The sequence below is a fragment of the Odocoileus virginianus genome, unplaced genomic scaffold (assembly GCF_023699985.2).
Source record: "Odocoileus virginianus isolate 20LAN1187 ecotype Illinois unplaced genomic scaffold, Ovbor_1.2 Unplaced_Scaffold_3, whole genome shotgun sequence".
Classification (NCBI taxonomy): Eukaryota; Metazoa; Chordata; class Mammalia; order Artiodactyla; family Cervidae; genus Odocoileus; species Odocoileus virginianus.
This window is the reverse complement of record NW_027224265.1, coordinates 4,309,801-4,453,979: the sequence shown is the minus strand read 5'-3', so window position 1 is coordinate 4,453,979 and position 144,179 is coordinate 4,309,801. Positions and strand designations below refer to the sequence as shown.

At 42.1% G+C, this 144,179-nt stretch overlaps 2 protein-coding genes, 1 long non-coding RNA gene and 1 pseudogene across 10 annotated transcripts; 2 read left to right on the top strand and 2 right to left on the bottom strand.

Annotated features, from left to right (window-relative positions):
• Positions 1–24,787: 24,787 nt before the first annotated feature.
• On the bottom strand, positions 24,788–26,571 carry LOC110147100 (protein FAM151A pseudogene; annotated as a pseudogene).
• A 23,254-nt stretch (positions 26,572–49,825) lies between these two features.
• SIMC1 (SUMO interacting motifs containing 1) lies at positions 49,826–119,707 on the top strand. 2 transcript variants are annotated; one of them, XM_070462318.1, is made up of 10 exons: positions 49,826–50,058; positions 81,631–83,133; positions 86,104–86,336; positions 87,692–87,761; positions 92,014–92,168; positions 98,624–98,776; positions 100,822–100,950; positions 110,305–110,461; positions 110,601–110,685; positions 118,878–119,707. In XM_070462318.1, the coding sequence occupies exons 1-10, from the start codon at positions 49,930–49,932 to the stop codon at positions 119,120–119,122; spliced, it is 2,859 nt and encodes a 952-aa protein (XP_070318419.1). In that variant the 5' UTR covers positions 49,826–49,929; the 3' UTR covers positions 119,123–119,707. The 2 variants fall into 2 exon arrangements, with proteins under 2 accessions (XP_070318419.1, XP_020764019.2); XM_020908360.2 differs by lacking the exons at positions 49,826–50,058; positions 81,631–83,133; positions 86,104–86,336; positions 87,692–87,761 and adding an exon at positions 91,221–91,496.
• Positions 50,516–54,640, top strand: LOC110147099 (uncharacterized). Its single transcript, XR_011485937.1, has 3 exons — positions 50,516–52,533; positions 53,059–53,097; positions 54,511–54,640. It is a non-coding gene; the product is annotated as an uncharacterized lncRNA (long non-coding RNA).
• An 83-nt stretch (positions 119,708–119,790) lies between the features above and the next one.
• On the bottom strand, positions 119,791–133,125 carry KIAA1191 (KIAA1191 ortholog). Of its 7 annotated transcripts, none has more exons than XM_020908363.2 (9): positions 133,037–133,125; positions 131,904–132,099; positions 131,593–131,676; positions 128,482–128,660; positions 125,775–125,901; positions 123,672–123,796; positions 121,618–121,724; positions 121,290–121,432; positions 119,791–121,180 (listed from the first exon to the last, which is right to left on the bottom strand). In XM_020908363.2, exons 3-9 carry the CDS (start codon positions 131,618–131,620, stop codon positions 120,972–120,974), a joined length of 918 nt encoding a protein of 305 aa, XP_020764022.2. In that variant the 5' UTR covers positions 131,621–131,676; positions 131,904–132,099; positions 133,037–133,125; the 3' UTR covers positions 119,791–120,971. The 7 variants fall into 7 exon arrangements, with proteins under 7 accessions (XP_020764022.2, XP_020764024.2, XP_020764020.2 ...); XM_020908365.2 differs by having other exon boundaries at positions 125,775–125,898; XM_020908361.2 differs by having other exon boundaries at positions 131,904–132,014; positions 133,037–133,123.
• Between the last annotated feature and the right edge of the window lie 11,054 nt (positions 133,126–144,179).

Here is a 144,179-nt window from a genome sequence, read left to right as displayed (position 1 = left end):
AAGTTTGAATGCATGAAACAGGGCACTCAAAGCTGGTGCACTGGGACAACCCAGAGGGATGGGATGGGGAGGGAGGTGGGAGGGGGTTTGGGATGGGGGACACATGTACACCCGTGGCTGATTCATGTCAGTGTATGACAAAAACCACCACAATATTATAAAGTAATTAGCCTCCAATTAAAATAAATTGATTAAAAGAAAGAGAGGAAAAGTCTGAATGAGAGTCTTGCTGGGTAGAGTATTCTTGGTGGTGGGTTCTTTCCTTTCATCACTTAAATATATCATGTCATATCCTTCTGGCTTGTAGAGTTTCTGTTGAGAAATTAGCTGATAGCCTGATGGGAGTTCCCTTGTATGTTATCATTTTTCCCTTGTTGCTTTTAATATTTTATCTCTGTCTTTAATTTTTGTCAGTTTGATTACTATGTGTCTTGGTGTGTTCCTCCTTGGGTTTATCCTGCCTGGGACTCTCTGTGCTTCCTGGACTTGGTTGACTATTTCCTTTCCCATGTTAGGGAAGTTTTCAGCTATTATCTCTTCAAATATTTTCTCAGGTCCTTTCTCTCTCTCCTTCTCCTTCTGGGACCCTTAATAATGCAAATATTGGTGTGTTTAATGTTGTCCCAGAGGTCTCCTAGGCTGTCTTCACTTTTTTCATTTTTTAAAAAATATATATTCTGTTCTGCAGCAGTGATTTCCACTATTCTGTCCTCCAGGTCACTTATCTGTCTTCTGCCTCAGTTATTCTGCTACTGATTCCTTCTAGTGTATTGTTCATCTCTGTTTGTTCTTTAGTTCTTCTAGGTCTTTGGTAAACATTTCTTGCATCTTCTCCATTCTGTTTCTGAGATCCTGGATCATCTTCACTATCATTATTCTGAATTCTTTTTCTGAAAGGTTGCCTATCTCCACTTCATTTAGTTGTTTTTCTGGGGTTTTATATTGTCCCTTCATCTGGGATGTAACTTTCTTTTTTTTCATCCTGATTAACTTTCTGTAATGTGGTTTTTGTTTTAGCTGCTATGGGACTGTGATTCCTCTTGCTTCTTCTGTCTGCCCTCTGGTGGATGAGGCTAAGAGGCTTGTGTGAGCTTCCTGATGGGAGAGACTGGCAGTGGGAAAAACTGGGTCTTGCTCTGGTGGGCAGGGCCTTGTTCAGTAAAGCTTTAATCCAATTATCTGCTGATGTGTGGGGTTGCCCTCCCTCCCTGTTAGTTGTTCAGCCTGAGATTAAACAGTCCTGGGGTCTGTGGACTCTACAGGAGGATTAATGATCCCCTCCAAGAGGACTTACACCAAGGGGGACCTTCCAGGACTGCTGCTGCCAGTGTGCCCATCCCTGTGGTGAGCCGCTGCCAACCCACACCTCCACAGGGCACCCTCTAAAGCTAGTACGTCAGTCAGTCAGTCAGTTCAGTCGCTCAGTCGTGTCCAACTCTTTGCGACCCCATGAACCACAGCACACCAGGCCTCCCTGTCCATCACCAACTCCTGGAGTCCACCCAAACCCATGTCCATTGAGTCGGTGATGCCATCCAGCCATCTCATCCTCTGTCATCCCCTTCTCCTCCTGCCTTCAATCCATCCCAGCATCAGGGTCTTTTCAAATGAGCCAGCTCTTCGTATCAGGTGGTCAAAGTATTGGAGTTTCAGCTTCAACATCGTCCTTCCAGTGAACACCCGGACTGATCTCTTTTAGGATGGACTCGTTGGATCTCCTCGAAGTCCAAGGGACTCTCAAGAGTCTTCTCCAACACCACAGTTCAAAAGCATCGATTCTTCTGCGTTCAGCTTTCTTTATAGCATGTAGGTCTCGTTTAGTCTCCTGTGAGGTCACTGCTCCTTTCCCCTAGGTCTTGGCATGCACAAGATTTTGTTTGTGCCCTCTAAGAGTGGAGTCTCTTTCCCCCAGTCCCATGGAAGTCCTATAATCAAATCTTGCTAGCCTTCAAGATCAGATTCCCAGTTTGAAATCCAGGTTGGAGAGCCTCACATAGGGTTCAGAACCTTCACAACAGTGGGAGAACTTCTTTGGTATTATTGTTCTCTAGTTTGTGGTTGCCCACTCCTCAGCTATGGGATTTGATTTTATCATGATTGTGAACCTCCTACCATCTCATTGAGGCTGCTTTTTTGTCTTGGATGTGGGGTATCCTTTTGTGGTAAGTTTCAGCATTCTCCTGTTGATAGTTGTTCAACAGTTATTTGTGATTTTGATGCTTTCACAGGAGATGACTGAATGTCCTCCTGCTCTGCCATCTTGAACCAGAAGCCCAATGGATAAAATTTAAAAGTACGACCATGCAAAAAGTTGGAAAGTTGTGTAGGAACAGGTAGAAATGTAAAAGAGTAAAAATTAATTGAAACTTTTTTTAGCAATTTCTTATAAATTAATATCTATTGTATGATCTAGCCATTCTACTCCTAGGTATTTAACCAAGAAACAAGAAAGTGTATGTTCACACAAAGATTGAAATACAAATGCTTCTCACTTATCTAAGTCTTGAGCTCAAGCCAAAACCTAGAGCCACGTAACACAAGAAATTGTGAATGATGACAAGACCAATGTGTGTACCGAAAGAGAAATAGACTGATAGAAGCAGGGACAGATGATAGATGGGTAGGAGGATAAAGGAACAGATGAACAGATGTGCCAACGAATTGATGGTAAGATAAGTGGTAAAATGAATGGACAGAACAAATGTACAAAAGGATGAAGATGAAGGGATGAATGAAAGATGGGTAGGGAAAAAAAGGAGATGGATGGATAAATGAATAAATAGATGCATTGATGGATGGAGGACCAAAAGACAAATAGATAAACAGTTCATAAGCACTTCGAGAGCAGATTGTTTATTTATCTTTCTTTCTCCAGTGTCCACAAAAGGACTAGGCATAAGGTGTTAGTTGCTCAATTCATATTTTTGAAGGAATAAGTGAAAGATTGAAGTACTGAATTGTTGTAGAGTTTTGAACTAAGATTCTGATGACCTACTTTCCATCTCCATTTGTATCTTCAAGTTATCTATGTGAACATGGCAACTTAACATCTTCCATTTGCCCTGCTGTAAAATGGGTAGAGTGGATTAAATGCTTTCTAAGGTCTTTCGAATTGTGGTATTGGAGAAGACTCTTGAGAGTCCCTTGGACAGCAAGGAGATCAAACAGTCAATCCTAAAGGAAATCAACCCTGAATATTCATTGGAAGGACTGTTGCTGAAGCTGAAGGTTCAATAATTTGGTCACCTGATGGAAAGAGTCAACTCACTAAGACCCTGATGCTAGGAGAGATTGAAAGCAAAAGGAGAAGGATAAGACAGTTAGATAACATCACCGACTCAATGGACGTGAATTTGAGCAAACTCCAGGAGACAGCAGAGGACAGGGGAGCCTGGCATGGTGCAGTCCATGGAGTCACAATGAGTCAGACTTGACTTAGCACTTAGCAACTGAACAACTACAAAGGTCTTTTCCAAAAACTCTTGTGCTCCCTGATTTGGAGCCATGCAAATCTAAGATAAGCTATGGAATGGGAGGAGGGGCCACATTAGATCAAATGTGTGTTTACTTTCAACTTGTCCTAATGCAGAGCTGATCCCAGACCTCTGCCAGCAATAGTGGGAGAAGAGCTAACACACTCCAGATGAGATTCTGTTCAGATTGTCTGGCTGAAAGCCTGTGGTGGAAATGAAAGACAGGCTGAGAGGAGAGCCTGAGGGGTAATTAAGAGAGAAATGTGAACCTCTGTGAGGCTGTACCCAGCCCTGGTTGAAAGAACTGCAGGAAGGGCCAGGCTACACAAAGCCTCCAAGGACTCTTGGCTGCTGGCCAAAGGCACCCTTTAACCAGAAGGATGGTTGTTTGTTCTCAGAGCATGTGGTCTGTCCTCCGAGGGTTGCACCTGGACTCCTAGGGTGCTCTGGAGTAATAATTGTACTGAGAAGGCATCTATCATTAGTTACAGAACAATATGTGCCAGGCACTGTCTACACATCACCTTATCACTTCTCCCGCTAATGCTGGCAGGCAGGAATGATGACCTTCACTTTATGGAGGAGAAAAATGTAGCTAGTAAGGAGCTGACTGAGGACTTGAACCCAGGGGGCTTTGGCTGCCTGTGGACAGGTGCCTGGAACTGGTCAGGTAAAAAATCAGAGACTTCGGATTTCATTTATTTAGGTATAATTGTCATATAACATTATATTGATTTAAGGTGCACAACATAATGATTCAATATTTGCATACATTGCAAAAAAATCTCTACAATAAGTCTTATTAACATCTGCCACCATACATAGTTACAATTTTTTCTTGTGATGGGTATTCAAATATGCCATACACTCTTATTAACTATAGTCACCATTCTGCGGGCTTCCCTGGTAGTTCAGTTGGTAAAGAATTCACCTGCAATGCAGGAGACCCCGGTTCAATTCCTGGGTTGGAAGATCCACTGGAGAAGGGATAGGCTGCCCACTCCAGTATTCTTGGGCTTCCCTGGTGGCTCAGCTGGTAAAGAAATCCGCCTGCAATGCAGGAGACCTGGGTTTGATCCCTGGGTTGGGAAGATCCCCTGGAGAAGGGAACGGCTTACCCACTCCAGTATTCTGGCCTGGAGAATTCCATGGACTGTATAGTCCATGGGGTCACAAAGAGTCAGACACAACTGAGCAACTTTCACTTTCACTTCACTTTTTTTCACCTTCACTTCACTTTCTTTCACCATTCTGTACATTACATCCCAGGACTTATTTCATAACTGAAAGTTTATACATTTGACCACCTTCAACCATCTTACCCATTCCCCCACCCTCTACCTCTGGAAACCACCAATCTGTTCCCTGTATCTATGAGCTTGGTTTGGGGTTTACTTTTTAGATTCCAAATATAAGTGAGATCATATGGTCTGTCTGAAGACAGAGATCATTTCTCTGTCTGACTTATTTCATTTAGCATAATGCTCTCAAGTGGTAAAGGACCCACCTGTAAATGCAGAAGATGTAAGAGATGTAGGTTCGATCCCTGTGTCGGGAAGATCCCCTGGAGAAGGAGCTGGCCGCTCCAGTATTCTGGCCTGGCAAATCCCATGGACAGAGAAACCTGGCGGGCTGCAGTACATGGGGTTGAAAAAGAGTCATACACAACTAAGCATGCGCATGTGCATGCACACAACCCCACCCCCCACACACACACACACAACACAGTGCTGTCAAGGTCCATCCATGCTGTGGCAAATGGCAAGATTTCATTATTTTCTATGGCTAAATTATATTATATACATAGTGTATATATACACCGTATTTCTTTATCCATTCATCCATCAGTGAACACTTAGGTGTTTTCCATATCCTCTTTAGTGTAAATAATGCTGCGATGCACAAGGGGCTACAGGTACTTTTTTGAGTTAACTTTTCATTTCCTTTAATTAAATATATAGAAATTGATTTGCTGGATCAGAGACTTCAGATTTCAAGCCATACCAAGTTGCAGTGACACATGCTCGTGCCTCCTGGTGCTTTCGCAGCGTGCTCTCACACTGGTTCAAGCCCACCAGGCTGGGCCATTACTCCCACCTAGTAAACGGAAACTCTGAGACTCGGACTGACAGGTGAAGTGACCCAGCCATGGTCACACAACTTGTAAATGCTGGAACTGGGATTTCGTCCATGGGAACTGGAGCGCCAAGTCAGGACTCTTAACTGGTGGATTATTCTTTTCCCATGTGATAGTCATAGTGGACATCTGTGCCTTTTGCATAAATGTCCATTCTTCCTCTCTCTAGGGACCTCATCTGAATCTTTCGGGGGGTCACACCCACCACAGCCCACCATCACCATCTCAGTCCAAGTGATTTGGGTGAAATTGATATTCCCTGAGGGGTGGAGGATGAATGCAAGATGAAAGAGACCCCAAGTTCTGAACTGGCAGAAGAGCAACTGTGGTTCATCCTAGGCTCTGCTGAGCTGTGGGGTGCAGGCCCCCGTGCTCGGCAGCCACCTGTACCCTTGAGAAATAAATACAGCTGTCAGAAAGTAAGAGGCTTTAGCTGTGACTAATCCCAGGGCACAGATGGAATAGGAACTCAGAGGTGCCCTGAGACGTGAAGTGTTTGGGAACAAAAATGTCACCACATACGCAGAGCAGGGAGGGAGGGAGGGAGGAGGAGACAGTTCAATGCATATACAATATAATTAGGCTTCAGAACAGGAATAAAAGCTGAATGCGCAGATCGGGGCCAATGCTACCTTCTATATGTGGCCTTTGTTCTATTGCCCTCTAGTGATCACACAGGGACCAGCTGGTCGGTTTTAATGGAATTAAAATGCTAGCAGAAAGGTAAAGCTGTTCTCCAAGGAAGGGAGAACACAGAGCTTGGAGCATCTGCGAGAAACCAGATCCCGTACCCTCCACTCTTCAGTCACTGGCCTCATTAAGGCCCTCCTTCATCTCTCCCTTGCACTTCTGCCACAGCGTCCTCCTGGGTACTTATAAAACAGTAAAATAACCTACCGAAGGCTGACTTTGCAGCCACTGTGCCAAATCCTTATACACCATGTCTCACTGAACTCTTACAACCACCTTTGGAATTATGAAGTATCCCATTTACAGATGAGTCAACTGAGGTTTGTGAAGTAAGGAAACTTACCCCTAAGTCACATGACTAACTGTAAGTAGTAAAAAGGAGTGACCACTGATGGGGATAAGCTTTTTAAGAGAGAGAGTGATAAAATGTCCTAAAATTGATTGTGGTAATGGTTGTACAAGTCTGTGAATATGTGAACATCCAATGAATTGTGTAGTACATACGTTAATTTCCTATCACCATTGTGACAAGCCACCACAATCAGGTGGCTTTAAACGACACCAGTGTATTATTAGATAGTCTGGAGGTCAAAAGCTAAGATCAAGGTGTTAGCAGGACTGTGTTCCTTTGAAGCCCAGGGAGGACTCTGTTTCCTTGCTCTTTCTAGCTTCTGGAGTCCAACAGTATTCCCTGGCTCTTGACCCCTTACTGCATCTTCCAAATCACTTAAACTCCTAGTTCCACATCACATTTCCTTTTTCTCTCTCTCACCTTTTTGCTTTCCCCTTATGAGGACCCTACTGGACCCACCTGAATAATATAGGATAATCTCTCTATCACCAAATCATTAGTTTAATCATGTATTCAAAGTCAATTTACCAGGCAGGGTAACGTATTCACAAGTTCCAGGGATTTGAATGCAGACATCTTTGGGGGTCGTTGTTTCGCCTCACATGGTATATGCTTAATACAGCTGCTATATTTACAAGAAGGCATATAAGTGCTGAGAAGGACATGGTCTAGGAAGATCAGGTCTGGGGAAAGTTCTTCTGTGAAACCACTCACACTGCACTGTCACCAATCTCTACACCAGGCTGTGGGTGCCTGGGGGCAGAGACTGGCTGGTCTTCACATCTGTACCCTCAGCAGCACGCAGCCCAGGCCTGGCACAGGGTTGGGTACGCAGTGAATGGATCTTTTTGCCCTTCATGTGTCATTTCAGTTCGCTAAGCCACACCTTCTCTTCTCTGGTCTCAGCATCATGACAACTTTGCACAAAGCTCCAGACGGACCCCAATGTGAATGGATGAGTCTTCAAAGGCTCCCAAGCCTTCACAGTGTGGCTGTGAAGGTACACCTAGCCTGCACTGACCCTCAACCGCTGGGACTGTGGGCCACCACGCAGGGCATAGCTCAGTGGAAAACAGAAACTTCAAACCAGCGTGCCAACCCGGAGACGCTGGGCGAGTTCCCTCACCTCCCTGCACCTCGGTTTTCACCTGAAAAATGGGCCCAAAGTACAGCTGTCTGACAGTCCCTTCTCTCTTGTACCAGGCTCAGCCCTCAGAGGAAGCTCCAACGTTTGGTCAACCCGACAAAGATTCCTTTCTACCCAGAGAACAAGGGGGCCTCCCTCTGCTCCGTGTTGATCACAGCACCTCAGCCGCCACTGCGGAGATGCAATGCATCAGAAATGCCCAATAAATCTTCACAGGCCTGGTCATCATCCACCGGAACTCCATGGTGAGATCTCATTTCATAGAGAAACTTTCCTCCAAGTTGACTTCAATCCCCACTCTGGGTACAGTGATGACCAGGGACAAATCGGCCTGTGCCCCGCCCAGATCTCCTTTGGTCCTCCAGGAGATGTTCTGACAGATTCTGTGCTGTACCCACACCACTGCCTGTCCTGTACCCCAGTAACTCTCTCAAGAAGGGAACGGGAAACAAGCGAGTTTAGCAACTTGCTCCTGGCAAACCCAAGGTGGCTCCAGAGGCAACACCTCCCAAGGATAGCTGAAGGCCGGAAGAGGGACTTGGTGACATTTCAGCCAGGTAGATTCTACCTGGTGACTTTGTTGCTATGACACTGCCAGTCAGGTGGGCATTTTTCACACTCTGCCTGCTTTTCCCACAGGGTGAAAGACTGAAGTGATGGATGCTGTAAAGCTCAATAGCTTACAGCTCCATATGAGCAAAAATTTAAACATATGAACTTACTAAATTTGTAATCATTGAATATATTTCAAGTTAGTGTCCTTAAATGCTAACAATGGGTCTTACACCCATAAATATTACTAAAAAATAAACTTTAAATATTCTTTTGTCCAATTCACATATATTTTTGTAGGCTACTCTATCATATTAACAACTCTTTAACCCTCCCTTTTCTTTACAATGTGATTAGCCCAGGGGACAATGAAAACCTCAAAGTAAGAGGTTTCAGTGAAGTGATAGTCACTCAGTCATGTCTGACTCTTTGCAACCTGATGGACTGTAGCCCACCAGGCTCCTCTGTCCATGGAATTCTCCAGTCAAGAATACTGGAGTGGGTTGCCATTCCATTCTCCAAGGGATCTTCCTGATCCAGGAGACTGAACCTAGGTCTCCTGCATTGCAGGTGGATTCTTTCCTGTCTGAGCCACCGGGGGTTGCCCCAAGAGGTTTATATAGCAGCTACACAGAAATAATAGTTGCTATTTATTGAATATCCACAACATGCCAGGTCCTTTACATGTTTGCCAACTCAGCCATCACAAGTTACACTATTAATTACGTACTTTTCACAGATAAGAAAAATAGTGATGGTGAAGCAATTTGGCCAAATTCTTCCAGAACCAGGATTTCAACCCAGGGCTATAAGACTGCCCTATTCACCAGGCCACTCTGCCAACCAGTCCAAACCGATGTTATCCACCCTCCCTCCCTTTTCTCCCCAAGCCCATCTCACATTCCACCAACCCACCCTACATCCCAGGACCCTCCACCACCTCCAACCCACAGCACCCCATCTCCCATATCCTCTGCCCAATATTCACACCCTCCATAGTGAAGACTTGCACAGTGTCCACCCCCTCCCCACCCAATCCCTTCCAGAAACCTCAGCTAACAGCTTTACCCTGCCCTGCTCTTCCTTCACTGTCACATGCAGTCCTCACTTCTGCTCCACTTGTTCACAGGCACACACATCCATCATGAGCCCCAAGAGATGCCGCAGGAAAGCAGATCTAACATTTCTCCTCTGGACCTCCCGCCAGGCCCAGGCTGTGATGGATAAGCCTCCTCCCTGCCCAGCACCTACTCCTGGAATGATGAGCTGGCTTGTGCAGCGCCGGCATTTAGAGCTGAGAAAGCTGACAGACTGATGGCCTCTCTGCCGGCCAGGTGGCCCGTGTTCTCGTTAGAAGCTGCTCCACCTCACAGGGCAGGGCTGTGTGAAGCATCTCCATGGGCCAGGTGCTGTGCTAGGCGCTTCACAAACCCTTTACCTCCTCTCATTCTCCTAGCAACCCCAGGAGAAGAGGACTGATGGTCCCCGCTTCATGGATGAGGGGCGTGGTTCAGATCAATCCCTGCTGGAGCCAGGATTCAAACCTCCTTCTGCTCAGGTGTGAAGTCATCTGGTTTGCAGAGCAGCAGTCGGGGGAGGAAAGGAGGTGCTGTGTTACCTACACGCGGGACTTCTGAGGGTGCGCTACAGGTCCACAGGTACACCCTCCACGCCTTCAAAGACAGGCTTACCTCTTAATTCCATCCGCGTGCTTGTCTCCTTCCAATGAAGGCAGACATCTCATGGCCCCTTTTGAGACTAGAACTCTTCGAGAGTAGAAAACAAATATTTTTGAACAGAAAAGACCTGATGGGCTACCCCATTTAGTCACTGTAAACTGAGCCCTCTCATGCACCACACTCCAAACAGCTCAGCTTATTGCTTGCACACATACGCGCATGCACATACACATACACACACGTGCGCGTGCACACACACACACTCCTATGGAGACTCCGGAATGGCCAGTTCCTGATTCCTCTTCTCTACTCCTTACTCCAGTCCTCTAATGCAGAGAATCCAACCTGCTTTTGGCCAGTCCTGCTCCTCGGAACTAACTGCTTCCGGCTTGTTGGATGTTCACTGCCTCGGGCCAGGATGCTCCCCTGCAGCCTCCTGTTCACCCGCTCGAGGCTCCCTGCCAGGACCTCGGCTGCACACCCTTAATGCCACACAGGTTAGGGTGAGGGCCACAACCCACAAGGCACACACATGCATCTCACAGTTTAATATTCGGTGTGATAAGCAAGTTCATCCTTCCATAATGCAAAGCCACAAAGATGCTTTGGGAATCGGCAAAAGATTAGGAACAGAAACAACAGAAAAAGATCAGGCCGCATGAGACCACTCTGTTCTTTGGATGACACTCTAATCGTAGCTACTTCTCACCCCCGTCTGCAATGCCAGTCCACACAGCTGCACGGCATCAGCAGAGCCAGCCTCGGGTTTTCGAAGCCAACTCCAGTCTGGCCCCTTGCTAATGTCATCATCCTCCCAACTCACTGGTATTTAAAGGAGAAACTAACTGAAGGCTATGCCTGGATTGATCAATGAATAAATGGCCAGACATGACTGGAAAAACTAGAGAACTAGCCAAACCATAGAATTCTGTGTCTGAGTCACTGGCAGAGCCCCAAGTTCGAAACCCTCTTTCTTAGCTGGTCTCTAGGGCTGGACAGCAAGCCCGGGAGTAGCCAAGGAAAGAAGGTGATGGAGCTTGACCCTGATAGTCAGATGAGGAGGCCACAGGCTGGGCCTTCTTCTTGGATGTGTGTTTCAATTTTCCCATTGCTACAGTTGCTCTTTTGGTTAAAAGTAATGAATCTCTTGTTTAAGTAGTAAGTGTGAAGTTTGCTACATTTGCTTTTCACACATCTAGAGGAGAAAATAAAAGAATCCAAACTGATAGGAAAGGCATGTTAATAGGACAAATAATACCTGGAACAAACCCTTTGCATTTGGTCACAATTCCAAGGGGATAGACCCAGAAATGGAGCCACAGGCAGCCATTCGCAAGATGGATACTTGCAAATACTTCCAAGTCTATTCTCACTGGCATTTCACAGAAACCTTGAAAGCAAAGGCTCTCCAGGCATCTGAGAGCAGTATCCTGTCAACACAAAGTGGTAGCAAGCTGGTTTGCAACGTTCTTCAGGGAAGGTGGGAGGAGGCCCTTCCCTGAAAGGTGCAAGTCAGTACTCTGAGACTGAACACCTGATTCCATCTCTTGCTAAACTCTGCCAACACTCAACTTCTCAGAGGCATCTAATGTGTAAGTCTGTAAAATGAGATGGCAAGACTTGTGGAGACAGAGTAGCCTGTTGCCACAGAAGGCATATAGACCTTTAGAAAAATCTGGATCTGAACACTGTCATCGAGTAACCTTGAGTTACTCACTCTCCCGGAAGCCATAAAATGATGGTAATAATCCAGTTTGAGAGAAATCTGTTGTGAAAACTGGGTAGCAGCTTGTATAAAGTACTTACTACAGTATCAGGCACAGAAGGCAAGCCTAATAAATGAAAATGATCTATTAACAACCAGTAAGCATTACATTTTGCTTACAATATTGCTAACAACTGCATTGAGTACTTTGTTTATAACATGTCATACTTGCTTTGTCTATCCTTCAAAAGATTTTTATGAAGATTAACTGATATATATTTTATATGTCAATGTGAACACAGAAAAAGTCCTGATATACACCAAAATGTGTCACATGTTTTGGTTTTGTCTTCTTTTTTTATGCCAAAGCACTTTTAAAAATTATATTCATATGTAATAGCCTCCTACATGAGCCATTTCTTTTGGAGGTAAGAGGAAACAAAAGTTTTGCTTTCTCTAAGGAATTGGTATGTGTGTTTTTCTTTTTAGCAATAAAATTGCTTACCCCCCTCCTCACTTTGCTGAGGAAGTTCAGAACCAAATGTTTAGTTCAATCATTCAATTAAGCAAACTTGCTAAGTCTCTTCCGTTGTGTCCAACACTTTGCAACTATAGCCCACAGGCTCCTCTGTCCATGGAATTTTCCCGGCAAGAATACTGGAGTATTAGAAAAGACCCTGATGCTGGGAAAGACTGAAGGCAGGAGGAGAAGGGGACAACAGAGGATGAGATGGTTGGATGGTATCATCAACTCAGTACACATGAGTTTGAGCAGGCTCCAGGAGATGGGACAGGGAAGCCTAGCATGCTGCAGTTCATGAGGTTACAGTAAAGAGTGGGACAGGACTAAGCTAATGAGCAACAATACTGGAGTGGGTTGTCATGCCCTCCTCCAGGGGGTCTTCCCAACTCAGGGATCAAGCCCGTGTCTCCTACATTGCAGGTAGATTCTTTACCACCATGCCATCTGGGAAGCACTTACTCTTTGCATATTTCTCTTTAATTTCTCTGCTTGCCCCAATTTTTACTTTCTATTCTAATTCATGTTTGTCTTTTCCTAATAGTGTATTTCTTATTTATATTTTACTACTTTTCTCAATGTTTGTCATAAGCCACCACAAATCCTTTATAGAGTGAGGCCAGGTATATATACAAATACTAATAACTGTACAATAACATACGAACACTAATACTACATATACAAATACTAATAACATACATACAAATAACACACATACATACACATGCTAATAACATACAGATAACTAATGATTTTTCAGGCTTGCTGTAGCCCATGCACTGTGTTGTTGTTGTGCGGTTGCTAAGCCACATCTGACTCTTTGTGACCCCATGGACTGCAGCACATCAGGCTTCCCTGTCCTTCACCATCTCCCAGAGTTTGCTCAAACTCATGTCCATTGAGTCAGTGATGCCTTCCAGCTGTCTGTCATCCCCTCCTCCTCCTGCCCTCAACTTTTCTCAGCATCAGGGTCTTTTCCAATGAGTTGGCTCTTCACATCAGGTGGCCAAAGTATTGGAGCTTCAGCTTCAGCATCAGTCCTTCCAGTGAATATTCAGGGTTGATTTCCTTTAGGATTAACTGGTTTGATCTCCTTGCTGTCCAAGGGACTCTCAAGTCTTCTCCAGCACCACAATTTGAAAGCATCAGTTCTTCAGCACTCAGCCTTCTTTATGGTCCAACTCTCACATTCGTACATGACTAATAGACAAACCATAGATTTGACCAAACGTACCTTTGTTGTGACAGTGACATCTCTGCTTTTTAAAATGCTGTCTAGGTTTATCATAGTTTTCCTCTCATGAAGTAAGCATCTTTTAATATTGAGGCTGCAGTGATTTTGGAGCCCAAGAAAATAAAAGCTGTCACTCTTTTCACTTTTTTCCCATCTGTTTGCCTTGAAGTGATGGGGCCGGATGCCATAATCTTCTTTTTTTGAATGTTGAGCTTTAAGCCAGCTTTTTCACTCTCCTCTTTCACCCTCACATTTCTTATATCTCACAGAGATCTTGGTTACAACATGAAAGACAAAATTATATCCTCTTTAAACTTTATTTCTGAGATTTTTTTTTTTTAATGCAAAACCACAAAACCTCTCTGAGAAACATAATTTTCAAACTCCTAGAATTTAGTCACTTTTATTAAATGCTTTATTCACAAAATGTATATAACATATAAATTTAGACTTTTATGTGCAAATCTTTGTTAATTTTAAAGTTAAAAATCAATTTTAAAAACTCCACTTTCGTCCCTACCGTTCCCTACCCACGCCACTTAATTCTGATATATTCAAGCAGTAGCAAACCAAAGTTGCTCCTAAGGAAAGACCAGAGGCACTAATTGAACCGTTCTGTCAAAGACCTAGGACAGAATTTCAAAGAGATCCTCAATGGGCTAATGTTGCAGCCAGCCAATCAGCCCACAGTAACTCTACACCACCATTCTCCAAAGAGAGGCCTCCTTCAGGCTGGGGAAACAGGAAGTCCTTAATTTTCTGCTGCTGAAAAAGATGCTCAGTAAGTTCAAACACTTAAGATGCCTATGAGATTCAAGAGAACAAAACGAGCTAAGTATACAAAGTGTTAGGTAGGTGGAATAGGAAGAAGGAGTCCAGAATGGCCGTGGCTAAAAGACAAGGAAAGGAAAAGCTTGGGAAAATAGAACAAAGGAAGATCTGAGAACCGGAGTAAGGACTTCAGGTAGAACAAACAGAATTCCTGGCTAGTCCGATTTACATATGGCAGGCCCAGCGGGAGGAAAAAAGCATATAAAAAAAGGAGCCAAAGGGCCTGGGTGTCTCTCTCCCCCCGCACTTTCTCTCTCTCTCTTCTCTTTGCATCTTTTGGGTCAGCATGCCCTCATGCCTCGAGGATGTATTTTCCTTTATTTTCTAAATAAAACTGAGCTGTAACACTGACCTAGAGCTGTGACCCGCGGAAGGATTTAACATCCGTCGCTTCAAATTTTTGTTGTGAGGAGCCAGGACACTCCCCTGATAAAAGGAAGGTGTCTCTCTGCCAGGGCCTTTTCCCTACGCCAGGTCCTCCCACCAGGAATCATCAGGATACCCAAACGGCTTCACAGTTCCTGCTGTCTGATTGCTGTCATATTTGCTATCTTTACCAGCAAAGAGCAATGACATCAGAAGACTGTGGAGTGCCAACCCACAAGAAGTTCAGGGGGTCCCACTATGCTTCCCCAGCTTATCTCCTTTAGAAACCAGTGAAGAGAAACCAACAATTCATTAAGTATTTGTCTATATTAACTTATTTTCTGCTTACCAGCCCTTTAGGATAGGTATTAATACAATCACAACCGCATTTTACGGAGGACACTGAGATGCAGAGAGGTCACAGGCCAGTAGGTGGAAGAGCAGGATCTCAACACAGGCCAGGTAGTTTACGAGCCTGTGCTGACTCTCTGGGCAAAACAGTAATAGCTGCTACTGCTCGATGAGAATCCCTTATGAATCAGATGGATTATACTTCATTGAATGCCAGTGACAACCCAGCAAGGCACGGGTTTGTTTGGTTTTTTAATCACAAAAAAGTAAAATTTGTTTTTTTCCATGTCCTGTCCTATAAGGTTTTAGACATGCGTGCAGTATTGTAAGCACCACCAGATGGGAAAATAATTCCAACTTGAGAAAGAATTCCCTTTACCCTGTGTGTTCGAATTCCCAACCTGACTCCTGGCAGTCACTGCTCTGGTCTCTGTCTCTACGTTTTTTTTCCCAGACTGTCATATAAATGGAATATTCTATAACCTTTTGAGACAGGGCTGTTTCAGTTACAATAACACTCTGAACTGCATTCCTGTTGTTGTGTGCATTAATAGTTCGTTCCTCAGTTGCTCATTAGCACTCCGCAATTTGTGTATCTATTCACCTACAGACAGACATTTGAGTGGTTTCCATTCTTTTATGAGTTATACTGCTATAAGCACATATGCATGTGTATACAAATCTTTGTATAAACATAAATTTTTACTTCTCTGGGATAAAGCCTTAGAAATGGAATTGTTAAGTCATATGGTCAATATGTTTACTTTCTTTAAGAAACTGCCAATCTGTTTACCAAAGTGGCAAACCATTTTGCAGGCCTACCAGGATTCTGGTTACTCTGCATGCTCATCAGCACTTGGTATTGTGTTTTGTTAATTTAGCCATTCTAATGGGTATGCAATAATATTTCATTATGGTTTTAATTATTACTAATGATGTTTTCAGTTGCTTCTTTGCCATCCTTAGATCCAACCATATTCCTTATGGTGAAGTCTGTTCAAATCTTTTGCCCATTTTTTAAATGTTTGGGTAAATGTTGTTAAATTTTGAGAGTTTCTCATATTTCTTAAATACAAGTGCTTTTTTCTTGTAATGTGCTCCAATATGGAACTGGCTTTCTACTCTCTTACAGAGTCCTTCGTAGAGCAAAAGTTTTTACTTTTGACTAGATTCAACAAATCAACTTTTTCTTTATGCATCATGCTTGTGGTGTCAGATCTAAGAAGTACTTGCCTAAGCCAATAGGAAAATTTTTTCTCTTTTGTTTTATTCTAAAAGCTTTATAATTTTATGTTTTATACTTAGGTCTACCAACCAATTGGAGTTTTGGCTGGGGCTGGGGGGGGTGCGGAGGTGGTGGTTATGCAACATGAAGTATAGATAAACATTTACTTTTTTGCATTTGGGTGTTCCAGCACTATTTGTTAAAAATTGCCATCTCACTTTTGCCAAAAATCAGTTGACAGTCTTTATGAGGGTATATTTTCTATATTTTCTATTGTGTATATATTTCATTTGTCTATATGTATATCCTTTCACCGATCTTATGCTGTCTTACTCACTATAGCTTTACAGTGCGTCTTAAAATCAAGTAGTCCTTCAACTCTGTTCTTTCTCAAAATTGTTTTGGCTTACAAGTTCCTTTCCATACAGCATCAGAATACACTATATACAAAGACTCTGTATTAGTCTGTTCAGGCTGCTGTAACAGAGTACCACAGACGGGATGGTTTATCAATAAGAGAAATTTATTTCTTACAGTGGTGGAGGAAGGAAGTTCAAAATCAAGGTACCAGCAGATTTGGTGTCTGATGAGAGTCTGCTTCCTAGTTGATAGACAAACTGTCTTCTTGCTGTGCCTTCATACAGTAAATGGGGCAAGGTTTCTCTCCAGAGTCTCTTTTGTAAAAACGGTAATCCCATTCATGACAGCCCTGCCTCTTGACCCATTCACCTTCCAAAGCCTCCACCTCCAAATGCCATCATTTTAGGGATCAGGTTTCAGCTTAGGAATTTCGGGGCGGGGCGGGGAGGAGAACAAAAACATTGAGTCTATCACAGAAGCCTTCTGGGATTTGGATGGGAATTGCATTAAATCTCTAATCTTTAATTGCATTAAATCTCTCTAATTTAGGGAGAATTAACAATATTGAGTCTTCCAATCCATGAATACAATATGTCTCTACATTTATTTAGGTCTTCTTTGAGCTCTTCAATTTGTGCCTTGGTAAGGCATAAATATTAATGTCACTACATAAATAGGTTGGTTACTTAACTAAGGTCACACCTTGTAGTAGAGTTAGCATTCTGAAAGAAGTTCTATCTGCCTCCAGAGCCATGATTCTTTCCACTGAACCATACAATCTCACAAATAGACATTTTTTAAACCAAAATTGTACTTCTTTGGCTCATTTTAAAAATATACAATTTTCCCCCGAGATACTATTTCTTTAGCTTTTGATTTTCAATATTTTGATCATGGTTAAGATTAAAGTAGGAAAATACTAATAGTATGCTGTTAAGTAAAAAAAAAAAATTCAAAATTGTATCTACTATATGATAAAATACATATATAGAAAGACTATATTAAAATATATTAGAATGTTTAATGCTTCTGACTTATGGACCTATAGTTTATTATTAATCTTCTCTTTATATCTATCAGGCTTCCCTCACAGCTCAGTTGGTAAAGAATCTGCCAGCAATGCAGGACACCCTGGGTCAGAAAGATCTGCTGGAGAAGGGACAGGCTACCCACTCCAGTATTCTTGGGCTTCCCTTGTGACTCGGCTGGTAAAGAATCCTCCTGCAATGTGGGAGACCCTGGGTTGGGAAGATGCCCTGGAGAAGGGAAGGGCTACCCACTCCAGTATTCTGGCCTGGAGAATTCTATGGACTGTATAGTCCATGGGGTCACAAAGAGTCGAACATGACTGAGCGACTTTCACTTCACTTTTATATCTATCAGCATATCAAAATATTCTACAAAGAGCAAATATTACTTATGTTACCTAAAGTAACACATGAAGACACGCTTATTGCATAAAATTCACACAAGAGTAAGATATTATACTTACCTTTCATCCTCCATTCTACTTCATTCTCCTAATGTATTGTTTGATATATATTCTTCAAAAACTTTTCCTATATACTTAGTTTAAGTATTATTTGGTCTATATTAGAACACATCATATACAGTGATTTGCTATTTGCTCTTCTCATTTAGCTCTATGTCTTGCAGACCTTACACTTCAATACATATAACTCTTCCTCATTCTTTTGGTGTCCTCACAGGATGTACTATAACTTATTTACCTATTACTATTCTAATGAGACTTAGACTATCTCCTATTTATGGTATTCATCAAATTGATATTCATTTATTCTACTTCTCTGAGAATCTTATTTTTGTGTCTTCACCTAGGGAAAAAATCATATACAAAATGGTATCATGCTGAACTATTTAGAAAAAGTAATGCATCCATATTTGACATATTCCTGAAGGGTTGTATGTAAATTAAATTATATTTTACATGTAGTAGGTGAAGTAGATAACTAAAAGAAAGTTGCACAAACATGGTATGACCTGGTGCTAAAAACATACACTGAAATAGACTTTCCACAAGGTGGTTTCTGTAAAGTGAAAGTGCCAGATGCTCAGTCACGTTTGCTCTTTGTTTGCACCTATACAAAATGTGACTACCTCTCAGTCTAGGAGTTCAGTGATTTATCCAAAGGATGATAGCATAATGAAAAAAACTTCATAAAGGATAATCATCACTGTATTCTTGAGTGTATGCAAAGATGAACAGGTCAGAGAGCAGCAGGAATGCATCCTTGTGTCACATGAACACAGGGTTATATAATGAATCTAGATGGCTGGACAGTGCTCACCACAATGGTACTCTTAACAATAGCTAACATTTACCTTTGTATTTCTTTTTATTGAGATAAAATTCATGTTTCATAAATTTCAAATATTTTTTCTGTGTTCTTTCTTTTTCAATATTGTTTTGGCTATAATGGGCTCCTTGTATTTCCATATGAATTTTAAAATCCACTTGTTGATTTTTGCAAAAAAAAAAAAAGAGAGAGACAGGTAGTTAGGATTTTGATAAGGATTGCATTGAATCTATATAGATCAACTTGAAGAGCACTGCCATCTTAAAAATATGAAGTCTTACAAATCTATGGATACAAGATGTCTTTCCTTTTATTTGGTTCTTTAATTTCTTTTAAAAATGTTTTTTAGTTTTCCGTGTACAAGTCTTACACTTCTTTTATTTTTTATTTTATTTATTCCCAAGTATTTTATTATTTTTGATGCTACTGGTAAATAGAATTGTTTTTATTTTTGGATTGTTCATTGCTTGCATATAGAAATAGAACTGATTTTGGTATCTTAGTATCCTGCAACCTTTGCTGAATTACTTGATGCCTTAGGATTTCCTATATAAAATATTGTATCATCTGCAGGCGGCGCTACTGGTAAAGACCTCTTTTGCCAGTGTAGCAGTGTTAAATGCGGGTTTGATCTCTGGGTCAAGAAGATCCCCTGGAGGAGAGCATGGCAACCCACTCCAGTATTCTTGCCTGGAGAAACCCATGGACAGAGAAGCCTGGTGGACTTCATCCATAGGGTCACAAAGAGTTGGAAGCAACTTAGCACGCATGCACACAAATAATTTTATTTTTTCCTTTCCAATCTGGATGTTTTTTTATTACATTCTTGCCTTATTGCTCTGGCTAAAATTTCCAGTGCAATGTTGAATAGAGCAAACATCCTTATCCTGTTCCTGATCTTAGAGGAAAAGCTCTCCATCTTTCACCATACAGTATGATATCATTTATGGGCTAGGAAAATTACCTTCTATTCCTAGTTTATTGTCTTTATCTTAAAAGGGTATTGAATTTTATCAAAAGCTTTAACTGAAGTTATTGATATAATCATTTGGATTTTCTCCCTTATTCTATTACTATGTATTAATACACATTGATTTTCATATGTGGAACAAACCTTGCATTCCTCAGGTAAATCCTATTTAGTCATGGTATACAACCTTTCTACATGCTACTGTATTTAGTTTGCTAGTATTTTGCTAAGGATTCTTGTATCTAGAGTCATAATAGATATTTGTCTATAGTTTTCTTGTGGTGTTTGTCTCTGACCTTGGCAACAGGATAATACTAGCCTCTTGGAAAGAGCTAGGCTGTATCCCTCTGATTCCATTTTTCTGGAGTAGTTTATGAAAACTGATTTTAACTCTTCTTCAAATGTTCGGTAGAAATCACTAGTGAAGCTGTATGGTCCTAAGCATCTCTTTGTGAAAAGGTTTTGATCACTAATTCAATATCTTTTGTTGTCACAGATCTACTCAGGTTTGTTATTTCTTCAAGTCAATTTTGGTAATTTGTGTGTTTCTAGGAATTTGTCCATTTTATCTACATAATCTAACTTTTTGGCATATAGTTGTTCATAGCATTCCCTTATAATTCTCTTCATTTATTATGTTGGTGGTAATGTCCCTACTTTTATTCCTGATTTTAATAACTTGAATCTCCCCTGTTTTACATTTGGTCAGTCTAGCTAATAGTTAGCCAATTTTGTTGAAAATTTTTGGTGTTTCTTGATTTACTCTACTGTTTTTCTACTATTTCATTTACTCATACTCTGCTCATTAATATTTCCTTCCTTCTGTTTGCTCTGAGTTTAGTTTGCTCTTATTCCAGTTATTTAAAATAGAAGATTAAGTTATTAATTTCAGTTCCTTCTTTTTTTCAACACAAAAACCCACAGCCATGAGTTCATCTCTAAATAATAGGTTGTATGTATGTGTGTGCTCAGTCATGTCTGACTCTTTGCAACCCTATGGGAATTTTTCAGGCAAGAGTATTGGAGTGGGTTGTCATTTCATACTCTAGGGTATCTTCCTGACTCAGGGATCAAACTCATTTCTTGCATCTCCTGCACTGCAGAAAGATTCTTAACCACTGTGCCACCTGGGAAGTGGAAAACAATGTGTCCCAACAGTAGTTCATTCTAAATAAGGGAATGTCAACTTTTTTACCTGCTGTTATTCTTTTGTATAATTGGAAATTGTTTAAGGGTATGATATTTCCAAAAACAATAGAGTCACATTTAAAAATAAGTCTGAGGGAATTTCTTTTGTAATATGAATACTCTTCTCCATTTTTCCATTTTCAAGTTCTGCTTTTTTTGGGGGGGGTGGTTATTAAAAGCAAAGCATAATTATTTTGGTAATTCATGACAAATATATTTAAGTCCCTTGGTGGCTCAGATGGTAAAAATCTGCCTGCAACACAGAAGACCTGGGTTTGATCCCTGGGTTGGGAAGATCCCCTGGAGAAGGGAGTGGCTACCCACTCCAGTATTCTTGCCTGGAGAATTCCATGGACAGAGAAGCCATGGGGTTGCAAAGAGTTGGACATGACTAAGTGACTAACACATTTTATATATTAAAAAAAAAAAGAACAAGAAATGCACATTACTACAGCTAGTCCCTAGGTGATGACACCACAGATTACTCTTCTTTCTTTCACCTACTTTCTATATTTAAACTTTTTGTTTATAATGAAAAAATTGGGGAACTTCCCTGGCAGTCCAGTGGCTAAGACTCCACATCTGCAATGCAGGGGCCCCAGGTTTGGCTCCTGGTTAGGGAACTATATTCCACACTCCACAACTAAGAGTTTGCATGCCACAACTAAAGATCCCACATGGATTGTACATTAATACAGCCACTATGGAAGACAGTATGGAGAGCCCTTAAAAACTAGGAATAAAACCACCATATGACCCAGTAATCCCACTCCTAGGCATACACCCTGAATAAACCAAAACTGAAAAATACACATGTATCCCCTTGTTGACTGCAGCACTATTTGCAATAGCCAAGACATGGAAGCAACCTAGATGTCCATCAACAGATGAATGGATGAAGAAGTTGTGGTAGATATACAATGGAATACTACTCAGCCATAAAAAGGAACACATCTGAGTCAGTTCTAATGAGGTGGATGAATCTAAGAGCCTATTATACAGAGTGAAGTAAGTCAGAAAGAGAAAAACAAATATTGTGTGTTAACACATACATATGGAATCTGCAAGGATGGCGCTGACGAATCTGTTTGCGGAGCAGCAGTGGAGGCACAGACATAGAGAGCAGACTTACAGATAAGGGGAGGGGAGGGGAGGGAGAGGGGGAGATAAATGGAGAGAGCAGCGTGGATGTATATACACTAGCACATGTGAATACATAGCCAGTAGGAATCCGCTGTAAGACTCAGGAGACCCAAACTGGGCCCCCTAATGACTTAGAGGGGTGGGGATGGGCAGGAGGGAGGAGGGAGACTCAAGAGGGAGGGGACATGTGGATGTCTACGCTTAATTCATGTCAGTGTATGACAGAAATCAAGCCAATATTGTAAAGCAATCATCAATCAACTAAAAACAGGTAAATATTAAAAAAAAAAAATAAAGATCCCACATGCCACAATCAAGCAAAAAAATCCCGCATGTCACAAAAAGATTAAAGATCCTGTGTGCTGCTACTAAGACCCAGTGCAAAAAATAAATATTTTTTATGGAAAAAATTTACTAAAATGTAAACTATTTTTACAAAGAATTTTCCTTGACACTTGCCACTTTCTTTTCAAACCTTTTGCTCCCTTGTTACCTGGCAGTGATTGTCATGACATAAACAAACTTGTCTTAAGGAGATAAATTCATTTACGCTAATAGTGGTGAAGTAGCAATGTGCAGAGGTTAAAAACATGATATTCAAGAATTCCTGATGGCTGAAGATGAAAGATATGATTCTCACTATGGAAGTGTGGGTTTTAGTTATCTGTCTCTACTTATGCAGTGTCAATAAAATGATCTTCTAATATTGAAGCTAGCATCTGCCCATGATTGCTAAAACTAAGGGTCCTTACAGACCAGTGAGGGTAGACAGACAATTTCCCATGTATCAGGAATAAGGGGAGGGCCCAGTTTCACCCAGGATGAAATAAAACTATCCAAAAAAGGAAGTACTGGCAGAGTAGCTTACCTGGAAAAAGCAATTGCACCAAACTAACTCATCCATACCCCCAATGCTGACCAAAGCACCCGCACTTCAGGAAACAAAGTACTTCTCCATGGGTCAAACCTGATATGGACACAGTTAGGAGGATGAGCACATAGGCTTGAGCTCTGGGTGGCTGAGACAAGATAGACAGTGATAAGTGGACTGGAATACTAAGAAGATAATAAGAGAAACTGAAGAAAACCAAAGTAAAGCAATACAACAAATACCCAAAACTAACTCAAGAAAGCTTTCCTGAAATAAAAAACCATTTCAAGCTACATACTGAAAGAATACATCATATACCTGAAAATCTGAACCCAGAACAATCAATATTAAGGCATATACTATAGAATACTGGAAAAAGTCTCTGGGCATATAGGCAAAAAAGCTGATGTTTCTTGAAGGAAAATAAGTTAAAAATCAGTCTTTTTGAAAGCTACACTTTATGCTACATATCTGTAACATAATAAGTAAAACAGATAAAAAAGGGGGAAAACATTTAAGATAAACAAAATAGAAAATTCAAGTGAAGGATTTTTATATCCAGCAAAACTAAATTTCAAGTGTAAAGCACACAAATAAACTTTATTAGTAATAAGAAAGAAGTCAGGGAATATTATTTGCATGAGCACTTCCTAAGGAATATTATCTGGAGTTTAATTTGTGCTTCAATAAGAACAGTAATTAGAATACAGTGAACCATATCAAATATGTTTAAGGATGTAAAATCACAATAATATTTTTTTAAAAACTAACCACATTTTGAGATAAAGGATAGAAAATTTCTTATTTTGAGAACTGGTAAACAAAGGAAAAAAAATCAAATATTTATCCAACCTTTTGAAAAGAAATGAATCACTAAGTAACCATATAAAGGTAAATATTTCTTTACAAAAACATTTCAACAAATAAATTAATAAGAAATAATAGAATTACAATAGCACTATTTTGCAACCACAAATTAATATCCTAGGCAATGAGCACCAACAGCTGCAAGCAACACACACAAAGAAAAAAAGGGACAGTCAGACATTACAAGCCTCTGACGAAAGCATACAACATCTACAGTTTGCCAAGGGCATAAAACTAAATCTGATCAAGCCTCTAGATACAACAGCCAACATGCAGGAAGTATATAAGAGAGAGGAGCATGCCCAGTTGTATCAAAAGTATGGAATCAGCAAATTTCAGACATGGAAAATCTCTATGAGTCATGGGAATATCATTTTCCATGGGTCATGGGTTTTCAAAGGATAACTTGTAAGGGAAATGAAGTGATAGAGAACCTGTTAATTAAAAGAAGCCTACTTTAAAGACTTCCCTGGCAGTTGAGTGGTTAAGACTCCACACTTACACTGCATGAAATGTGAGTTCGATCCCAGGTCAGGGAACTCAGATTCCACATGCCACACTGCACAACCAAAAATTAAAAAAAAAAAATTAAAAGAAGTTGATTTTACTATCCTGGGGAAGAGTGCTCTCCTTCAAAGGTTCATTCTAGAGGATCCTGTTCAGTGAAGGGGAACTATCAGTTACGGATCACAATTTTGAGTCCTTCTACCTACAAATTCCCCTTTAGTCCTTACAACAAAAGGACTAAAAAACTTTTTTTTTTGAGGAAGCAGGGGCATTTATTCCTTCCTGCCGCCCCTGTGGGAAGCCGGGGTCCACCAGGCCAGCACCCCTGGGTGCTCAATGTCTGCCAATATCTGCCTGCAGGTCTTGGCAGTAGCCCTGGGGTAGCCTGTAGTAGACTCGGGTCTTCTCCATGGCGCTGCTGCCAGCAGCACTGCCCACATAGACGCATAGTGGCCCTGGCCAGGGCTGTGTTCCGCTGTGACCGTGGCCCAGCGGGAGGCTGCCAGCAGCTGGGCCACGATTCCAGCAGGATTCTGACCAGAGGCCCAACCTGCAGCTGGAAGGACACGGGTTGCCAGAGGCCCCGGCACAGCTCCAGCATATCTGTGAGCAGCTGTTCCCTGTAGCCACTGCCCAGCACTTCCTCGGGCCAGCCTGGGGCCACTGTCACGTGGGGGAACAGCTCGGCCACAGCTGTAAGCAACTCCCTGCCAGTCACATAGCCAGGGACCATGAAACTCCCGTGGGAGACTGTGGCCCCAAGCCCCACAGGCCTAGACAGGCGGCCAAGGGCGCATAGGGTGGCCAGCGTGGCCAGGGATGGCTGCAGGGTGGGGGGCTCTGCTGTGTGCACATGGAGGCCCCAGTGTCCAGGGCGCATGGCCAGCTGCTGCAGGCAGGACTCAAGCATCAGGGCATGGCCATCTGGGGCATAGACGATGGGCACAGGGTCCCCAGCTGCAGGCTCCTGAAGGCCCACATCCAGCAGGATCACACCTTCACAGTCTGGGAGCCGCACTGTTGCTGTGCTGGATGTCAGGAACCAGCCACTGCACGCTCAGACCCTCATCTCCAGGGTTTTGGAGAGCAGGGATCAGGCTGCCCCTGGTCTAGTATCTTTGCTTCTGTGAAGTATTCACGGTGAGCTGCTTGAATTGAGACAGGAGAGGCTCAAAGAAGTCATAGCAGACTTGGTGGGTGGCGGTGTTGTCCCGGATGTAGAGGAGGTCGTCCACTGTCACAGGGTCTGAGGCGGACTGCCGCATTGTCAGGCTGTACCTGTCAGATTGGCCCAGCAGCCAGCTGAGGTGGGGCCAGACGTCCCTGGCCATGACAAGCTACACAGAGAAGGTGACCTTCTGTGGCACTGCTCCCATCAGCTCCTGCATCTTCTCCACCGTGGTCTGGGTGTATATCCCATTTGGGAACAAGGGCAGGGAGATGGTAGTCCAGCCTGGAGATAGGGTTGTCTCAAGATACTTCTCCTGGACTAAGGCCAGGAACTGTGGGGCATTGACCTCTGTTGATCTGACCATGTTGGGACCCCTCAGGATGTCGGCATTGATCCACACAGGCCTTCGAACTTTCCCCTCCTCTGTCAGCCGCTGCAGGAGGTCCAGGGAGGGGTCCACAGCCTTGATGCTCTTGAAATCTAGTTTGTTGCCCTTCTCGGAAGAGGCCAGCACAGCCTCCAGCCACTGCTCTCGGGTGTTGTCACTGTAGACGGCTGGGGGGTGCGCCGTGACGGGGACCCCTGTCTTGCTGACTATGCTGAGTCCTTCTATTGTGACGTCTGATTCCAAGACCATGACACTGCTGCTGAGGGCAGCCTGCATTTGCTCTTTGCTATTGGCAGCGTGGTTGGTACGAGGTGACCAGCAGGCCGTCCCTTTGGGTGATCTGACCCAAACTTAGCAGGTAGCCTAGCATGTCTGCATCAGAGCGGCAGGTCCCATCCTGTTCATAGCCTGGCAGGGCGTTGCACTTCTGCAGTGAGAAGCCCACGATTATTGCAATGGCAAACACTAGAACCGTACTGACACCGCCAACAATGGCCCACTTCCAGCACCCCTTCTTGTTGGCCATGGCAACCCTCTGAGGGAGAAGACCCCTCATAGGGCAGAGTCTCCTGAGGCTCTGAGAGCTGGGATCCAGAGCAACTAAGATACATTTTAACCCCATTTCACAGATAAAGTTATGGAAGATAAGAGAGACTAACCAAAGTGTAAAATCTCTTAAGTAGAAGAGCAAACATGTATAACAAGGTTTGACCTGAAAACCATTTATCTTATCTTTTGCATCAACATAGTCTTCCCAGGTGGTTCAAGTGGTAAAGAATCTGCCTGCCAATGCAGGAGACGCAGGTTCCATCCCTGGGTCAGGAAGATCCCCTGGAGTAGGAAATGGCAACCCGCTCCAGTATTCTTGCCTGGGAAATTCTGTGAACAGAGGAGACTGGTGGGCTACAGGTTTGCCATGGGGTGGCAAACAAGTCAGACATGACTTAGCAACCAAACAGCAACAACAGTGCTAATAAAAAAGAAAAGAAAACAATCACATTCGCAGTAATGTCAAGATTAAATGCTTAGGACTAAATTTAACAAAAAAAGGCATAAGACCCATATACTGTATTTAAGTCAAATCATTATGTTGAACACCTTAAACTTATACAATGCTGTGTATCACTTATATCTCAATGAAGCTGGAAGAAAAAAACTATAAAATATTGCTAAGAGAAATTAAAGAAGATTAAAAGGAGAGACATTTCATACTCGTGGATTAGAAGACTTACTCTTCTTAAATGGCAATTTTTCCCCAAATTGATCAACAGATTCAGTGCAAGCAAACCAAAATCCCAGCTGCCTTTTTTTGTAGAAATTGACAATCTGATCCTAAAACTCATATAAAAATTCAAAAGACCCAGAACAGAACTGCTTCAAACAATTTTGAAAAAAAAAAACAAAGTTGGACTTACAGTTATCAATTTCAAAATAAATTCTAAACCTACAGAAATCAAGACAGTGTACTGGCATGAATATAGATATATTGGACTTCCCTGGTGGTTCAGTGGCTAGCAATCTGCCTGTCAATGCAGGGGACATGACTTTAATACCTGGTCCAGGAAGATTCCACATATTAAGCCCTCGAGCCACAACTTCTAAAGTCCTCACCCTAGAGCCCCGTGTTCCACAACAAGAAAAGCCACTGCAATGAGATGCCCACACCCCACAACTAGAGAGTAGCCCTGGTCGCCACAGCTATAGAAAACTGGTGTGTAGCAAGAAAGACCTGGAACAGCCAAATAAAATTTTTTTACTGGATATATAAATCAATGGAACAGGATTGAGAGTCCAAAACTCTTAACATTTATAGTCAGTTGATTTTCAAAAAAGGTGCCAGAATAATTAATAATAACTAATAATTAATTAATAATAATTCTAATAAGAATATTAGTTTCAACAAATGCTGCTGGAACAATTGAATATTAACAAGCAAAAAAGATGAATTTAGATCCTCACTTCACACCATTTATTAAAAAATAGCTCAAAATGAATTAAAGATCTAAATGTAAGAGCTAAAACTTCTAAAATTTTTAGAAGAAACCAGGAGAAAACCCTCATGATCTTGGGTTAGTCAAAAAGTTCTTAGATATCACACAAAAGCAACAATCCATAAAAGAAAAATTTGATAAACTGCTTAAACTGGAATCCTTGTTCACTGTTGGTGGGGATGTAAAATGATATAGCCATTATGGAAAACACTGTAACAGTTCCTCAAAAAATAAAAAATAGTGTACTGCATGACACAGCAATTCCACTTCTGGGAATACATCCAGAAGAACTGAAAGTAGGGTCCCCAAAAGATATTTGTACACCATGTTCATAACAGCACAAACTCAGGTGTCCATCAGTGAGTGAACGGATAAGGAAATGTAGTATATACATGCAATGAAATATTATTTCTGAAAGGAAGGACCCCAGGAGCTGCTGAACTATGGTTCTGGCTCAATCTCCCACGAGACTACAGTAAAGATGCCAGGCAGGCTATGGTCCTCTGAAGAGTTTACAGGACAGGAGGATCCCCTTCCAACAGGGCCCCTTCACAGCTGGATTCCACAGAGCAAACAACCCAAGACAGAGCGGTTGAAGCTATACTGTGACCCAGTCTTGGAAGTCATATACCATCACTTCTGGCATAGTCTATTCATCAGCAGCAAGTCAGGTAATACAACCTACACTTAAGGGTAGGGGAATAAAACTCTACATTTTGAAGGAGGAAGATTTGTACCCAGATTTTAAAACCACCACAGAAGTCAGATTTACTGAGTGAGCACCATTTCTGTAGAGTATGGAGGGGTAATGTAGTAAATGGCGAGGCCTTCTGACCTAGAACAGTCAAAAGTTTAAGCAGTATAGAATAAATATACTGATTTTAAAAATCCAACTGATTTTAAAAGTGGAGAATTATCCAGAAGTGCTGAGGGCTGATATGATGTTGATAATGACATTAATCTACTGGAATGATAAGTAAATCTTTGGAAAATGGAAAGCAAATGGTATCAGACTGAAAGAGAACATTCAGTTCAATTCAGTCACTCAGTCAATGTCTGACTCTTGTGACCCCATGGACTACACGCCAGGCTTCTCTGTCCATCACCAATTCCTGGAGTTTGCTCAAACTCATGTCCATCGAGTCATTGATGCCACTCAACCATCTCATCCTCTGTCATCCCCTACTCCTTTTGCCTCCAATCTCTCCCAGCAACAGGTCTTTTCTACGAGTTGACTCTGCATCAGGTGGCCGAAGTATTGGAGTTTCAGCTTCAGCATCAGTCCTTCCAATGAATATGCAGGACTGATTTCCTTTAGGATGGACTGGTTGGACCTCCTTGCAGTCCAAAGGACACTCAAGAGTCTTCTCCAACACCACAGATCAAAAGCAACAATTCTTTGGTGCTCAGCTTCCTTTATAGACCAACTCTCACATCCATACATGACTATTGGGAAGAGAACATTATAACCTGAAATATTCAGAGGAAAAAACTGAAGCAAATGTGGACAGCAACTTGAAGGTTCTCCCAACTCAGAGATGGAGAATACAGGGCAATAGGAATGAGACTTGGCTAAGGCAACTACTAGAATAATTTTCCCCAGATTTTGCAAAGCAACGAGCAGTAGAGACCTCTGCTTCCTGGTAAGGGCAGTGAGTGCAAGTAACTGGGCCACGAGGCAGGGCACTGCAGTGCCTATGGTGGCAATGTGGTTGTCCCTGGTCCCAGAAGACTGGACGCTAGTATAGACCTTCCAGGCCGGCTTCCATAGTGTAGAAGTGATCATATTTGCCTCACTAATACATCCAGCAGCAAATTCAAACTCTCCTGAAATTCCTAGCAACAAGATGGATACACAGATCTAGCGCTCACCTGTGGACTAACAGGGAACTTCAAAGATCAAGATGAACACCCAGCCCAAGAATTAGAAAATATTTGAGAAAAATTCTATCATCAAAACTGATAAACACTACATCTCACAAAAGACAGACATTAACACTTAAGGAAACAGGACTAATAGAGCAAACAGAACAGGCCATGTCTCTTCTCTCCCCTAAGTGAAGGTGAAGAGACTGGATCTGAACGTCCTACAGCTATACCTGAGCCTTGGCCAGGAATTTCATGAGCCAAGAATTTGCCTCTTTTTCACTCTGATTCTATTGTGACAATCTCCCTCATGGCAAAGGATGACTCAGGGTTTAGTCATCTAAATGGAAAAACAGTTACATACTGGATAAAAACACATGGCTTTAAATACCAAAATATTTTCCCAGCATACCAAACAAAGACTGTGTTATGTATGTTACAATGTTAATGTAACAAATGGTAGAAGTCAAGATGAAAAGCACTAAAAGGGACAAACAGTACTATTTCATATCAATACAAGAACAATTAACAAAGTACAAAGTAGCATTGAATTTTTATTTATCTCACATTAGACCTTGTACAAATATAAAACAAAATTCAATAGAAACATTAGACTTCTCAGTTATGATGATAAATTTTCTCTTTCAATACCTAATGAAACAAGCAATAAATGGTATATACACACGCGCGCGTATGCGCACCCTTACACACACAGTCCATCAACATTGGCCAAATAAGATTGGTGGCCAAGAAAATAACCAGAATTGTCTGTAGCAAATAGAGAAGTCCAACTTAGCTGAGCTCCTACTTTCAACCTCATCTCTCAGCAGCCTTCCTGATGAATTAATAAGATCCTGAAAATTCTTTCCATCAAACCTGGAATGATCCAACCTGAGTAAGAATCCTTATCTTTTGCCCCTTCTGACTAAGAAGTCATACATACAGGTCCTAGGGTTGTCAATGTGACTGACTCTAAAACAAAAGGGAAAATTTCAGAACTACCCACTAAACTGGGAAAATGTCCCAGAGAAGAGGAAATTCAAATGGATGATACACTTTGCAAAGATTGTTTTAAAGACCACTGACCAAAGACCTTCAGGAACATGTGCTGCACTGTGGTTAGTTGCTCAGTCATGTCCGACTCTTTGAGATCTCATGGACTGTAGCCTGCCAGGCTCCTCTGTCCACTGGGGATTCTCCAGGCAAGAAAACTGGAGTGGGTTGCCATGCCCTCCTCCAGGGAATCTTCCCAACCCAGGGATCGAACCCAGGTCTCCCACATTGCAGGTGGATTCTTTACCGTCATATCCATAGTTAAAAAAAGAAAGAAAGAAAGAAAATGTTTCTTTACCTTTCTGCCACAAGGGAGAAAATTCTCCAGAGGAATTATAGGGCTCAACAAGAGGATTGGAAGGGGCTTCTCACAGAACTTGCACTGGTGCTGGGTTATTCCAGAAAAGTTAAAAAAGTGGAGACCAGTTATGGATTGAAGGTTGTCAAGAAACTGGGGCAATTTAGTAGCTGGATAGGTTCATAATTTTTATCTAATAAGTAGCATTAAAGCAAGGCCAAAGTTGTCCTTGGTAAAAGAGCAGCTGTCACTCAGGCTAGGCAGAGTGGGGGATGTTTTATTGTTTCTATGGTTGCAAAGTGGTCTTGTCTTTCTCATTCCAGATATGTCAGAGTGGCTTTGTGTACAGCTTATCTAGATTCTAGAAAGTATTATGTAAGTTCCTTTGGGAACACTACGGCCTAGATGCTAGCTGCCAGTGAGGAAGCTTTACACTCTCTCGAGATGATAAACCTCACTAACAATAAAGTAAATGCAAATGACAGCAACTAACACCTTTTTTTCACACATCAGATTTTCAAAAATAGAAAAAGTAATGCTCAGTTTTAAGGGAAATATATGGAAATAAGTTTCCTCACTAGATATAGTATGACTTGTTAATTTTTGAAAATTATTATTGTGGAGAATTTCAAACATATAAAAAAGATGATCATGATATAATGAACTCCCATTATACCAGCTTCAACAACTATCAAGTCATGACCACTCTTATTTCATTCATCCTTTCATTCACTTCTCTCCCTCGAGCAATTTTCTTAAGTATTTCATCCATAAATATTTCATTTTGTAGCTATACCACTATCACATCTTAAAAATAACAAAAATTCCTCAATTTAATGAAATATCTAGTCAGTGTTTGAATTTCCAATTATCTTACAAATGTCATACTTACTTTCATAGTTTGCATGAATTGAGATCTAAGTAAGGTCCACACACAGCTTGTTAAAGTAATATGGCCTTATATATTAAAAACAAAAAATATACATATCCTTTGATCTAATAGTTTCAATTCTAACCATCTAAGGATGAACTTAAGAGAATATCTATTGTGGCATTATTTATAATGACAAAAAACTTGAAAACAACTTTAATTTCCACCAATGGAAGAAGAGTAAATGAATGTATCCATGTGGAGTATAGAAAACTATGTTGCTATTTTAAAAAATCAAGTTGAATCTACAGCTCCTACTCTGGCAGACTACCCTGATAAATTAGGTAAGAAAGGATATAACTAAGAAATGCATATGGTTTATGATTTTATGATCTCAATTTGTAAAACCAAATGATAAACTCACAATCTTCCATATTTTGTGTATTTATTTGTACATATCTATATCTATATAGATATAGATATATATTAGATGTTTAGATGGTTATGGAGAAAACTGTGTGGGCTCATATACCTGGGCAAATGACATAGCTTACATGATGATTGTCAAGAGTGCATAGGCAAAAGAAAATAAGAATAAAATCAGATTAAAATATGGAAAACTATTTATGGTACATGTTAAATAAAATGTATGAATCAAAATTCTAGTAATAATAATATTACAAATAAGTATGTAAAACTGAATGTAGTGGTAACGAGGACAAAGGAAAACAACTGAAGTCATAGATTTTCATCTTGGAGTTTTTGTCAAGTAACTGGAAAAAAGAAAATCAGATTAATGTTTTATACATATGTATGTGTATATAGCCTCATAATAATCAAATAAATCCATATTTGATCAATAATGAGAACAAACCAATTTTTGTCCACTTGATTTTGTCTGTCAATAATACAAATGCAGAAACCATCTGTTCAGATATTTATGTTGTATGAAATGGAGTTAATAACTTCATTCTTTACTAACTCAAGGCAGCCCACCCAAGCAATCTCAGAACACTAGTTTAATGCAGTTAAAATTAAAAATCCCCATAACTCCTATAAAACTGAGGCTGGCACTGTGGTCATTAATACAATTGGCCTAAATTGGTATTCTAATCCAGTTATTACTCAAATCAGAAATGTAAAGTTTCTTCACTCTATATTTTCTACCACACTTATCATTAATTAACATGTTAGATACAAAGACAGGATTTAAGTAATTCATCCTCCACCAAATAGTCTCCTGCATTCTTCTAATCTAATGGGTTGCTTTGTGCAGAGTTTCTTTTGAACTCCGCTTCCCCAGGAGTCCACCAGTGCCATAGGTAACTGACTTAATTCTCCCACTACTTCTCTCTATTCAGTTTAAATTCATGAACTACCACAATGCTAAATGTGCCTTCAAACAGTATGTACCAACTCAGACAATTGTAAACAGAAATGTAAAGCCAACATAAAAACTGCATGGCCATAAAATGATTCAGAATGTACGTACAATTTTTAAACATTATTATTCAATTTAAAATTACAAAGCTATTATAATAGCTATAAAAGCTATAGCTTTTTTCTTTTTTTCTCCATAGAGTTTGTAGACTCCTGGGAGGTCTGTAATAGAGAACACAAATAGAGAAGGAGATTTGGGATTCTTCAGAAGCTCACTAATGAAAGCAATGCAGATGATAACATCATCAATTATACTAATAGTTCAGCTCTGATTTAGAGCTGATGAACCTCACACTTAGGAAAGACTATTTCATTCCTCTTCTTTTCTCCATGTGTACCTTTTCCCCATCAAACAATGGTGTTTTGAAAATTTTGACAAATACTTTGGCTGTAAATAAGGAATTCCATTTCTAAAAATCTAACTTAAAGAGATATTTGGTACAGATAAGTATGTCAGTATAAGAATGCTCAAAACTGCAGCATGATGTTGTAAATGCCCTAAGTGTTCATTATTAGGTAGTTGAATAAATTATAAAATAATGTAATGCTTTGCTTAATAAGCCTTAGGTATTCATACAAATTCTACTGGTAACTTTTTTTTTAATTTTTTATATTAGCAGCATTTCTTTTTTTTTAATTTATTTATTTTAATTGGAGGCTAATTACTTTACAATATTGTAGTGGTTTTTTGCCATACATTGACATGAATCAGCCATGGGTGTACATGTGTTCCCCATCCTGAACCCCCCTCCCACCTCCCTCCCCATCCCATCCCTCAGGGTCATCCCAGTGCACCAGCCCTGAGCACCCTGTCTCATGCATTGAACCTGGACTGGCGATCTGTTTCACATATGATAATATACATGTTTCAATGCTATTCTCTCAAATCATCCCACCCTTGCCTTCTCCCACAGAGTCCAAAAGACTGTTCTATACATCTGTGTCTCTTTTGCTGTCTCGCATATAGGGTTATCATTACCATCTTTCTAAATTCCAAATGTATGCATTAGTATACTGTATTCATGTTTTTCTTTCTGACTTATTTCACTCTGTATAATAGGCTCCAGTTTCATCCACCTCATTAGAACTGATTCAAATGCATTCTTTTTAATGACTGAGTAATATTCCATTGTGTATATGTACCACAGCTTCCTTATCCATTCGTCTGCTGATGGACATCTAGGTTGCTTTCATGTCCTGGCTATTATAAACAGTGCCATGATGAACATTGGGGTGCACGTGTCTCTTTCAGATCTGGTTTCCTCGGTGTGTATGCCCAGCAGTGGGATTGCTGGGTCATATGGCACTTCTATTTCCAGTTTTTTAAGAGATCTCCACACTGTTCTCCATAGTGGCTGTACTAGTTTGCATTCCCAACAGTGTAAGAGGGTTCCCTTTTCTCCACACCCTCTCCAGCATTTATTGTTTGTAGACTTTTGGATAGCAGCCATTCTGACTGGCATGAGATGGTACCTCATTGTGGCTTTGATTTGCATTTCTCTGATAATGAGTGATGTTGATCATCTTTTCGTGTGTTTGTTAGCCATCTCTATGTCTTCTTTGGAGAAATGTCTGTTTAGTTCTTTGGCCTCTTTTTTGATTGGGTTGTTTATTTTTAGGGAGCCGAGCTACAGGAGTTGCTTGTATATTTCTGAGATTAATTCTTTGTCAGTTGTTTCGTTTGCTATTATTTTCTCCCATTCTGAAGGCTGTCTTTTCACCTTGCTTATAGTTTCTTTTCGTTGTGCAAAAGCTTTTAATTAGATTCCATTTGTTTATTTTTGCTTTTATTTCCATTACTCTGGGAGGTGGGTCATAGAGGATCCTGCTGTGATTTATGTTGGAGAGTGTTTTGCCTATGTTTTCCTCTAGGAGTTTTATAGTTTCTGGTCTTACATTTAGATCTTTAATCCATTTTGAGTTTATTTTTGTGTATGGTGTTAGAAAGTGTTCTGTTCATTCTTTCACAGGTGGTTGACCAGTTTTCCCAGCACCACTTGTTAAAGTGATTGTCTTTTCTTCATTGTATATTCTTGCATCCTTTGTCAAAGATAAGATGTCCGTGGGTGCACGGATTTATCTCTGGGCTTTCTATTTTGTTCCATTGATCTCTATTTCTGTCTTTGTGCCAGTACCATACTGTCTTGATGACTGTGGCTTTGTAGTATAGTCTGAAGTCAGGCAGGTTGATTCCTCCAGTTCCATTCTTCTTTCTCAAGATTACTTTGGCTATTCAAAGTTTTTTGTATTTCCATACAAATTGTGAAATTATTTGTTCTAGTTCTGTGAAAAATACCATTGGTAGCTTGATAGGGATTGCATTGAATCTATAGATTGCTTTGGGTAGTATACTCATTTTCACTATATTGATTCTTCCAATCCAAGAACATGGTATATTTCTCCATCTATTTGTGTCATCTTTGATTTCTTTCATCAGCATTTTATAGTTTTCTATATATAGGTCTTTTGTTTCTTTAGGTAGATATATTCCTAAGTATTTTATTCTTTTCATTGCAATGGTGAATGGAATTGTTTCCTTAATTTCTCTTTCTGTTTTCTCATTGTTAGTGTATAGGAATGTAAGGGATTTCTGTGTGTTAATTTTATATCCTGCAACTTTACTATATTCATTGATTAGCTCTAGTAATTTTCTGGTGGAGTCTTTAGGGTTTTCTATGTAGAGGATCATGTCATCTGCAAACAGTGAGAGTTTTACTTCTTCTTTTCCAATATGGATTCCTTTTATTTCTTTTTCTTCTCTGATTGCTGTGGCTAAAACTTCCAAAACTATGTTGAATAGTAGTGGTGAGAGTGGGCACCCTTGTTTGTTCCTGACTTTAGGGGAAATGCTTTCAATTTTTTACCACTGAGGATGTTTGTTGTGGGTTTGTCATATATAGCTTTTATTATGTTGAGGTATGCTCCTTCTATTCCTGCTTTCTGGAGGGTTTTTATCATAAGTGGATGTTGAATTTTGTCAAAGGCTTTCTCTGCATCTATTGAGATAATCATATGGTTTTTATCTTTCAATTTGTTAATGTGGTGTATTACATTGATTGATTTGTGGATATTAAAGAATCCTTGCATCCCTGGGATAAAGCCCACTTGGTCATGATGTATGATTTTTTTTAATATGTTGTTGGATTCTGTTTGCTAGAATTTTGTTAAGGATTTTTGCATCTATGTTCATCAGTGATATTGGCCTGTAGTTTTCTTTTTTTCTGTGGCATCACTGTCTGGTTTTGGTATTAGGGTGATGGTGGCCTCATAGAATGAGTTTGAAGTTTACCTTCCTCTGCAATTTTCTGGAAGAGTTGGAGTAGGATAGATGTTAGATCTTCTCTAAATTTTTGGTATTCAGCTGTGAAGCCATCTGGTCCTGGGCTTTTGTTTGCTGGAAGATTTCAGATTACAGCTTTGATTTCCAGGCTTGTGATGGGTCTGTTGAAATTTTCTATTTCTTCTTGGTTCAGTTTTGAAAGTTATACTTTTCTAAGAACTTGTCCATTTCTTCCAAGTTGTCCATTTTGTTGGCATACAGCTGCTGATAGTAGTCTCTTATGATCCTTTGTATTTCTCTGTTGTCTGTTGTGATTTCTCCATTTTCATTTCTAATTTTGTTGATTTGATTCTTCTCCCTTTGTTTCTTGATGAGTCTGGCTAATGGTTTGTCAATTTTATTTATCTTCTCAAAGAACCAGCTTTTAGCTTTGCTGATTTTTGCTATGGTCTCTTTTGTTTCTTTTGCATTTATTTCTGCCCTGATTTTTAAGATTCCTTTCCTCTACTAACCCTGGGGTTCTTCATTTCTTCCTTTTCTAGTTGCTTTAGGTGTAGAGTTAGGTTATTTATTTGACTTTTCTTGTTTCTTGAGGTAAGCCTGTAATGCTATGAACCTTTCCCTTAGCACTGCTTTTACAATGTCCCATAGGTTTTGGGTTATTGTGTTTTCATTTTCATTCATTTCTATGCATATTTTGATTTCTTTTTTTATTTCTTCTGTGATTTGTTGGTTATTCAGAAGCATGTTGTTTAGCCTCCATATGTTGGAATTTTTAATAATTTTCTCCTGTAATTGACATCTAATCTTACTGCATTGTGGTCAGAAAAGATGCTTGGAATGATTTCAATTTTTTTTTAACTTACCAAGGCTAGATTTATGGGCCAGGATGTGATCTGTCTTGGAGAAGGTTCTGTGTGCACTTGAGAAAAAGGTGAAATTCATTGTTTCGGGGTGAAATGTCCTATATACATCAATTAGGTCTAGCTGGTCCATTGTATCATTTAAAGTTTGTGTTTCCTTGTTAATTTTCTGTTTGGTTGATCTATCCATAGGTGTGAGTGGGATATTAAAGTCTCCCACTATTATTGTTTACTGATAATTTCCCCTTTCATACTTGTTAGCATTTGCCTTACATATTGCAGTGCTCCTATGTTGGGTGCATATATATTTATAATTTTATATCTTCTTCTTGGATTGATCCTTTGAGCATTATGTAGTGTCCATCTTTGTCTCTTTTCACAGCCTTTATTTCAAAGTCTATTTTATCTGATATGAGTATTGTGACTCCTGCTTTCTTTTGGTCTCCATTTGGATGAAATATCTTTTTCCAACCCTTCACTTTCAGTCTGTATGTGTCCCTTGTTTTGAGGTGGGTCTCTTGTAGACAGCATATATAGGGGTCTTGTTTTTGCATCCATTCAACCAGTCTTTGTCTTTTGGTTTGGGCATTCAACCCATTTACATTTAAGGTAATTATTGATAGGTATGGTCCCGTTGCCATTTTCTTTGTTGTTGGGTTCGTGTTTATACAACCTTTCTGTGTTTTCTGTCTATAGAAGATCCTTTAGCATTTTTTGAAGAGTTGGTTTGGTGGTGCTGAATTCTCTCAGCTTGTGCTTGTCTGTAAATCTTTTGATTTCTCCTTCATATTTGAATGAGATCCTTGCTGGATACAGTAATCTGGGTTTTAGGTTTTTCTCTTTCATCACTTTAAGTAAGTCCTGCCATTCCCTTCTGGTCTGAAGAGTTTCTATTGATAGATCAGTTGTTATCCTTATGGGAATCCCCTTGTGTGTCATTTGTTGTTTCTCCCTTGCTGCTTTTAATATTTGTTCTTTGTGTTTGATCTTTGTTAATTTGATTAATATGTATCTTGGGGTATTTTGCCTTGGGTTTATCCTTTTTGGGACGCTCTGGGTTTCTTGGCCTTGGGTGATTATTTCCTTCCCCATTTTAGGGAAGTTTTCAACTATTATCTCAAGTATTTTCTCATGCCCTTTCTTTTTGTCTTCTTCTTCTGGGACTTCTATGATTCAAATGTTGGGGCATTTAACATTGTCCCAGAGGTCTCTGAGGTTGCCCTCATTTCTTTTAATTCTTTTTTCTTTTTTCCTCTCTGCTTCATTTATTTTTACCATTCTATCCCTACCTCACTTATCCTATCTTCTGCCTCTGTTATTCTACTGTTGGTTCCCTCCAGAATGTTTTTGATCTCAGTTATTGCATTATTCATTATTGATTGATGATTCTCTTTTTTTTATTTCTTCTAGGTCCTTGTTAAACATTTCTTGCATCTTCTCAATCCTTGTCTCCAGACTATTTATCTGTAACTCCATTTTGTTTTCAAGATTTTGGATCATTTTTACTATCATTATTCTGAATTCTTTTTCAGGTAGACTCCCTATCTCCTCCTCTTTTGTTTGGTTTGGTGGGCATTTATCATGTTCCTTTACCTGCTGAATATTTCTCTGCCTTTTCATCTTGTTTAGATTGCTGTGTTTGGGGTGGCCTTTCTGTATTCTGGCAGTTTGTGGTTCCTCTTTATTGTGGAGGTTCCTCCCTGTGGGTGGGGTTGGATGAGTGGCTTGTCAAGGTTTCCTGGTTAGGGAAGCTTGCATCAGTGTTCTGGTGGGTGGAGCTGGATTTCTTCTCTCTGGAGTGCAATGAAGTGTCCAGTAGTGAGTTTTGAGATGTCTATGGGTTTGGTGTGACTTTGGGCAGCCTGTATATTGAAGCTCAGGGCTATGTTCCTGCGTTGCTGGAGAATTTGTGTGGCATGTTTTGCTCTGGAACTTGTCGGCTCTTGGGTGGAGCTTGGTTTCAGTGCAGGTATGAAGGCTTTTGGATGAGCTCTTATCAATTAATGTTCCCTGGAGTCAGGAGTTCTCTGGTGTTCTCAGGTTTTGGACTTAAGCCTCCTGCCTCTGGTTTTCAGTCTTATTCTTACAGTAGCCTCAAGACTTCTCCATCCATACAGCACTGATGATAAAACATCTAGGTTAATGGTGAAAAGATTCTCCACAGTGAGGGACACCCAGAGAGGTTCACAGAGTTACATGGAGAAGAGAAGAGGGAGGAGGGAGATAGAGGTGACCAGGAGGAGAAGAGGGGGAATCAAAAGGGGAGAGAGCAATCTAGCCAGTAATCAATTCCCTATGTGCTCTTCGCAGCCCAGAATACACAAAGAGATTCACAGAGTTGGGAGAAGAGAAGGGAGAGGGAGGAGATAGAGGTGACCTGGGGGAGAAAAAGGAGAGTCAAAAGGGGGAGAGAGTAATCAAGCCAGTAATCACACTCCTAAGTAAAAATGGGTACTGAAGATTGGATTCTTAAAGGTACAAAATTGATAACAAATACCAAAAAGCAAAGATTAAAAATCTAGAGTAGAGGTTAGACTCTCAAAAATACAATATTAAAAAAACAAAACAAAATCACAAAAATTATAAAAAATATATATGAAGTTTGCTTTAAAAATAGGGTCCTTTTTTTGGCAAGGTAATAGTAGGTTGTAAAAATGAAAATCAAAGGAGTAATAGAGGACTTAAAATTAAAAATTTTCTTTTTAATTAAAAAAAATGATAATAGTAAAAATCTTCTAGGAATTTCTCTGGAGCTGTTGCGGGCAGTGTGGGGTCAGTTCAGTTTCAGATAGTTCCTTGTTCCAGCTTATACTTCTCAAGATCTATAGGCCCCTTCCAATGTAGTTGGTGCTAACTACAGGGTTTTAATCTGTTGCACCTGTCACTTCCAAAGCAGTTCCCTCTGTTTATTTTGGCTTCTTCTGTTTGCAGGTCTCTTCAGTGTCTAATTTCCACCCTGACACAAGGGGGCAAAGGTGGTCACTTATTTAGGCTCACTTGTTCAGTTGTGCTGTGGGGAGGGAGGAACACTGCAAACAAATATCACTGGCGTGTGTGGGGAGTGCTCGCAGTGTCTCAGCCACACTGGGTTTGCCCCTGCTCACAGCGTGTGTGCTTTCCCGGTCTACACTGCTCAGGCTCCAGGTTGCTCTGCCAGGAACTGTCTGAGGCGGGCCCTGGGTTGCATGCACTTCCCAGGTCTAAGCCACTCAGGTTCAGGTTCTCGGGTACTCCACAAAGGCACAGACTCAGTTGGGCCTGCATTTTGTGCCCTTCCCAGGTCTGAGCAGCTCAGGCAACCAGGTGAGCGCACTCTCCCCAGGTGGGCGGTGCGTCTTATCACCTCCCCGGTCCCAGCCGCTCAGTTTCCTGGGTGCACAGCGGGAGCGCTGTCTCAGGTGTGCTGTGTGTCTCCTCTGGGGAGCTGATCTCTGGCTGCGACCCTCCCGGTGGATGTCAACCGTCCAGGATCCCAGGAAGACTTGGTTAGCAACTGGGAGCCTGCTCGCAGTTTGGTAGAGGATGCCTCTCTGGGGCTGAGATTGCCCCTTTCCAGCTCTGGCTGCCGCCCGCCTGCCTCCCTGCCTCTGGCGATGGATGGGCGGGTCTGCAGCCAGCTAGCTCTCCTCTGGTATTCGCTCAGTCCTTTGTTCTGTGAGCGGGCCGGCAGTGCCTTAGGTTAGAGCTTTTTGCTGGAAAGTTCTCTCTCTCTCTCTTTCCTCTTTTTTTTTTTCCTCTCTCTCTCTGGCTATCCCACAGTTTGGGTTGCTATCTCACATTAGCTCCCTCAGATTGCCCTCAGGGCATTCAGGCCCAGTCCTTACCCTAAGCAATGCAGCCCACGCCTCCCTGTTCAGCCCCCGCTTGCTGGTGGTGGACGCAAGCGTCTAGGCTACTTCTCTGCTGGGAGTTGCCATTAGGCACATAATCTGTGGGTTGTATTTATTTATTTATTTTTCCTCCCAGTTATGTCACCCTCTGAGATTCCAAAACTCCCCACAGACCGCCGGTGAGAGGGTTTCCTGGTATTTGGAAACTTCTCCTCTTTTAAGACTCCCTCCCCAGGACAGGTCTCTGTCCCTAACTCTTTTGTCTCTCTTTTTATCTTTTATATTTTGTCCTACCTCCTTTTGAAGACAATGGGCTGACTTTCTGAGTGCCTGATGTCATCTGCCAGCATTCAGAAGTTGTTTTGTGGAATCTGCTCAACATTCAAATGTTCTTTCGATGAATTTGTGGGGCAGAAAGTGGTCTCCCTGTCCTACTCCTCTGCCATCTTCTACTGGTAACTATTGGAAAAGATGAACAGCCCAGGAGAAAAACACAGTGAATAAACATTTCAAGGAAAAAACTACAAATGGCCATGAACATTCTTAAAGTATCTCAACTTCATTCATAATATAGTAAATGCAAATCAGAACAAGATACTAATTTTAATGTATTTGATTGGCAATAACTAAAACTTTTGATAACCAATGCTTGTGGAATTTTAGAAAACAAGCCCTTAGGCACTTTTGTTGGCTTTCTGGAAAATAATGTACAAGCTTTCTGGAAAATAATTTGGTAATTTCATTCAAAACCTAAGACACATATATCCTTTAACCCAGCCCTCAATGCTTAGGATTCTCTCTGTGGATATACTGGCAAGACTTCTAAAGATAAATGTTGAAGAGAAGCAACTCTGACTCCATGTTGTAATCGTTTCTTTGACTTGCTTTTCATTGCAAATGCAAAAAAGTCACATTCTTTGCCACAACACCTCATCTCCAGTTCATCGGCCTGTTGTGTGGCCAGCAAAACAAGCTTGGACTCGGTGACATAAGTACATAGGTATTCTTGTAATGTTAGTTGTAACAGTAAAATAAAAACCCACAATAAACAAACAAGGAAAACTCTAGCAACAATCAAAATTACCATGATAGGAAACTGATTAAATAAATTGTGGCACATTACAACAAATTACCTTTTTAGCAGCCCAGAGATATATTTATTATATATTATATTGTATTATGGGCTTCCCAGGTGGCACCAGTGCAAATATATACCCACCTGCAAATATAGCAGATGTAAGAGATGCAGGTTTGACCCCTGGGTCAGGAAGATCTGGAGGAAGGCATGGCAACCCACTCCAGTATTCTTGCCTGGAGAATTCCATGGACAGAGGAGCCTGGCAGGCTACAGTTCATAGGGTTGCAAAGAGTTGGATACAACTGAAGTGATGTAGCATGCATGCACACCCTATTACACTATATTGTATTTTATACCTTCCTGATAGGGAACTAACCCCATAATATATTAAATGATAAAAGTAAAGTAAGCAACTGTATACTATTATCTTTTGTGTTAAAAACAGAAAAAAAAGTGACAGAAATAAGAATATGTAAGCAATTCTGTATGTTTTGAAGGATTCACAAGAAACTAAGGAAGGCATTTTAGCCTTGGGTAAATGAACTTAGAAAGGGAGGGTGGCTTTCAACATTCACTTTTTATTGTATAACTTTTTGAAAGTGAAAGTGAAAGTCGCTCAGTAGTGTCCAACTCTTTGCGACCCCATGGACTATATGGTCCATGGAATTCTCCAGGCCAGAATACTAGAGTGGGTAGCCTTTCCCTTCTCCAGGAGATCTTCCCAACCCAGGGATCAAACCAGGTCTCCTGCATGTTGCAGGCAGACTCTTTACCAGCTGAACCACAAGGGAAGTCACCCCTCAAAAGGGGGAACTTTTTGTAGCATGAATTTTCTAATCTCATAGATGTGTTTCTTTTAACTTAACAAACTATTCCCTGTAGGCATTCAAGGTTGGGAGAATGTTTGCTTCTTTGTGCTTTTCTATAGAATAAGAGCAAATCCCATTCTATTTTTAAAAGTATTGTTGTAAGTAAAAAATGGGTTTGTATATATATATTCACTGACACATAAGACTATACAGATTTCTTTTTATAATTTAAAAAAGCAAATTGCAATATAATGTGCATAGTATGATCCTACTTATGTAAAATTATGTGTTGGCACCTGTGGGTAATTACATTAAGAAATGTCTGGAAAGATTATCAAAGTGCATATACATTCTGTTTTGCAACCATTCTGAATTGTCTTAATTTTCTCAGAATGAGGATACATGATCTTTGAACACAGAAGAAAACAATTTTTTAATATAAATTCTGACATATACTTGATATTTCTGCAAACTAGAAGCTGTAATAGAAACGGGAAAAGGAAAAGAAAATGATTTAAATAAAGTTATGCACACTGAGAGACTGCCTACTAAAGCAGCCCTGTGCAAAAGAGAGCAGTGACCCGAAACTGGGAGTCTATACCTGGAATCCAGCAAGGAGAACAGAGTGTTCCCTGAGGCAGGAGTGAAACCTGAGCTGGCCAGCTTTAGCATAAACAAAAGTGGGTCTGCAGGCACTAACCCTGCCACAACAAAAAAAAGAAAACTGAAAAAAAAAACCCAAAACTTGTAAAGATATATATCCATCTTTAAAGTCTCCATTAATAAGCCAGGTAGCCTTGCTGCTTAGAACATTCTCACTGCAAACCATGGATTCACATCTCCATACTAAAGCAGATATGTTTTTTGGATAAAGCTGAAAATACATTTTGATAAGTACATATGAATACAGATAAATATTTTTTAAAAAAACAAACTCTAGAGAAGTAAGCACAGAAGCACTGAACAGGGGTGACTAGAATCAGGATGAAGGAAGTGGTCAAGGAGGGCTCCAACTGTGTCTATAATGTTTCGATTTTCTAGTAAAATGGAAGTATTCATATGTTGTGGTTAAAATACACATAAAATTCATATTATAGCCATTTTTAAATGCACACTTCAGTAGTAAGTAAAGTCACAGTATAACACAACCTTCACCACTCTCCATTTCTAGAACTTTTTCATCATCCCAAGTAAAAACTCTGCACCCACTAAATAACTCCCCATTTCCCTTCCCCCTACCTCTGATAACCAATATTTTTCTGTCTCTATGAATTTACCTATTATAGGTAACTCGTATTAGTAGAATCATTAAATATTTGTCCCTTTTGACAGGCTTATTATATTTAGCATAGGTTTCTCAACTTTCATCCATGGTATAGCATGTGTCATATTTTCCACCCTTTTTAAGGCTGAGTAAAATTCCATTATGTGGATATACCACATTTCGTTTATCCATTTATCTGTTGATGAACACTTGATTTTTACCTTTGGCTACTACGAATAATACTGTGAAGATTGGTGGATAAGTATCTGTTTGGGTCGCTGCTTTCAATGCTTTGGGGAAAATATCTAGGAGTAGAATTGCTGGTTCATGTGGTAATTCTAACTTTTTGACGAACTACCAAACTGTTCTCCACAGCAGCTGCACCATTTTACATTCCCAGGACTGAGAGTTCCAATTTCTCCACATCCTCACCAAAACTTGTTTCCCACCCCCCACTTCTTTTTTAAAATAATAAGCTGTAATGGGTGTGAAATGGTATCTCACTGTGGTTTTGATTTGCATTTTGAGATATTATTTTTTCATGTACTATAAATTTTTAATTAAAAATCATTTCAGAAAAAGAAAGTAAGGGATCAGTATTTCTTTTCTTCATCATAGACAAGAGATACTTTCTTCATTGCTAAACTCTGTGGCAATGCTTGCTCCTTGGAATAAAAGCTATGACAAACCTAGACAACGTATAAAAAGCAGAGACATTACTTTTCCAACAGAGAATTGTTTGGTCAAAGCTATAGTTTTTCCAGTAGTCATGTATGGGTGTGAGAGTTGGACCATAAAGAAGGCTGAAGCACCAAAGAACTGATGCTTTTGAACTGTGGTGTTGGAGAAGACTCTTAAGAGTCCTTTGGACTGCAAGGAGATCAAACCAGTCAATCCTAAAGGAAACTCAGTCCTGAATATTCATTGGAAGGACTGATGCTGAAGCTGAAGCTCCAATACTTTGGCTACCTGATATGAAGAGCTGACTCATTAGAAAAGACCTTGATGCTGGGAAAGATTGAAGGCAGGAGGAGAAGGGGGACGACAGAGGATGAGATAGTTGGATGGTATCACCAGTGCAATGGACATGAGTTTGAGCAAGCTCTGAGAGATGGTGAAGGACAGGGAAGCCTGGTGTGCTGCTGTCCATGGGGTTCAAAGATCTGGACTCAATTGAGTGACTGAACAACAACAAAACACTGTGGAGATTGAGGCCAGGGCTCTCTTGCTCACTGTTGCATTCCCAACCCCTAACAAGGTGCCTGGCATCTACTGGGAACTCATTCATGAGGGTGTACACTTGAGGAATAAATGGCTGCATTATTCTCCCAATTTATGTATGATTGAGGGGAATAAGTCATGAAGAAGTGTCATCTTGAAAAACAGACACACACATATTATTCAACCATAAAAAAGAAGAAAATCCTACCATTTGGCACCATATGGATAGACCTTGAGGGCACTATGCTAAGTGAAATAAAGCAGAGAAAGATAAATACTCTATGATCTCACTTACATGTGGAATCTAAAAACACAAAACTTGAAAATGAGAGTAGAATGGGGGCTGTTGGTGTCTGGGGGCTGGGGAAGATGTTGGTTAAAATTACAACCTTTCAATTATAAGATGAATAATTTCCAGGGATCTAATGCATAGCATGATGACTACAGATAACAATACTGTATCATATACTCAAAAGTTTCTTTACTGTTTTCACCATAACACAAAAACAAAATGGTTATTATGTGATGTAAAAGATGTGCTGTGCTGTGTGTTTAAAAAAAAAAAAGTCACTTGTCTCTGACTCTCTGTGACTCAATGGACCATAGACTGCCAGCCTCCTCTCTCCATGGGTTTCTTCAGGCAAGAATACATGGAATGGGGCATGGAGTGGATTTGCCATGCCCTCCTCCAGGGAATCTTCCTGACCCAGAGGTTGAACCCAAATATCTTACGTCTCCTGCACTGGCAAGTGGGTTCATCACTAGTGCTACCTGGGAAAAGACGCGTTAACTAACCTTATTGTGGCAAACACTTCTCAACATATACATACACAAAAACATCACACATTTAAAACTTACACAATGCTATATGTCAATTATATCTCATTAAATCTGGAAAAAAAATCCACCCAGAAGAAAAAGAAAAATACAGATACATAGTAATTTCTGAAAAAGACGTCATCATAAATTTGGAAGTCTTGAGTAAACAGCATACTTCTAGAACGATCCAGGATGGCCAAGAAAACATAAGTGATGCTACTTACGGTTTTAAGAAAGGCAACTTCGGGGCCAGTATTCATCCATCTAGGTTGCCAGCTAAGGACAAGGAACTTTGCAAGTGTACTCACATTATATAACCAGGGATTCTGTATTTCTTGAGTTTCAGGTAGGATGGATGATGAGAAAGATACATACAATCAGAACACTATTGTACCCCTAAAGTCTTATCACTATTTATATGCTTAAGAGTCAGCTACTAATATTAATCACTTTATCATATTTTCTACAACAGAGGTAAATATTTGAATTTTTTCCAATTAGTTCTTATATCCATGAATGAAAATCACTTATTATAGATAGCAATCATCCATTTGATTTTCCCTAGCTAAAGAAGATGCAAGCCATTCATCTTGTTCTCCAATCCCTTCCCACAAGTTTAAAGTGCAATAAACTACTCTCTCTACTCCCCAAGATGAGACCTTGTCTCAAAGTCACTGAACTATTGCCTCGACAAGCCCCTGATAATCTTTGTGGTGGAGGAAGGGGGGAGAGAGCTAGTTGATGCTAACAGAAGGGCACCAAGATGGGAGTTTCCTGCATTCCTTTCCTCCTTGAGTTACACATGTAAATTCTCCATGCATGAGTCAACTGGAGAGCATAGAAGATGGCCAAGACTTCAGTCCCTTGCTATCACTCCCCAAGAAGCTCCTCTAGACAAGGATCTCCCAACAACAAAAGGCTGTATGTTAGACTACCCCTGGCAGGGATGGGAATGTCCTGGAGAAAGAGTTGAGACTGACCTCTCCTACCTTAGAGAGTGCACAGGGGAGGCCCTAGAAAGCAAGGATGTTCCCAGTCCAAGTAAGAGAGCTGGCATCTGGACTCCTGACACATTGGGAGAACCATTACTAAAGTAGCAAAAACCAGAAGAAAAAGAGCAGACAACTCTTTATAGACAGTCTTGCAGAGAACACTCTTTCTCCCTTCTCTTCATCCCTACTTAGCAGGACCAAGAGCTAAGGGGAGAAACCTAAAGATGCAAGTGAGTGCAAGAATTATTTAGGGGATAAAAGAGACAGGATTTGTTGACAGCATAAAGCTCAGATTTCTGACTTGAGCAATTACTGGCTGGCTACCCATACCAGTCCCTGAAGGAGGGAACACAGAGAAGAAACAGGCTTTATTTTTGGAGAACAGGGTAGGGGGATAGGTATTTTTAAGTTCACTTTTGGACATACTCAACTTGAAACGCCTGTGAGCTTCAACAGACATTTGGATACTTTTGGATACATTTGGATACATCAGGAACTTTGAAGACAGGGCTGGGCTGAAGCTAAACATATGGGAGTAACCACCATGAAAATTATCATTAAAGCATGGAAATGGTTGAGATTGTTTAGGGAAAGTATGCAAAGGTCATGAGGAACACTATGATTTAAGGAGTGTTAGAGGACTTACTAGGAAAGTTAGCTAAGGAGAATCAAAAGAAGTGGTAACAGAGATGCAAGTCACAGAAACCCAGAAAAGAAGTTAAATTAAATGTTTAATGGCATTTGGTGAAGATAAAAAATTTAATGAATCCCTTCACAAGGATGATTTCAAACATATCACCAGAACATCTGAAATCTGTTGGCCATTGACCATTGTTGGCCTGGCCTGTGGGTTTTTGATGCAGTGGTCCCCACAACAGCAGCATTGGCTTGACATCACCTAGGATCTTGTTAAAAATGAATTGAGGCGGCCCCATCTCATACCCACTAAATCAGAAAATCTGGGGTGAGGTCCAGGAGTCTGTTTCAATAAGCCTCTTGCTGCTGCTGCTGCTAAGTCACTTCAGTCGTGTCTGACTCAGTTGCAACCCCATAGACGGCAGCCCACCAGGCTCCGCTGTCCCTGGGATTCTCCAGGCAAGAGTACTGGAGTGGGTTGCCATTGCCTTCTCCGAACAAGCCTCTTGGGTGATTCTAATCCTCACTAAGTTTTGAGAATCGCTGCTCTAGACGGTGCTTAGATAGCACCTGATAGCTATTCCTTTAGGAACCAATCCCCTTTCTGATAAACTCATTTTCCTTTGGATCTGTTAATAACATGTTGCCAAATTGCTAGGGCCTGAGCAGCAAGATTGGGTCAACACCACAGATTTATTGTAACACAATTCCTATCCTATACCAACTACTGACCACTTCTCCTTCCACTGGGTTATCTTTTTTGCTCTTCATCACATCTAACTATTCACAATGTCTGCTCCTTCACTGCTTCTCTGTGGGCATTTTTTCCCAATCTCTGATCTTGCTATCAACTGAACAAATCTCTAAATCTCAGTTTAAATTCCTGAGTGACACAGATTGTTGGTGAAACTCGCAAATTGGTACAATTTAGTATTCTGCCTCACTTATCGAAACAACAGCAACAGCGCCTTCGACTCAGTAAGTCCACTTCTGGGAAGTGATCCCACAGAGGGGCCTGCACGTGCGCACAAAGAAGGGGGCCTTTCTCCGCCTACTCAACCAAAGGCCAGCTCACCCACCCTCAGTCAGCCCCCGCCACCAAACCGCACCCCGCCAGTCCAAGCCTGGGTCCCATCCTCCAAGGGCCTCTCCGGGTGAGTCCGTTGAAGCCCTTACGGCGGTCAGAAAGGCCTGTTCACACCTCATTTCACACTGGAGTCAGTGGGAAGCAGCGGGGAAAGCCCTCACAGCCTCAGCGTCCCGCACGACCGGCCCCAACACCAGCCCAAGCCGGCTGCGACCTGATCTTTCCCCTCTCCCTTTTCTCCTCGCGAAGGGAGGACCAGGGCCACTGCCAAGTACCATGACGGCGGCCCTGACCCTGCCGCCTGCCGCCCGCCGCCAGGGGGCGGGCCCCGGAGGGCAGGGGGCGGGGCCTGCGGGGCGGGAAGGGGCGGGGCCGGCGGGCGGATCGCTCCGGTCGCCGTCCGCCCCCACCACAGCAGCAGGAACCGAAGTCGCTGCCGCCTGGGTCGCTGGTCGCCCGCGCGCTGTCTCGGCCGGTCCCGCAGCCATGGAGGACTTCATCGTGATCTCGGACGACAGCGACTCGGAGAGCTCCGGGGGGACCCGCTCTGGCCGGGCGCGGAGGCTCCGCCGGGCCCTGTCCCGGACCCCCGGTGCGCTGCCTCGCCGGACTGTGGTGAGTGAGCGAGCCGCCGCTCGCCGAGCCCCCTGCGGTCGGAGCCCGCCGCCGCTCGCACAGCCCTCGGCCCAGCCCGCTGCTTTCCGCGGCTTCGCCGCCCGCCTCCGGGCGCCTCACGGCTGCAGCCGCTTCCCGCCTTCCCGGTGTGTCCCGCCCCGAGGAGCGCGGCGGGCCCCGGGTCGAAACGCGGGGCCTCCCGGGCTCCGCGCTCAAGCCCGAGAGCGGCTGAGGCTGGAGAGTGGCCGCTGAGCACATGGACGAGGTCCTGGCGCGCCAGGTGCGGGGGCCGCTGGAGCCCACAGCCGGCGGCGCTCCTCAGGCCAGGCCGCGGGCTGCCCAGAGCCTTGGGCGGGGGGCGGGGACACACGGGGTCCTCTGGGGAGACCCGGACCTCGAGGCGGGCGTGCGGGAGCGCGTAATTGTTTGGCCTGTGGTGTGTACAGATGTGTGCAGGGAGGTAACAGGAGCCCGGGCGGGGAGGGAGGGAAGCTGGGGCCTGGGCCAGACAGTGGCCAAGCTACAGGGCCTGGCAGTCGAGCGAGGGGCCGGGTTTTGGAGTTGTGCGGGAGGGCGGTTTATGGCGCTTCGCAAACATTTACCAAGCTCTAAAGGAATAGGGAGGGAAACATCCACGGTTTCTTTAACCCTCGGGCTGGTTAGTCTTTGTCCTTCTGCCTAAAGTGGTGAATAAAACATCTGTGGTCCCTGCCTTTCTAGAATCCTCCACAGATATTTATTGAGCCCCTACTATGGGCCAGGTATACTAAGAGCTGGGGATGCGATGAGGAATTCTACATTCCTGGCTTCTGTCTTAGAAGGTGATAAAATCTACAAGTAGCTATAGAATACGCAAGGGATGGGAGGTGGGCGGGGCTTTCTCGGTATCAGGAGACTCTCAACATCAGACTTTCAACAATCTTCTCAGCCTCCTAAAGCTACCCCCCCAAAATAACAGAATTGTCAAGCTGATGTTATTTGTAAACGCCTTTCTTCCTATGTAAATATTTCATCTAGACAAGTCCAGCTTCTGCTCCTTCAATCCCCTTCCCAGAGTTTTTAGTCCCTAAGCCTCCACTGTGAGCCACTTCTGTCTCAGTTATAGTGTTAAATCTAGGAGGTCACTATAAGAATGAATGGCATGCAAAACCAATTAACTTATACTGCTGTGCTGCCACGGTTCAAGCAAGAGGAATTCTCTATAACTTTCAGTAAAGAATTTAGAAGAGATGGACAGACAAGAGATTTTCAAGGTAAAAGTGACTGGATGTCCCTAGTACAGTGTGGGGAACATACTAGATAGATTTGTTGGATGAAAAAATGGTTGACGGAATGGGGGAGAGAGCAGTTCAGACAGACGTTTGATGGTGAGAGTGAATGTAAAAGAAGCAGGCTTGAAGTGGCAGAAATGCTGCATTCACTTTGGACCTCAGAGGACTTGAATTCTGGAGAACAGTCAGGATTGGAGAGATGTGGTAATTATCTAAATAGAAAGAAGCACTGAAGGCCTAATTATGTTTGAGATAATCAAGGGAAAGAATATAGAAAGAAAAAAGGTGGAAGAAAAAAGTACTGCAGAATAACCCTCAACTGCCTCTCCTAATTCTTCCTCTTCCCTCCTCCTCCTTCTCTCAGTCCCCCTTTAACTTTGTACTTCCTACCAGCTTTGCTTTTTTCTCCCAAGGAGTGTCCACCTCCCGTCATCCTGGGCCAGCTTCCTTCTTCAAGTGCCCAGATGTCATCCTTAGCCAAGTCTGTGGTATGTGCTATAACCCTCTTGCACATACATAGGGGTGATCACAAGCTTCCCCTCCTCCTCTGTGACCACTCAATCAAACATTTTGAGTTGGAGCCATTTAACTGAAGAGACGTGAAAGGCACGTTCCAGAGTAGCACCCAATGTAAATCTCGCTTCTCCAGATATTTCCTCCAGCTTTCTCAGAACTCCTGGCTGGTTCTCCTTTTATCCTTCTTGCAAGTTTATAAGGGTGGTAGTATAACCACACAAAATATCAGAGGCATTAAGAGACTCTCAAGGTTATAGAGCCTAAAGCACCTTTGTCCAGCTTTTCCTCAAGGCCCTGAGGTCAGAGAAACTTCTGTTTAAATCCCAACTCTACTTCCCAATCCGCCCAACAGCTCTGGGAGCTTTGGCAAGTTCTGTTGTCTCTTTCAGCTTCTGCATTTGAGAACATTAATTAATTACCAGGCAGGACCCTTAGAAGGTTTTTAATGAAAAGATACAAGGACAGTGCCCAGCATAAATTGATAGCTTTTGCTACACTTTATGCTGTTTTCTCAATCTTGGCAAGCAATGAAATAAAAGAAACAAGTTTTGTGATTTTTTTTTTTCTTTTTTGCAAATATTGACTGAGGGGAAACAACTTGCTTGAATTCAGGAAATCAGAAAGCCACCTCCAATGCTGAAGTTGATGTTTCTGAACTTCTGGCTCTTAACCTGGGCTTTAGACTTCAGTAAGTTGATGAAATATGTCTGTGTTTTTTATATTTATTGCTTCCCCCTCTCCCCTCCCACCCCCCACACACTTATAACAGCAGAACATGTTTAGCTAATTTTGGTTGGCCTAATTACAAAGATTAAGAAATGTATACAAAAGAAAGTTTAAATTGCCCTTAATCTCACCTTGCAAAGATAACCAATGCTAACATTTTGAAGTATGCCTGCCTAAACTGTTCTTTGTGAGTGCCAGGGTGCGCTCATATATACCCACGTGTCTCCCACTGTGTTTTTGCAAATATGAAATCTTGCTGTACTTCTCTTTTTTTGTTTGCCTTTTTGTCTTAATATACTTTTCTACATCAACAAATATACATTTTCACCAATATTTATAATGTATTTCATTGTACAGATTTATAATTACATGTACCTTTTCCTATAAATGGGTGTTATGCTGCCATTTCTAAACTTTCTCTATTATAAGACAAGTCAGAAATTTCCTAATAAGTAATCTTTGTACCTTTGTTCATTTGTTTGTTTAGGATAAGTTCCTCTTAGAAGTGAGATTGCTGAGTCTAAAGGTATGCCCTCTTTGGGGACTTTCGATATATATTGTCAAATTTCCTACAGAAATTGTACACCAATTATATTCTCACCATACCCCTTTCTCTACTACCTACTCATCCCTAGATATCATCAATTTACTGAATACGTAAATAATTATGGAACACTTATTATATGCCAGACACTGTTGTTGGCATACACTTGCTAAGATTACAGCTAAAAATACAAAATCAAGTCCTTGTTTTTGTGGAGATTTCATTTTAGTCAGAGGGAGACAAAGAGTAAACAATCGCATAGGTGTCTAACACAGAGCGTTAGAAAGAAAAGTAAGGCATTTTCGGTTTTTCAGTATTTGCTGGTTTGATAGCTAGATTCTGTGAGCTGTCATGGTTTTAATTTTTTCCTTTGGTTGTAGGTAGTGATTCGTTCTCTCATTAAATACTTGTTGAGCACATGCTCTGCCCATGGGTACCAAAGGTGAACAAGGTGACAATGAACCTATGTTCTAGTGGGGAAATAGCAATAAACTAAAAAATAAGTGAACAGTATAATAGAGAACAATTTGGGTGGGTTTGGGAACGTTAGATTGTGTCTTCAAAGAAGGCCTCTCTGAAGAGTTAATATTTGATCTGAGACCAAAATGACAGATTTGTTATGAGAAGATCTTGGGGAATAAAGTAACAGCAAAGGGTGTGGCAAAAGCAAAGATTGGAAGTAAGAGGAGCATGACTAATTGAAGGAATCAAAAGGCCAGTGGGGCTAGAATGTAAGTGACAGAGTTGGAAGCAATGAGAAGTATATAGACTTATATAGACTATATAAGGCCTGTAGCCCACGATAAGGAATTTGGATTTTATTCTTATATAATAAGAAATCTTTGAAGGCTCTTAAGCAGGGGAATAACATGATCTAATTTACATTTTTAAAAAGTGACTTTAGTTACTGTGAGGAGAAAAGACTGTAAGGTAAGTTGACCATATAATTTATCATCCAGATGGGGATCCTTTTGCAAATGAAAGAGGTTGCTAACTGGACAGAGTGTCAAACAACAGGCAAAAACTGAAACTGTCCCATACAAACCAGTTTCACCTTACTGTAAGGGGACAAAAGTGAAATCAAAGAGATTTGTCTTGGAGGTTGCAGCAGCAGTCCAGACCAGAGATCATCATAGCTTTGTAGGTAGTGCGACTGGATGACTGGAGGGATATGGAAGGTGCCAATGAAGTAAAATCAGCTGGTCATAAAACAGCAGGACCCGTGGTCATTGCCTTGTACGTCCTCTGCCTGCCTTTTGTCTGTGGAAAAACTTTAGCCAAAGAATAAGTTTAATCAGAGAAGTGAGAAAATGCAGAAACAAAGGAAAGCAGTCAAAGGAGACCAATGATAATTTAGTCCGTAAACAAATTCAAGGACCTTTCCTTCCTTCTCAGGCATTATAGATAATATTCTGAGCCAAATCCTGTGAGCTGTCTTCTGATACTGAAACCCCCACCAGGTAGAAGTTAACTACATGATGACCAGACTGTAGCCATGACATAAGCTGCCACAATTCCAAGAACTGGCCTCAAGGAAATGGGAACAAACCAACCCTGGAACTGAAGACTAACTGTACTTAAAACAATCAAGATGACGCTGATCAGACCACTGATGACCAATTTCAAGATGACTGTCAGAGCTGACTGTACTGTTTCTGCATGTAGCCCCCTCCCTCAGCCTATAAAAGCTCTTGTCCACTGATTTTCAGGGGGTGGAGTTGGCCTTTGGACAGGTGTCCACCCTCTATACCCCCCCATACCCTAGCTGCTGGCATCCAAAATAAAGCAAACTTTCCTTTCCAACAACCTTGCTTCTTTATTGACTTTTTGAATGACAAGCAGCCAGACCCCACTTTTAGTTACAGTCCCAATCCTTGGTTGTAGTTAATGAGGGAAAGGGGGGAATCCTGCATGATGCCTTGGTTTGTCCCTAGCAACTGGATGCAAGTTGGTGTCAGTCATTGACATGGGGACGTCTTGGGGAAGAACAGGGTTAGAGGAAAGATTCATGAGTTCTTGAATGTAGTGTGCTATATGTGTGTGAGTGTGTGTGTATAGTTTATGTGAGTTAATTGCCTGTTCTTGTCCTGTTGGACTTCCTGTGGATTTTTTTTGTTGTTGTTGTTTTTACTAACTTGTCAGTTTTACTTGGACTTCTCAGGTGGCGCTAGTGGTAAAGAGACAAAAGAGACGTGGGTTCAATCCCTGGGTTGGGAAGATCCCTGGAGAAGGAAATGGCAACCCACTCCCATATTGTCTGGAGAATCCCATGGACAGAGGAGCCTGGCAGGCTGTAATCGGTAGAGTCAAACACAACTGAAGCGACGTAGCCCAGTTTTACTTACATAATAAAGACTTTCTATAGGTTGGATTGGGTCCTCCAAAAAGATGTGTTGAAGCTCCCGCTGCCACTGCAGAATGTGACCTTATTTGAAAATCAAGTCATTGCAGATGTAATCAGTGAAGATGAGATTACAGAAAGTAGGGTGGGCCCTTAGTCTGATATAAGTAGTATCTTTATAAGATGTGAAGACAGAGGAAGAACACTGTGAGACTTTGGGAGTTATTCAACTACAAATCAATGAACACTAGAAGGTAAGAGAAGGGCACAGAACAGTTTCTTCCTAGAGCATTTAAGAGAACATGGTCCTACAGACACCCTAATTTTGAACTTCTGAGCCTCCAAAACTGTGAAAAACAACAAAAAGACCAGGAACAAGTCAAGGACATCCTCTGACACCAATGCTTTTCAGCATTGTACTGGAAGTCCTAGCTGATGTTATTAGGCAAGAAAAAGTATACAGATTAGGAAAGAAGAAAGAAAATTTTTACTCACAGATGTCATAATTGCCTATGTAGAAAAAACCCAAAAGAATTAGCAACCAAAAAAAAAAAAACTAATAAGTAATAATAGCAACGTTGTAGGATGCAAGGTCACTTTACAAAAGTCATCGCTTTCCCGTATACCAGCAATGAACAAGGGGAATTTGAAATTTAAAGCATACTACCATTTACATCAAAACTGAAAATTAAATACTTAAATATAAATCTCATAAAACATCTATGAGATAAATCTATGTGAGGAGAACTATAAAACTGATAAAATATATCAAAGAAGAAATAAATGGAGATATATTCCATGTTCTAGAAAAACATCTGCTTTATTGACTACACCAAAGCCTTTGACTGTGTGGATCACAACAAACTGTGGAAAATTCTTCAAGAGATAGGAATACCAGACCACCTGACCTGCCTCCTGAGAAATCTGTATGCAGGTCAAGAAGCAACAGTTAGAACCGGACATGGAACAATGGACTGGTTCCAAATTGGGAAAGGAGTACGTCAAGGCTGTATGTTGTCACCCTGCTTATTTAACTTATATGCAGAGTACATCATGTGAAATGCCAGGCTGGATGAAACACAAGCTGGAATCAAGATTGCTGGGAGAAATATCAATAACCTCAGATATGCAGATGATACCACCCTTATGGCAGAAAGCAAAGAGGAACTGAAGAGCCTCTTGATGAAGGTGAAAGAGGAGAGTGATGTTTAAAACTCAGCATTCAAAAAACTAAGATCATGGCATCCAGTCCCATTACTTCATGGCAAATAGATGGGGAAACAATGGAAACAGTGACAGACTTTATTTTCTTGGGCTCCAAAATCACTGTAGATGGTGACTGCAGCCATGAAATTAAAAGACACTTGTTTCTTGGAAGAAAAGCTATGACCAACCTAGACAGCATATTAAAAAGCAGAGACATTACTTTGCCAACAAAGGTCTATCTAGTCAAAGCTATGGTTTTTCCAGTAGTCATATATGGATGTGAGTGTTGGATTACAAAGAAAGCTGAGCACTGAAGAATTGATGCTTTTGAACTGTGGTGTTGGAGAAGACTCTTGAAAGTCCCTTGGACTACAAGGAGATCAAACCAGTCAATCCTAAAGAAATCAGTCCTGAATATTCACTTGGAAGGACTGATGCTAAAGCTGAAACTCCAATACTTTGGCCACCTGATGAGAAGAACTGACTCACTGGAAAAGACTCTGATGCTGGGAAAGATTGAAAGCAGGAGGAGAAGGGGACAGCAGAGGATGAGATGGTTGGATGGCATCACCAACTTGATGGACATGAGTTTGAGCAAGCTCTGGGAGTTGGTGATGGACAGGGAAGCCTAGCGTGCTGCAGTCCATGGGGTTGCAGAGAGTCAGACAATGACTAAGTGACTAAACTGAACTGAATCCATGTTCATGGAAAGGAAAACAATATTGTTAAGATGTCAGTTCTTATGAACCTTATCTATAGATTAAATGCAATCCCAATCAGAATCCCAGCAAGTTATTTTGTAGATATCAATAAACTGATTCAAGTTTATATGGAGAGGCAATTTGTTGTTGTTCAGTCACTTAGTCATGTCTGACTGTTTGAGACCCCATGGACTGCAGCACGTCAGGCTTCCCTGTCCTTCATTATCTCCTGGAATTTGCTCAAACTCATGTCCATTGAGTTGATAATGCTCTCCAACCATCTCACCCTCTGCTGCCTTCTGCCCTCAATCTTTCTCAGCATCAGAGTCTTTTCCAGTGAGTTGGCTCTTTGCATCAGGTGGCCAAAGTATTGGAGCTTCAGCTTCAGCATCAGTCCTTCCAATGAATATTCAGGGTTGATTTCCTTTAGGATTGACTGGTTTGATCTCCTTGCAGTCCAAGGGACTCTCAAGAGTCTTCTCCAGCACCACAATTTGAAAGCATCAGTTCTTCAGCACTCAGCCTTCTTTATGGTCCAACTCTCACATCTGTACATGACTACTGGAAAAACCATAGCTTTGCTTATGTGGACCTTTTTCAGCAAAGTGATGTCTATGCTTTTTAATATGTTGTCTAGGTTTGTCATAGCTTTCCTTCCAGGGAGCAAGCACCTTAATTTCATGGTTGCATGATTTTGGAGCCCAAGAAAATAAAATCTGTCACTGTTTCCACTTTTTCCCCTTCTGTTTGCCATGAAGTGATGGGACCAGATGCCATGATCTTAGTTTTTTGAAAGTTGAGTTTTAAGCCAGCTTTTTCACTCTGTTCTCTTTCAGCCTCATCAAGAGGCTCTTTAGTTCTTCACTTTCTGTCATTAGAGTGGTATCATCTGCATATTTGAGGTTGAACAGGTAATTTTTTTATTTATTTATTTTAAAGGATAATTGCTTTACAGAAATTTTGTTTTTTTCTGTCAAACACCAGCATGAATCAGCCATAGGTATACATATGTCTCTTCCCTCATGAACCTCCCTCCCATGTCCCTTCCCATTCCACCCCTGTAAGTTGATACAAAGCCCCTGTTTGAGTTCCCTGAGACATAACACAAGTTCCCATTGGCTGTCCATTTTACATATGGTAATGTAAGTGTCCATGTTACTCTTGCCATATGTCTAATCCTCTCTTCCCTCTCCCTGTGTCCATAAGTCTGTTCTCTATGTCTGTTTCTCCATTGCTGCCTTGCAAATAAATTCATTGGTACCATCTTTCTAGATTCCATATATATGCATTAGTATACAGTATTTATCTTTCTCTTTCTGACTTACTTCACTCTGTAAAATAGGCTCTAGGTTCATCCACCTCATTAGAACTGACTCAGATGTGTTCCTTTTTATGGCTGAGTAATATTCCATTGTGTATGTACCACAACTTCTTTATCCATTCATCTGTTGATAGACATCTAGGTTGCTTCCTCTTTCTAGCTATTGTAAATAGTGCTGTAGTAAACCTTGTCTCCCAGTAATCTTGATTACAGTTGTGATTGATTCAGCCCAGCATTTCACACGATGTAATCTTTGTATAGGTTAAATAAGTAGCATGACAATATACAGCCTTGATGTGGTCCTTTCCCAATTTTGAACCAGTCCATTGTTCCATATCCAGTTCTAACCGTTGCTTCTTGATCCACATACAGGTTTCTTAGGAGACAGATAAGGTGGTCTGAGAAAGGTGGTTCCCTTTCTCTTTAAGAAGATGCAATAACCAGCTGAATATTGGAGAAGAGCAGAGTCAGAGGACTGCCACTTTTGACTTCAAAATTTACTACAAACCGCAGTAATCAAAACAGTAAGAAATTGGTGAAAGCATAGACAGATAGATCAGTGGAACACCATAGAAAGCCCAGAGATAGACCCAAATTACTCTAGTCAACTGATCTTTGACAATGCAGCTAAAGTAGTAGAAGGGAGCAGAGAGTCCTTTCAACAATGGTGCTGGAACAGCAGGACAGTCACAGGCAAAGATGTGAATCTAGGCACAGACCTTACAGCTTTCATAAAAATCAGCTCAAAACCTGCACCATAGACCTGAACCTAGGATGCAAAACTGTGAAATTCCTAGAAGACAGGAGAAAACCTAGATGACTTTGGGTTTGGTGATGATGTTTTAGATATAACATCAAGAACATAATCCATGGAAGAAATAATTGCTAAACTAAACTTCACTACCACTAAAAACTTCTCTGAAAAACAAGAGAATGAGAAGATAAGCCACAGACTGGAAGAAAATATTTATGAAAGACACATCTGATAAAGGACTGTTACTGAAAATATGCAAATAACTCCTAAAATCAACAATAAGAAAACAAGCAACCTGATTAAAAACTGGGCAAAAGACATAAACGGACACATTATAAAGAAGGCATACAGATGGCCAGTGTTCAACATCAGACACCATTCAGTTCAATTCAGTTCAGTCGCTCAGCCGTGTCCGACTCTTTGTGACCCCATGAATCGCAGCACGCCAGGCCTCCCTGTCCATCACCAACTCCCGGAGTTTATTCAAACCCATGTCCATCGAGTTGGTGATGCCATCCAGCCATCTCATCCTCTGTCATCTCCTTCTCCTCCTGCCCCCAATCCCTCCCAGCATCAGGGTCTTTTCCAATGAGTCAGCTCTTTGCATCAGGTGGCCAAAGTATTGGAGTTTCAGCTTCAACATCAGTCCTTCCAATGAATATTCAGGACTGATTTCCTTTAGGACTGACTGGTTGGATCTCCTTACAGTCCAAGGGACTCTCAAGAGTCTTCTCCAACACCATAGTTCAAAAGCATCAATTTTTTTTTTCCTTTTATTTTTATTAGTTGGAGGCTAATTACTTTACAATATTGTAGCGGTTTTTGTCATACATTGACATGAATTAGACATGGATTTACATGCATTCCCCATCCCGATCCCCCCTCCCACCTCCCTCTCCACCCGATCCCTCTGGGTCTTCCCAGTGCACCAGGTCCGAGCACTTGTCTCATGCATCCAACCTGGGCTGGTGATCTGTTTCACCCTATATAATATACATGTTTCGATGCTGTTCTTTTGAAACATCCCACCCTCGCCTTCTCCCACAGAGTCCACAAGTCTGTTCTATACATCTGTGTCTTTTTTTCTGTTTTGCATATAGGGTTATCGTTACCATCTTTCTAAATTCCATATATATGTGTTAGTATACTGTAATGGTCTTTATCTTTCTGGCTTACTTCACTCTGTATAATGGGCTCCAGTTTTCATCCATCTCATTAGAACTGATTCAAATAAATTCTTTTTAATGGCTGAGTAATATTCCATGGTGTATATGTACCACAGCTTCCTTATCCATTCGTCTGCTGATGGACATCTAGGTTGCTTCCATGTCCTGGCTATTATAAACAGTGCTGTGATGAACATTGGGGCACACATGTCTCTTTCAGATCTGGTTTCCTCGGTGTGTATGCCCAGCAGTGGGATTGCTGGGTCATATGGCAGTTCTGTTTCCAGTTTTTTAAGAAATCTCCACACTGTTTTCCATAGCGGCTGTACTAGTTTGCATTCCCACCAACAGTGTAAGAGGGTTCCCTTTTCTCCACACCCTCTCCAGCATTTATTGCTTGTAGACTTTTGGATAGCAGCCATCCTGACTGGCGTGTAATGGTACCTCATTGTGGTTTTTGATTTGCATTTCTCTGATAATGAGTGATGTTGAGCATATTTTCATGTGTTTTGTTAGTCATCTGTATGTCTTCCTTGGAGAAATGTCTGTTTAGTTCTTTGGCCCATTTTTTGATCGGGTCATTTATTTTTCTGGAGTTGAGCTGGAGGAGTTGCTTGTATATTTTTGAGATTAATCCTTTGTTGCTTCGTTTGCTATTATTTTCTCCCAATCTGAGGGCTGTCTTTTCACCTTGCTTATAGTTTCCTTTGTTGTGCAAAAGCTTTTAAGTTTCATTAGGTCCCATTTGTTTATTTTTAAAAGCATCAATTCTTCAGTGCTCAGCTTTCTTCACAGTCCAACTCTCACATCCATACATGACTGCTGGAAAAACCATAGCTTTGACTAGACGGGCCTTTGTTGGCAAAGTAATGTCTCTGCTTTTTAATATGCTGTCTAGGTTGGTCATAATTTTCCTTCCAAGGAGTAAGTGTCTTTTAATTTCATGACTGCAGTCACCATCTGCAGTGATTTTGCAGCCCCAAAAAATAAACTCTGGAACTGTTTCCCCATCTGTTTCCCATGAAGTGATGGGACCAGATGCCAAGATCTTAGTTTTTTGAATGTTGAGCTTTAAGCCAACTTTTTCACTCTCCTCTTTCACTTTCATCAAGAGGCTTTTTAGTTCCTCTTCACTCTCTGCCATAAGGGTGGTGTCATCTGCATATCTGAGGTTATTGATATTTCTCCTGGCAATCTTGATTCCAGCTTGTGCTTCTTCCAGCCCAGCGTTTCTCATGATGTACTCTGCATATAAGTTAAATAAGCAGGGTGACAATATGCAGCCTTGACGTACTCCTTTTCCTATTTGGAACCAGTCTGTTGTTCCATGTCCAGTTCTAACTTGCTTCCTGACCTGCATATAGGTTTCTCAAGAGGCAGGTCAGGTGGTCTGTTATTCCCATCTCTTTCAGAATTTTCCACAGTTTGTTGTGATCCACAGTCAAAGGCTTTGGTATAGTCAATAAAGCAGAAATAGATGTTTTTCTGGAACTCTCTTGCTTTTTCGATGATCCAGCAGATATTGGCAATTTGATCTTTGGTTCCTCTGCCTTTTCTAAAACCAGCTTGAACATCTGGAAGTTCACAGTTCACGTATTGCTGAAGCCTGGCTTGGAGAATTTTGAGCATTACTTTACTAGTGTGTGAGATGAATGCAATTGTGCAGTAGTTTGAGCATTCTTTGGCATTGCCTTTCTTTGGTATTGGAATGAAAACTGACCTTTTCCAGTCCTGTGGCCACTGCTGAGTTTTCCAAATTTGCTGGCATATTGAGTGCAGCACTTTCACAGCATCATCTTTTAGGATTTGAAATAGCTCAACTGGAATTCCATCACCTCCACTAGCTTTGTTCATAGTGATGCTTTCTAAGGCCCACTTAACTTCACATTCCAGGATGTGTGGCTCTAGGTGAGTGATCACACCATCGTGATTATCTGGGTCATGAAGATCTTTTTTTTACAGTTCTTCTGTGTATTCTTGCCACCTCTTCTTAATATCTTCTGCTTTTGTTAGGTCAATACCATTAGTGTCCTTTATTGAACCCATCTTTGCATGAAATGTTCCCTTGGTATCTTGAATTTTCTTGAAGAGATCTCTAGTCTTTCCCATTCTATTGTTTTCCTCTATTTTTTTTTTTTTTTTTTTGCATTGATCACTGAGGAAGACTTTCTTATCTCTCCTTGCTGTTCTTTGGAACTCTGCATTCAAATGGGTATGTCTTTCCTTTTCTCCTTTGCTTTTCACTTCTCTTCTTTTCACAGCTATTTGTAAAGCGTCCTCAGGCAACCATTTTACCTTTTGGCATTTCTTTTCCATGGGGATGGTCTTGATCCCTGTCTCCTGTGCAATGTCACGAACCTCTGTCCATAGTTCATCAGGCACTATATGCCATTAGGGAATTGCTAATTAAAACAACAGTGAAGTATTATTACATCTGGATTTTAGAATAGACAAAATTCAGAGCAACAGCAAATGCTGGTGAGGATGTGGAATAATGGAATTCTCATTAATTACTAGTGGAAAAGCAAAATGGTACAGCAAATTTGGAAAACAATTTGGCAGTTTTTTACAAAACTTATGTATTCTTATAGTACAAACCAACAGTTTTGCTCCCTGGTATTTACCCAAATGAATTGAAACAAATCCACACACAAAAAAACTGAATATAGATGTTTATATATCAGCTTCATGCATAATTGCCAAAACTTGGAAGGCCACTAAGATGTCCTCCAGTAAGTAAATGGATAAGTAAACTGTTACCTCCAGACACTGAAATATTATTCAGCACTAAAAAGAAATGATCTATCAAGCCATGGAAATACTTGGAGGAAACTTAAATGGCTTTTTCACTTAGTAATATGCCGTCTTGGAGAAGGCAATGGCAACCCACTCTAGTACTCTTGCCTGGAAAATCCCATGGACAGAGGAGCCTGGTAGGCTGCAGTCCATGGGGTCGCACAGAGTCGGACACGACTGAAGTGACTTAGCAGCAGCAGCAGAAATACGCAGTCTGAGAAGACTATACTATGTGATTCCAACAATATGACATTCTGGAAAAGTAAAAACTATGGGGACAGTGAAAAGACCTTGGTTTTCAGAAGTTAGTGGAGAGAAAGTACTGAAGACGCAGAGCACAGGATTTTCAGGCAGTGGAACTGTCCTGTGTGATACTCAACGGTAGATACATGTTGTTATGTATTTGTCAAAACCCATAAAATGCAAGAGTAAACCCTGATGTAAACTGTAGGCTTTGGGTATTGATAACGTGCCAGGTTAGTTTTATCAGTTGTAACTAATATACCACTGTGATGCTGGATACTGATAGTGGGAAAGTTGTACATATGTGGGGATTGGACTATATGGTAACATTCCATACTTTCTGTTCAGTTTTGCCATGAACCAAAAACTGCTCTAAAAAGTAAAGTTTATCAATTTAAAAAATGTACCAGTCCAAAAAATTCAAATACTAGAGAATGGTATGCAGTGAAAGTTAGGGTAGTATTGGTCCCCAGCTCAATATTTTCCAGAGTTTTTTCTAGGTTTTCTCACATTTCTCTTGTTTTAAGTTATTTATTTAAATTTTTTGCTTTGTTGATGCATAATTGATGAAACTAAGATATTTTAATACATCATGGTGATTTAACTAACAAAGTTTAATTAATTAACGAACTTTTTACATTTTAATCAAAGTTTTACACATTATAAATGAACTTTAGTGTCATGTTCCCCTTTCCAAAAATCCTTCACTTATTGACATATACCGTTATATTAGTTTCAGGTGTACATCATAATGCTTCCATATTTATACACACTGCAAAATGACATCCATAATAAGTCCGTCTACATCATTTATCATACATCAATATATTATAAAACATTATTGATAGGAAGTTTATACCTCTTGACCCCCTTAACCAACTTTGCTTACCCTCCCAACCCTCCCGGCAACCTCCATTATATTCTTTGTACCTGTGAATTTCATATTGTGTGTTTTTGTTTTTAGATTCCACGTGTAAGTGAAATCATGGTATTTTTCTTTCTCTGACTTATTTTACTTAGCATGATACCCTCAAGTTCCATCCATGTTGTCACAAATGGCAAAATTTCATTCTTTTCGTACTTTTTTATGGCTGAGTAGTATTCTGGTGTGTGTGTGTGTGTGTGTGTGTGTGTGTGTGTGTGTGTGTGTGTTAGTTGCTCAGTCATGTCCAACTCTTTGTGACCCCATGGACTGTAGCCCACCAGGCTCCTCTGTCCATGGAATTCTCCAGGTGAGAATACTGGAATGGGTAGCCACTCCCTTCTCCAGGGGATCTTCCAACCCAGGGATCGAACCCAGGTGTCCCGCATCACGGGCAGATTCTTTACAGTCTGAGACACTAGGGAAGCCCCACGTGTATGCGCATATATAAATATATATGCACTACGTGTTTATTCAGTCATTAGCAGACACTTATGTTGTTTTCATTTCTTGGCTATTGTAACTAATGCTTCAGTAAATGTAGGGGTGCATATATGCTTTCAAGTTAATGTTTTCATTTTCTTCAGATAAATAACCAGAAGTAGAATTGCTGGATGGATCACATGTTGGTTCTATTTTTAATTTGGGGGGAAACTTCTATACTGTTTTCCATAGCACTGTGCTAAACATTACACTAAAAATGCACAAGGGTGTCCTTTTCTAGAACATCCTTACCAACCCTTGTTATCGCCTGTCTTTTTAATAAGAGCCACTGTTACTGGAATTAACGGGTACCTTATTGTGGTTTTGATTTTTATTTCCCTAGTGATTAGTGATACTGAGCATCTTTTCACGTGTCTGCTGGCCGTCTGTAAATGTCTGTTTAGGTCCTCTGTCCATTCCATAATCAGAGTTTTGGCTTTTTGTTATTGAGTTGTATGAGCTCTTTATATACTTTGGATATTAATCTTTTATCAGATACATGATTTGCAAATAGTTTCTCTCACTTAGGAGGTTGTCTTTTCATTTTGTTGATGGTGTTCTTTGCTGTACAGAAGCTTTAGTTTGATGTAGTCCCATTTGTTTGTTTTTGCTTTCGTTGTCTTTGCTTTTGGAATCAGATACAGAATAATCACCAAAACTAATGTCATGGAGCTTCCTGCCTCTATTTTCTTCTAGGAGCTCGGTGGTTTCACGTCTTATATTCAAGCCTCTAGTTCGTTTTGAGTTAATTTTTGTGTGTGGTGTAAGATGGCAGTCTAGTTTCATTCTTTTTCATGTGGCTTTCCAGTTTTCCTCACACCATTTACTAAAGAGTGTCCATTGTATAATCTTTCCTCTTTTGTCATAAATTAATTGACCATGTATGTATGGGATTTGTTTCTGGGCTATTTTTCTTAAAATTGATCCACATGTCTGCTTTTATGCCAAAATCATATTGCATTTGAAATCAATGAGTGCAGTGTCTTCAGCTTTGTTCGTCTTTCTCGAGAATGTTTTGGCTATTTGGGATCTTTTGTGGTTCCATATAAATTTTAAAATTGTTTGTTCTATTTCTGTGAAATGTGCCATTGGGATTTTGATGGGGGTTACATTGAACCTGTAGATTGCTTTGGGTAATATGGACATTTTAACAATATTCATTCATCCAAACCATGAGCATAAAACATCTTTCCATTAATTTGTGTTTTCAGTGTCTTTCATCAGTGTCTTATAGTTTTCTGATATACAGGTCTTTTACCTCCTTGGTTAAATTTACTCTTAGGTATTTTATTCTTTTTGATACCATTGTACATGGGATTGTTTTCCCAAATTCTTTTTTAACTGTTCGTTGTTAGTGTATAGAAATGCAGCAGATTTTTGTATATTTAGTTTGTACTCTGCAATTTTTCTGAATTCATTTATTAGTTCTTATAGTTTTTTTTTGATGTGGTTATTAGCATTTTATATATTGTCCACAAATAGTGAAAATTATACTTCTTCCTTTCCAGTTTGGATGCCATTTATTTCTGCATCTTGCCTTATTGCTTTGGCTAGAACTTCCAATACCATGTTGAATAAAAGTGGCAAGAGTGGACATCCTTGTCTTATTCCTGATCTTAGAGGAAAAGCTTTCAACTTTTCACCACTGAATATGATGTTAACAGTGGGTGTGTCATATATGGCCTTTATTTTGTTGAGGTATGTTTCCATCTCTACCCACTTTATTGAGAGTCTTTGGTATAAATGAATGTTGAATTTTGTCAAATGCTTTTTCTGCAATTGTTGCTATAATCTTGATTTTTATCCTTCATTTTATTCATGTATATCTTGTTAATTGATTTGTGGGTGGTGAACCATCCTTGCATTCCTAGAATAAATTGATCTGTCTATTCAGATTTTCTATTTTTTCATGATTCAGTCTCGGAGGATTATGTTTCTAGGTATTTATCCATTTCTTCTAGGTGGTCCAATTTGTTGACATAATTACTCTTAGTTTTTTTATGATCCTATGTATTTCTGTGGTATCAGTTGTAACTTCTTTTTCATTTCTGAGTTTATTCATTTGAGCCCTTCCTATTGTTTTTCTTGGTGAATCTAGTTAAAGATCTGTCTATTTTCTTTTCAAGAACCAGCTCTTAGTTTCATTGCTCTTTTCTGTTGTCTTTTTAGTCTTTCTTTCAATTCTTTCTACTCTGATCTTTATTATATCCCTCCTTCTACTAACTCTAGGCTTCACTTCTTTTTCTAGTTCCTTTAGTTGTAAAGTTAAATTATTTCTTTGAGATTTGTCTTGTTTCTTGAAGTAGGCCTGTATCATTGTCAAGTTTCCTCTTAAAACTTATTTTGCTGCATCCTATAGATTTTGGTAAGTTGTATTTCCATTTTCATTTGTCTCAAGGTATTCTTTTTTAACTTCTCTTTTTCTGAAATTTATTGGGATTTGTTTTGTTAAATAGGATCTATCCTGGAGAGTGTTGCATGTGCACATAAGAAGAATGTATAATATCTTGCTTTTGGCTGGAATGTTCTATATATATCTATTAAATTAACCAGGCCTAATGTGTCTTCTAAGGCCAGTGTTTCCTTATTGATCTTCTGTCTGAATGATCTGTCCATTAATGTAAATGGGGTATTAAAGTGTATCACATTTTTTATTGCTGTCAGTTTCTCCCATTACATTTATTAATATTTGCTTTATATATTTAGGTGCTCCTATGTTGAGTACATAAATATTTACAAATGTTATATCCTCTGGTTGGATTGACCCCTTTATCATTATGTAATGCCTTTCTTTGTCTTTTGCTACAGTCTTTATTTTAATGTTTATTTTGTCTGATAATGTATAGTTACCCCATCTTTCTTTTGGTTTCCATTTGCGTGGAACATCTTTTTTATCCCTTAACTTTTAGTCAGAGTGTGTCCTAACATCTGAAGTAAATCTAACAGGAAGCATATGTTTATTTTTTTTAATGTCTTGTTTTTTTAATCCACCCAGCCACTCTGTGTCTTTTGATTGGAGAATTTAGCCTGCTTATATTTAAAGCTATATTTTAATATATATATTAAAGCTATATATTTAGCCTGCTTATATATAATTATTGATAGGTGTGTGGTTACTTATAGATGTGTACCTATTGCCATTTTTTTCATTGTTTTCTGGCAGTTTTCTGGTTTGTTTCTGTTCTGTCTTCTCCTGGTCTCTTACCTTGTGGTCTGATGAGTTCCTTTAGTGTTATGCATACATTCCTTTCACATTATCTTTTATGTACATATTAGAGAGTTTTGCTTTGTGGTTACCATGAAGCTCACATATAGGTTCTGTTTCAAGACAGTGCAGTAGAAGGATGTGTGCTCATCTTCTCCTGTGAGAACACCAAAATTGCAACTAGCTTTTGAACAATATGCACAAAGAGAACACTGGAACCCACCAAAAAAAGATATCCCACATCCAGAGACAAGCCACAGCAAGACAGCAGGAGGGGTGCAATCATGATAAAAATAAAATCTGACAAAGAAACTGGGAATCCCTGGGGAATCTGGCCTTGAAGGCCAATGGGATTTGATTATAGGACTTCCACAGGACTGGGGAAAACAGAGACTCCAGTCTTGGAGGGCACAAACAAAATCTTGCATGCACCAAGACCCAGAGGAAAGGAGCAGTGACCCCACAGGAGACTGAACCAAAACTACCTGCTAGTGTTGGAGGGTCTCCTGTGGAGGCGTGGGTTGGCAGGGGCTCACCACAGGGACGGGGGCACTGGCAGCATCAGGCCAGGAAGGTCCCCCTTGGCATAAACCCTCTTGGAGTTCACCATTAACCCTACCATAGAGCCCATAGACCCCAGGGCTGGGTTGCCTCAGGCCAAACAACTACCAGGGAGGGAGTGCAACCCCACCCATCAGCAGATAATTGGATTAAAGCTTTACTGAGCAAGGCCCTGCCCACCAGAGCAAGACCCAGTTTTTCCCACTGCCAGTCCCTCCCATCAGGAAGCTTACACAAGCCTCTTAGCCTCATCCATCAGAGGGCAGACAGAAGAAGCAAGAAGCAGCACAATCTCACAGCAGCTAAAACAAAAACCATATTACAGAAAGTTAATCATGATGAAAAAGCAGAAAGTTATGTCCCAGATGAAGGGACAAGATAAAACCCCAGAAAAACAACTAAATGAAGTAGAGATAGGCAACCTTCCAGAAAAAGAATTCAGAATAATGTTAGTGAAGATGATTCAGGATCTCAGAAAAGAATGGAGGGAAAGATTGAGAAGATGCAAGAAATATTTACCAAAGACCTATAAGAACAAACAGATGAATAATACACTAGAAGGAATCAACAGCAGAATAACTGAGGCAGAAGAACGGATAAATGACCTGGAGGACAGAATGGTGGAAATCACTGCTGTAGAACAACAAATATGGAGAAAAGAATGAAAAGAAATGAAGACAGCCCAAGAGAACTCGGGGCCAACAGTTAATCCACCAACATTCATAATATAGGGGTCCCAGAAGGAGAAGAGAGAAACAGACCAGAAGAAATGTTTGAAAAGATAATATCTGAAAACTTCCCCAAATGGGAAAGGAAATAGTCAACCAAGTCCAGGAAGCACAGGGAGTCCCAAGCAGGATGAACCCAAGGAGGAACACACCAAGACACATAGTAATCAAACTGACAAAAATTAAAGATAAAATATTAAAAGCAACAAGGGAAAAATGACAACATACAAGGGAACTCCCATCAGGCTATCAGCTGATTTCTCAACAGAAACTCTACAAGCCAGAAGGGAATGGCACAATATATTTAAAGTGATGAAAGGGAAGAACCTACAACCAAGAATACTCTACCCAGCAAGACTCTCATTCAGATTTGATGGAGAAATCAAAAGCTTTCCAGACAAGCAAAAGTTGAGAGAGTTCAGCACTGTCAAACTAGCTTTACAACAAATGCTGAAAAGGAGCTTCTCTAGGCAGGAAACACAAGAGAAGGAAAACACTTACAGAATATAAGCCCAAAACAATTAAGAGAATGGTAATAATATTATTCAGTTCAGTCGCTCAGTCATGTCCAACTCTTTGCAACCCCATGGACTGCAGCATGCCAGGCTTCCCTGTCCTTTACCAACTCCTGGAGTTTGCTCAAACTAATGTTGATGATGCCATCCAACCATCTCATCCTCTGTCATCCCCTTCTCCTTCTGCCTTCAATCTTTCCCAGCATCAAGGTCTTTTCCAATGAATCAGTTCTTTGCATCAGGTGGCCAAAGTATTGGAGTTTCAGCTTTAGCATCAGTCCTTCCAATGAATATTCAGGACTGATTTCCTTTAGGATGGACTGGTTTGATCTCCTTGCAGTCCAAGGGACCCTCAAGAGTCTTCTCCAACACCACAGTTCAAAAGCATCAGTTTTTCAGTGCTCAGCTTTCTTTATAGTCCAACTTTCACATCTATACGTGACTACTAGAAGAACTACAGCTTTGACTAGACAGATCTTTGTTGGTAAAATAATGTGTCTGCTTTTTAATATACTGTCTAGGTTGGTCATAGCTTTTCTTCCAAGAGTAAACATCTTTTAATTTCATGGCTGCAGTCACCATCTGCAGTGATTTTGGAGCCCCCCCCCAAAAAAAGTCTGTCACTGTTTCCATTGTTTCCTCATCTATTTGCCATGAAGTGATGGGACCAGATGCCATGATCTTAGTTTTTTGAATGTTGAGTTTTAAGCCAGCCTTTTCACTCTCCTCTTTCACTTTCATCAAGAGGCTCTTTAATTCTTCGCTTTCTGCCATAAGGGTGGTGTTATCTGCATATCTGAGGTTATTGATATTTCTCCCCGCAGTCTTGATTCCAGCTTGTGCTTCATCCAGCCTGGCATTTCGCATGATGTACTCTGCATATAAGTTAAATAAGCAGGGTGACAATATACAGCCTTGACATACTCCTTTCCCAATTTGGAACCAGTCTGTTGTTCATGTCCAGTTCTAACTGTTACTTCTTGACCTGCATACAGATTTCTCAGGAGGCAGGTCAGGTGGTCTGGTGTTCACCATCTCTTTCAGAATTTTCCACAGTTTGTTTTGATCCATACAGTCAAAGGCTTTGGTGTAGTCAATAAAGCAAAAGTAGATGTTTTTCTGGAACTCTCTTGCTTTTTCGATGATCCAACGGATGTTGGCAATTTGATCTCTGGTTCCTCTGCCTTTTCTAAATCCAGCTTGAACATCTGGAAGTTCACGGTTCACATACTGTTGAAGCCTCACTTGGAGAATTTTGAGCATTACTTTGCTAGCATGTGAGATGAGTGCAATTGTGCAGTAGTTTGAGCATTCTTTGGCATTGTCTTTCTTTGGGATTGGAATGAAAACTGACCTTTTCTAGTCCTGTGGCCACTGCTGAGTTTTCCAAATTTGCTGGCATATTGAGTGTAGCACTTTCACAGCATCATCTTTTAGGATTTGAAATAGCCTGATTGGAATTGAAATAGCTCAAGTGGAATTCCATCACCTCCACTAGCTTTGTTTGTAGTGATGCTGGCTAAGGGCCTACTTGACTTCACCTTCCAGGATGTCTGGCTCTAGGTGAGTGATCACACCACTGTGGTTATCTTGGTCATGAAGATCTTTTTGATATAGTTCTTCTGGTATTCTTTCCACCTCTTCTTAATCTCTTCTGCTTCTGTTAGGTCCATACCATTTCTGTCCTTTATTATGCCCATCTTTGCATGAAATGTTCCCTTGGTATCTTGAATTTTCTTGAAGAGATCTCTAGTCTTTCCCATTCTATTGTTTTCCTCTATTTCTTTGCATTGATCACTGAACAAGGCTTTCTAATAAGATCATACAGACTGATGGTTACCTAAAACATAAATGGATTAAATGCACCAGCCAAAAGGCATAGACTGGCTAGACAGATGAAAACATGTGCATGTATGCACTTCCACTTACCACATCACTCTGCTTGATCCCCCAAATTGTATGTAATTATTTTATATTGTTAAGTTAATCATATTCCCATTATGGCTTGCAATTATAATTATCTTTTTTTTCTGGCTATTCATTGTGAAAACTGATAAATATCTTTCACTATGGTGACTGTGTAACTATTACTCACTTAATATCATTTAATTGTGATTTGTCAACAGAGAAATAATAGAATTCTATATCACCAAAACTACCATTTAATAGAAAAACCTGTAATCACTTTTTAAAATCCAGATGCATATCAGAATTATCTTGAAATTTTTTGAAAAATACAAATGCTCAGGTATTGCTTTTTTTATCTCCAGAGCTCCAGATATGTTTCTAATAAGCAGTCATGTTTAAAACAACTGGACTATATGATGATCTTTTACTTTTATCTAGTTTGTTTCACTTTTTCTATTTAATATTCAGTGCTCTCATTTCATTTAGTTTGTTTTCCAATTTTTCCATCTCTTTTTTTTTCTGGTGTTCTTTCTCAAGCCTTTATCAGGTTTACTAGAAAAGCTTTTGTATGCATATATATAAATAATATGTGTAATATATATTTTTTAGAAAACTTATCAATCTTTGCCTCAAAATTTCTGAAACTTTGATTCCAATTGTTTGACTTAGTATGAATAGAATGCTAGATTTCTAATTAAAAAAATAGATATGCAACAAGCAACAAAGGTTTACTATATAGCACAGGGAACTATAGTCAATATCTTGTAATAACCTATAATGGAAAATAATTTCAAAAATAATGTTTGTATGTATGACTGAATCACCTTGCTGTGCCACTGAAATAGTGTAAGTCAGTTATACTTCAATGAAATATGTACATTAAAAAAAGAAGCCAGACATAAAGACCACATAATTATGATTCCATTTATATGAAATATTAGAATGGGCAAATTCATAGAGACAGGAAAAGGATATATAGGTCAGATAGATGGAGATTGATATAATAGCAGTGTTACTGATAGTGCTTAGTTAGAATAAGCTTCATGGATCTGTAGCCCCATTTGGGTTCCCTAAAACTATAATTAAACTTAATGCTTCTTTGTCCCCTTCCTACCTAACAAGTTTCAAGTTAAAAGCCTGCATGGTAACCTTACCCATGGAAAAAGCAGATAGGATCTTTAGGGAAGAGGGCTTAAAACAAAGAAAGGGGACTCTGTGTTCAGCCCTTGGTTCTAGTTTCACCAAATAATGAAGCCATTCCATTTGCCTTGTTGGAAAAGAGTGATAGGTAGAGAGAAACCTGAAGTATCTGTATTATTTTCGGTGAATGGAAGGTCCATATGTGAGGTATGGAAGATGAGCTTTCCCTCTCAAAATTATTTTTTTTAGATTCAGTTGATATTTCTTGAGCACTTTGACATTTTTCAAAAGATGCTGTGCCAGTCATTATGGCATTATACTCAGTCCTAGTGGGAAAGATAAGCAGCTAATATTGGAATATTGTAAAAACACCTGGACCTAGGAACTTCTGCCTTCAGCAATATGACTGACTGACTTTAAAGGGATCTCTGCTAAAACAACAATTAGATTCTGAAAGAAACTAATTTTTCCTGCTTGCTGGGTTAGCAGAAATTAACAGAAATCTCCAAGGAGAAAAGTATAACCAAAATCATGAGATAACCTGGAGAGGTGAAGAGCAAATCCCATTATCAGCACCATAATTGGGAAGTAACTTGGACTAGCCCCTTGAAGGTGTAAATGGATGAGACTTCTCATTTACACAGATCCAGAAACCCAAAAGTAGTTTGCTTTCTGGGTTTTAGTTTTTACAGCTAGAAAATATGAATGATATTCACCTGACAGGGTTGTTCTGAGACATCTGGGTCAGAAAATAAGGTTATTGGGGTAGACAAGGACTTTATGAGCTTATTGCTGTGTTTCATTCTATAGATGCAGTCTGTTAGAGGGCCTTGTTATTGTTTAGTTGCTATGTCATGTCCAACTCTTCTGTGACCCCCATGGACTGTAGTCTTCCAGGCTCCTCTGTCCCTGGGATTTCTCAGGCAAGAATACTGGAGTGAGTTGCTATTTCCTTCTGCAGGGAATCTTTCCAACTCAGGGACTGAATCCGAGTCCCCTGCGTTGGCAGGTGGGTTTTTTACCACTAAGCCACCAGGGGAGCCCATTGGAGAGTCTTAGTCATCTGTGTTTCCATCTGCTGACATAATTATTAAAACTAGAAAGATAATTTGTTATCTCTGAAAACTTAGAGTAATATGTGATGAAAGAGTTAAGAGGACTGTCAGAGGACAATGAGATGAAAGGATAAACAAACAATTGTCATTAGACTACATTTATTCATTTATCTAATGAGTTAATAAATACTATGAGTTGAGTCTAAAATACTATGTAAGGGTACAGGATACTGTACTGTCTAATGAGGGGAAGCATATGGAAGTGCTCTCTGATATGCACTGAAGTGATATTAGTATGTACAGTGCTTTGGAGTCATCAAAAAGGGACGCAGTAAGCTGTGCAAGGTTGAGCAGTGCAGTTGAATTTTGCTTCCAATCTGTGAAACTCCTTGACGTGCCAGAATACTCCCTGAGGGTCCAGTTAAAAATCAGGCAGACACTAGTGAGAAATCTACTGAAAGAGAGCTGCATAGGGCAATATCTATGAATTTGCTGCTCTTTTAACAGACTGCATTCCCTAATCACTTGCCACTTAAGTGACAGAAAGCTGAAAATTTTATGGTTTTGAAATGTCAGGGGATAGAGGTAAAGGATAGCAGAGCAGCAAAAAAATTAGGACTGCAATCCCTAATCTCTAGAAGCAAGAAAATCACAGGAAGGGCAAACCCCAAAATCAAAGTAAAATCTCTGCCCAAATCCTTGGCCAGTAGTGAAATCTAGGTAGGCACAAGAGAGAACCACCCTGTCCCCCGCCCCCAAAAGGCCAGGTTACAAAGGTGGTAGCTCGAAAGCATAAGGACAAAGATAGCAGCCCTGCATTATGTATGAAGGAGACAGAGCTTGCAGTTTGAGTTCAGGCAGATCAACTGCTAGAGCAGCAACAATGAAAAGACAATTTTTGGAAGAAAACAATCAAATCATTACATGTATCTATAAAACTCAATTTTCAACCAAAAATTACTAGACATGCAAAAAAACAAGTGTGACTCATTCTCAGGGCGAGAAAAAAAAAGGAGGCAGTCAATGGAATCTGGCTGGAGTGAGCGTAAGTGTTGGATTTAACAGAAACTTCAAAATAATTACTATAAATATGTTTATTCGATTAAAGAAAATATGACATCAATGAGTGAATAGATAGAAAATCTCAACAGAGAAATGAAAGCTATAAAAAGCAGAAATTCAGTTTATAAAAACAAAATTTGGACATAGAAGAGGCATCCACAGGGAAGAGAGTGTGGAGATACACAGGGAGAAGGTGGCCATGTGATAGGAGTGATGCATCTACAAGCCACGGAGTGCCAAGGATTGCTTAATGAACAGAAGCTAGATGAGCCAAGGAAGGAATCTCACATACAGCCGTTAGAGAGAGCATGACCCTGCTGACACCTTGATTTTGGACTTTAGAACTGTGAGACAATAAAGTTCTGTTATTTTAAGAAAAGAAAAGTTCAGGAGTTTAAAAATATAGTAACTGAAATTTTAAAGTAGCTAGGTGGGCTCCGTGGAAAGAAAGCAGGCGATGGCGGGTGGGGAGGGACAGAGCTCTGGAGTGGGTTGCCATGCCCTCCTGTTCCACAACAGGAGAAGCCCCTGAAGTGAGAACTCCATGCATCTCAGCTAGAGAGCAGCCCGCACTCGCTGCGTCCAGAGAAAAGCCTGCCTGGCAGTGGGGAACCAGCACAGCCAAAAATAAGCAAAATCACTAAAACATAAGGACAAAATAGTGACATTTTCAGATGGAGTGAGAGAATTGATCATTAGCACTCCTGTACTACAAGATATTTTAGCTGAAGGGAAATGACACCAAATGGAATGTTGGATCTACACAAATGAAGAGAACTAGGAATTGTAAATATGTGTACAAAAAGAAAGTATTTTCTTCTATTAATTTCCTTAAAAATAAATAACTGAAAGTAAATACTTATGCTATATATATATAAGTATAATATATATGACAGCAAAAATAAAGAATGGGGCACAAGGCAAGAGAAATACTTTGTAAGATCTCTGCATTTTTATCTCAAGTATTTTAGTATTTCTCCTCGGTACACTGGAGTACATTGAATCTGTATACTGTAGCTACATGAAAAGTGTGAAAGTGCTCGTCGCTCAGCTGTGTCCCGCTCTGGGATCCTGGGGACCATAGCCCTCCAGGCTTCGGTGTTCATGGAAGTTTCCAGGGAAGAACACTGGGGTGGGTAGCCGTTCCCTTCTCCAGGGAATCTGCCCAAGCCACAGATCGAACCCAGGTCTCCTGTGTTGCAGGCTGATTCTTTACTCTCTGAGCCACCAGGAAAGCCCCTGTAACCACATGCGTGCTAGGTCGCTTCAGTCGTGTCCAACTCTGTGCGACCCTCTGGACTGTGGCCCACCAGGCTCCTCTGTCCATGAGATTCTCCAGGTGAGAACACTGGAGTGGGTTGCCATGCCCTCCTCCAGGGGATCTTCCAACCCAGGGATTGAATCCATGTCTTCTACATCTCCTGCACTGGCAGGTGGGTTCTTTACTTCTGGAGCCACCTGGAAAGCCCAAATAAGAGCTGAAGAGAGGAGTTAGACTGTAGCCCACCATGCTCCTCTGTCCATGGAATTCTCCAGGCAAGAATGAACACTGGATTGAGCTGCCATTCCCTTCTACAAGGGATTTTCCTGACCCAGGGATCAAACCCAGGTCTCCTGCATGGAAGGCAGATTCTTTATCAACGGGGCCACTAGGGAAGCCCTTGAGTAACCATTAAAAATATAATAAAAAAATACAGCTAGAACCCCAACAGAGGAATTAAAATGGAATTCCAAAAAATATATGTTTAACTCAAAGGAGAGTGGGAAAGGAAGAACAGAGGAAGAGTGAACAGATAGGAAAAATAAGAAACAAACACATGGATGCAGATATAAAAGAAATATATCAACAGTTAAGTGTAAATGAACCAAAAACTAGTCAGAAGGCAGAGGTGGTCAGATTGGACAAAAAGCAATAACAACTATGAGCTATTTATATGTGGTGCACTTTAAATACAAAGGCACAAATACGTGGCAAATAGAAAGATAGAAATACACTAGGCAAACAATATGCATAAGAAAGTGTCTCTATTATTTACCAGAGAAAATAGACGTCAGTACAAGGAAGATTGCTGGACACTTGAGAGGATAAGTATTGTTTTAATGATGAATAGGTTAATACATTAAGAAGGTAAAATAAGTTTATTATCACACTTAATAAACAGAATTTCAAAATACATGAAGCAAAAACTAACCGAACACAAGGGGAAAATGGTCAAAGCCACAGTCTTAGTTGGACACTTTAATACACTCAGTAATTAATAGCACAACTGCATCCCTTCAAAGGTGAAGGAAGTCAAAGATCCAAAAGCTATTGCCAACAACCATGACCTAATTAACATTTATAGCCAACAACTGCAGAATGCACATTTTTTCCCCCAAACATACAAGGAACATTCAACAAGTAGGCCGTGTGTTAGGGCATAAAACAAGCCTCAGTGTAGTTCAAAAGATTGACATCTTACAGGGTTTTGTTTTCTGACCATAGTGAAGGTAAGCTTGAACTGCATGATAATAAAATGACTTTGTATTAAAAATTGTGGGGTGAAGCTACAGCAGTACTTCCAGGAAAATTTTTAGCTTTAAATGCTATTGTTAGAAAAGAAAGATTTCAAAAATCAAGTTATCTAAGCTTCCACATTAAGAAGGTAGAAGAAGAGCTTCCCTGGAGGTGCAGTGGATGAGAATCTACCTGCCAGCGCAGGGGACACAGGTTCCGTCTTGTCCAGGGCGATTCCACGTGCTCTGGAGCAGTGAGGCCCACGCACCACAGAGTCTGCGCTCCACAGCGAGGGAGGTCCCCACGGTGAGGACCCACGCCCCGCAGTGAAGAGTGGCCCCGGCGCAGCAGTGAAGACCAGCGCAGCCAAAGATAGGTGTAAGATGAATGAGGTTAGACAAAGGCAAAGTCAAACCCACAGTAAATGGAATGAAGGAAATGATCATGATAACCATAGAAACAAAGGAAATAGATGAAAAACCCGGTCCTTTGTAAATATCAGTAAAATTGATAAACTTCTAGCTAGGCTGATCGGGGGGAAAATGCAAAGGATATAAGTTACCAATATTGAGAATAAAAAAAATTGGGGATAAATCTATATGAAGTTTAGAATTTAAAAGATATTAAACACTATTTTGATTGACTATGCTAATAAATTTGGCGATTTAGATGAAACAGACCAGTTTCACAAGTCACAAAATTAACACGAGATGTAGAAAATGTTAATAGCCTTTTGTCTTCCAAATTTTAACTACAAGCAAATTTTAGGCCCAGATAGCTTCACTTCTATAAACACTGAAGAAAGATGTGGTACCAATCCAACACAACCTGAATAGAGGGGATGAGAATAGCTCCCAAGTCACTTCAAAAAGTCAATTTAATTTTGATAGCAAAACCAGTAAAAGAAGTTATAAGAATAGGAAACTACAAATTAAGGGGAAGGGGACAACAGAGGACGAGATGGTTGGATGGCATCACCGACTCAATGGACATGAGTTTGAGTAAACTCTGGGAGTTGGTGATGGACAGGGAGGCCTGGCGTGCTGTGATTCACGGGGTCACAAAGAGTCGGACACGACTGAGCGACTGAACTGAACTGAACTGAATGTCCCTCAAGGATATGTAAAGATTCTTAACAAAATATTGATACGTTAAACCAAACAATGTCAAAAAAGAGTAATACATTATAACCAAGTGGGGTTTTCCCCAGGACTAATTTAGCATTAGAAAATCAATGAGTATAATTTTTGACATTAGTAGTACAAGGGAAAATCATAAAATATCAGGTACAAAAAAATCATATGACTAATGACCATTCCCAATTAAAACTCTCAGAAAACAAAATAAAGAAACTTTCTCAACATGATATGGGGCATCTATGAAAACAACACAGCTAACATGGTACTTAATGATTAAAGTCTTGTACGTCTGGTTTCAACACTTTTATTGAGAATTGTACTGAATGCCTTAGCCACTACAATGGTGATGAAAAGGAAATAAAAGGCAGATTGAAAAGGAAGAAGTAAAACTTTTATTTATGACATGATTTCTTATATGGAAAACCTTAAGGAATCTACAAAAAAAAGTTACTTGAACTAGTAGGTAAGTATTAGTCAAAGGTACTTAGCCAGGTCAAAGGACACAGAGATAATACACATACATAAATCAGTAGTATTTCTTGATACTAGCAATGAATAATTGGAAAATGAAAAAAATTTCCATTTTCAGTATCATTTAAAAGCATCAAATTCTTTGGGATTAAAAGAAAAGTTGGGGACGTCCCTGGTGGTCTAGTGGCTAAGACTGCTTGCTCCCAATGCAGGGGGCCTGGGTTCAATCCCTGGTCAGGGAACTAGATCCTACATACTGCAGCTAAGACATGGTGCAACCAAATAAATAATTTTTTAAAAGTGTTTCTTCAAGAGGGAGATGTATGTGTAATTATGGCTGATTTGCATTGCTGTATGGTAGAAACCAACACAACACTGCAAATCAGTTTTCCCCCGATTAAAAATAAATTTTAAAAAAAGAAGTGTCCTTCTTTAAAAAGAAAAAAGTTTGCACAGATGCAGTGGGGATATAAGGAAAGAAACAAATAATTTAACTTGAGACCAGAAGTGGTCTGGAAGAATTTTCAGACACAGTGATATCTGTCCTGAGTCTTGAAAGACAAGAAACATTCAAACAATCAAACAAATGATAGTCATTCCAGGCAAAAGAAAGAACCATAAGCAAACATAAAGATAGGAATGCTGAGAAAGCATGGCATATATAAGGATCTGAAGTATTTCTATGCAATTTGCTCAAATGAGGAGGAAGAGTAATCAGGAAGACCCTAAATTATGAAGGACTCTAATTCAGCTGGTAAAGAATCTACCTGCAATGCAGGAGACCCCAGTTCGATTCCTGGGTTGGGAAGATCCCCTGGAGAAGGGATAGGCTGCCCACTCCAGTATTCTTGCCTGGAGAGTTCCATGGACAGAGGAGCCTGGCAGGCTATATAGTCCATGGGGTCACAAAGAGTGGGACACAATTGAGGGACTTCAGCTTTTTCAAGAGTCTTACTAAGGCCTTTGTCCTTTATCCTGTACCTCATAGGGTGGGTTTTTTTTTTTTTTCATTTATTTTTATTAGTTGGAGGCTAATTACCCCACAATATTGTAGTGGGTTTTGTCATACACTGATGGGTTTTAAGTGAGAGAGACATGATAATATTGTGTTTTAGGAATTGGCCATGGCAGAGGAGTTGAATTCAGACCCTTATAGCTATTTATGTTGAGTTCAGCTAGCAGTAGAGAGGCAGTGATACTCTATGGCTGCTTCTTAGGAATGAGGCATTCGGTTTCACCAAGCAATCCCTGTTCCAGGAGGAGATGCATGCCAACTTCTCGCTTGACTCACCCAGAATCCTGTGTTCAGCTTTGGTGCTGTTGACAGTGGTAACCATCACATTTGCTAAAAGAAATAGTGTGGAAACTGTGGTAGCAGCAATAGCATTGGTAGTCCAGCAGTTGCTACCTAATATACCAGAGGCAGTGGTACCCAACCAAGTGAAGAGATACCTGGAAGATAGAGCAATATTATTCCTGGCTCCTGACACAGAGGTTGTTTAAGTGCCTCCGACTAGCATCATTAGGCTTCGTGAACTGCTTAATCATTTTGCCAAGGAGTGGTAGTGAAGGTAGAAGATACTTTTGTAATTAATGTATACTTAAACTTAACACTGTTAGGTTTATAACCCATATTGTATTATCCTCCATATCTGACTATAAGCTGATTATACATTGAATGAGGTTGTATATCTTAGGTCCTAACAGGAAAAGAAAGAAACAGGCCTGGGTTTGAGTGTCTTTCTCTGCTTCATGGCTAAATAATTCATAACCCTCTGAACTCTAGTTTCCCAATCTGTATAATGGAGATGATAATGCCTTCCTGATGATAAAATGCCTTCCTGATAGGGTAACTGTGAAAATTAAAGATGTATGGAAGCACTCACCATGTTCTTAGCACAAAGTAGATTCTCTTGTACTAGCTTCCTTTCTTTCACTTCTATTGTAGATTATCCTGTGTATTTGTTTTTCCAAAGGTTGCTTTTCACTTTGCCTTAAGGTTGAAATCTTCCCTACTGCTCCTCTGTCCATCATGGACCATAAACCATTTCCCTCTGTGCCCTCTGTTCTGTGCTATGGCCTTTGGGTAATTTAAGAAGGTATGGAAGTTGGCAGCTTTGACAACAGTGAAACTTTGACCAAAGAAAATAAACTAATACTTATGTTATACAAGATATGCAAATTGTCAGTGAAATGAAAAGGTAAAATAGGTTTAGTCTTAAAAGCTAAGCTTTAAGTCCTCTTAGATAAAGCTAAGAATCCCACCGCTTAACCTCTTATCTTCTCACAATCCTTCAACAGGACGTCATTGACTTAACTAGAGAAACCAGACCAAGGGCAAAGGATCGCAGTGGACTCTGTGTGATTGACCTGACAGGATCTGAAGAAGAAAATAGACCTATTGCCACTCTTGACTTGACTCTAGAACCTGTTGCTCCTTCCCAGAAAGAGCCAGCCAGTCTTCAAGCATGTGTCAGCCTCTCCAACAAAGAGATAACGGAAGGGTGGGTGGACAGAAGCTCTAGGCCTGCAGCACGGAGAATCATCAATAGTGATCCTGTGGATTTGGACCTTTTGGAAGAAACTGCATTCGAAGGTCCCCAGCTGCCCATGTCTACCAGTGGGGACTCTGTTTACCCAGTAGAACCGAACTGTAGCTCAACCATATTCAAAGGTGATCTCAGCTTCTTGGCAAACCTACAACCCTCTTCAAATATTCACTCCCTCCCCCAAACCAGCAATAATAGTAGCAGTAGCAATCAAAGGACAGCCCTGCCATGCCCACCACAAGCCTTGCCATGCCCACTGCGAGCCTCACCATGTCCACCTCGAGCCTCCTCATGCCCACCACGAGCCTTGTCATGCCCATCACTAACCATGCAGTACCAGCTACAAACTTTGCCTCGCCTGCCTCAAGAAGAGCCATGTCCTCCTCAAGACATGCCCTGCCCTCAGAATGTGCCAGGCCCCCAGCAGGATATGCCAAGTCCACCTCGTGATTCATCATGGCATCCTCAGCGCTCACCAAGCCCACCTCAACACTCACTGGGCCTACCTCAAGATGTACCAGGTCCACCTCAGAATACATCATGTCTGGAAGATGTGGCCCATTTGCAGGACATGCCACAGTCCCTGGAAGACATGCCACAGACACCACAAGATACGCCACAGTCATCAGGAGACATGCCACAGTCACCAAGAGACACGCCACCGTCCCTGGTCAGCATGCTACAGCCACCAGCAGATATGTCACAGTCACCCGTCAACACACCACCGTCACCAGGAGATGTGCCAGCATTACCAGGAGATGCTCCAGCGTTACCAGGAGATGCGCCACCGTCACCAGCAAGTGTACCACATTCATCTAGAGACGTCGCATGCTTATCAGGAAACATGCTGCATTCACCTGGGGACATGTCATGCTTGTTGGAAGACATGCCACCCACAGTTGGACCTCATTTACCAAAAATCAGGCCTGCCTCTCCCCAGAACGACATACGGAACCGTGACACCCCTATGGATGTCTCAACTCCATCCTCTCCAAGCTCCTCTCCCAGCCCACCGTCCCCAGAGTTTGAGACTTCCTTAGAGAAAATTCCTTGGACCTCTGCCACAGAAAATCCAGCCAGAAAAGAGAGATCGCTGTCAGAGCCTGTCAACCCCGGGTGTGCCCTGATGCAGGCACAGATACCACAAGGCGGATTGTACAACAGACCGTGCCTACATAGACTGAAGTACTTCTTACGCCCTCCGGTGCATCACCTCTTCTTCCAGACACTAATACCAGATAAAGACACAAGAGAGGTGAGCTGACATGCCGTCCCTTGGGGATCAAGTGTCCTTTGTATAGGCCTTGTATATGCTCAAGGGGGTCCACACATGACAGAACAGGATCTGTTGAGTTTCACATTTTTATCTTTCTCCCGTTTGTGGAACCATCCCATGTAGAATCAGGGCCGGGTTCAAACTCAGCCTCACACTTAGAAGCCAGCACTGGAGACCTCACTTTCTTGCAGCTCAGTCGCTAAGTTATGTCTGAACTTGTGACCCTACGGACTGTGGCGCCAGGCTCCTCTGTCCTCCACTGTCTCCCGAAGTTTGCTCAGATTCATGTCCATTGAGTCAGGTGATGCTGTCTAACCATCTCATCTTCTGCTGCCCCTTCTCCTTCTGCCCTCAATCTTTCCCAGCATCAGGGTCTTTTCCAGTGAGTCAGCTCTTCTCATCAGGTGGCCAAAGTATTGGAGTTTCAGCTGGTCAGCATCAGTCCTTCTAATGAATATTCAGGACTGATTTCCTTTAGGATTGACTGGTTTGATCTCCTTGCAGTCCAAGGGACTTTCAAGAGTCTTCTCCAACACCACAGTTCAAAAGCATCAATTCTTTGGTGCTCAGCTTTCTTTATGGTCCAACTCTCACATTCATACATGACCACTGGAAAAACCATAGCTTTGACTAGACAGACCTTTGTTGGCAAAGTAATGTCTCTGCTTTTTAATATGCTGTCTAGGTTGGTCATAGCTTTTCTTCCAAGGAGCAAGCGTCTTTTAATTTCATGGCTGCAGTCACCATCTGCAGTGATTTTGGAGCCCAAGAAAATAAAGTCTGTCACTGTTTCCATTGTTTCCCTGTCTATTTGCCATGAAGTGATGGGAGCAGATGCCATGATCTTAGTTTTTTGAATGTTGGGTCTTAAGCCAGTCATTAGAAAGTTTAGTTGCTCAGTTGTGTCCAACTCTTTGCAACCCCATGGACTGTAGCCTACCAGGCTCCTCTGTCCATGGGATTTTCCAGGCAAGAGTACTGGAGTGGGTTGCCATTCCCTTCTCCAGAGGATCTTCCCAACCCAGGGATCAAACCTGGGTCTCCACATTGTAGGCAGACGCTTTACCATCTGAGCCACCAGGAAAGTCAAGCCAGTCATTAGGGAACTGCAAAAAAAGAAAATCACATCTACTAGGACGGCTCTAATAATATTTTTATTGAAATATAGCTGGTTTACAATATCATGTTAGTTTCAAGTGTATAGCAAAGTGAGTCCATTATTTTTTCAGATTATATTCCATTATAGGTTTTCACAAGATATTGAATATAATCCCCTATATAGGGGTTTCTATGTGGAACCCCTAAAAGCTGGTTTCTAAGCTGTTTAGTAGATTCGCCCAGTGCCTTCTTAGCCAGGTTCTGTGCTGCCACTTGCCAGCAATCAGCCTGAATTCCTGAGTCTCTTTTTCTTTAGCTCTGAAATGGGCCATAGCACCTGTATCATGTCATTGTTTGGCTTAAAGGTAAACACACGGAAGCACAAAGCAACCTTTCAGCATTTATAGAAATGCTCTATAAATAGTTGTTCCCCTTAAGGAAAAGGGCTTTAGAACAATTTATAAACTTTATCTAAAATTTGTAGAGGTCCCCATTTGTAGGCAAGTAATGAATAATACAGATTCAAGATCATAAAGTGCATCACACATAAAATAGTCACCAAAGCAAGATTTTCGTTCTTCTCTTGCTCTCAAGTCTTATTACGTGCTATTTACAGTGTTGGTGTCTCAGCCGTGAGATCAGAGGAGTTACGCTTAGGTGGCTTGAGACGTAAGAAAGCTAGCTGGACTTCCTCCCTCCAAGATGCTCACGGCCCTGTGCCTGGAAGGGCAGTTCTAGCCATCACTATTCTACTGTTACACATAAGCTGTCAAAATTTTGTCTAGTTGGTGTTTCAAAATTAATGCTTATTCTCAGATTTTGAATAATGCTTGCTTCCTTAGTATAAAACATCTAAAAATATACAATATTAAAAAATACTTAGCCACATGATGCTATCAGTTGGCATTTATTAATATTAATAGTTGGGTATATTTTCTTCCTTTTGGCCTTTCTGTAGGCACTTTAAGTTTTTTAATAATTGAGGATTTTAACAAAAATGTATTTATTATTTTTGTCTTTGTTGTTTATATAGAATATGAATGTAGAGGGTAGCTCTGAACTAACAGCACCATATGAAACCAACTTCTGTTGCATGACAAGGGCTTCTCTCTAAATCTGTTTCCTTATGTATGAATAGGAATAATAATAGTATGTATTTCTTAGAGTTGTAAGAATTAAGTGAGAATAAGTTAGATGTTAAAAAGATTGTTATTATAATTATTGTTATTATTCTATTCCTATATCAGTGTTTTTAGCATTTGCTTTTCTTCTGATTATTTGTCTATTACAGAAAAATTGAAAAATACAAAGGTACATACAGAGGAAAAAGCATCCATCATTTCACCACCTAGACAATGGAAAGTTTTTTCACACATTCTCAGTCTTCATATACGTACTGTTTGGGGATAGGGGCAGGGGGTGAAGCAGCTTAATATTTACTGTTGACTCAAAAAAAAATCAACAAAATGAAATTCTTCTAATAGTAAAACATATTTAAAACATCTTTCTTCATCTTTTTGTTTCAGTATCTGATACAGTATCATAACTACCCCTAAATATCTTACCACCCCCACTTCAAAATCAACTTAGGTTAGCTCTTGATTCTTGTACTTTGCTTTCTATGCTATATTTTAACACAGATGAAGTCATGTTTACGTGTAGAACTTTGAATTCTTATTTAACTTAATATAAGCATTTCCCATATCATTAGAAGTTTTTTAGATAAGGCTTTTCGATCTCAGTTTTTCTAATTATGAATATTTCAAATGCTGTCTTCAACTTATTCTAGAACCTCTTGCGTTTTTGTCTATAGAAACCTATCTTAATTTATTTATTTTTTTATTTCTACAGAACAAGGGTCAAAAATTAGAACCTATCCCTCATCGAAGATTAAGGATGGTAGCAAACACCATTGAAGAAAACTTCCCCTTGGGGACTGTGCAGTTTCTGATGGACTTTGTATCACCCCAGCACTACCCGCCCCGAGAAATTGTGGCTCACATCATCCAGAAAATCCTGCTCAGTGGCTCTGAGACTGTGGATGTTCTGAAGGAGGCCTACATGCTTCTCATGAAAATTCAACAGTATGGACCTTGGCTGTTGGCAAATCTTTTAGGGAACCTGGACTCAGGGCACAATTTTCTCTTGCCTAAGATTTATTCAACTAAAACAGTAGAGAGGGTGACAGTATATTAATATTATTTGGGTTGTAAATGACAGGAAACTCAATTCAAACTGGCTTTAACAAATGATAAAAGAGAATTTAATGACACATGTTACTAAAAACCTAGAAACCTAGGAGTAAGATGTGACTTAATTCAGCTCCAAAATGGTTACCAGTATCCATTTTTCAGCTTTACTTTGCTTCTGTTTCTAGGCTTCATATGGTGGCTTTCTTAGACACTCTTAATACAAGAGAGCATCCACTTCTTTTATAATCACACGAGAGTTCTGAAATTGAATCTTACAGGTTTTAATTGGCATAACATAAGACATGAGTCTATCTGTCATGTGAACTGTGGGACAGAATATCATGATTAGCTCAACATGCTTCTTGGGCTTCATCCCAGTCCTATTGGGTGAAAGCCACTGGGCTAAGAGTAATAAAGAGTTGATTTCTTCAAGGCAAAATTGGAGTGCTAATGCCTCCCAAAAGAAAATAGATACTAGGTAGCTAGAAAAAGAAAATGAAGTTCCACTTCCCCCAGATGACATGGGTGGGCAAGAGCACTGAGGATAGGAAGACGCCTCTCGCTTCTGTCACTTCTGTCATCTTCTATCGCTTCTGTCATCTTCTGTTGTCTTCTATCGCTTCTGTTGTCTTTTATTGCTTCTGTTGTCTTCTATCGCTTCTGCTGTCTTGTATCGTCTGTTGTCTTCTATCACGTCTGTTGTCTTCTTTCACTTTTATCGCTTCTGTTGTCTTCTATCGTCTGTTGTCTTCTATTGCGTCTGTTGTCTTCTATCGCGTCTGTCGTCTTCTGTTGTCTTCTGTCGCTTCTGTCGTCGTTTATCGCTTCTGTCTTCTATCGCTTCTGTTGTCTTCTATTGCTTCTGTTGTCTTCTATCGCGTCTGTCATCTTCTGTTGTCTTCTATTGCTTCTGTCGTCTTCTGTTGTCTTCTGTCAGTTTTATCGCTTCTGTTGTCTTCTATCGCTTCTGCTGTCTTCTATCATCTGTTGTCTTCTATCGCTTCTGTTGTCTTCTATTGCTTCTATTGTCTCCTATCGCTTCTGCTGTCTTCTATCGTCTTCTGTCTTCTATCGTGTCTGTTGTCTTCTGTTGTCTTCTGTCACTTCTATCGTTGTTTATCGCTTCTGTCGTCTTCTATCACTTCTGTCATCGTCTGTCGTCTTCTATCGCTTCTATTGTCCTCCAGATCCCATCCTTCCTTCCACTAAAATCTCCAGAATCCTAACTGCTGTCACTTGACTTTCAGGCTACATCCAGCTAATGCCAAGACGGTGGAGTGGGACTGGAAGTTGCTCGCTTATGTCATGGAGGAAGAGGTAACAACAATTTGCATGCAGAAATCTTTTGCACAGGTAGTTTTAACTAGAAACAAAAGTGACAGTAAATCTGGTAGTACGGTCTTTGCCATTATTCCTTCCTTTTACCTTTTACCCCCCTGATCCAGACCAAAATATTTCTATTGAAATGGAATGTGCTGCCTTCCGATTCAGGATTGAATATGCTCACTTATCCCTCCCCTTCTTAAGATTTCACTTAAAATAACAGTAAATGAATAGAAGAAGTTATGAACCTATGGCGCTGAAAATAAGGGGAAAGACAAAAGGCTTGAATGAAGACTGGAAAAGCTAAAGGAAACATAAAAGTGCTGACTGGTGAAGCCAGGCAGCGAAAGCTACAGGCTGGAACATGGGCTTGCCAAGGAGGGAGGGAGTCTGCCCTTTAGAACAGAGAGTTTTTGGACTTCTCATATTGGGCTTCCCTGGTGGCTCAGAGGGTAAAGACGTCTGCCTGCAGTGCAGGAGACCCAGGTTTGATCCTTGGGTCGGGAAGATCCCCTGGAGAAGGAAATGGCACCCCACTCCAGTATTCTTGCCTGGAGAATCCCATGGACAGAGGGGCCTGGTGGGCTGCAGTCCATGGGGTCACAAAGAGTCAGATATGACTTCACTTTCACTTTCTTTCAGGGTAGAGTTGGTGCTGCAGAAAAAAGTCTACATTCTGACCTTTAGGGATCCCCGAGCTTAACTGCCAGCTTTCTGTCTACTTACCCAAAAGAACATGGATGGAACAAATTATTATCAATTTAGAATTCTGTAGTCAGCCAAGCTATTGATTAAGTGTGAGGGTGGAATAAAGACATTTCCAGACATGTACAAGCTTGAAAAAATATTCATACACCCCATTTCATAGGTTACTTGAAGATATGCATACAAAGGATAGAGGAGAAATCAAAAAAGGAAGAGGCACAGGATCCAAAGGACACTGGACCTAATCCAGAAGAGTAAGAAAGAGAAGTCCTGAGATTACCACAAATAGTAGACCTAAAGAGTCACTCCAGATTGGAGCAAAAAAAGCACAGGGCTTTAAGAAAGGATGATGTGGGAAACACCACCAAGATGGTAGACGAGGACGCTCCAGGCCCTTGTTCCCCACTGGAGACACCAACTTAACAACAATATATGGTCTGGAATACCTTTGTGAAAACTCTAGAAACCAGTTGAGAAGTTGCAGTGCGCAGGCCAGAGCACAGCCAAGAAGGGGCTCCACTGAAAGGAGCAGGAAAGTTTTTGGTATTGCTGTGTGTCCATGCGCCTCCCTGCCCAGCCTAGCATGGTGCTACTGAGAGGAAGTCTCCCGTACCCTTGGGATGCAAACCAAGGAGAGAACATCAAGTCCTGTGTTCTGGCTTGTCATGGGGATAGTTTTTGTCTCACCTGACTCAGAACACTATTGAAAACCCTGGCTTAGTTTTCTGGCTGAAAAGAAAGGTGAGCACTGCAGCATTTTAGAGCTTCAGAGAGTATGCATTTCCATAAACAGGTACTGGGGGAGCAAGAGACTGTGGGCTCTTGAGAAGAAACAAGGGCAAGCTGCTTGGGTAGTTAAGACAGATAAAAGCACACACACAGCTCAGAGAAAACACATCTCCAGAAAAGTTCTGAGAGCGCTAAGGACCTTTAGCCAGACTGATTGTTAAGGGCCCTGCCCTGCATGAACTCAGTGCATAAGGACTGGGAAAGTTGGTTTCTTTTTCAAATGTTTAAATCTCAAAAGAGCATTGCAGGTCACACAAAGAAACAGGGAAGTGTGGCCCAATCAAAAGAATGAAATAAAGTTCCAGAAAGTGACCCTAAAGAAATGCAAATCTCCGCTGCTCAAGGAGAGCAGAACACAAAACAGAACACAAACAAAATGATGCATGGACAAAATGAGAATATTAAATTTTTAAACTTTAGATAATAATCAAACATATTCTGGACCTGAAAAGTATAATAACTGAATTGAAAAATTCACTAGAGGAGTTCAACAACAGTTTTGATCAGGCAGGAGGAAAAAATACCAGTGAACATGAAGAAAGGTCTTTGAAATCATTGAGACAGAGAAGCAAAAAGAAAAGAGTGAAGAAAATTGAGGAGCACCTGAGGGACTGTGGGGCGTCATTAAACGGGCCACATACGCATTACAGGAGTTCCAGAGAAGGAAAAGAGAAGGGGGCAGAGAGCTTAACGACCAAAGAACTTCCCAAATCTGAGGAAAGAAGTAGACTTACAAATTCAAGAAGGTTAACACCAACGAGATTCACACCAAGAAACGTTGTAATCAAACTGTCAAAAGTCAGACTTAAAAGCAGCAAGGAAAAAATGAATTATCACATACGAGTGAGTTTGTATAAGTCTCTCAGCAAATTCTCAGTGAAGCCATGTAGGTCAGAAGGTAATGGGATGATGGATTCAAAGTTCTAAAAGAAAAAAGCTGTCAACCAAGAATAGCATATCTGGCAAAACTTGCCTTCAAGAAATGAGTGAGCATCTGGAGAGAAGTGACACATCAATACAAGATCCTCAGTAAGATTTCTCATAGGAAATGAGGCTAGTAGATAGTGGGGTGATACATTCCTGTATCCAACAAAACTGTCCCTCAAAAATGAGGGAGAGGTAAAGATACTCCCAGAAAAACAAACGCTGCGGGAATTCATTCCCACTAGTCCTGCCCAGCAGGAAACACTGAAAGAAGTCCTGCAGGCTAAAATGAAACACTAAACAGTAACTTGAAGACATATGAATAAATAGATGTTAGTAGAGATAAATACATGGGCAATTATAAAAACTATTGTGACAGTGATTTGTAACTCCACATTGGTTTTCTATAATGTATTAATTGACTAATACATATTTAAATTATTAATCTAAAAGCTAGTGTTATTTAACTTTGTAACTCCACATAGTGTTTTCTACATAATTTGAAAGATTGAAAAGAACCAAAAAGAATTATTGGACCTCCCTGATGGTCCAGTGGTTAAGAATCTGCCCGCCAATGAAGGCGATGCGGGTTCCATCCCTGGGCTGGGTAGACTCCACATGCCATGGGGCAGCTGAGCCCCTGTGTCACAACTGCTGAGCCCACGCTCTAGAGCCTGCAAGCCATAGCTACTGAAGCCCATGCTCCCTGGAGCCCATGCTTTGCAACAGAAGAAGTCGTCACCACAAGAAGAAGCCCATGCGTCGAAACTAGAGAGTAGCCCCCACTTGCAGCAACTGGAGAAAGCCTGAGCACAGCAGTGAAGACCCAGGGCAGCCAAAACTAAATAAATAAACCAAAAATTGTTTTAAAGAATTATTAGTTTATTTTTGGTCACACAATGTAGTTCTGTGACTTTAACTAAAACGGGTGGGAACACAGCCATAAAGACCTAAGCTTTTGTGTGTTATTGAAGTGAACCTAGTATAAATTCAAAGTATTATAATTTTAGAATGTTAAATGTAATCCCCATGGTAACCACAAGGACACTAGCTATAGAATGTACAGAAAAGGCAGTTAGAAAAGAATATAAGCATTTCATTACCTAAAAAATCAACTAAAGACAAAAGATAGTGGTGCAGGCAATGAGGGACCAAAAAGCTGTAAGACCTTTAGAAAACAAATAGAACAAGGCCAGAGTTAGGTCTCTCTTCATCAGTAAAAGGGAACCAACAGACTGTGCATGCCTGCCTGGCTTTGGTAAGGCTAGGGTCGTCACCATGTGGATCATGAGGACACCAAGACGCAGAGCAGTAAGTTAAGTAAGGAATGGGGCTGAATTTCAAAGAGATACATGAGGTCTCTGCATCACCAAAGCCCATGCTCTTTACCTGCATTAGCTGGGCTTCAGCAATTAGGATCCTTTCACCTGTAACAAAAAACCCATCTCAGCGTTGCTTAAACAATAGACTGTGCATCAGCTCATGTTTAGCAGTGGGATAAAGATCATGGTGGTTTGATCTAGCAGCTTAGCAGTCATTTTTCTGTCTGTCTCTCCAGATATACACAGCTTGGGGCCTATCCTGAGCCCGGGGTTCATCACTGAGTTTCAGTGAGAGAAAAAGACTGACTTTTTAAGCTCTAGGATTGCCTCGCTTGCCCTCTTTTGTAATAGCCTAGGCTGCTTGCTCTCTCCCACAAGCCTCGCTTTTAGACACAGACACACTTGTTGACCCATGTATGTTCCCTTGACTTAGTATTTATGAGAGCCCAGTGGTGTGTCATCCAGGAGACAGAGGAAATTCTTACTTCTCGCTTTTTCTCCCCAAGGGACAAAACCTGCCCGGGCGAGTCTTCTTTCTGCGTTATGTCGTACAGACCCTGGAAGATGATTTCCAGCAGATCCTGAGGAGGCAGCGACAGCACCTGCAGCAAGCCATTGCAAGCACCGTGCTGTCCTGCGACAAGCAGCCCCACAATGTCAGGTAAGCAGCGTCTGCAGCCTGGGGTGATAGGTCCTCCAGTCCCGAGAGCACAGCGGGCGGCTGAGACACAATGTCAGGTAAGCATTGTCTGCAGCCTGGGGTGATAGGTCCTCCAGTCCCGAGAGCGCAGCGGGCGGCTGAGACACAATGTCAGGTAAGCATTGTCTGCAGCCTGGGGTGATAGGTCCTCCAGTCAGCGGGCGGCTGAGACACAATGTCAGGTAAGCAGCGTCTGCAGCCTGGGGTGATAGGTCCTCCAGTCCCGAGAGCGCAGCGGGCGGCTGAGACACAATGTCAGGTAAGCAGCGTCTGCAGCCTGGGGTGATAGGTCCTCCAGTCCCGAGAGTACATCGGGCGGCTGAGACACAATGTCAGGTAAGCAGCGTCTGCAGCCTGGGGTGATAGGTCCTCCAGTCCCGAGAGCGCAGCGGGCGGCTGAGACACAATGTCAGGTAAGCAGCGTCTGCAGCCTGGGGTGATAGGTCCTCCAGTCCCGAGAGTACATCGGGCGGCTGAGACACAGTGTCAGTTAAGCAGCGTCTGCAGCCTGGGGTGATAGGTCCTCCAGTCCCGAGAGCGCAGCGGGCGGCTGAGACTGTCCAGTGACTAGATAATGTAACAGGGATGGATATCATTACTATGAAAGTGAAAGTGTGAGCCACTCAATCCTGTCTGACTCTTTGCAACCCCATGGACTGTAGCCCACCAGGCTCCTCTGTCCATGGAATTCTCCAGGTAGAATACTGGAGTGGGTAGCCATTCCCTTCTCCAGGGGATCTTCCTGACCCAGGGATCAAACCCAGGTCTCCTGCATCGCAGGCAAATATAGACAGTCCTAGGGAAAAAACTCTGTGTACCAACTGTATGTCAGATGCCATAACTTGTGTGGTTTTTCCTCCTGAGACCATCAGACCTCCTTTAATCTATTTCAGTATTGTTCAGACAGCCTCATGAGATACCGGGAAAACATGAACTTGTGTAAAATTTCACAACTGCTATGAGCCTAAATTTATTTCCACCCCCCTGAGTAACTCAGGATAAACTTCATTTGTCACTACTACTTTCTGAGAAATCTTTTATGATAATAGGTTACATAGAACAAGATACAATAAGGTAGCAAACATGTGTTGGTTTTTTTTTCTGTAAAATCAGGTCTAAAGCTTCTGGATGCTTCAGAGTGGGAAACTACCATATCCTTATAAAAGTGGGGGGAAATGTGGCTTCTAGGGTAGGGATCTCAGACTAGAATTTTCATCCTGGAACTACCCCCTTCTTTTGCTTCTTTTAGAAACGGTTCTCTTCAGCATTCCTTTTTTCAAAACATCACTGAGATTTTTTCAGTCATATATACATTCTCATATGTTCTTGCATATTTGTTAAGAATAGTTTTCACAGGCCATTATGGGATATTTACTATTATAATTCCTTTAATTAAAAAGGAAGGACATTTCATTATGTTTTTGAGTATCAATCAGCTGGGAAAATTGAGGGCAGAAGGAAAAGAGGGCATCAGAGGATGAGATGGCTGGATGGCATCACCGATGCAATGGACATGAACTTGGGCAAACTTTGGGAGATGATGAGGGACAGGGAGGCCTGGTGTGCTGCAGCCCATGGGGTCTCAAAGAGTCAGACACGACTGGGTGACTGAGCAATAACGACAATGGCTTTTTCTCCCTTAGTTTGCATGCTTCTATCCATTTCTGTGGATGTGGCATTTTATGTAAAGTTTACATGTTAATTATAGGGGGTAGAAAATCAGTAAGTAGAGAAACTACAGAGAGCACAGGATAGCGTAATTGGGTGTAAAATTGAAAAACAATAATTTAAATAGTGACAGCAGCTCTCCTGACCATTCTGCTTTGTGAGCTTAGGCATTGAATTGGGAGATGGGAGACATGAACCCAATTCAATCCGTTAACAAGTTGCTGACACTCATTTCCACCTTTCAGGGTGTAAGCCTCTCAGTATATCCAACACTATGCTCTTGAGTTTAAACATGGGAATTTATGACCTCTAAATGCAAATAAAATACACTATTTTGTGCATAGTGAAAAAAGTCAATTCCAGCTGGAGGGAAAACAAGCTGTATTTGATTCAATAAAAAACTAAAACTAAATTGAAGTCGCTCAGTCGTGTCCGACTCTTTGTGACCCTGTGGACTGTAGCCTGCCAGGCTCCTCTGTCCATGGGATTTCCAGGCAAGAGTACTGGAGTGGGTTGCCATTTCCTTCTCCAGGGAATCTTCTCGACCCAGGGATCAAACCTGGGTCTCCTGCATTGCAGGCAGACACTCTACCATCTGAGCCACCAGGGAAGCCCTTTGATTCAATAAGAGATGGCTGTTAGATTGAGGTTGTGGTCCATGGATATGTGCATATATTTATCAAAACATCAAAGGATATAACTGTGCTATGACCTTTAGTTGTCAGAGAAGAAGTTATTCCTGGGTTGTAATCCTCAGCTTCGCACAAATAAAATTTCCATTTTCTGTCTTAAAATTAAAAAAAAACTTGTTAAACAAAAACCAGTGTGTAATTTATTTTATATAAGTTATACCTCAAAGATAAGCTTTTAAAAGAGAGTGGTGGTAAGTCAGTCTCCCTTAAGGGATTTTCTTTTCTTTTTAACTGTGCTTACAAAGAGTAATCTGGTTCTACACAATTTAAGAAATATTGTTGTCCCCAGATGACCTCACCCACATTTTCTTTTCCCACAGGGGTAACTGCTTTCAACTCTTTCATTTAAGAGATTCCTTGGATTTAACTTCTTCATGGCTGAATACTTGCTTGTGTTGCAAATTATTGATGTTTCACTGTTCAGTTCAGTTCAGTCACTCAGTCGTGTCCCACTCTTTGCGACCCCATGGACTGCAGCATGCCAGGTCTCCCTGTCCATCACCAACTCCCAGAGTTTACTCAAACTCATGTCCATTGAGTCAGTGATGCCATCCAACCATCTCATCCTCTGTCATCCCCTTCTCTTCCCACCTTCAGTCTTTCCCAGCATCAGGGTCTTTTCAAATGAGTCAGTTCTTTGCATCAGGTGGCCAAAGTACTGGTTTCAGCTTCAACATCAGTCCTTCCAGTGAACACTCAGGACTGATCTCCTTTAGGATGGACTGGTTGGATCTCCTCGCAGTCCACTGTTAGCTATAATCTATTGGCTCCCCACCTGAAAGATGAGGAGTTAGCTCTTTTTCCTCTCTCCCTCCTCTCACACACACACACACACACACTTCCCAGCCCCCATACCATAATATAGCTATATCAGAATTCTGTTTAGATCAGTATGTGATGTTCTGATCACTATAACTGTGTGCTAGTCAGAGTTGAGCCCAGTATTAAACTATGATTACTTTTCCTTCTCATAACTTTTTCTTTTCTGTAGAGTTAATAATTGCCTCATTTTTAGTTTCCTCCTATTCTTTTGCATATCAGAAGTCAGCCCCAAATTATCTGCCATTTGATTTAAATACCCTGTCAAGATGTTTGTTCACACTTACGAGGTTCTTCTTCTTGAAGGTCTGTTGTGGAGTACTTTGACCTCCTTTAACCTGGATTGGCTGTCCTCTTTGCCAAGTCTCTGTCATAAATGTGAAATTCTCTTCACCTGTTCCCAGTGTTGGATATGTTTCATATCTTTTCTTTTTTGGTTTACTCCCTTGTTTTGATGGATCAGTCTCCAGTAGCTTCTTAGAAAGGTATGTGGGAAGTAAAATTTTTGAGCTTTTATATGTCTGAAAATATCTTTATCTTCCACACAATGATTCATGTGAGTATAGGTATTTAGGTTACAAACAACTTTTCTACAGAATATTAAAGGAAATTTTCTGAATTTTCCATTGTCTTCTAGCTTCTTGCTGTTAAGAAGCCATAGGCTACTCTGATTACTGATTCTTTGTATGAGCCTTGATTTTTTCCTCTGGATGTTTGCAGACTCTTCTTTTTGCCCAATATACTTGTTTTAGGTCTATATTCATCTGTTATGCTGGGCATTCAGTGGGCCATTTCATATCCTTCATTTCTGGAAAATAGAGTTTTCTTTTTCTTTTTTTTTTTTTCATTTATTTTTATTAGTTGGAGGCTAATTACTTTACAACATTGCAGTGGTTTTTGTCATACATTGAAATGAATTAGCCATGGAGTTACATGTATTCCCCATCCTGGTCCCCCCTCCCACCTCCCTCTCTGCCCGATCCCTCTGGGTCTTCCCAGTGCACCAGGCCCGAGCACTTGTCTCATGCATCCAACCTGGGCTGGTGATCTGTTCACCCTAGATAATATACATGTTTCGATGCTGTTCTCTTGAAACATCCCACCCTCGCCTTCTCCCACAGAGTCCAAAAGTCTGTTCTATACCTCTGTGTCTCTTTTTCTGTTTTGCATATAGGGTTATTGTTACCATCTTTCTAAATTCCATATATATGTGTTAGTATACTGTAATGGTCTTTATCTTCCTGAAAATAGAGTTTTCATTGCTGTTACCATATTTTTCATTTCCAAAAGCTCTTTTACTTTTTCTTTAAATGTTCCTTTTTAAAATTAATAAATAGGAATCTGTTCTTGTCTTTTTCTTTCATGGATCTGTGTCTTTTCATGTCTTTGATGTTACTAATGATAGTTTTTGTTATTTTTCTGTATAATGTCTGTTTTATCCAAGTTGCTTTTTTGAGGAGAGAGGAGGGTTGGTTTGGGGTTTTTTCCTTTATCTCTTATGCTGGAATATGTCCATAGATGTCTGGATAAATCTGGTGCTCTATTCATGTTTAAGGGCATCTCAAAAGCTGATGGAAGCTCTGAGTACAGGTGGGGACTTGTCATTTCTGAGTTTTCCTGCAGGTGGAACCGGCTTCTCATTTCTTAGAAAATACCTTGTCAGTGACTTTAGATCTTTCCTCTTGGGCTGGATAGGTTTTCCAGAAAAGACTTCAGATCTCCTCCGTGAAGGATAGAGACCAGGATGCCAGGTTTTTGAAAGTAGGTGTGGGAAGATGGCAAGGATCTCTGCACTGAGCATGCACAGTTTCACTCAACGCCCCTGTTTTTGCTTTGATGCCTTTTGTTTCCCATCTGTGCCTGATATCCTAGTCCAGAGACCCTATTTATCTCTCCACAGAGTTAACCTGTAGTCTCCAGGGTTGGAAAAGAAGATCTAGGACTCTAAAAGTTTCTTAAACAGATTATAAACTGTTCTATTTATTTTTTTAATTTACCCTCTTTTATCCTAACTTCATGGAAACCTTGTACTGCCTTTTAAATAGGATTAAATAGGATTACTCTTCTCTACTGGTGGCTTAGTATTCAGCTTCCTCAATTCTGCCACGTCAGTTCAAATGTATCCCTTTGCCAAAGGTATAGAGTTAGTTTAAACATCATCTAAATATGACATTTGCCTTATTTACTTGGCTAATTGGTTACTCTGAATTTTGTAATCAGCATCTCCTACCCCACCCCTTAAATCAAAGGATAGGACCTTGACAATTACCTACATCTAACCATCTATCCCAGGGATGGGGGAGCCTGGTGGGCTGCCATCTATGGGGTCACACAGGGTTGGACACGACTGAATTGACTTAGCAGCAGCAGCAACCATCTATCCATCCTGTCACCCACTTTTGCACCTTTTTGCATCCAAAGTAATTGGCATCCCAAATATTCATCATTTCCCTTCTTTATGTAGTTTATTGCATCTGTATGTGTTCCTGTGAAGTATATATTTTTATTCTATTTCCTTTTAGCTGTATATATAAGAGTATCATGCTATATATAATCAATTGGTACTTTTATTTCACTTAATGTTATAGTGTACTAAAATTTGTCCATATTGTTACCTATCCACTGTAGCTTATTCATTTCCACTACCATATAATATTCTGTTTTGTGAAATACTAATTTTCCTTTCAACTTCCAGATTTTTACTGTTATTATCTGCCTTTTCTTCCCTTCTTTGTGGATTTTTAAAAAATTATTTACTATTAGTTAAATTTTAGAAGGCAACAAAAGTAGATGTGGACTGTATCAGAAGCTTTTATCTTACTAATGCTGAGCGCCTACACCCTGTACAAGGTATGACTGCACTGAACATACCGTAAACTTTGGTTATTAGGCTAATAATAGGAAGCCAACGAGGTCGTCTAGTCCAGCTTTCTGCCTTGTCAAGGAATGTTCCTGCTCGGGAAGCCACAGATAGTACTCTCTAACCTTGGATATACCTTTCAATAATGCTAACTTAAAGAAAAATGTTGACATTTTACTCATCTTTTGTAACTTCCTGCAATTAAATGTAGGGTTTCCATTAGGCTTGTAAAATATTCAAAATAGCCTCAGTGCCCCTTTCTGTTGCCTTTAGGGAAATCTAGGTGTCTAGGAATCCATGTTAAAGCTGCAGTTCTGAGCACGATAACAGTAAGACAGAAGTTTAAACTTTCTTTTTTATCTTTTTCTCCATTGCAGGGATGTCATCAAGTGGCTGATCAGAGCAGTAACTGAAGACAGATTAATCCAGCCCCCAAATGAGAATCAGACCTCTCCAGGAAAAGGAATCTTGAAGACCAGCAGTAGCCACCCTTCTTCCCAACCTAACCTGACAAAGAATGCCAATCAGCTGTAAGGAGCAGGCGGACGTTCTCTTCCCTGGAGCTCTGGGGTTTACTGTGTTGGAGACTAGCACCACTCTCTACGAGCAGTTTCCCCAAAATTAACAGCTCTTGGGAAATAGGCTGATTCTTACTAAAAACCACCTTAGTTTGACTAAAGGCTAAGTTCCTAATTCCAGAGGTGAAACAAAAAGCAGATGCTCTCCCCCTAGATGAATAGGACTTCACTACGTGAATTCACCAGCTGAAGTGGAACAAAAGCTGAACAACCATGTGCTCCCCTTCCTAGATTCCACGAGACGATACAGGATCACAGCCACTCACCACTTCATCTGCCCGCTGACAGATGAGGAGTCATGGGTAGTGGGTGTGCTAACAGCCGCTGGTCCTCGCGGGCCTGGGTCTCTCTGCTCCGGTCCTGGGAGAGAGGCAGCTGAAGCCTGCAGGCTGGAGCAGCAATGGTTCAGACCAGATCAGGTCCCATTCCCTCAGACTGTACCGGAAAGAAATCCCTGGCATTTCTCTTATGGGACTGAAAGTGGTCTTGGCATTTTGGGGGAAATGCCAGGATTTTGTGGGCTGGAGCTGCCCTTGTACAAGTAACCTGCTATTCTATGTCAATTATGTTTAAAAAGCCAGTTAAGCTTGATATTTCAAATATAGCATTTGTGCCTAAATTCACAGAGCTATAATTTAGTTGCACTGACCGGATTCTTATATAAGTACTATGGATTTTAACTAATCTAGGAGACAATCGTATATCTAAAGGGAGACAGTTTTGGAACAATGAACCATTTGCTTTGGCAGAGTGGGGAAGGACCTAAAGTAGGAAAATATTATGTCAGAACCCCAGTATATAGACCAAGAGAGAGGCGGACACTGTTCCCTTAGAGAAAGCTAATATAATAATAGTAATTATAAGTAGATATTAGAAAAATAAAATTAGAGCCCTCAAAAATCAATTTATCATGATCTTAACAACAGTAGGCACTGCTGTTTACCATTAACTAGTACCTATATGCCAGATCTCTTACTCAGCAGAACTTTCTGAAATAGTGGTGTTATTGCCCCTTTTTGAGATGCGAGAGTTTTGCCTCAGAGCAGTTTAGTAACTTGTCAGAAACTGAACAGCTTGTCACTGCAGAGCCAGAGTCTGCTCTGACTCTGGTCTGCCTCTTGTGTCCTGGCTGCAGATTTGCTGCAAACAGAGCCCTTCTTTGCCTCACAAATAACAGTGCACATTAGAAAGTAATTAGCCTCCAGCTAATAAAAATAATTGGGAAAAAAAATAAATGAGACATTGAAAAGAAAAGGCTAGCTTCAGGCGAGGCTCACCTCTTGAGGGGTTGCTCAGATTCCTTCTTTCAACCTGGGTCTCTCCCACAGTTAGGTCTGATGGGAGAGAGGGTCATGTTTCACCAGTTGAAATTCTGACACTGAACTTAGGGAAAGATTGTTGTAAAGGAACCAGTAACAGGAGAAAACTATGTAGTAAATTTGCATTTTCTCCTATCAAAGAAATTCAGATAATTGTTAGTCATTCTGGAGCTGTTTCTTCATCTGTAGAATATAGAGGCTTTAGGTTAGATATCCTTAAAGTTCTCTAGATCCTTAAGATTATGTGTTCCTAGGGACTTCCTTGGCAGTCCAGTTGTTGGGATGCTATGCTTCCCAATGCAGGGGCAGATTGAGGAAGGTTCTAGAGGTTTGATCCCTGGTCAGGAAACTAAGATCCCACTTGCCTCCTGGCATGGCCAAAATTTTTTAAAAAATAAATAGATAAGCAACTATATTTTTAAAAAGATTATATGTTTCTATTTTTGAATTTAAAAGCAGCTTGCTTTTGCAGTGCAACCCCAGGTTCTGAGAGGTTGATAGTATGATCTGGCAAGAGGGATTCAGGTAGGTGAAATTGCTAATAAAAGCATGCTGATGCTTGAGTAGTTCTCCCTGACCTAGTGTGTGCTTTACAAGAGCCTTTAGTACACCGGCGGGTACCTCATCCCAGCCAGCAGGAACCCTCCCGCTCATTTGTGTTCTGTGTTCTGGACTCAGGATTGTATGCCAGCTCCAGAGGATGCTGTCTATCGCTGTTGAGGTGGACAGGACCCCCACATGCAGCTCCAATAAAATTGCCGAAATGATGTTTGGGTTTGTGCTGGACATTCCTGAGAGGAGTCAGAGGTGAGTCTTAGTTTTGTTTTATTTTTTGATCTGGGAACATGATTTCAAAAGAAAATTCCAAACAGTAGTTAAATTAGGGAGAAAAAAGGTAGAGAAATAGTTCCTGTCTCTTTAAGCTTTTGAAAGAAATAGTTTCTCAACCAATTATTATTTGCAACTAAAGCATAATTTCTTAGGAAGAGGCAGGTTACCTTAAATGCAGCCTAAATTTCCCACTTTATCCATTTGTCTAATAACTTTATTTATCCCTCGAGTTTTCAGCTGTTAAGCACTACCATCTTCTCTGACCCTCAGCCATAGAGCCTGGTATAAATGTTTACTAAAGTCTTGTTGGGTGAAATAGGCCTGTCCGTCTGAGGGGAAGAAGAGTTGATCCAAGAATGAATACAGTTGTACCTGTAAAATGAGCCCAGTTATTAGGAATAAGGAATTCACTTTCTCTAAACATTAATTAGTGAAGCATTCCATTAGGAAGAGACAAAGAAATAAGAGTTGGCTAGGACCAATGATTCCTCCTTTGAACCAGTAATTTTAGAACCCAAAGGAGGGAAAATAAGCTATCGTGACTGTAATTTCGTGAACAGTTGCTGGAACAGGACTCACCAGGGGAGAGCCGCCGTAGGGTGGCGACCCTTGAGGGAGTCTCTGTCAGCTCCTCTCTGCCTCCCACCCCACCCCTAAGCTCCCAGGTGGTGGCCAAGACTACTCTTGTACGTTTCTGGTTCCTCTGTTAGAAGAAAATGTCATTCCAAATAGAATTGTAGTAAAGATTTAGTTAAACTATCCTGCTAAGATTAAGACGAACATTTATTGGATCCGTACAATGCACCAATCATTGTTACATTAATTATCCCATGTTTTTGTAAAGCTTTATAATGGTGTTCCCATTTAACAAATGAGAAAAATACTCTAAATAGTTAAATAACTAGCCAAAGTTTACATAGCTAATCAGATTTAGAATCCAGATTTAAACCTAGGACTTCCTACTTCCAAGGTCAGTTCAAAGAAGGCAGTACTTACAGTGGTCAGCCAGAAGGAAGCATTCATAAATATCATGCTTGCTCTATCACTTTGTTAGTATTTCATTTGGATCCAGCTTCCATACTGTTTATTTATTTATGCCCAGATTTTAGTGAGAGATGGGAAATCTAAGGAGTAGGTAACTGTAAATAAATTTAAACTAAACATAGACAAAAATAGCTTAAATGAAACCTGGTCCTAATTTAAAACTTTTCAGGAAGGGAAAATTTGCAACCACCCCAAATTACACTAGAAGATAGTTTATATGGCTTTACCTTTTAATCTTTTAAAGTTTATGTATAGTTTACATTCTGTTAAATGATATAAACTAATTTACATAGGTATCATTCCGAAGTTTTGACAAAAGTAAAACTTATGTAACCTATTATTTTCCAGTGGCTCACTGATAGTGGTAGAAATCCTGAAGCCTTGCTGAATTCAGTTATTTTAGTAGGAATTTTTCTCTGATTTCCTTAGAATTTTCTACCTACACAATATATTGTCTGCAAATAAAAAATTTAATCTCTTCCTTTCCAATCTGTATACCTTTTCCTTCTTCATCTTACCCTATTGCAAGGGCTGATACCTCCAATAGAATGTTTGAGAAGTGACAAGAACAGATATCCTTGCCTTGTTCCTGATCTTAGAGGAAAAATATTCAGTCTTTTTAAGTATAATATTAGCTGTGGATGTTTCATAGGTGCCCATTGTCAGATTGAGAAGGCCTCCTTCTTTGTCTAAGATATTCCGTGTTTTATGAAGAATAGGTATTTGAATATATAAAATGTATTTTGTTCATCTATTGAAATAATCATAGTTTTTCTTCCCTCATTCCACTGATATGATGAATTACATTGATTGATTTCTTCATATTATAACCAACCTTGCATTCCTGGAATAAAAAACCCTACTTGATTGTGATATATTATTCTTTTCTATTGACAGATTCAACTTGCTAATATTTTGTTAAGGGCTTTTTCATCTATGTTTACTAGGGATAGTAATTTTATTTTTGTATAATGTCCAACTTCACTTATAAAGAAATGTATATAAAAAATAAATGTAAATTAAAACTACACTGAGATACTATTTCCAACCTATACAAATAATAAAAATTTTAAAGTACTATAAAACACTCTGTTAGTGAAGGTTTGAGAAAGCAGGTAGGTGCCCATACCTTCCTGGTGGTAATGCAAAATGGTACAAGCGTTATGGTTGGTGGGAGGCAGGGGTGTGTGTGGTGGGATTTTACAGTATCTAACAAAGCTAAATGTACATTACCTCTTGACCCAGAAAAATCATGTGTAGAAGTTTATCCTAAAGATACACATTTAACAATATGAAAATATATATGCAAGAAAGGATATTCACAACAGCATGTTTATAATTTCAAAATACTAGAAACAACCCAAATTCCCATACATAGGACAGTGGTTGAAAGTCTGTGGTACATCTACACAATGAAGATGTAGCTATAAAAAAGTAAATATTAAAAATAGGAGCAAAATTTTAATGAACTGTTTCCCAAAATATATTGTTAAGTAAACAAAGCAAAATACATAGAGTATGCACAATAAATATACATATAAGAATGAGGAATTTTTTAATATACATGATTATAATTGTAAAAAAAGAAAGTTAAGATAAATGCAGACCCAATCAAATTGCTTACATATAGGGATAGATGGGCTGGAAAGGAGCTAGGGTTCTAGGCTGGAGTGATAATGACCTTAATAGTGGTATTGGTAATATAGTACTCCCTGAGTATACTTCTTTGTATAGTTATAACTTTTAGACTTTCAGAACCATGTTAATGTTTTATATACTCAAAAAAAAAATCAGTGAGGAAGTTGGAGGGTAGCCTAACAAACAATACAAACAGACAGAAATTAACCTGTGTTTTAAATGAATTATTATTCAATTAAATGGGGCTGAGGGGAGAGAGTTGGGGGGAGGAAAAACCCAAGCAACTTTTTCTTTACTTTTTATTTTTAAATAAAAGTTCACAGGAAGTTGCAAAAACTGGTAGGAGCGGCGCTCTGTACCCTCGCTTTCTCCCCTAGTGACTGCCTCTTGCATGACTGTAACATATGACAAAGAAGAAAGCGACATTGGCATGATCTATAGCACATGCTCAGATTTCACCCAGTTCATCCAGATTGCACTCATCATGTGCAGTTCTAAGCAGTTTTATCGCATGTGTAGCTTCATATAATCACCAAGACAATCAACATATGCGGAACTGTTCCATCACCACAAAGATCCCTTGTACTATCTTTTTACGATAACTATTCATCTTCCCCAGCGCATCCAAGTAAGTTAAAATGCAGTATTTGGACTAAATACCCTCAGGCTAAAGACAAACAAATGAAGTGTAAATAAATATTAAACTCTAGTTAGTATATTTCTTTTTCACAGGAAGTATTAACAATTTAAACACTATCTTATATGTATTCTAGGATTAAACACTTAAATGTATTGTGGATAGTGAGAGCCAAGTTTCTCACTGTCAGAGAAGAGAGTTGCACATATGAAAAGGGGAGAGGATAGAAGGAACGCTGTGGTGCTGGATTGGATTTGGAGGCATCAATATGAGCTTGTGGTTTCTAATAAATAGGTAGATACAGGAATAAATATAGATGTGTGAGCATTCATACATGTATTATGTGTGTGTATGTGTGGATTCGTACATTTCTTTCCTACCTCTACCCACTAAGAGAGCATAGGAACAACTACACCCTAGGAGCAGTGCGCAGACCTTTGTTCCTAAATACTAGTTTACACTGAAAGGAACCAGAGTTTGTTAAGGAATGCCTGATTCCACAGCTGAGATAGCATGTAAAACGAGCCTAGAACATCTTGATCCAAAAAGTGAGGAAATGTTCAAAGAACGTTCAAAACATGACAAAAGAAGCTTAAAGAGCTTCCACTGACTAAATCTGAGATAATTTGAGTGTCAAAATAAATATTGACAGTAAAAGACTATAAACTGTTGTGTAGAATAATAACCCATGATTCTAATACTGATAGGAAGGAAGAGAAGGGACTCTCTTCCTTATAGTAGAAAGCCAACTAATAAATATAAGAAGAAATGATGAATTCGGGGGGAAAATACCAATTGGCATCCATCATAATAAGAATTAATTCAGGTATGACCAGATACTAAAATGATGAAATTTTGTGGAGTACCAAAATATTTGCATAGTCTGAAAGTATATTCTCACAAGATATCAATTATGAAGTGAAAAATTACTATGGAGTCAAGTAATCAAAATTAACACCAGCAGTGGGGCAAACTGACATCATATGCTCCTTGATAGGATGCACGAAACATTTTTGTAGTCCTCTTGCCGAAAAATGCATAACCTCCATCAAATCATGGATAAATATCAGAGAAATTCCCAATGAGAAATGTTCTACGAAAAAAACTGAACTGCACTTTTCCAAAATGTCAGTGTCATAAAAGACAAAGCAAGAATGCGGAACTGTTCCAGACCAAAGGACACTGAAAAAAACAGGCAACTGAATGCGGTGCGTAACCTGCGATTTTCTTTTGCTATTAATAGCAACATTAGGACAATGAAAAGAATCTGATTAAAGTCTACGGTTAATATAATACTGTTCCATTAAGATTGGTTTTCTGATTTTTTTTTTTTTTGGTCATTGTACTTGGTTACTTTAGAAAATGTTCTTGTTTTTGACCTTTTATAACCCTACCCACTCCCCTCCCACCCCACCCCTGGCAACTACTTATCTATTTTCCATTTTCATAATTAGATCATTTCAAGATATTATATAAGTGGAATCATACAGTAGGTAACCTTTTGGGATTGGCTTTTTCACTTAGCATAGATCTCTTGGGATTCATTCAGGTTGTGGTATCTTTTTATTGCTGAATAGTATTCCATTGTATGGGTATACCTTTGGTATTTTTTTTTAAACCATTTTACGCATTGAAGGATATCTGTGTTGCTTCCAATTTGGGGCTATTATGAATAAAGCTTTTATAAATATTCATGTACAAATTTTTGAATAAACATAAATCTTCATTTCTCTGGAATAAATGCCAAAGAGTGCAATTTTTGCATTATATGTTGGTTGTTAGTTGCTCAGTCGTGTCTGACTCTTTGCGACCCCATGGACTATAGCCCACCAGGCTCCTCTGTCCATGGGATTCTCCCAGCAAGAATACTGGAGTGGGTTGCCATTCCCTTCTCCAGGGGATCTTCCTGACCCAGGGATCAAACCTGGGTCTCCCACATTGCAGGCAGATTCTTTACCATCCACACTTGTGTGTGTGTGTGTGTGTGTGTGTGTGTGTGTGTGTGTGTGTTTGAGAGAGACCTTCATCCTGTCCTGGCACAGAGCTCTTTTGGAGTTTTTTAAGTGATGAGAGTAATAAAGTTATCTTTTGTTCCATTGATGAGGTATCTCTGAGAAAACCACTTGGGGACCTGAAGGATGGGGGCCAGTTGCCAGGGGAACCATGTGACTAGAGAGCGGAACTTTCCGTTCCAGCTCTCCACTGCCCGCCCTCCTCCTGATCCACCCCCTCCTCCCTGGAAGGGACAGGGGCTGGAGGTTGAGTTCAGTTACCAATGGTCACTGACTTAATCAGCCATGCCTGTCTAATGCAGCTTCCTTGAAAACCCCAAAGGACTAGGTCCAGAGAGCTTCCGGGTTGGTAAATAGGTGGAGATTGCCTGTAGAGTGGTGTACCCAGAGAGCACGGAAGTGCCTCACCCTTTCCCCGCACCTTACACATACATCTCTTTCATTTGGCTGTTCTTGAGTTACACCTTTTGTAATAAACTGGTAATCTAGTAAGCAAAGGGTTTATCTGAGTTCTGTAAGCCGCTGTAGCAGATTAATCAAAGCTCAGTGGGGGTCCTGGGAACCTTCCATCTGTAGCTGTGTGGTTCAGAAGCACACAGCTTGACAACCTGGACTTTGGGTTGGTATCTAAAGAGGGAATGCGAGGGCAGCCTTTAGGACTGAGCCCTTAACCTGCAGAATCTGACGCTATGGTAAATAGTGTCAAAACTGGGTTAATCGCTTAGTGTCGTTGGAAAAAACACACATCAGATCCACACAGTTACCATGTTTGGTGTTCTTTCTTGACTATCCAAGTTCCATTTGGTATTATTTCTCTTCCATGTAAAGAACTTAACTTCTTTTAATATTTTTTATACTGCAAGTCTACTTGTAATGCATTCTTTGAGCTTTTGTTTATTTTGTTTATTATCTCACCTTCATATATGAATAGTGTTTTAACTTGATATAAATTCTAGATTGCTAGGTATTTTTACTTATTTTAAAGATGCTCCGCTTTCTTCTGGCTTGCTCATGAGAAGTCATTAGAACTTGTCACTGTTGTTCCCTTCTATGTCGTGTGCCCCCTTTCCCTCTGGCCCCTGCTTGTTTTTCCGTCTAGTTGGTTATGGTGACTAGTTGTAGTCTCCATTATGTTTACCCTGCTTGGGGTTTGAGATTCTTGAATCTGATCAAATTTTGAAATATCTTGGGCATTTAAAAAAACTTTTTTGGCCTGAATTCTCACCATCTTCTGGGATTTCGAGTACATATATGCTAGGCTGTGTCTCACTGTTCCACAGAATATTACGACTCTGGTGTTTTCTACTATTGTTTGTTTGTTTTGTTTTGTTTGACTTGTCTTTTTTTCTCTCTCTGTTTCACTTTGGATAGTCTTCATGTTCCTTGATCTTTTCTTTTCTTTTTTGTGCTGCCTAATTTGTTGTGAAGCCTATCCGATGGATTTTTTTTTTTTTAATTTCAGATATTATATCTTTCAGAACAAGAGCTTCCATTTGGTTCATCCGTAGAGTATCCATTTCTCTTTGCTAAGAGTCCCCATCTAGTCACTCATATATCTTGGTTAGTTGGTGGTTTGGTTAATCTTGAGCATATTTTTAACAGCTGTTCTAAAGTCCTTGTCTATTAATTCCAACATTTGTGTCATCAGTCTGTTTCTATGGGCAGAAACAGACCCTAATTATGGATTCATTTTCCTGTTTTTTCCCTCGTCTAGTAACTTTTTATTGTATGCCTAACATTATGAATGGTCCGTTGTTGAGTCTGAAATTTGCTGACTTCCTTTAAAGAATATTGACTTTCATTCTGACAGACAGTGATTTCTTAGCAGATTAGCTTTCTTCTTTTGAAGCTTGTTTCTAGGACTTGTAAGGGTATTCTAAAGCAGCCTTTCTTAAGAGACTAATGTTCTATAGCTTAGTCTTCTGGGGTTGCACCCGAATGCCCAACATGTTCAATGAGATTTCTCCTCTAGTTCATTGAAACCTCATCTCTCTTAACACTGGGCACTTTCCTGAATCCCCATTCATCTCACAGCCCTCACTAGCTGTTCTACCCCAGGCTTTGGCTATCTCCCTGTCCATGTGCCAAGGGGGACCATTACAGATATTCCCGCCACCTCAGCTCCCCTGACCTCCAGTCTCTGCTCTGCCCAGCAGATCCACTGCTTTCTGTTTAGGACCCATACTTTCCTTGGCCTTAGAAAGTGCCCCCAGAAGGAAATCTGGTGTAAACATGGAGTTCACCACCTTTGTTTCCCTTTCTCTCAAGAACAATAGTCATTTGTAGTAGTTTATCCAACGCCTGAAAATAGTTATTTTATATATTTTGTTCAGGTTTATAATTGTTGATAAAAGAGTAAATCTAACACCAGATATACTTGTTAAGGCTGGACCTGGAAGTTTAGCCTTCCTGTCTATCTTGTTTTTAAAATTTGAATTTGAATTGCTATAGATAATTGTACTTCCATTTCCTACTATTTCCAACACATTAAAATTACTTTCTTGTCCTTTGTATATTTCTGGGTTTGCCATCTTGGATTATAAAACCCAGGACAAATGTAGGCTCTGGAGTCAAAACTGGAAGAGAAAATACAGTTTGAAATTAAAAGTTATTGAACAGGACAACTGTCTGTGAAAGTCATACACTAAATGCAGAGTAGAAATTAGACTTTAAAAGAAATTGGAGAATATCTTATGAATGTAATAATTTGTCCTTTGTATTAAAGAAAATTTGACAGAGAAGGTATAGAATGGTACTAAAAAATACATTAAAGAGATTGAATGGGTTTTCATAAATATTTTAGACTTTTTTTAAGCTTTAGAATGGTAAGAAGCAAAGGTTTTAAAAGTATTTATTTTGCTTTTTTAATTTCGCTTTTACACTAATAACACGTGTCTGGTGGAACAGCAAAAGGAAAAGGAAGGAGAATATAAAAACAAAGAGGTACTTTGTTATTTATCATTGTTATAAGCAGCAGTGGCACAAAGAGCCCCCTATTTTTCCAAATGTTGCCCCACTGCAAAGGGGCGGCTGTAGAAGAAAGAACCCTGATGTCTGGGGCAGGTTCTGTTGCTGCCATCTCCTCAGAAACTGCTCTGATGTGCAGACCTGGCAAGAACCACCAACCAAACCTTCAGGCAACAGCCTTTAGGCAGTCCAGAGATGCACCCTGTGCCTCTGAGATCCATCGCGTTCTGCGGGGGAGCCGACACTGCATTTAGAACAGTGAGTGGGACTCACCTTCCCGAAGCTCAGCCCTTGTTTTACAGCTCTCTTCTCAGGCCTCTGAGCGTGCTCCCGCCCACCCTCGCTGGCCACATCCCTCGGGGACTCCTCAGAAATGGAAGAAGGCCGCGGCGCCCCAGATGTGTGTCTTTTCTCCTTGGTTGTCACCGTGTGTTTCCTGGCATTGCAGTGCTGCTTACCGTGGGCCTTCTTTACTCCCCTTGGCCGCTGTCACATGCGCCACCGCCCCCATCAGGCTGCTTCCAGCCCCTGACCACGTGTGCCCTCCCGTGCACGTCACGGGAGCACCGCCGCACCGTGTGTACACCCGCCCTGCGCTTCAGGTTCCTGTTGCACACTTCTTCCCCTGTTCAACCATCAGCTTTTCGAGAGCAATACCCTCTTTTATTTCTCTTAATAATATTCTTCATTTGTGCCAATTATGGCACTTTATGGCCATTCAGAAACATTTAATCTCATGATTAATTCTCTTGGTTAGAGTACGCTGTAACTCTTCTTTAAGTGTCCTAAACTAGTCTTTTGCTTTCAGACGTCAAGGAGTTCCCACCCCCCCGCCCCCCGTCTGGCAGGTGTCAATTCATGAATGAATCCGTTTGTGCCCTGTCCACAGGCTTTGTGATTTTGCAGGTCTTCACTGTGTTCCTTCTTAGCCTTCTCTGGTTTAGGCAAAGTTTAGAGCATTCAGGGAGAACTGTGGTATATGTTCCTTGAAACAATAGTTGCGATGGTGCACTCTCTCTCTTCTCCATGCAGAGAGATGTTCTTTACTACCATGGAAAGCCACCTTCTACGCTGCAAAGTGCTGGAAATCATATTTCTCCACAGCTGTGAGACGCCCACCCGCCTCCCCTTGTCTCTGGCCCAGGCCCTCTATTTCCTGAACAATTCCACATCACTGCTCAAGTGTCAGGTATGTTTTCCCTACTTCAGTCCAGGCCTAGAACACCTTTTCCTTAATCCTGGAGCTTTTTATAAAAGTTACTTAAAAACTGTATACACCTCTTACTGAGGAAAGAATTTATTACCAACTGCTTTTACTATCTCTGCAGTCGGATAAAACCCAGTGGCAGAAATGGGATGAGCTGGTCGAGCACCTGCAGTTTCTGTTGTCCAGTTACCAGCATGTTTTAAGAGGTAAGGAGCATTCGGGCACAAACCAGGTGGTGTGGGAGTCTGGCAGTGGACATTATTATGAATTAAAGTCACATAAGGGACTCTATTAAGTTCAGTAAATCATTATTCCTTGGTGTAACTGCAAGAAATGAGAAAGGACATAGCTGGAATCGCTGCTCTGAAACAGAGGAATTAACTTAGTGTTTTTGTTACGGCAGATGCTACAGTGCTCCTCACAGTCCTTAGGGTTGCGTGGGTAAATGAAAGTCATCCTAACATGAGCAAGATTCAGTAATGTCCTGACAGCCCTGGCAGCTTTCCCTGGCCCATCACTGCAGAATCTTTGTTGGGTCTACTGCTCACTGACTTGGATGTTGTAAACATCTGTCAGTATGATACAAATACACAGAAAATCAGTGGCAAGGTAAAAATGTACATCTTGCAAACGATGTAAGACTGTGAAAGTGGCTCTGCCCCAGTCACAGGCAAAGCCAGTAATCCCCTGAGGATCTGGGAGAGTTAGACTGATTAGTCAACTAACCCTCGGGGGCGAATATAGACAAGGATGGTGGTAGAATAGGTGCTTCAAATAAGAGTGATTTGATCAGCCAAGGGTTGATGAGGCCCCTAGGAAGACTAACGTGGTTATAAATTACATAAGGAAAGATAGTGAGTTTACAGGGGAGAAAACTGACAGTCCTCTTGTGATACCCTGAGCACACCTCATCACTTAGGTAATGTTCTTGCCAAAAATTTATGACCTGAATCTAATCAGAAGGAAACATCAGACAAACCCAGATTGAAGGGCCTTTTACAAACTAACTGGCCTGTACTTTCAAAAGTCCCAATATCTTAAAAACAAAGGAAGATAAAACAAAAAACGAAGACTGAAGAACTATTCCAGATTAAAGTCAAACTAAAACACATGAATATTATATGCAAAACATGATCCTGGATGGGATCCTGAAAAAGAAGCTTCTTTATGGTCCAACTTTTATATCCATACATGACTACTGGAAAAACCGTAGCTTTGACTATACAGACCTTTTTTGGCAAAGTGATGTCTCTGCTTTTTACTATGCTGTCTAGGTTTGTCATAGCTTTTATTACAAGGAGCATGCTTCCTTTGACTTCCTGGCTACAGTCACCAACCACAGTGATTTTGGAGCTCATGAAAATAAAATCTGCCACTGTTTCTGCTTTTTCCCCATCTATTTGCCATGAAGTGATGGGACTGGAAGCCATGATCTTAGTTTTTTGAACATTGAGTTTTAAGCCAGCTTTTTCATTCTCCTCTTTCACCCTCATCAAGAAGCTCTTTAGTTCCTCTTCACTTTCTGCCATTATATTGATACCATCTACATATCTGAGGTTGTTGATATTTCTGCTGGAAGTCTTGATTCCAGCTTGTGTTTCATCCAACATGTATGTACTCTGCATATAAGTTAAATAAGCAGGGTGACAATACACAGCCTTGACCTACTCCTTTTCCTATTTGGAACCAGTCTGTTGTTCCATGTCCAGTTCTAACTGTTGCTTCCTGACCTGCATACAGATTTCTCAGGAGGCAGGTAAGGTGATCTGGTATTCCCATCTCTTTCAGAATTTTCCACAGTTTGCTGTGATCCACACAGTCAAAGGCTTTAGCATAGTCAATGAATCAGAAGTAGATGTTTTTCTGGAATTCCCTTGCTTTTCTATGATCCAACAGATGTTGGCAATTTGATCTCTGGTTCCTCTGCCTTTTCCAAATCCAGCTTGTATATCTGGAAGTTCTCAGTTCACATACTGTTGAAGCCTAGCCTGAAGGATTTTGAGCATTACCTTGCTAGCATGTGAAATGAGCACAATTGTATGGTAGTTTGAACATTCTTTGGCATTGCCTTTCTTTGGGATTGGAATGAAAACTGATCTTTTCCAGTCCTGTGGCCACTGCTGAGTTTTCCAAATTTGCTGGCATATTGAGTGTAGCATCAGCTTTCAGGATTTAAGATAGCTCAGCTGGAATTCCATCACCTCTACTAGCTTTGTTCATAGTAATGCTTCCTAAGGCCCACTTGACTTCACACTCCAGGATACCTGGCTCTAAGTGAGTGACCACACCATCATGGTTATCTGGGTCATTAAGACCTTTTTTGTACAGTTCTTCTGTGTATTCTTGCCACCTCTTTTTAATCTCTTCTGCTTCTGTTAGGTCCTTGCTATTTCTGTCCTTTATTGTGTCCTTAATATATATATATGTATATGTATATATATGCATATATATGTGTGTGTATATATATATACACACCTATATACACACATACATGATCTACCTGCTACCTGCCATGATCATATTGAGGTTGATTTTAGCTCAGTAATGCTCTTGGGAAGATAAGATGGTCCGTACAGCCTCTTGTGCCTGGAATTGAGGAAGGTATTACAGAAAGATTAAAAAAAACTAAAAGCACCGAACTTAATGTAGAAGGTCTGGGTTTGAATCCCAGTTCCATCACCTAGTCACCTACTCTGCATTGGGCAGCTCATTTTATATCTCTAGACCTCAGTTTCTTCCTTCTATAGAATGGGGATGATAATACATAACTTGCCAAGACTAATTGCTAATAGGCATGAAATAAAGCAGAAGGTGCTCAGTCACGTTAGCTGGCTCTCAGGCTGCCTGTTGCCTGGCCAGGAGGATGCTGCAAGGGTCCTCTCTGTTTCAGACGCTTGTAACTAAAACATAACAGAGCTCCGTCAGGGCCATGACATGTGGCTCTGTGGTTTGTGCTGTTTTTAACATGCTCAAAGAAAGGTACGTGTCCTTCTAAGAACAAAGCCCCAAGGCAAATTCCATGTGTCCTCAGCCTCACTGAGGTTTATGTAATTGTTTCTTTTGGAGATCTAGCAGAAAGTTTAATATTAAAGCAGCTTGGTTTTGTTTAAAGTTCACCTTTAATACTTGTTGTTCATTTCTGTTTTGTTTCCCAGGGAATATACCTGGGTCCTGGGCAATAGTAATTTAAGGTGGACATGGGATCTACTTTTATTACAGAATATTCTCTTCTGCCTTGAATAAGGGAGAGGAAGCTCTCAGACCAGTGTATACTAACCAAGAATAAATGGGGTGTTCAATCCTATTTTATCCTTACCATCCTTTTCAGCTTCTTTGGAAAAGAGTTAAGAAGGAGAAGAAATATTTAGAACCAGCAATTTGAAAATAGTGTCCTGCAAAGAACAGAACTGAATGGTTCCCTGAAATAGTCAGTGTCTTTATCAGGAGGCATTTTACTGCAACGGCTCCTTAGTCATCTCTGCCCTGTTCAAGTGGGCGGAGGATGTCATTGAGTGCGTTTTCAGGTCAGCCAGAGTTGTCCAATGGGCTTCCCAGGTGGCGCAGCAGATAAAGAATCCCCCTGCAATTCAGGAAGCACAGGTTCGATCCCTGGGTGGAGAAGATCCCCTGGAGGAGGGCATGGCAACCCACTGCAGTATTCTTGCCTGGGGAATCCCGTGGACAGAGGAGCCTGGCGGGCTGCAGTCCGTGGGGTCGCTAAGAGCCAGACGTGACTGAGCGACTGAGCACGCACAGAGAGTTGTCCAGCTCCAGGGGCGGGGGAGGAAAGAAAGAGACTGGGGAGTCCACATTTGCCCTTTGTGTAGAACTTCTAAGGAGGAAGAGAGGAAGGGGCATAGATAAATTCACATACACTGGCTTATCTAACCCAGTAAGCTTGTGAGATGAGTGCCAACCCCCTTTCACGTATGGGCAAACAAAAGCTGAGAGGAAGGCACATGCAGAGCCAGGATTCAGACTGAGGTCTGTTGCCGAAGTCTGTGTACGTGGAAACACACTGGAGGAGATTAATATTCTGTGGAATCCCGGATGAGATTAGATGAGGTCCTAAGGAATTTCTGATGCCCACTTCCTAAACTCTCTATATACATGGTTAAATTACTCTCATACTGACCCTTGACCTTGGGGAGCAATGTATCTTGAACCCCCCACATTTTTTAAATGTTCCCGTAGAGGGCACAGCAGCCCCAGAGAGGTGGATGCTGGGCTGTCACCTGAGCTGAGGGAAGCGAGCCCCCACACCCCAGTTTCACAGCCGTGAAACTCAAGTCCGAGCCTCAGCAGAATTACGAGTTGCCATATGCTGTGAGTTCTCCTGATGCATGTGAGTAATTAGAATATACTTTAAAGCTATGAATCTAGGAATTTAAACATATGGAATTTAAATGAACAAAATGCTTTTCCTGAATTTCACTCTGGGCCACTGAGGGTGATGCGGAAGTCAGACACCTGTCCATTCCAAGGAGAGTCTCACACAAGCCTTCCTGCAAGGGGCCTCACCCACAGAGGGGAGAAGAGCAGACTCAGGCACCATCAGTTCATTTGTACATTCCTTCAGACGACAAATATTTACCCAGCGCCGCCTCTGTGCCTGGCTCATTGGGAAAACTTCAGTGTCTAAGACCAGCGTGGCCCCTGCCCTCCTAGAGCTTAACTGTCTGGTGAAGTGATTGGCTGTAAACAAACCATCACACTAGTAACATAATTTCAATGAAAATAAATGCTGTGATGGGAAAAAGTAGGACTTACGTTGTTTATGGAAGAACTCAGGAAGGCCTCCCTAAAGGAGGAATACTCAGACTAAAATGTGAAGTACTGGTATTAGCCAGGCAAATAGGGAGGGCAAAGTTTCCCAGAAAGAAGAAACAGCATATCCAGGGACCTTGAGGCCAGAAGCTACTTAATGAGTCCAAGGAACATAGAACAGACTAGTAGGACTAGGATTCAGTGAGCAAGGGGAGAGCAGCAGGAAACAAGACTTAGACTCCTAAACAGGAGCGGGCGCGAAGGGCCCTCCAGTTAGCGAGCTCATTCACCTTGGTTCCAGAGTGAAGGGAACCCAGCAAAACGCCTCGTGTGTGGCAGACAGCTTGGCCGAGGACTCGAGAGGTTGGGGAGGGTGATGGTGACGAGGGCGTGGGTGATGCCGTGGGGTCCCAGTGGTGGAGCAGAAGCACTCTGAAGGATGTTGGGGCTGAAGATGACACCCAGGGTTCCGCCAGGGCACTGGCAGGGCAGTGTGTGGAAGAGCTGCAGAGAAGGGCTCCACGGCACTGTTAGATGGGAGGTCCTCGTGATGATGACCCTGACAGATGATCACCGCTAGCCCTAGTATTGATCCAGGACCTAGTAACAGCACTACCAGCCCCAGTATCTTGAGGCAGGCCTTGTGCCACATAAGCCCTTTGCATAAACTGCCTCACACAACAATCCCAAGAGCCTCTGCAGTGAGAACTCTCGTCCCTGCTGAAGCATGAAGTCCAAGGCCCCGCCGGCTGGGCCGGGATGGTTCAAGTCCACTGGCCAGGACTTCCTCCCCTTGGGCGGTGGCTCGGTGGGCGCTGCTGACCTTCGCTTCTCTGAATTTCCTGTATTGACTCTGAGTTCCTCTTGCTCCCAAGTCTCCCATCCCTCTCTCTGCAGTCAGTCCTTTCTGTTATTTCACAGTCATTCTCCTGTTTTTCAGAGTAGCACATGCTTTAAGAAAACCAGATTCTGCTAAGAGGATTCTGTCCCCTGTGGCCATGCTTCCCAGGAGCAGACTGAAGTATTGCACATGTCACTGCTTAAAACCCTTCACACCCCTCCTTTTGCTTGTGGAGAAGACAAACTCCACATTGGTCTGTGAGCCAGGCTGCCTGCCAGTCTCTTCTAGTCCTGTTTTCCTTCTTACTCCCCAGTTCTGACCTCTAGTTTTCCAATCAAGCTTTTCCTGTATCATGGCATTTGCACTTTTTCTCGCTACATGGACTGCTTTTCCCCTAGACTGCTTTTCCATAAGACTTTGGCATGCTTACCTCCTTCTCATCCTTTGGGACTCAACTAAGACACCCTCCCCAACTAGAATGCACCGCTTCCCTTGTATCCTCAATGTTCCTGTTATCACAGCACCCAGTTTGTTTGGTTGCACTCACCAAAGCCACAACTGTTTCTGCTGACTGGTTCACTGTCAGGCTTCGTGCGGCTGGAATGTCAGTCCGTGAGGGCTGGGCCCAGGTCTCTGATCCCACCGTCTCCCGGAGCCTGGCCCTGTCCCAGAGGCAGGGTAGGCGCTCACTGTGAACGTTGGTTAAATGTGGAAGGGCCCCTACCATGCATCTCAGTGCAGCTGTGCCTCCTGTTCCCAGACTTTCTGGATATTCTACAATCTGTTTAGTACACTTTTTTTTTCCAGTTGATTCTGTTTCCCAAATTCCTAGACCCTGTAGTTCAGTCCTTCTAGGAACCCTGTTAATGAGGGTGCCGTTACCCCCTTTTATAAATGAGATGGAGAAAATGACGCTGCGCGGTCTCTGGTGCAGCTGGGACTCAAAAGGCCCGCAGGGCCCTCCCGCTGCCCTGTGTGCAGCCAGGACTGGGCCTCAGTGGGACTGTGTGCCTCAGTCCCACACGCTGCCAGAGCCCTGCTGGGACTGAGCCATGGCTTCATAATGCCTGCTTTTAGGAGTTTTTACTTTTCCCGGCATTTTAGTTTTGGACCTACAGAAAGGTTTACAGAGCAGTACGATGTACACTCATATAACCTTTGCCTTGATTCAGAAGCTGTTAACGTTTTGCCATATTTGGCTTATCTGTTGATCCATCCACATGCTTTTTTTTGCTGAACCAGTTAAGAGTAAGTTGCGCTATCATAATTCTTCATGCTTAAATACTTCAGCTTAAGAATATTCTCCTACATGCCATTATTCACTATGCCACTGATTTTATCCTTGATAGAATGTTATCTAATATGTGCCAGTAATATCCTTGACGGGTGTTTAGTTTTGCTTTGGGTCGGGATTCAGGCAAACATCACACATTGTACTTGGTTGGTATGCGCTTCGGCCTCCTGTCATGTAACACAGCTGCCAGCCTTTATTTGTCTCTCGTGATGGGACATTTTTGAAGAGTCCAGGTCAGTTATTTCATAGAACACTGCACAATTGGGGTTGTCTAGTTATTCTCGCATGATCAGCAAGAACACAGAAGAGATGAGGGTGTCCACCCCTTCAAAAGGCAGTAACATCAGTTTGGTCTCATTGATGTTAAGTTGGACCATTTGGTCAAGGCGTGTCTATGAGAATTCTCTATTGTTGTCTTCCCAGAGGGTAAAACTTTGAGACTCAGTATCCTTTTCAGCCTTTCATTTGCTGAACTACTGAACTGATTTAGTAGATTGAAAAATGGTCCCTTTCTAGTTATGTATTCCTTCTACATTTCTTAACTGGCCTTTTGGTAAAAATGACCTTTCCCTTCTCCCTGCACTCATTCTTATTTACTGTGGATTTGGAACATTTTAAAATTCAGTGTGTTATAGTCCCATTTTGGGGGCCATTATTTACCATCATATTGTTCAAAATGTGGCCAACAAGACCTCTCTTACATGTCCCCATTAGTTTCTAAGCATTCCCTTACTTTCTTATAAGAAGAGTTCCAGGTTCACCTTGTAACTTCCTTGCCATGATCCTAAAATCAGCCTTTTTGCCAAGAGCTCTGGTATCATTTAGTGGGGAGTGGGAAATAGTATTTAGAAACCAAGATCTAGGTGCTAAGTACGCTGATTGCTACTGGGACAGCCATCAGTTATTATTGCTTCTAGGCCCTTTCTGACAAGAGCTAGTAAATTATGTAATTAAAAAAAAAAAAAAACAAGTTCATACTGATACCTGTTTCCACTTTCATAGAATTCTTCCTCTTCCTGTTCCTTAACTCAATCTTTTCTCCCACAGTGAGAACCCTTACTTTATTCTCAACAACACGAGTATATTTATCCATTTGGTCTATCCTGCAATACATACAAAATGGATTCTTTTAAATAGAATTACAATAAACCAAAATCACAACAAACCACGTAAATTTTAATATTTCTTTGCAATTCTTTTCCAAGAATAGTTTTCTGATTATATCCATTTGAAATAGTTTCATTATTTAATATAGGTTCGTTGTCTAAATCAACAAAGGAAAAAGAACTAAAAGCAAGGCTTTTTTTTTTAAATACTAAAACCTGAGGTCAGAGAGAACCAGAACAAAGGACCTTTCAGAAATGGGCCTTTGACTTGTAGCCTAGTCACTCATCAACAAATCTTTGCCTAGACCCTACCTACCAAAATTCCCTTCCCCAGTCACAGAGGTATGGAAAGTCGTTTGGAACAGCGCCACTGACTTTTCCCTCCTGCAGAGCACTTGCGGAGCTCAGTGATCGACCGGAAAGACTTGATAATCAAGAGAGTCAAGCCCAAACCCCAGCAGGGAGACGACATCTCCGTGCTGGACGTGGAGCAGCAGATCGAGGCCTTCCGCAGCCGCCTGGGCCACGTGCTGGGGGAGCCGCTCGTCCCGCAGCTGCAGGACAAGGTGCATCTCCTCAAGCTCCTGCTCTTCTTTGCTGCAGACCTGAACCCCGACTCGGAGGCCTCCCCATAGGCCCGGAGCAGCCCAAGGTCATCCGAGGCCCTGGACACCAAGAATACCTCCTGAACGCCACCTCCAGCTGCTTGGAGGTCCCAGAAGTATAGAAACTAGTTTAAAATCTAACAGGACCAAACCTACCTTATTTATCTGTAGGCTATGATAACTTTCTAACTCTTTAGTAGACATCTTTAACAACCCTGTCCTAGCCTCTTCTCAGATATGACTTAAATACATACGGTGTATATATTTTTTAATAAATTATTTATGTATACCTTTTTTGAAACAGGTAGTACTGTATGCACTATATGTTTAACATTTCCATTCAGGATGTGAAAAAAAGAATCCATGTGCTGAACAAATTCTACACATCAATGTTACGTCATTCAAGGTACTGAGAACCGGTTTCGAAAGAGAAATGTTTGTCTCCCTAATGGAAAACAAACATCCTATATTGGACCTGTGATATTGCCTATGAATTTGTGGCCAGTCTACTAAGACCTAATGTAATGAAGGGGGATATAAACAAAAGTATTGAGTGTGCTGCAAAAAAACTGATGTTAAAAGGATACAATAAAAAGGCAATGGTGTTTCAAAACATCAAGTGTATCATGCTTAGGTTTCATGACTGAGTAGGCAGAATGGAATAACTTAATGAAAAAAAACTTCCATCTACATTTGAGAAAGTAGTAAGGATTTTTATTGTCAAAACAAGTAAGAGATACAAGCATAACAGAAGACACAAATAAATTAATTCTGATCATTTGAGACTCCAGGGTGCCTCTGGGGGAAGGTCAGCTCAGCTCCTTGAGTAGACACAATAACGTCCAAAGCAAAAGACAGCAGGAATGGGAGACAGCGTTGAAGACAGTGGTTGTACATGTACACAGTGAAGAGAAGTGAAAACGTGGCTTCCCCAGTTCCTTTCCTCAGTGAGGTACATGTTTACAAAGGTATGAGGCTCATTTGAGGGGAAAATGATTGCAGACAGAAATATTTTAATTCTTCCACCTCCCAGGAAAAAAATTTTCAAGCCCTAGCCTGAACAAGAAAATCAAAATAGAGTGACACTAGTTTCATATGAACCTCAAGACTATATCCAAACCGCAGTTGCCACCTCTTTTTTTAAAAAGTTTAACATCCATTTATCTATAGCAAGCCAGTAGACTGAATTTTCTCCTTAGGAAGTTTTCAACCAAATGGAAGTTAAATTAATCTCACTTTAAAGTGCAACAAAGGATATGTTAAGACTAGTGTTTGTTCTGTGACACGCAGAAGAGAAGCACCCCTCCCGCAGCACGGGCCCCAGAGGTCCCAGAGGAAGGGCTGGCTGCGGGACTCAGGGGCCCGTGAGGTCCCCCAGAACGCGAGGAGGCTGGTGCCAGCACAAACGGGGGGTCCCTGCCCGGCTGGCTCCAAGCTGCACCCACATCTCCAGCGGGTCTAGGGTTCCCTAACAGCAGACCGGAGCACCCAGCGCCAGCACAGCCGCGAGGGCCGAAGCCGCCTGCACTCGTCCGCGGACGTCCCTACGCCGTGGTCTGTCCATGCGCATCTGGACAGTGCTGAAGGAATCCCGAAGCCTTGGTTTTGGAACATTGCAGACAGTCACCTAGTAAGCGGTGGCCCAGTTCTAGGGAGGTCCCCATACATCACTGCTCAAGTTTAGTCTAAAGCTAGAGCAATACAAAAATGGCTTTTCCACACAAGGATAAGCTTTGCACTAATGTTTCGCAAAAACCAATTATGTCTCCTCCTAGCCTCAGTTTGATTTTCACAAAGACAAAACTTTTCCTATGTCATAGCCACGGTAAAGGGAGCTGGGCTCGACACCCTCAATGCAGCGTTCCTGGGACAGAAAGCTCTAGAAGCCAGTGGGTGTGAGAACATTCAGGTCGCGGGGCTTGAGGCTGTGGGCCCGCGGCAGCTGTCTCGTCCCTTCCGTTGCTGGGATGTCCATCTTGGGCGGCTTGGACGCTGCTGGCTCCTCCGCCCTTCGGGCGGCTTGTGCGCGCATCACTTCCATTGGAGAAGGCTTCTGAGCTCCTCGGTAGGCTTGGATGGCAAAGCCTCCTGCAGAAGCAAACCACAGAGCAGACGATCTCAAGATCTGCCAGCAGCTACCAGCATACGTGGTCAAACGCCTGCCACGCTGCCTTCTTTAGTGAAGAGGGTACCTTACCTGACTCAGACTTCTGGAGCGATCTTGGTCCAAAGAGGCTCCATTTATCGGTCGAACTTCTGTCTTTATCCCCGCTTCCAGAATCCATGGTGCTAAGACTGGGGCCAGGTAAGGCTGTGGAAGAACCAGAAGTGAACCAGCCTCTGGAAGAGAAAGGATAAGATGCCAGGTAACGCATCCTTTTGCTACAACTCTAGAAGTGGTCCCTGCTGAGGCCAGGGACCACCAGCTCCCCCTCCTGACTTGGAGGCCACGGGCTGAGCTCCCGGTGTGGAGGGGACACTACCCTTTCTTAGCCCCAGCTGCTGGGGTCCGGGGAGGGGCTCACCTGGTCTTCTGCTTAGGAGAGGCCTGGGGACTGCTGCTCGGGGTGGACTGCGTGGAGGCTGGCTGCCTCTCCTCTCTTGCTGTCTCTCCACTCTGGAGCTTTAGTTTCTGCTCACATGGGTTAAGGAGAGAGACTTTGTAAAAATCAGAGCAAATACAAAACAGCTAAGTTAGGGTGTAAACAACCTGGTTCACACTAACTTCATGAAAAGAAAATGTTAACAGGTGCAGTCATCTGGATGACAGGACAGATATCCTTCAGGCTCTGCCATCTAGATAAAAGTCCATCTTTTAAAAACATGTTTTCATCAAATACATCTCAAGCATCTCTGTACTAACTTCACACCAGAGCTTCTGACTTCCGCACATTTACAGCCAGTAAGTGGAGGAGCCAGCAGCCCCGCAGCAGGTCCTCCTCAGCTCCCCTCCCTGCTCTCCTACGCCCAGCCTCAGCACGCCACTCTCCAGCTCAACGCTCCCTGTGCAACCTCGCCCTCCCGTACCCAGTCACCCCGGTGCTCTGGGTGCAGTAAACGGGCGCCTAACAACAGACCAGCAGTTTCCCGGGGGAGACAAGCGCCTGGGGCAAGGCTTCCACACGTCTCCACGCCCCGTGGCCAGTACGCCAACGCCCAGGCTACGCTTCAAGTGCCCATGTGTGAATCCTCTCCATCCTCAGCACATGACACTATGTGAGCTGGCATCTCAGCCATCCTCATGTTCTACTCCTATGGCCAAGATGCAGATGATGTGCCAGATTCAGTTCCATGATTACATGGGGGGAACTGTGCAACTGAATTCAGACTGACACTTAACCCTGGAGAGTTCTCAGTGTCAGAGGCTGACCGTGCTCCTCTCCAGAAGCATCTGTCTTGTCAGAGCTTCAGCTGGACACCAAGCCAACCCTGACTCCCAGACAGCACGGTTTTAAGTGTAGTGTGCAAAAATCATCCGGATGCTCATTACAAAATGCAACCATCGTCTACAGCGTCTTCTATCTCTGCCACAGGCCACTAACTCTACATCATTCCTCCTCCTATATATTGTGTATCATGCCTCCGAGTAAGCCCCTGCAGGAGCCAGATTCTCAGAAGATCTTGGAATATGAGAAAGAATCCACAGGGAATAGGGTATCCAGAGATTTGAGCTCAGATACTATGGATGTTTAAATACATAACCCCAGACCCCTGTTTCTTCATTTACAAAACACTGGTAATAGTGTCTATGTCAGAGGATTAAGAAGATGAAGTGAATATGAGTGCTTGATAAATCTTAAAAGCAGCATTAATTATAAAGTGATAGTTCCTGAAAGAAAATCATTTTATTTATACAATTATTTGGTCATTGTTAACCTTACTGAAGGGGCTTCCTAGTGATAAAGAATCTGCCCGCCAATGCAGGAGATGTGGGTTCAATCCCTGGCTCTGGAGAAGAAAAGGACAACCCACTCAACAGTATTCTTGGGAAATATTGGGAAATTCTCCTGGGAAATCCCATGGACAGAGGAGCCTGGTGGGCTACAGTCCATGGGGTCACAAAGAGTCAGACATGACTTAGTGACTAAACAACAAAAGCCTTACTGACAATTCATTCGTTCCAGTTTTAAAAATGAAAGAGCAAAAACATCCCAATTCTACACTTTAATTTTTAATTTAATTTTTAAAAATTAAATTAGAACCTGACACTCCTCCCCAGCCAGCGTTACCTCTGCTGAGGCTGCCCAACTCTTTCTCACCCTCGGTCGCTCACTAGTACCCAGAGTGACCCACATTGGCTCTGTTCATCATGTGTTCACACGGATGAGCCCAGAATCTCATCTGACCCTCCAACCCAAGCTTTATAGACAGATAAGCAGAAACGATGAGGTTAACAGCCCAGCTAAAGTGCGACCACTTTCCAAGGGGACTACACGAGCTCTAAATTCCTCATTCAAGTCTCTCCCCACCACTCTCCTCAACCCCCAACTAGCTGAGCTGGTAACTTGTGAACCTCAGCCAGGCTCAGCCATAAATGATGACGGTTTGGTGTGTGTTCCATCCTAGGAAACAAGCTTACGTGGAGTGCTTCTGCCACTCGAAGGTACTTGGTCTCCTCAGTGGTGAGGCCCTTGTGAGGGGTGTAGCCAGCATCTCGCAGCCCTGCCTGTTGCTCAAAACGCTGAATGTTCTCCTGGGTCTGTTCTGGGGACAGAGGAGATACAGTCACGGCCACCCCCTCTCCCATCGAGACCTGGGGGAGATCAGCAGATATCCACTGTTCTCCTCGGTGCAAGAGCTCACACTGGCCGTCTGAGAGGGGATCCCCCAGACAGGCGTCGTAGCAGCAACTCTGAATCTCCCACAAAGCCTCTCTGAGCAGAAGGAAGCCTCCCTGACACCAGCTAAAGAGCAGGCTACTCCTAAAGAGACAGCCAGACGACTCCAGGAAACTCTCCTTACCGTCCTCTCATCTGTACCCCAGGACATTTCCTGTGTATTAATATTTAGAAATGCAACACGGAAAAGGCAGCTGACATGCAGAAACAGGGCAAGCTCTCCAATACAAAGCTTTCTCGGACAGACTCGCCACCCTCCCTAAGACCTCTGCCCAGAGAGAAACCAGGCCACATTTAGGCCAGATACCACCAGGGTAGCAATTAGATCCAAACTGGAGAGAATGTGCCTTGAACTAGCCAAGGTCTACTGATGCAGTGTTTCCCACGTCCGTGTGCAACTGTCCACCACAGTGCCGGGCACGGCATCTGGTGACCTCATCATCAGTGTCAGCGATACCTTGGACAGCAGTGGGGTTTTTGCTTAATCTGTACAATCTACATAATACACCCCTCATGGATGAGAATGTGGCAGCTGTGGACCAAAAGTCCAGATGCCACAGGTCCTTTATGACTTAGTTCTTCCCCTTCAAAGGGACTAGTTTATTTCCATCAGGAATAGAAGCAAGGGAAAACATACACACACACTAATGTATAAAGATGTTTTCTAATCTTGCCAGGCAGTCACCTGAAAATTTTAAAAGCAGGAAAGGACTTCTTAATGAATACAATACACTAATTTAAATGCAGCTTGTTTAAAAAAAATTTTTAAGACTATAGCAACATCAAAAGTTCATGGCAGTATTAACTGGGAAAAATAAAATGGTTTATTATACCTGCAATTATATAAAAATATGCTTACAGGTGGACACAACTAAGCCAAATATAAGTATCTGAGTTATAATAATATATATGATGATGTTTTATGCTGTTGGAAAGCTGTGTTTTCAATAAAGAAGTTCTACTGCACAGAAGAACAATGACTAAGCTTCTTAACACTGCCAGGACACATTCTCAGGGTTGCAAAATACAAGCAGTAGCTGCTGATTCAAACGGTGCATTTCTGTGTGAATAAGAAAAAAGTCCAGGTAAGAGTTTGGACTTTTGGTTCCTGAGCGAGTTCTTCAGGAATTGCCCAAGGCTAACTGACACCCTCCCAGAGCACATAAACAGGGCTTCTGACTTCCAAGATGCCCTGCCCTGGCAGAGGCTGCTGCTGACAAGCAGAACTCTGTATACTTCCCACAGCAACTAGAAGGACCCTCCAGAACCACTGAGTTTAGATAACCTGTTAGGATTTTTTTTAATTCAAGCTATCTTGTTTCTAGTCTTATCAGGACCATAAATCACATATTCTTAAGACTAAAGACTGGGGCCTCAAGGTCCAGGAAAAAGGAACAACTCTGAGCCATTTCATTTAAAAAAGTTAAGTGCAGGGCAGGCGGGCCATGCCTCGGTGGGTCTCCTTCTCTAGCAGAGCCCGAGACAGCCGCAGCCGCCGCCGCCACCCCTGGCCACCAAGCGCTGTGCTGTCTAACCCTGCCGCCTGCTGCCGGCCAGACCCCCACCTCGTGGAGGGGGCAGAGGCGCCACAGTTGAGACAACTTGCCCGAGGCCACGCTGAGGCACAGGGGGAACAAGGCTGGAGCGGAGCGCGGCGGGAGCGCCCCTGAACGAGGCGCGCCGCTGAGCGCTGGGTAAACCTCCCACCTCAAGGCAGCTTCAGCACTGGTACCGCCAGAGCAGCCAGGCTGAGCCGGCGGGGCTGGTGAGGAACTGCGGCAGGCTGCAGGAACCCCGCTCTCCCCCGCCCCCCTGGACTCTATACCCAGGGCGCAGAGGCTTACTTGTGATCAAAGAGCTCATGATGACGTGGGTAGCTTTGGCCTTCACCACAGGGGCCTTCTCACTGTCGCTGGCCGACGGCGGGGCCGGGGCACGCGGGGAGACGCCGGGCTCTCCCTCCTCCACCTGCTCAAGATGGGGAGGGGCGCGTGAGCCACACACGGCGGTCAGCCTCAGCCCCTCCTCCGGGGCGGTCAGATCCATGAGGACATACGGGAAAGGGGCTATCGTCCCCACCCGGTTAGATATAGGATGCACAGCGACAACACATGTGACATGATGCAAAGAGCCTGTATTTATATATTCATAGATGCGGGAGGGCCAGAATTTGCAGCTCTGGGCTTTACTGTCATCCCAGACTGTGTCCAATACACTGTATTACCATGGCCCTAAGGATGCAGAAGAAACACCTGTTACTAACACCTGTTGACTGTGTTCCAAGTACCATGCTTGCTTTGGCTTAATTAATCACTGCATTTACTAAGTAGTTCTGAAACTTTGCCAAGGACCAGAATCCACTGGAGGGCTTGTTAAACAGACTGTTGGGCCCCACCCGGAGGGGATTCAGTAGGTCTGGGTTGTGGCTCAAGAATTTTATTTCCAACAAATCCCCAAGGGATGCCGATGCTGCAGGTGCCTGAGGCCACCCTTTCTGGGCCACGGCTCTAAAGGCCCAATATTGGCCTGTTAAAACAAACTGGAAAGTCTACACAGCCCGTCATCTTTAACGTGAGAGCTGGAGCACGCTGCCCTCCTTCATCTCAGCACTGGACCCGGTAGTCAGGGCTGACTGGAAGCAAAGAAGTGGGTTTCCTCTTTGTTCTCTGCTTCTCCAAAGGAACTGAGAAGAAAGATGGTCAGAAAGGAGGGGAGTAGAAGGAAGCACTGAAATATCGTATCCCTGTTACAAAACAGGATTTAAACTTCTCAGCTACGATCTAATGAACTCAAGTAAAACCTAAACCTCTGCTTCCTCACTTGGAGGACAGCTGAGGGTGGGGACGCGGATGCCTAGGGTGTGGAGAGTTAGGACCAGTGTAAGCATGCATGCAGTCGGGCTGGGTTCCCGGTGGACAGCGGCTGTTCCAAACGTCAGCTGTCCCAGCTAGTGCGCAGTCGAAGACTGGACGCACATTCTTTGCCTCGTGAAGCAAGTAGGAGCCTTCACAGATGAAGAGGGTGGTGGGCCACCTTCCAAGCCCTAAGCTCCATCAGGAGCCGCCCTGGTTTTCTGCTCCAGTCCCGCGAGTCTGCTGCTTTGGCGTCCCAGGCAGGATGCCAGGGCCCTTTTCTCCTGGTACTGCCAGCATGTGTTACACAGAAGTCTCCACCTCAACAACTGACTGGGTCCAATTTTACTGGATGACTAATGTAGGCAATGTGCCCTGGAGCTGCAGGGGGCTCCTTCATGGCGACTGCAACAGGCACCCCATCCTGAGAGCCTGACGGGGCGGGCGGGGCACCCTCAAAGAAAGGAAGACTCAGATACGGCTCTACCGAGAGGGGTGGGCTGGGAGCCGCAGTCACAGCGTCGGCTCCACAGCAAAGACGGGACAAGCCTCCCCGCTGTCTCTTCTCTGACCCCACAGCAGCGCCGTGACAACTTTCATCTCTCAGTATTTACTGACACGCTGGCTCGGGGGTGGGGCACAGGCTGTTAGGGGCTCACCCCCGGGGCTGCTTCCACGGGGGCTTCACCTGCCCTCAGGACCCGAGCGGTCACAGACTCCGTGGTGCTGCGCGACTGTAGGTGCGGGTGAGAATCCACCTGAACTGGGCAGGCCTCGCTAATGCAGGCAGTGGGGCCGCCTTTCTGGCATCTTGGTTGTTGGGAAGTTAGAGGTGAGAGTCTGGAAGCAGAGGCTCCAGTAACACGCCTGCAGCCAGCACGTAAGAACCATGAGCCCAGCTGCACAAAGGGCTCTGAGGAGGGGCGTGTGCCTGCGGCGGAGGGCCGACGGGGCGGCAGCTCCCCGGGGAGGGCACCCGAGACAGGAGGACAGCAGGAGGAGCGCAGCGCGTGTTCAGGAAAGAGCCGATTTTTAATCACTCAATGAACAGCTTTTTGCCACATCCTCCTCTAGATCCGGCAGATGGAGTACACATCAGACACGGCCCTGCCCCCTGGATGCTAACAGAGGGTGACAGTGACACAGCAGGGACGGTGATGGGGATCCAAAGTACACTGGGGACCTGAAAAGGAGGGGTGACGGTTTAACTGGGAGGACAGAGGAAGATCACAGAAGGGACTGAGCTAAGACTTAAAGGATGCCCTCTGTCAGGCGGATGGAACAGGACAGGGTGGGGACTGGGACTGCTCCAGGCAATCGGAGCAGTGACAAGCAAAGACTTAGGGGCATCGAATACTCTATTAAGTACAAGAAATCTTAGGTAAGTGGCAAGGTTGGATCACGGCGTCTGGGGGGCGTGGTGTTCAGAGGACCGGGATCATGCAAAGCCAGACTAAGACTAAGGAGCTTGGACTTAATACTGTGGCGATGGCAGGGCGGGTGATGGGAGAAGACACGGCCGTTCTAGTTTTGAATGATACAGGAAAAGAGGCCCACTGACCCCACAGAGAACATTACCGTGTACAGAGAGGAGCGGCTGCCCCTTTCGCTGGGTGCCAGGAGCCACCGACAGCTCCAGGAGCAGAGGAAGGAGAAGGAAGGGGTTGGGCCTGCCAGGGCACTCAGCAGGGTCAGATACCTTGGCGAGGTGCTGATACTTGCGCTCTGGAATCACTGGCTTCCAGGGGATGCTGCCCATGTCCGATGGAGGAGGAGTCATGGGCGTAGGGTCCTCGAGGGCATCATCATAGCTGAATGCCCGGCGGTACATCCCGATGGGCAGGGACATCTTGCCTAGAGGCCCACTAGGCTCAAGAGCTAAGAACAGAGACACCAGTCAGGATGGGTTCAGCAGCTGAACATACTGGTAGCTTTAAATTAACTCGTCTGTAGGCAGGAAGGCTCTAAAACACCTCTTCTGGGACAAAGCAATAGCAGCTGGTTCTGGAAGAGAGAACCCGGGCAAGGGAAGGACACCAGACAAAGCCCTTCCTCTCAGCCTGCCGCTGTGGATGCTCCACTTCACCCACACAGCGGCCCTAACCCATCTTTATGGACTAGGGAACAAACAACTCAATTTACCTGAGCCAGGTCACATAACTTCAAAGTGCACTAAGGAATCAAAACCCAAACCCACCTATTTCAGAGCTCGTATTCTTTAGGCCACAGAAGCTGCCCCGTGGCAATCCCAAGCACCTCAACTCAGGTGAAACTGAGGATATGAAATCTGAGGAATCCCCTGGCAGTCCAGTGATTAGGACTCGGCGCTTTCACTGCTGAGGCCCCGGGTTCAATTCAGGGTCAGGGAACTAAGATTCCACAAGCCTCATGGCCCGCCCCTGCCCCCAAAAAATCATAAAGTTTTGTTCCCACGTTATATTATGGATGAGTAAATGAAGGCTTAGAGGAGGCAAATCCTGTCTTTCCTACCTCACCTCAGAAAACAAGAGCAATATGACATGCTGGACTCACTGGATGTCCAGCAGCATCCAAAACAGTTTCAAATATTCTTTATGACTCAAAAGAGCAGAGGCAATTTCCATCCAGAAACTACTGACAATCACAAAGCACTGCCGGCTGACCCTGCTATTCCTGTCCACTGGAACGCCCCACTGTGACTGCCCACCTCAGGAGTTCAGCTCTGCCAGACCAAGGAGCAAAGTTCACTGCTTGCAGATCCTTTCAAACCAGGACTAATGCCTGAGCCTGCCTTCAAGCTGACATTCTCCTTTTGCTATAATTACACAATCACTCTCTCCAAGACGTCAACCAGTATGGCAGTTAAGTCCCAAACTAGCAAAGACATTCTACGTAAACAGAGCGGGACCAGCAGTTACCCTTATTATTATGATTTACAACAATTACCAACAAATCCACAGAAAGAAAGTAGTCGCCTGCAGCTGGGTGGAGGGAGGAGCCACAGCAGGGATTAAGGCATGACTACTAAAGGGACAAGGCTTCCTTTTGGGAGGAAGATATTCTGGAATTAGACAGTGGTGATGGTTGCACAACTTTGTCACTACACTAAAAATCTCTACTGACCTGTTCATTTTAAAATGGCTGAATTGTATGGTATGTGGATTATCTCAATCAAAACAAACACATAACCAAATAACAATTACCAAGTACCCTTCCTTGTAAGCACTTACACCCCTCATCTTTTCTAATCCTCATTAAGTAGATATTCTTCCCCTTTTCCAGCTTGGGAAACTGAGGCACAGATCTTAAACTAAACAACACCCCACTAGCAAGTGTGAGGTGAAATCAGCCAGCACTCACACCCTCCATGCAACCCTCCATGCTCCCCACCCTACAAGCAGTAACCTGGTGCATGCAACCCTGGGGCCCAGATGCCCACAGGGAGTTTACAGTCATCATAACCACAATGAAAGACAAACGGAAGCACAAGCTGACGAAGTCTGAGACTCAAGACGGATCTGTATCGAAAGACAGAGGGGAGACTCCTATCCCTCCACTTAATTTGGGAGCAATTTCACAAACATCTTAAAGACATCCCAATAACCTTCCTAAAAATAATAAAGTCAGGTAGTATTTATGAGGAAATATATTCCCTAGTGGTTCAGCTGGAAAAGAATCCACCTGCAAGGTGGGAGACCTGGGTTGGATCCCTGTGTTGGGAATATCCTCTGGAATAGGGAATGGCTACCCGCCCCAGTATTCTGGCCTGGAGAATTCCATGCACTGTCGCAGAGTCAGACATGACTGAGCTACTTTCACACATATTCCCATAAATAGAAAACAAAAATGTTTCTGGGCAGTAAGTGACTATTCAGTATTAACTTTTGACTCTCATTTATTTTATGTTTGATCTTCACAGTAACCCTGAGAGGCACTATCACCTACACTGAGAATCAAAAATTGACTCAGGGACTTCCCCGGTGGTTCAGTGGTGAAGAACCCACCGTCCAGTGCGGGGGACACGGGTTCAATCCCCAGCCAGGAACTAAGGTCCCACACGTGACGGGGCAACTAAGCCTGTGCGCCATAACTAGAGAGCCCGGGCCGCAACTGCTGAGCCAGCGTGCTCTGGAGCCCATGCATGGCACAAGGCAGGCCTGCAGGGGCCGCAACGGGAGAAAGAAGCCCGCGCACCACAAAGACCCCGTGCAGCCAGAATGATGAAAAACAAATTTTAAAATTTTTTTTTAAAAGTTGAGTGATTCAGATTTTAAAAATCACTAACCCTTCCCACTAAAACAGTCCAAGGAAGGATCAATGACTTCACTAACCCAGAAATTACCACCCTGTAAAGAACCCAGGACTCATTAAATGTTGCAGTGAGTATTCTCATAACTAAGTTCAAGTTGCCTTGAAATCAGTCTTTTTTGCTTTGACTTTCATTCCTCCCAACCTCCTACCTCCTCCTCACAAAAAAAAGCAGTGAGTTTAGTCATTTTGGTACAAGAACTACTCTGAATTTTGATTTGATACATAGGAAAGTGACAAATTTGTCATACCCTCAAGTGCAATAAGGGTGCTCTTTCAAGTTAGATTTTGGGTTCACACCCTGGGTGGGTTAATAAGATAATAAGGTAAGATTTAATGTGATAATAAGATATTAATCAGTTAATAGGATTATATTAATAAGATAATAGATTGGCATCATTTAAAATATTAAGTCTAAATAGCAGAGAGTAACTATTTACATATGGTTCAGAAAAAGTGGTTTCTGTCTAGTTTAAAACCTTAAAGGGTAAAACATAACTTTACCAAAAAGAACTAAGTTTACCAGGCACTTCTGGTTGTCTTGAAGCCATTGAGACTGGGATCCAGGTGTTTTTCCTACACAGATTTTGAGCCGAGTCCCCGCCACCTAATAAAAATAACAAAGGGTATTTTCTCACAGCGAACACTAAAGACTAGCTCCAATGCTGTTCTTTCAACAGGCACAGAGTTTCATGGCTTCACCATGTAAAAGAGCCAACAAGCAACAAACATGCCAAGGGAGCAAACAAGGAAAATGTCAGAGGACTCGGCGTGTCACTGATCTCAACACCCACGACAGGACAGACACCAGGCACAGTGAAAGGGTCCCCTTACCAGAGAGGTGATGTGACGATTATGCCGACAGACAGGTATCAATGAGGAACATTGTCCAGCTGCTGCAAATTAGCAAAACTGCTCAGGAAGAGTCCATCCATTCCAGAGGTTCTGAGAACAACAAACAACCAGCTTGGCACAGCCCTGCAGAGTCTGCCAAACATCTCCCTGTATTTCATGTTTTTGCCATAACAACCTAGAAAGAGATACTATACTCATTACATTTTTCAGTTAAGTTAGGGCTCAGGGTCAAAATAACCTGACCCGCAGCAAGGGGCTACGTTTGTTGATCAAGTCAAAAAATCCATTCCTTGTTGCTAGTACTGATACTCAGACAACCCTTATCTTGTGTTTTAACCCTTGGAGCAATCCTGCAAAGTAGGCATTGTTTACTCCCACTTTAGAAGAAAGAAACTAAAAAGGAGAAGTGACTTGTCCAAGGTCACAGATAAGCGGCCCATCTGTAAGGCCGATTTCAGCCCCATTTTACCGAGGAGTTCAAACAAAGCTCTGAGGAAGCCGTTATTTGCTTTTCGACTTGCTGTACTGCCCCCCTCTATCCTGATGAAGCTCAGAGGGCAAACTCGTAGTAAAGAGCATCGCGGAAGCCAAAGTTCGTCAACCCCGGAGTCCAGGGAGCGTTCCGACGAGGACACCTCCCCTTTCGCTTCCCGGGGCCGGCCCTTCCCCCTCCCCCGCAGAGCTCCGACTTCTCCTTTACCAGAGAAGACAACGCCACTAGGACGTGAACGGCCTGCGCTGACTCAACCGCCTCTTCCACCCAGCGAAGCTAAGAAAGATTGCGGAGATCAGGGGCAGGGGCTGGCTAAAGATGAAGGTTCCCCGGGGCAAGGCAGGTGGGAGGCTGGGGAGCTGGAGGCGAGGATGCGTGGTCCAGGACTAGGCCGGCCTAATAGAGGCCAAGCCCGGTGCCCGGGCTGCGGGGCCGTCATCCCTGAGAAACGCCGCGGCGGGAGGACCCCCCGAGGAGGCGGAGCGAAAGCTGCGCGGTGCGGCCGGCCAAGCTCTGAACCTGAGTAAGCCAGCCTGAGTGAGGGCACCACGAGGCCCCAGGCCCCTCCTAAAAGCGGAGCCCGAGCCCCCGGAGGGCCAGGCCCGGCTCCTCTAGTTACCTTTCCGTCCGCCGCCGCGGAGCTGCCTGCGGCCCGAGCTCCGGGACTAAAGAGGCTCCAAAGACCCACGTCTCTCGAAAGGTTGTTGTGCAGTCCGGATCCAAGCCATGGTGTGAGCGGCGCTGTGCCCGAAGCGACACAGAAGGTCCCAGACGCTAACCTGGGAGGGAGAACAGGATACCAGCGGCCGGCAGCCTCCCTGATAAACTCTCCCGAGGCTGCGTCACTTCAAGCGAGACCTGGCAGGGTGAAGGCGGGGCTCGGAGCATACTGGGAGTTGTAGTCCACAATCCGGAGAGTCCCAGGACATTACGGGCACTGAGGATCTTGGGGCCAGAGCTTCGTGTGTCGAACCCGCCAGCTCCCAGAAGAAAAGCACCTCTTGACCAGCATTCTATGCCTGGGCCTGTGACAGGCTGAGGGCAGATTGAGATAGCACGGTAAACGGAGACTCTCAAACCTTTTTCATCTAGGGAAGATGAGGTTCAGAGAGATGTGAAGGCACTTTGACTAAGAAGAGGTGAAGTGAGCAGGGACCCTCTTCCAGGAACTGCTGGGTTCATATTAGTAGCAGGGTTCACACTTGTAAGCAGGACCAAAACGGAAGCAAGCAGCACCTGCCTCCTCTAGGTGGTGGTGGTGGTGTTCAGTCGCTAAGTTGTGTCCAACTCTTTGGGACAGCATAGACTACAGCCAGTGAAGATCCCGTCTTTTGCTATTTGCTCAAATTCATGTCCATTGAGCTGGTGATGTTATCTAATCATCTCACCCTCTGCAACCCCTCTTTTCGCCTTCAATCACTGCCAGCATCAGGGTCTATTCCAATGAGTTAGATCTTCCCAACAGGTAGCCAAAGTATTGGAGCTTCAGCATCAGCCCTTCCAGTAAATATTCAAGGTCGATTTCCTTTAGGATTGACTAGTTTGATCCTGCAGTCCAAGAGACTCTCAAGAGTCTTCTCCAGCACCACAGTTTGAAAGCATCAGTTCTTCAGTGCTCAGCCTTCTTTATGGTCCAACTCTCACATCCATACATGACTACTGGAAAAACCATAACTTTGACTCTATGGACCTTTGTCAGCAAAGTGATGTCTCTGCTTTTTAAAAATACTGTATGGTTTCCATACAGTACCAATAAAGAAGGTTCAGCATCCTAAGTGTTCAGCAGCCTTTTCTTCTATGAAATGCCTATTTACTGCTTGGTTTATTTTTCTCTTACAGTGTTTATGTTTTACTTACTGATGTATATATACTTTAGATACTTATCTTTTAGATCATAAATAACTTATCCTACCTTGTGATATGTCTCTCATTATTTTTAGGGTATCTTGCAAAGAGCATTAACTCTTAATTTTATTTTATTTTATTTTATTTTTAACTCTTAATTTTAATGTAGTCAAATATATCAATCTTTTTCTTTATGGTCTTCTTAATTTATGCCTCTGATGTGCTAGCAATAATTGCATTTATGATATTCTGTGCCCTCTGATACTTGAATTCATTCCTATGGGCATATTATTTCTCCTGATTGAAAGGGACAGAGTAAAGGGACAAAGTAGGTGATTAAACTGTTAGCCTCACTAGAGGACCGTAAGTAAGTTAACGATCACTGAATAAAGCAGGTTGGCTTACCCACAAAGCCAAGCAGGCTTGCTTGGCAACACCACCATCCAACAACAGCATGAGACATGCCCCCAAACAATGAAACAGGGGTGGCAGGAGGCCCACATCCTGCCCAGGGAGCTCAGGAAGTTAATGATCCCTAGGACGTGCTCTCTGGATACATAAAAAACAGTAATTTATGGAAAGAGGACATTTCCAAATGAAAGGCCCTCACTGCACTGAGGCCTGAAATAATTGCTCCATAGTGCCATGACAGTGCTGGCTTGACCAAGTAGGGACAAGAAGACTCCCCTGCCCAGCCTGGGAGGAGCTGATGAGACAGCTGAGAAAGAGGAAGAAGGCGGTCTTTCCCTTCTCACTTTTCCTTTCCGGGCCTGGCACCCTCTCGCCTGCCCACAGCCCTTTCAAGCATCCTGTTCTAATGAATCACTTCTGATCCATCACTTTGCCTCTCACTGGACTCTTCCTGCCCTGAGACACGAAGGACCCGAGTTCCCGGGAGCACCTGAGGCGCCACCTAGAGGTTACAGAGCGACATGTGCGCGCTATGTCCCTCCAGTCACGCCCAGCTCGCCGCGGCCCGCCAGGCTCCTCTGTCCACAGGCTTCTCCAGGCCAACGCCGGGGCGGGCTGCCACGCCCTCCTCCAGGGGATCTTCCTGACCCAGGGATTGAACCCGGGTCTATGGCAGGCAGGTTCTCTACCAATAGAGCCACCCGGGAAGCCCTTCATAATTATATACCTTCCTTCATTTTAATCATCTTTCATACTATATCTAGTACTCCAGTGCAAGGAATTCTGAGGCATGTTTTTAAAAAATTGATGCCTAATTGGGGATTACAGTCTATTTCTTGAAATTGCTAACTTCCAGACACATGGGGTGATGTTGTACTTTAGAAAATACATTTTTAGTATACGTACTACTGAAGCAAGCATAGAAAATACATTTTTAAATCATAAAAAAGAGGCAACCTTTAATTACTTTGTCAAGGAGAACTCATGCATTTTATAATCCCACAGATCAAATATAATAAATCTTGATCTTACTTGCATTTAAGGAAAAGTATTCATTCATCTTTGAGATTCGCACTTTCTGCTGCCTTGTTTCAGGATTAAAGTTGGCTACCTGTGGTCCGGGATTTTGAAATGCCAAGCATTTTAACTGCCCCTATCTATGGCTATGAAACAAATAAAATGAATTAGTATGAAGAACCTGATAGTTTTATCTGTTTTACATTGCATCAAGACGAGGTCTCTGTAACTTTTACCATAACGGCATGACAGTTCAGTACAGGGGCCCCTATATATGGGGTGTAAAGCCTGATGATCTGAGGTGGAGCTGATATAATAATAACAGAAATAAAGTGCACAGTAAATGTAACGAGCTCGAATCACCCTGTAACCATCCCCTCCCCTCGCCCCGCTCCCCCCCATCCCCTGCCCCAGGAAAAACTGTCCCCAGTGCCAGAAAGCTTGGGACCACTGCTCTAGAGCAGGTGCCCAAACTCACTGCCCTGGGGGTCAGAATACAGCCACCGGAAGGATCCCCTCTCAGTCAAAGCCAGACTGCAAGAAGAAAAATCTTGCTCCAATGATTTTCTAGGATGTTAGTAGAAATTTTCAAATTCTGTTTGGGAGTATTTATAATTCAAAGTTGGGGCTTCTCTGGTAGCTCAGCAGGAAAAGAATCTGCCTGCAATGCAGGCAACATGGGTTCGATCCCCGGGTGGGGAAGATCCCCTGTTGAAGGGAATGGTAACCCACTGCAGTATTCTTGCCTGGGAAGTCCCATGGACAGAGGAGCCTGGCGGGCTACAGTCCATGGGGTCACTAAGAATCAGACACGACTCACCCACTAAACAACAACAACAAATTGGAAAGACAAGTAATAAAGATGCTTCAGTCAATCCTGATAACTAATTTGACCATGTAGCACACAAATCAGGAGGGAAAGCAATGCTCTTTCACAGATTGTTAGAAGAAAGTAATCTGAGTTGCCCCCAAAACACTCAGGCTAACACATATATGAAATACAACATTTCTAAACCAAAGGGGATCTTTCAATGTATTAATTTCAGTGAAACAAATAACCAACAGAAACTCGGGCTTTCTATGCAGTTTTTTTAGCTTAAAAATAGTCTAGTAGTCCAAAATAACATAGGTATGTTTGTTTAAAATTTCATGTTGGTTGGTGTGTATGGCTCTGTTTGACAAACCACCTTAGGAAGCAATTCTGTGTTTAGCTGCAGGTGAGCAATAGACACAGCTCAGCATCATCTACTGTTCTCTGCAAGGGGCGAGATGTCTCTGCTCAAACCTTGGCCCTGCCACTCTTCCTGGGATGCCTTGAGCAAGTTCCTACTGCTTCTAAGACTCAGTTTCTCCTTTTGCAAAACGATGGAATCTTGTCTTTGTAAGGGAACTTAAGGGAGTTAGAGAAGGTGAGGTTCAGAAAAAGAACCAGCCTGGCAACTTACAGGAACAGATCACTTTTAATGAGGCAAGAAGGGGCAGCTGACAGATCAGTGGGCTGCTATGCTAAGTCAGGAAGAGGGCAGGTATATATAAAAAACACACATGTGTGGAGAGACGTCGTTTTGAAGGGTCTGTTTTTCCTCATGATTATTTTGATTAGTTAGCTTTCAACAGCCGGGGTAAGGAATTCCTGAGACTGGGGTCTGCTGGGAGCTGAACGTAATCAATCTTAATGTCCATTCCTTTCTTCGGGGGAGAAAGTTCTTTATTCTGTATAGAATGGTGGGGAGGACCTGGAGGGGAGTTTTAACTCCAGGCTATTTTGAGCCGTGTAGCTTAAGTGCGTTAACATGGGCCAAGTTTTAGAACCAGGATAGCATATCATGGGGAAAATACACAAAGGTTTGTTAAATGAAAATACTTGACCATATTCTTGACAAGTATACTAGCCCAAGGGTAGGACTTCATTGCACAGGACACTGGGAACCGAGAGGCAGAGAGGAGACAGGCAAGTTGAGACCAGCCTGGTGGTCTCAGGGTGAAGATGAGGGAGCAGAGATCTTCCTTGTGGAATGCTGATGGGGCCACCTTCCCACCCAAATCCAGGGCAGCTCAGAGATCCCCACACAGAGCTCCCCAAATACCACGGAACCATAGTATCCATGTGCCATACCAGCTGCTTCTGTCTGACCTGACAGTTTTTCTCAGGAGAACTTTGACCTGCAGGTCTCTCTTGCATGGAATTGTTGTTTTCTGATTGTTCACTCACTTCTGATCACTAAGAAAAAGTAAATGAAAAATGTAAACACAGTAATACCATATATCCCAAGTAACTTAACCCTGTGACTTTCCTGCTCTCTCCCTACATCTTACTCTCTTTCAAAGCCAGACTTACTGGAAAAACCATTGCTTTCCTGGAAATTTTTCTTTCTTTCCTTTTTTTTTTTTCTTTTTTAACCACTCTTTAATCCTTCATCTGACTTCCTCAGAATGCTTTACTGACGTCTTCTCAGCCTGGTGTTCAATGAGTAAATCAACTGTACCTTTGACAGTTCTTAGCACTGCAGACCTCTCTGGAGCAGGTAACCCTGGGGCCATCCACTCCTGCTCAAGAGGACTAGAAATTCTTAGACCTGGATTCTTCCCCCCTTACTCTTACTTCCTTGAAAAACAGTAAGACGTGTTAATATATACACATCCTCAGTAACTCTGCGAACATCTCTGCTCCCAAGGTTTCATTATCACATCTTCCGAAATCATTACCCAGGTTGCCTCCAAAAGCCCCAACTTCCTCAGTCAAGTTTTCCGACAAATTTCTAACACAACTTGTGCTAAATGGAAGCAATCAGTTTTCCATACAACTCAGCTGCTTACATGCCTGTAATTTACTTTGAAATACTTCAATATACATACAAGACGTCTCGGCAGGCACGTGTGTGTGTGTGTGTGCATGCACGCATCTTAGGTGAAGCTAACACACGCTGCCAATGATAAATGCACTCTGAGCTTCTCTGCAGTGTTCTGCCAGAAAGGACCACACTCCAGAGATGGTACCGCCGCCCTGCTGGCTCCTGCCTCTCTCATCAACCACCCATGCTGGGAGCCAGGCGCTGTTTCCAACACAGGACCTGAGGGTTACGCTCAGTTATGACCAGTCCATCCGCACCCCCGCTCTGCCTGCCAACGGGAAGCTCCAGCCCCACCGCCGCCTCTGCACGCTCCCCTGTCTGTGCCCCTCCGGTGGGCTGCCCGCTCTTCTGTGCCCTCTCCAGGTCCCCAAGCGGGTCAGAAGTCACGCTGACTTTTCTTTCCTCGCATCCCTGACACTGACTCTTCCTTTTACTCTCTAGCAGGTAGAAACCACCGTAAGACAGCAGTGTGCTGTGCGTGTTAGTCCTCAGTCATGTCCAACTCTCTGTGACCCCCTGGACTGTAGCTCACCAGGTTCCTCTGTCCAGGAAATTCTCCAGGCAAGAATACTGGAGTGAGTAGCCATTTCCTTCTCCAGAGGACCTTCCCGACCCAGGGATCAAACCTGGGTCTCTGGCACCGCAGACAGATGCTTTACCATCTGAGCCGCCAGGGAAGCCCTCAGACAGCAGCAGTAGTAACAGCAGCAACAAGACCTCACCCTTACCAAGATGCACTTAACCTGCACCTCAGCCTGCCTGAACTTCTGCATTTCCTGACTCTATACCTTGACCTTCCTTGTCTTAGATCCTTTACTTTAAAAATGTGTCATTGTGAGTTCTTTCTCTGCTCCACTGAGATGTAAATCTCCCAACCTCCAGCCAATTTTACAGCCCCCAGAAGGTCTTTCTCAAGGACTATGAACCATCCCTTTGAAATGCTGCTGCTGCTGCTGCTAAATCGCTTCAGTCGTGTCTGACTCTGTGCAACCCCCATAGACGGTAGCCCACCAGGCTCCACCGTCCCTGGGATTCTCCAGGCAAGAATGCTGGAGTGCGTTGCCATTTCCCTCTCCGATGCATGAAAGTGAAAAGTGAAAGTGAAGTTGCTCAGTCGTGTCCAACTCTTTGCGACCCCATGGACTGCAGCCTACCAGGCTCCCCATCCATGGGATTTTCCAGGCAAGGCTACTGGAGTGGGTTGCCATTGCCTTCTCTACTTTGAAATGCAATCAGCCAGAAAGACCAGGCTACCATTTATCAGTCTCTGAGAGAAGGTACCTGAACCATGAACTTCCAGATGTTCAAGCTGGTTTTAGAAAAGGCAGAGGAACCACAGATCAAATTACCAACATCCGTTAGATCACTAAAAAAGCAACAGAGTTCCAGAAAAATATCTATTTCTGCTTTATTGACTATGCCAAAGTCTTTGACTATGTGGATCACAACAAACTGTGGAAAATTCTGAAAGAGATGGGAATACCAGACCACCTGATCTGCCTCCTGAGAAATCTGTATGCAGGTCAGGAAGCAACAGTTAGAACTGGGACATGGAACAGACTGGTTCCAAATAGGAAAAGGAGTACGTCAAGGCTGTATATTGTCACCCTGCTTATTTAATTTATATGCAGAGTACATCATGCAAAATGCCAGGCTGGATGAAGCACAAGCTGGAATCAAGATTGTAGGGAGAAATATCAATAACCTCAGATATGCAGATGACACCACCCTTATGGCAGAAAGCAAAGAACTAAAGAGCCTCTTGATGAAAGTGAAAGAGGAGAGTGAAAAAGTTGGCTTAAAGCTCAACATTCAGAAAACTAAGATCATGGCATCTGGTCCCATCACTTTGTTAGGGGAAGCACAATGATTGAAACCATCCACCCTGGCCAGGCACCATAGTAACCATTTGCATGAGTTGTTTTACGACAGGAGGTCCTGGTAAGGAACACAGAACTAATAAGCCACCACCAACAGGAAGAGTTTGGGAAAGGTCAAAAGGAGACACATGTCTGACCACCTCCCAGAATCCTTCTCTCTGGCATCCATCTTGGCTGAACAAGGCGTGCACCACCAGGAAGGACTCTGAGTCAGAATGATTGGCTAAAGACAACCCGGAAACTAATCCCATCACCATAAAACCCGAGACTGCAAGCCATGTGGCAGAGCAGTTCTCCTGGGTTCCCTTACCCTCCTGCTCTCCACCCGGTGCCCTTTCCCAATAAAATCTCTTGCTTTGTCAGCACATGTGTCTCCTTGGACAATTCATTTCCAAGTGTTAGACAAGAGCCCAGTTTCAGGCCCTGGAAGGGGTCCTCCTTCCTGCAACAACTTCATGGCAAATAGATGGGGAAACAATGGAAACGGTGACAGACTTTATTTGGGCTCCAAAATCACTGCAGATTATGACTGCAGCCATGAAATTAAAAGACGTTTGCTCCTTGGAAGGAAAGCTATGATCAACCTAGACAGCATATTAAAAGCAGAGACATTACTTTGCCAACAAAGGTCCGTCTAGTCAAAGCTATGGTTTTTCCAGTAGTCACGTGTATGGATGTGAGAGTTGGACTATAAAGAAAGCTGAATGCCGAAGAATTGATGCTTTTGAACTGCAGTGTTGGAAAAGACTCTTGAGAGTCCCTTGGACTGCAAGGAGATCAAACCAGTCAATCCTAAAGGAAATCAGTCCAGAATATTTATTGGAAGGACTGATGCTGAAACTGAAACTAATACTTTGGCCACTTGATGCGAAGAACTGACTCACTAGAAAAGACCCTGAAACTGGGAAAGACTGAAGGTGGGAGGAGAAGGGGATGACAGAAGATGAGATGGTTGGATGGCATCACCAACTCAATGGACATGAGTTTGAGTAAGCTCTGGGAGTTGGTGATGGACAGAGAAGCCTGGTGTGCTGCAGTCCATGGAGTCACAAAGAGTTGGACACAAGACAGCAACTGAACTGAACTGAAGTGAGAAAAGGTAGAAGCCTAACTCGCTTATTGGTGGATTGATGAGAGCCAGTTAGTAAACAGAAGTGGCCTAATCACAGAAAAGAACATTTGCAAGTTTTGGAATTACTCAATGTGCTCAACACATCCCATGGATCTCTCCCCTAAAATCCTCTAATATTTCACTCCCACCTTTATTTCAGTAGAGTTGAATTCAGACTGAGTTCTGGCTTTCCTTCTCTATGATAGCATGGTGTAAAATCTACTTGGCCTGTTTTACTTGGGTGTGGTTTTTGCTTTGACACTATCCCATGCAATTTCACATTTCATCAGCCAGACATTCCCGGGGAGCATTTCCCCAGCCATCTGGAGATAAAATCACATGTAACTATTTTAAAATGATCAATTCCTTGTCAGATGCCAGCCCTACTGTCGTGACCACTTGCGGAGGAAAATCATGATGATCTGGAATAATTAATAAGCTCTCCAGGTGAATCTTATCTTAGGCAATTACTGGTGATGTAAGGATAGGTATAATTCCCTTCACTCAGTTTTGCCATCTCAGCCTAAAGTGACTGCCCACAATTTCTCCCTACCTTAAATTTATCCAGAACATTGTGGTCGTGTTGATACTTAAATCAGAAATGTCTTTATCTGATTCCTATGAAGACTTCAGTGACTCCCCTCTGCCAATAACATCCCACATCCCTGACATATCAGTGAAGATCCATTGAAATGGACTCTGGTGACCTGTCTAGGCTCACCTCCCCACATTCCTTCCCTTGGGCCAAAGCTACTGAGCTCCCCACTCCTGTTACCACCCCTCCCATCGCTTACCTAACTCAGCGAGTGAGTGAAAGTCCCTCAGTTGTGTCCAATTCTTTGTGACCCCATGGATAGTCCATGGAATTCTAGAGGCCAGCATACTGAAGTGGGTAGCCCTTCCCTTCTCCGGGGGATGTTTCCAACCCAGGTACGAACCCAGGTCTCAGGCATGGAGGCGGGTTCTTTACCAGCTGAGCCACCAGGGAAGTCCTATCTAACTCAAGCCTTCCCCTTTGAACTCTGGCTTATCTTTTTGCTCCAAGAAGCCTCTGCATCACTCTCATCCTCAAAAGAGTCCTTTCTCTCTTGGGCTGTTTGAAGCTTCCTCAAAAAAACTGCCCCAAGGGGGTCCTAAACCTTCGAGCTTTTTCATGTAACAAATTTACTTCCATATGGGAATAGGCATGACTTTATGATCATCTTTGCAAGCAAGAACATCTTCTGAAAGAGCATCCATTTAACTGCACTGGGAGAAACAAATATTTTATGCAAATCCTGACCCAAGATGCTTTTGTTTAAGTCCTTTATGAAATGTAGGTCTCCATAAACAAATTAGGGGGGAGTTTACTCCTTCGTACTCTGAATAAAGCAAATAGAAATTTTAACTGAATTTTGCCAGGTCCTAAAATTGTAACTGGATTTTATTAGGAGCCCAAAATACGTGACAATCATAAGTAATTTTAAATTAACTTCAGGTTACAGAAACTTCTTTCACAGAACACTGCTGTGACTGGTATTGGTTTGTGTGTGTGTGTGTGTTTAAAAAAAAAATTCTCAAGATCACTAACATAATTGGGTAAAACTGCACTAAGCAAATTTCAAACCAGTTTTAGAAGATGCAAACGTTATGCTGACTTCATATCATAATTACTGATACTATATGCTGCTAAAACTATTTCAGATGAAATTCTTACAGGACTTAAATAATCAAACTCTTTTAGAACCAAGTCAGTGGTTGATTTGGTAAACAGAAGTATTCATAGAAAATGACTTTTCTCTGGTTAAAAATACAAAATTGGAAGACACTTAATTTTTTATATCTTCAGTATAGATGTGACATTAGGATGCCCACAACCTAATTTCTATTTTATATACACTTTGCCATATAATTTATACTCTCATCTGGTGATCTGAACATTTTGAACTTCTTTTCCTCTTTATTTTAAAATTGAACTGGTATAGTCTCAAATCTTATGAAAGTTCTGCATTCATCAAACATTCAGTTATATTCTCCTACTTATAAGCAAAGGGCCAGGCTTTCTATTAAGTATGCAGCTTTATTTTAAGTCAGATTGTTTTACTGTAGAGCTTTATTAACCTTTCTCACTTGGTTCAAACAGCTAGGGAAAGGTCACCAGCACCAAAGACAAAATGCAGTAAGGCCTTTTAATAGATCTAATCTTCCCTTAAACATTGTCTGCTTAAATTTATCCTAAAGATAATAGACTATTTGTAAAAAAAAACAAATAAATAAATAAAGAAGAAGAAGAAGGAATTATCTTCTTTACGCCTTCTACTTTCACAACTAGTTTCACTTTCGGCAAAACTTAACAATGGCCTTATAAAGAGCTACGCATTTCTATTCTGCTGCCCTAAACTGGAAAGACTTCTTAAAAAATTAAGATATGAATGTGCGGTACTGTAATAGATGCTTTAGCACTTCCGACCATATTTAAGGGCTTTTGAGGTGGCACAGTGGTAAAGCATCCACCTACCGATGCAGGAGACACAAAAGACCCGGGTTCGATCCCTGGGCCGGGAAGGTCCCCCGCAGGAGGAAACGGCAGCCCACTCCAGTACTCCTGCCTGGGAAATCCCATGGACGGAGGCGCCCGGCAGGCCACAGCCCTCAGGGCTGCAGGAG

Bases quoted from the DNA above. Each gene is read 5' to 3' on its own strand.
- SIMC1 (XM_070462318.1), top strand. From the start codon at position 49,930: ATGGAGGACTTCATCGTGATCTCGGACGACAGCGACTCGGAGAGCTCC. The intron at 98,777-100,821 runs GTAAGGAGCAGG...TTCTGGACTCAG, and splicing joins ACAAAGAATGCCAATCAGCT to GATTGTATGCCAGCTCCAGA. The intron at 110,462-110,600 runs GTATGTTTTCCC...CTATCTCTGCAG, and splicing joins CATCACTGCTCAAGTGTCAG to TCGGATAAAACCCAGTGGCA.
- KIAA1191 (XM_020908363.2), bottom strand. From the start codon at position 131,620: ATGGCTTCAAGACAACCAGAAGTGCCTG. The intron at 123,797-125,774 runs GTAAGCCTCTGC...CTCTGTCCCCAG, and splicing joins CATGAGCTCTTTGATCACAA to AACAGACCCAGGAGAACATT. The intron at 121,725-123,671 runs GTAAGCTTGTTT...CCATGTGAGCAG, and splicing joins GAGTGGCAGAAGCACTCCAC to AAACTAAAGCTCCAGAGTGG.